General features: G+C 44.9%; 1 protein-coding gene, 4 long non-coding RNA genes and 1 pseudogene across 11 annotated transcripts; 4 read left to right on the top strand and 2 right to left on the bottom strand.

Annotated features, from left to right (window-relative positions):
* Positions 1 to 13,803: 13,803 nt before the first annotated feature.
* AZIN1 (antizyme inhibitor 1) lies at positions 13,804 to 41,112 on the top strand. Of its 5 annotated transcripts, none has more exons than XM_016147519.2 (13): positions 13,804 to 14,152; positions 17,819 to 17,956; positions 24,861 to 25,004; positions 29,669 to 29,866; positions 31,457 to 31,630; positions 31,914 to 32,086; positions 33,613 to 33,747; positions 34,936 to 35,017; positions 35,378 to 35,452; positions 36,047 to 36,209; positions 37,969 to 38,084; positions 38,417 to 38,631; positions 38,827 to 41,112. In XM_016147519.2, the coding sequence occupies exons 4-13, from the start codon at positions 29,765 to 29,767 to the stop codon at positions 38,936 to 38,938; spliced, it is 1,347 nt and encodes a 448-aa protein (XP_016003005.1). In that variant the 5' UTR covers positions 13,804 to 14,152; positions 17,819 to 17,956; positions 24,861 to 25,004; positions 29,669 to 29,764; the 3' UTR covers positions 38,939 to 41,112. The 5 variants fall into 5 exon arrangements, with proteins under 5 accessions (XP_016003005.1, XP_016003007.1, XP_016003004.1 ...); XM_016147520.2 differs by having other exon boundaries at positions 13,813 to 14,152; positions 24,861 to 25,016; XM_016147521.2 differs by lacking the exon at positions 24,861 to 25,004 and having other exon boundaries at positions 37,972 to 38,084.
* A 13,670-nt stretch (positions 41,113 to 54,782) lies between these two features.
* Positions 54,783 to 57,649, top strand: LOC118612002. The gene is made up of 2 exons (XR_004954632.1): positions 54,783 to 55,412; positions 57,354 to 57,649. It is a non-coding gene; the product is annotated as an uncharacterized LOC118612002 (long non-coding RNA).
* Positions 57,650 to 62,572: 4,923 nt separating this feature from the next.
* On the bottom strand, positions 62,573 to 65,723 carry LOC118612000. Its single transcript, XR_004954630.1, has 2 exons — positions 65,273 to 65,723; positions 62,573 to 63,559 (listed from the first exon to the last, which is right to left on the bottom strand). It is a non-coding gene; the product is annotated as an uncharacterized LOC118612000 (long non-coding RNA).
* Positions 65,724 to 65,746: 23 nt separating this feature from the next.
* On the top strand, positions 65,747 to 66,521 carry LOC118612001. The gene is made up of 2 exons (XR_004954631.1): positions 65,747 to 65,933; positions 66,246 to 66,521. It is a non-coding gene; the product is annotated as an uncharacterized LOC118612001 (long non-coding RNA).
* A 2,406-nt stretch (positions 66,522 to 68,927) lies between these two features.
* On the top strand, positions 68,928 to 69,046 carry LOC118612136 (annotated as a pseudogene).
* Positions 69,047 to 110,142: 41,096 nt separating this feature from the next.
* Positions 110,143 to 121,028, bottom strand: LOC107512216. Of its 3 annotated transcripts, none has more exons than XR_004954628.1 (3): positions 120,838 to 121,028; positions 117,486 to 117,826; positions 110,143 to 111,916 (listed from the first exon to the last, which is right to left on the bottom strand). It is a non-coding gene; the product is annotated as an uncharacterized LOC107512216 (long non-coding RNA). The 3 variants fall into 3 exon arrangements; XR_004954627.1 differs by lacking the exon at positions 120,838 to 121,028 and adding an exon at positions 118,363 to 118,676; XR_004954629.1 differs by lacking the exons at positions 110,143 to 111,916; positions 120,838 to 121,028 and adding exons at positions 114,675 to 115,765; positions 118,363 to 118,676.
* Positions 121,029 to 133,827: the final 12,799 nt, after the last annotated feature.

Here is a 133,827-nt window from a genome sequence, read left to right as displayed (position 1 = left end):
AGGGACTTGGTGAGATGGGAGGGGAAACACACAAGGTGATTTGTTCCACAACTCGCATCAGTTCTTAGAAAATAAGGCAAATGAGTTGAATGGGTTGGGGGAAGCACTAGGTGTTTGGGAAGGGTCCATAACATTGTTGGGTGCAGGAAGTGGGGGTGAGGTGAGGAGGGGGCAAAGCAAATATGAAAAATAAAAAGGGCGTTCCTGGGCACCTTCATCTGCTTTGCAGTACTGTGCACAACCAAATTGACACCTCCATTCCTTATTTCACCTTCAGAAAATCCTGTGTGGTGGGGTATTATTACCCTGTTTTCACTTGACAACGTTGAGGAGAGTGGTTAGATAACTAACTGAGGATTCAACAGCAGTTAGGAAGCAGCACTGAGCATTGGAATTCATGTAAGTCCGTCTGAGCCAGAGTATACACACAATCTCCCCAGCTTGCTACCTTCCCCACAGTGGTCCTGAGTTAGAGAAGGCAGGAAAGATCTGGGATGATATAGCCCGATTTCCATTTCTTGACCCAAGCTACAAGAGGTGGGACACCACTGGGCTCACCTCCTAGCACAGGCCTTGGCACACAGTAGGTGCCCAGCAAACATCTAATACAGCCAATGAGAACGGAGTTCCGGCAAGTTCTTGCCAGGCCATGGCAGCAGGGCAGACAAATACCCAAACTGGAAGTGTCATTTGCATCATTCCTAGATGCTCTTTGTTTTTTTCTTCCCCAAGAATCTTGAATCAGGAATGGAAAGAGAATAGAAATTATATATTTTGCTTAGGAACCATACTTTTCGTTTTATCCAATAGGAGAGATAAAATAAAACTGCTCATGAAATGCCTATAAAAATAAAGTAGACCTAAATAATATATATGTAATTTATAATTTATGCTTAATAACTTTTTTCATTCTAAGACATTTTAAAATTAGAATTTATACTTATGATATTTTAAATCTAGAAAGGATCTTGGCATTTATCTGATTAAACACCCATTTTTTTCAGATGAGAAAGTTTAGACACAATTCATACCATGTGGTTTGTCTAAGGCCAGGCTCTATCAAGCTAGTTAGAAAGATAGGGCACTCCCTCTAGACTAGAAGTTTTCAAATTGTGGCAAGTAGGCCATTTGTGGGTGGCAAGATCAATTTTATAAGTTACAACTAACTTCAATTTTCATTTTACTTTTTAAAAATATTTTTAATAAACTTCATTTTTAGAGCAGTTTTAGGTTAACACAAAAATTGTACAAAAGGTACATTTGTTACAATTGATGAACTGATACTGACACATGATTATTAACTGAGGTCCATAGTTCATGTCAGGGTTCACTCTCTATGTTTTACATTCTATGGGTTTTGACCAATGCATGTCATGTGTCCATCATTACAATATCATACAGAATCGTCTCACTGACCTACAAGTGCCCTGTGCTCCAACTAGTCAACCCTTTCCCACACCTCCTGGACCTCTGGTTCAATTATTTTATGTATAAGGTAGAATAGAATAAAAAAAGTTGTAATTCCTACCTCATAGTATGGATACTATTTCATGAAACTTTTGTTCTAGATAAATATGTAAATATATACATATTTAGATTAAAATGTAAAATATATTCCTTACTGTGGATTGGAAAAAGAAGTTTGAGAAATACTCCTTCTAACTGTCTCTTTCTTAAAATTCTAGGGAATAAGTCCAGAAAATGAATACACAGATGGAACATTTCATGTATGAAACCAAAACAAGGAAAAAACATAACCAAGAGACATTAAGAAAATAAACAAGGACACAAAAATTCTCTGAAGAGTGAGCACAAAGAGGTCAGAAAGTTTCTCCCTAAATCAGTTTTGATTTTAGTTTTCTTGGGGCTGCAAATCATTCAGATTCATTTAACATTTTCAGAGTACAAGTATGGAAAGTTTGGGGTGGAAGGAGGGTTGGGGGAGCAAGGGTTTCATCCCTGCTAATTGATTCTGTTCAGTTTCCAAAAACGTTATCTCTGGATGGTAATCAACAAAGAAAAATGTCTTTTCAGGAGAATTTTTAGAGGGTCGTTTGGCTCTACCTCTCCATTTTTATTACTTTTTTTTTTTTATCAGAAAGATGGAAGTAACAGAGATAATGTTTTATTTAACTTCATGTCAAGTCTCTGAAGATTTCTAAAGGATTCGAATTTATGCTTGAGTTAAGATTCCTATATTTTTAAAAATCTCCCTTCCATGGGTATCAATGCTTCATCTCTCCAGAAGAGATGTGGAATTTAGATACACCAGTGTGTCTCATAGAAATCCTGATTCCAAACTTTGAATCACATGGCCCATCTTGTGACCTGCTTGCTGGTAGACCAGAGTTTGAATCCCAGATTCTAGTACTGAACTCTGTGTAAGCCTGAAAAGGGATTCTCTCTTAGTATTCTTTTTCAAGTATGATATTTAAAAATTCTATATTAAATGATGCTTAGAGCTTCTCCTGTGTGAGTAACGTGCTGAGCTAAACTCTTTGAATGTATCTAATCCTATCAATAATCCTATGACAGAGAAATTACTGTACTCATCTAACAGTTGAATAACTTAAACTCAAAAAGCTTCAAGAGAATGCCCAATGTTATCCAGAAAGATAGTGGTTAGCTGGATTGGAACCCATGCCTGAAAGAGCACAGGCCTATTCTTCTTTATGTCCCCATGGCCTAACGAGGTGCTTGATACATAGTACATGCTCAGTAGAAGTTTCCTGAAGGAATGACTGATGGAAGAGCAAAGGCTTACCAAAGATACAGATAAATAAGACACTACTACTACTATATCTGTCATTTGCTGAGCATTTGCTTTGTGCTAGGCACTGTGTTAATGGTACATGTATTGTATACATAATGTACATAAAGGAATTAACAAGAGGCATGGCATAGGAAAGATGTGTTACTAACAATATTATATGTCACTATAATAGCTATCATCATCGTAGTGAAAGAGTTTAACATTATGATCACTTCCAACTCACACACCCAGCGCTTCTCTCTGAGTTGCACTGAATAGGTCAAACTGAGGAGCAGCCCTTTTAGCGGTGAACCAGCCCTAACCTGGATTCTCCTTCCATCTCTTTCCACATAGGTGCAATTACCTCAGACTGTGTTGGTTGGTCCCTAAATTACACTGAGGAGCCCCCAGTGTGCTTTTTGGTGTCAAGGAGGAAGTGGGTTGTGTTCTTGTGCTCACACTTAGTTTGCATAACGTTCTTCTCTTTCAGGCTGACTTGAGAAAGAAGCCATGTGGTTTGGTGGCAGCAGCTGGGAGGAAAGTGTGGTGACTCAGCAGCACTCTGTGTGGAACAGTGTAGGGCAGCTCTGAGGAGCAGCAAAGATCAGCCTGCCCCAGCCATGAGGATGAGGCAGTGGCGTGCTCCGAGCAGAATCAGCCCGACAGGCAGCTCTGGCTTAGAGGAAGGAGAAAGAAAGCTCCTGTGGTGGGACATGGTCAGGCTGTGTCACTGACACTGTGAAAAAGTTTTGGGAAACTGGACTGTCTGGTATTATCCTAGTACTGAAAGTTCTCTGTGACCTGAGCTAGCATATCTTAAAGGGAGGAAGTGCCAGGCATTGCCTATGGATATAGGTAAAGTCTTGAGCCCACAGTCTTGAAATTAAACTTCCGGATGACAACTGGAATCCTTCTTAAAGCACAGGGTACAGGCAGGAATACTATGCATATTTTTAGAAAGAGAACACTTTATTACAACCATACATCTCCAATCCAATGGTCCAACTATTAAACTCAGTATAAATATATTTTGAAACAGGATTTATATAAATATAATATGAAGCTTCTGTGACCTTTAATGACTTGAAAGTCTTTCACTGAAAATTCTCAGGAAAGAGATCTTAGAGTTTATTCATTCATTTGTGTATTCATGCATTTATTCAACCAATCTGTGATTTATCATCCTTTATAAAATTCACATGGGATAATGTATGGAAAATGATTGGTAAGTGGTAAAGCACCATATAAAATTATGGCATTTTACCAATTATAGAAAGTGAGACATGAAGTGAACAAAAAATTTGTCCAAAGTCATAATTAGCTAGTAATAGGAGGACCAAAGATGAGATATAATTTAAGGTGACTGAACACAGAACAGGCTGAAGCTGTTGATTCAGCAAAACAACTTCCTTTTGCAATCAGGATGCCCCTGACTGTAAGAAACATTAGTCCACTGATGGAAAAAAGGGGTATTTACTGGGAGTGTACAGAGATCTCACAGGATTCAAGAATAGAAAAAGTATCACTAGGTTTCATTTGAATTGGCTAGAGAACTGGGAGCCCTCAGGAACAGGGTGGCTCTTCTCTGTGTCTGTCTCTGCTTTTGACCCAGCTCTAGCCTTTCCTCCATTTTGCTTGCTTTCCTCTGTTCGTTCATCTTGCATGCGGCACAACATGACTGCTCATCCGGAACCTACACCCTGACCACTAAGCTCTAGCTCCCACCCTCAACTGGTAACAGACGCTGAAATTCTAAGGAGGAAGGAACTAGTCTGGCTCCTCTGAGAGTACTGGGTCACACAAGTCACTTCTGAGTAAGCGGTTGCTTCCTCCTGGGTCAGGGGTGTGCTTACCCCTAGTCCAACCAGCTATGAATGTCCCTACCCCCACCATCACCAACACCCGTCCCTAGAAGTCACATTATCTTGTGCGGTTATAGCTTCCAGAGATCTGTGGGTGGCAAGGGTGCTAAATTGTCAGGCTGGATGTTATCACATAAAGAAAGGAACTATTTATAGGGAGAGTGTACTTGGAATGAATTTATGATGTATTTCAGCTGTGAAATTTAAAACTCAAATTTCCTGGTCAAAAAAAAAATCAACTCAATTTAATAATATTGTCTTGGGCTCTAAAGATAAACACATATGTCCACAAGCCATGTCCACAAATAATTTTAATATGAGAGTCTATGAAAATTTCTTAGAAACTGTCTTACGAAATTACATGGAAATGTAAAAAAGGATTAAATCTCCTGGGGGAGTCAGAAAGGTTTCACTAAGTAACTGTAATTCGAGGTATGTCTTGAAGTATTCATTTACTTTTAATAGAGAGAGGCGGGATATCGGGAAGACACACATGAAACAGTGGGAAAAGCATGAGCAAAAAACTGAAGGATTGAAATTATGTGTATGATTGAAGAGGGCAAAACCTATAGTGTGGCTAAAGAGCGGGGTGCGGGCAGGAGTAAAAGAACCCCGGGTGAATTGACTGGTCGCAACTATATGCCAGCCATTTTCAGATCGCAGCTCATTTAATCCTTTCAACAATCCTTGAGGTGGTGTGTATTGTCCCTATTTTACCAAAGTGCACAAAAGTCCAAGCCGTTCCTTCCATGGTACCATGATGGGGATGAGGTGAAGGGTGTTAGCAGAAAGCAGATGGAGCGAGATCCACCCACCATGTAAACAGGAATTTGATTCTGAAGGCACTGTGAAATCACCAAGATTTCTGAACAAAGAAGACGGCATGATCATATCTGAATTTTAGAAAAATAGTACCGGTGGTGATAAGGGGATTGATTAAACAGAGTATTCTTTGTCTCCCTTGCATTCATTTAATTAAAAACAGATATTGAAAACCATGGACACTTGTTTCTTCATTTTTGTAGCTAATTCACCTAAATTGGGCAATTAAATAATATTGAATCCAATGAACTGGACACAAGCACAGTTGGGGTATGAAAAAAGGCAAAAAACAATTTTATCTAGAGAGAAAAGTCATAGAAATTTCAGAGAGGAAAATTATGTTTGCTTTGATTGTTAAAGAGTAAATATGAATTTATCAGGAGACAAGATGGCCAAAAGTTTATTCAATGATTATAATTTGGATTGTGGAGTTCTTATGTATTAATTTTAAAGCTGAGTGGAAATATGGTAGGCATCAAAAAATTAATATTTCATAATTTGAAAAATCTCCAGTCTTATTGAAGTGTAAAATAATGAGTGATTCATAGGATTTTATCATTTCATTTCAAATAAAGCCTTAGAAATAATTTAACACAGTCTACCAGACACTGATAGCCATGTTATTATATTAGCACTCCTCAATTTTATCTGATTTCTAAAAGTTATTTATGAGCCCACTGATCAACTAAAAACTCACATGAAATAGTACAGAATTCTTTAAGATTACAATTTAGAAAGCATCTAGAAAAAAACTTAAGGGCTATTCTCTCATTTTAAAGGTGATTATTGTAATAAAGCTAAAATTCTAGTTTTATTTTTCATTGTTAAGTTTACTAATTCTGTGAGCTTTGTAGGCCCCTATAGTTGTCCACATTCTAGTATCTTCTTGCTTTCTTCAGCCTATAGATTTGGTGGTACTCTGGATGATTCGGAGTAAAAGTATGACCGAACTTCAAATAAGCTGGTTTGATAGTTTTCCCCAAGTGGCAAAAATGACAGAACATTAAGTAGGTTTTCTAAGGGCTTCTTTCCACACGAATAGGGCCATCACTGTAGATGAGGTTGTCCCATATTCCTTTCTGCAAGCATGGATTACTCTCTGGGGCTGTCTGATCCCCCGGGTTCCCACCCAAGCTAACCAGACTCTCCCAGATCCAAGCAACCAGAGGGCAGAACAAATAGCAATGGGAAGCCCTAAGCAACGGCAGCCCATAGTATTTGGAAGAATTATTGGTTTTGATTTTCTGACCATTGTTCTCTAACAACTAAAAGGTTTAGTTCATCATTTTACTGTGGTATTGGCAACTAAATGTTGGACCCCAGTGTTTGACAGCCACGTAACTCCTGCCAGTGGGTACCACGCCCAAGAAGCAGGAGGCATGACCCAATACAGACCCTCTGCATCAAATCATCTCCCACTCAAAGGCTGCTGCAGGAAATTTGATTTAGGAGTCAATATGTTGTTAAGCACTACTGTTTTCGTATACAAAGAATAATGACTGAGACTTAAAAAAGCAATCTTCACATTATACTATTGGCGTCACTTGTTTTCTACCTTTTCGCTTTTCTTTGAATAGCAAACACTCTTTTCTCGGTAATTAGGAACACAAATAAACACAAGATATCCCAGTTTTTGTTTCACAGTTTCTTCCCACTTTCATGACTACAATTTAAAATTTATGAAAAAAATACTACTATTCATTCCTCTCAATTTTTAATTTTTTCTATTCTATTGGAGGCTATTGATTTCCCTGGGGAGGAGGAGGAATCAATAAAACGGCCAATCACAGATAAAAACATCTTAACTTTAATACGAATAAGTAAAGAATTATAAAGAAATAGGACTTATTTATATGTTAACATAGTCATCATATTAAAATTAAAATAATGCTAAATTAAATTAATTCTTGTTTTTTAAAAAAACAATATATAATGCATAGCAATTATATACTGTGGTTAAAGGAAAAAAACGTTTAGAAGGTCTCTCTGGTCCCACATCCTCCCACCGCAGAAATCCCCTCTGTATCTCTGAGCAAATCCAGTGACAAGATATCTATCTGCTCCATGGGACATCCAATGGCACTGTCAGTTACCACACTGTCTAGAGAACCCACTGGTCCTAGCTTGATTGTCTGGACTGACACTGTAGTTTCTCTTATTTACCTGTTTGACTATAAAATACTGTTTACTTGTATTGTATAGATAAAAGTTGTCCAAAGAGACCATACAGCTGATGGGTTTGAAGCTAGGTCTTAGGCATTAGACATCTTTGGATATGAATCTGGACCTTCTCTTTTCATTTGGGTGACCTTCAGCAAGTTACTTAACCTCACCGCATTTCTGTTTTCTCATTTGGAAATTGGGCATAGTAAGACCTACCTGACAACCTTTTTGGTGGACTAAATAATAATCTAAAGGGCTTTAACTTAGTGTCTGGCATTTGGTGTTAAAAAAGATGGTAGCTTTTGTTTCTACTTTAAAAAAAATTTTCCCTCCATCTTTTCCCCTAATCTATCTCAAGCACTTTTAACATTCCTAATGACATGTTGTTTCCTAGTCCTCCTCACTTTTATTGCTGTCTTCCTCCAAACTGTCTGGTTTACATTCTCCTGCACAATGTGCTACCTAGAACTTCACAACAATGAAACTTACCCCTCAAATAGAAAAGCTATATTTTGGGTCTGACCAAAATTAAACCAAACTGCTACCTCCCCTCTGATCTATACTTTATTAATGCAGCCCCGAATTATTGCATTCAAGTTTTTTTTTTTTTTTCTTTAATGCATTCCATGTCTGCCGGTTCACGGCAAGCTTGTGGCCAACTACCTTCTCTAGGTACTTATTCAGGTGGTGAAAACTCAGGCCTCTCCTGTCTTATACTTGTGCAATTGTTTTTTTGAACTAAAATGAAGATCTTTTCCTTTTTCTCTCTTGTGTAGGCCTGGATTCTTGTTTGCAAGTGACAGAAGCTAGTTGAAACTAACTTAGATAAGAAAGATGGATTTCTTTGTTGGTATAACTGAATATCAAGAAAAATGAAACAACTGGAAAGCTGACTCTTCCTCATGATGAGAGTTGGCTTCATTTCTCACAGGTTTCTTTTTGGGACCCTGGTTGCTGGCAGCTCCTGGCTCATATTGACATAACTTGAGCCATAAAAGAAATTATTTTTTTGTCTAGTTCTTCTTCCTCCAAGAAAACTGTGATCTGAATCAAATGCGTACCAATCATTATTGAGCTGCTCCTGCCCCCAGGGTAGAGTGAGAAGCTCCCAACCTTTAAACCAGTTACTATGGCCTGGGAGGCTAGGGTTTAGAAGATGACAGTTCCCAGCAGAAACCAGGGTATGGCAGGGGAGAAGTTCTTCCAAAGGAATGAAGACTACATTTTCTAATTAAATGACAAAGTTATTTCAAAATTCTCATTAAATAAAAGGTAGCCTGTTATTAAAAATCATTTAGGTGTTTATGTCACAAAACTTAGATTATGTTATTTATTAAAGAAAATAGAGCAAACCACAATTCAAACTGTACAAAATTAGATTTCAGAGCTACTATTTTCTACGTCCTTAACCAAAAAATTTAGTGTATCCACAAGCAGCTGTTTTGAGATAGAGAGATATGAACCTATCTTGCTATATATTATTACTCAATAAACAAAACACTTGTTTATCAGATAATGCCTAGCAGCAAAGTGAAAATGAAATTAATTTTCCAAGTATTTCCTAATTTCCAAGGATTGGAAGAAGATAAAAAGTTATGTATTGTGTCTGTTGATTATTCCAGTCATGTAGGTTACATTTAATTGGCAAAACTGGATTATTGCTTTGGCCTCTTATGTAGGTTTATAAAGCAGTCCTCTTAACAGTGAGTAATTTGTTATTTCTCGAAGTAATAAAAGACATCAGTGCATTGCTTATGACTTGCTTATTACATAAGCTATCCAAGTCACTTGGGAGAGGTAAAATGCTGACCTATATCTAATGACATACACAGCTACTAAAATGAAAATAGAAAAAATTATTTTCTCTTGCACATCTGTTTGAATCTGGGCTGTATCTGGGCTCTATCACCCTTTGATTGCTGGGCTATAATTCTATAGGTTAAATTAACCTGTGGACAAAGATCTGGGGGATGGACATGAGCAACTTCAAGTCTGTGCTGGGATGCAGGGCATCTGACTGGGATGCCACGTAACCCTACTGACCTGGCCCCTGAATTATGTGAGAAAAAAATTAAAGATGAGACTTTTAAAAAAGTCTCTTTCCAAATTAAGTGACTTTTCATCTGAGGTGAAAATCAACACAGGTTACAACTCTAAAGGATTTTAATGACAGCTACTCAACAAATAAAAGACAACATTTTATATCTATTCCATTCAAAGGTAAAATGGTATAATCTGAACTCTGTACTCAGCAAAATAATTTGGAAACACTTTTACCCAATTTTACTAATCCATAAAAGCTGTAGCATTAGATTCTTGATAAATGAATTAGCTTTTTATTTTTTTAATTTATTTTTTAGGCGACCTCATAGATTGCAAGGACCTTGTCAGCTTATAATCCCTTATTTTTTATTTTTTATGCCTACAGCTCCTGGTCTTCCTAGGTGGTCTTCCATCTAAGTACCAACCAGGTCCAACCCTGCTTAGCTTCCAAAATCAGATGAATTAGTTTTTTAGAAGGTTATCACTCCACAGAAAGATGTGGATAAGTGAAATGTCGTAATGTTTTACAACGTGAATGCTTTAACTATTTGAAACCTATATATTTTGGCTTTCTATATAATAAGGAGTATTCTGAAACTGTACTACAGCAATACAAATTCTTATTAACCTCTCTTTAAACATTCCCATTAAATTTGGGATTTTTTTTCTCAATTACTATTGTTCTCTACATTTGTCGCGTTTATATAAATGACTATAAAGTATTTCTATTATAGGCTAGTGATTTTAGGTTTACTTCTTGTTTTTGAGTGATTTGTCTTTATCAACAATCTAATCCACTCAATCTTTTATATCTATTGGCACAAAAGTAAGTGAGTTTGAATCAATGGACAAGGATGATCTAAGTGTGAATGGTATAATCATTTTATCTTAGGGCTCTCTATTTAATAATACTTTCTCTGGCAATACCTATGTATTTGTGTGTGAGTAACACGACTTGGCAAAAACCCCAAAACCTCAACCCCAAACACAATTAAATATGCTGTTCTCATTAGGTAGCTATCGTCTGTTAAAGTTACATACTATGTTGTCTATTTCATTGCAGCACAGTTTTCAAGGTTCTATTGTATTTATTAAAAGCTAGTATTATTCTTTAAATTTGAATACCCAAATACTAATCATGAGGGTACATAGTTTGAATAATTAAAGTTTTTTAACATTGAAAATATTTATTGTGATTTCCTCCCCCTGTGATATAAGATTGTTTATTCTTCCTAACACTCCAAACGACAGTTTCCAAACCTTTCAGCTGGTCGTACCCGTGAATCATGATAGTTCCATCCTGTCATATAATACACCTGATATGTGGCAGGTACTGAACCATGCTCATTACTGTACATTACTCTATACACCACTACAGCTGCCAGCACTGTCTTGGGGCAGTAGAGCCCTTCTTGAATAATAGAAGTTGTTGAATTGCTTCAAGGTATACATGATGTTGAATTAGGCTCTAGTATAGTTAACTTTTACTTGAAAGAAGTCAACATTTACTGACTTCTCTTCTGCTGCTCCTCATTCAAACTTCTGTGTCCTGTCTTGTCTTTCCCACTTCACTGAAATTGTTCAGTTAAAGGTCACTGTTAACTTCTTTTGAGGGCCTTCTTATCCTTCTCAGTGGTTCACTACAATAGCTTTCCAAATGTTCTCCCTGCCACATACTTACAGTCCTTTCTCTTGCCACCTCCACTTTTTCCCCTTTACTAATTCAAGTTACTCCCATAATTGAAACCTTTTCAGAATAAAATCCAAATTTATTAACATGAGATTGGATTTACCAATGATTTGCCATTTGCCAAAATCAGAATCCCATTTTCATCCTCTTTGAGGGATATGACACATTAATTACTCATTCCACCTTGAACAGCTTAACATTGTACTATTGTGACTCTCCTACTTCTCCAGATGATCCTCTTGGTCTTTTCTGCCAGCCTCCCTTCTCTCTGGCATTTCTTTTGGTCCTATGCCTATATCCCTTTTCCTGTAGATGTCAACATTTCCAACATTTCCTTAATTATTATGCCAGTCAGAGAGGTTCCCAAATTCACAGCCAAAAGGGTTCCCAATCTCCCTATTTCCAGGAGTCTTTGCACCATCTTGACATGGATTATTTCATCAAAAGTTCAAACCATGTTCAAAGCAGGTTCATCTTCTTCCCTCCAAACTGGGTCCTTCTGTTTCTACCTCTGTTAGGATTCCAGAATTCTCCCTGTTAATTAACTTAATACACTCAAATCATTTGACATCTTCTCATCTCCTTTGATATTTAAGATAATCTCATCTTTTTATGCATTTTCCTTCTCGTCTAATCTTTGTACTCTTATGTGCTACGAATCTCCTTCACTGTTTCTCTCTTCTAAACTATTTTTAATCACACCGATGAGAGTAATCTTTTAAAAAACATCTTTGAGTATATCGTGTCTGTGCTTAAATGGTTCCAGAATATAATCTAAGCTCTGATACCTTGATTTCACCCTAACCTAATTTTTCAAACTCATTTGCAACCATGCTTCTATGTTGGAGCCAGAAAGCCTACTCACAGTTCTTCAAACTGGTCCATTTCTTTGCGTTCTTTCACTTGTTTCCCTTACCTGGAATATCTACTTTCAAAATCAGTTGTTTCCATGTCTTTAACGTCTGCTCTCAAAATCTATCTCGACCTATTCCCAGCAGCCTTTCTCTCACTTAGCTGCAATAATTTCCTCCTTCTACTAGGTTCCATGCAGCATTTTATCTATTTATCTGCCAACAATTTAGTGGTTTTGTGTAGTTGTCTTATTTCCCAATAGACTGTAAGCAAGATTTCAAGCTGTGTATTCATTTCTTGCCTTCCTCCCTGTTCCAGGGGGTCTAGTAAAGTGCTGTGCTTATAAATGTACTGAATCGAAAAGAATTTTTATAATGAAAGAGAAAGCCAAGAGAGCAGAGTGATATATAGAAAAACAAAATCAGGAACAGAGTTCACAGCTCCTGATTTCTATCTAATATTTTCATCCAAGAGCCCACATTTCAGCATTGTTACCTTTCACTCAGGAAGGTTCTGTCTCTTCCTTTCCATTTGATGATTTATTAATCAACTACAGTGCTGTTCACAAAATAAAAAGACGGTAGGGAAGAACTAAAGAAAAACACTCTGGGTCTTCATCTCAAATATCTTAATTTTGGAGGGTTGTGTTAATACAGATTTCATTCGTGTTGTTGAGTGAGTTGCAAGGCGTTGTTAGCACGCGAGGACTCTCCTGGTTTCTAATCACTGGTGCGAAGACATTTTAAAAAGATGAAGATAAATTAAAAACTATATAGGTCGTCCTAGGTCTGCCAGTAAAAAAAAAAAAAAGTTTATTAAATAGTAACATTAAAATGACCGCGAAAATGAGATGTAGGGGTTTAAATAAGGTGCGCTTTAACATCAGTAATCCCCTCTCCAACACTGGTCTTTCATTAATAAGGGATGGGTTTAATTGCACCAACAGCTTTTAAAATCCCTTTAAAATAATATTCCTACTGCACCATATTGCAACGTATGAGCACTGGGGACATTTTTGAACAGTCACGAGCCTCTGCAACCACTCGAACACTGGGCCGAAAGGTCCTGGCCATTAGGAACCCTCTTCCATAATGGATCTCCGCAGCCCGCGGGGGCTTGAAGCCTCAAGCTGGGAAGGCCTAGATGAGGGAAGCTCCGGGGATGGCCCGGACAGACAACCCTACACCCCTCCAGGCAATGCACGCGTCCCGCCGCCCCTGGCCAAGAAGAACGCTTGGCATCGTGGCCGCAGGGTTGCCGGGAACAGTTTGCCAAAAGCTCGGGCCAGCCCCTAGCGCGACCTAGGCGCCCAAGGGGCGGGGTCGGAGGACAACAAGGCATTCGAGTCGAGCCACCTCGCGGATAGCCTTGCCCCAGCGCGGGGAGCTGCGGTCCGCGGAAGGGCAAGAAGCCGCCAGGCTGTCAGCACCTGTACCGCCGGGTCGCTCCGCCCCGCCCCCTTTCGCTCGCACCACGCCATCCCCCTTTCTCTTCCGCCCCCTCCCTCCTCTCCCGGCCGTAGCCTGGCTCCGCCCCGCTTGCGCGGCGGTACGGCCGACTGTGACGTCACCAGGCCCCGCCCCTTACCATAAATACTGGCGTTGCCGGCACCGCCTTTCCACACTCTGGCTCTTCCCTCGGCTGCAGTGTTTCCATTTTTTTTTGCCTTCTCTGCCTTTTCTCATCCTTTCTCGCTCTTCTGGTCTGCGGCGTGACGAGGCCGAATCCTCTTCCCACCCAGCCTTCGCCTTTCCTCTTGTACCTGCGTTGTTCTATTTCTCTTTTTCGGCCGCCGCCGCCACTGCTGCACAGCTGGTGTCGGTGCCGCGCTTTTCTCCCCACGTCGTCCTTGCAGCTTATGGCCCAGGCCGCCTTGGGTATTTCTGCTCAAGGTAACCACATCCCTCTTTAAAAATTCCGCCGAAAAAGAGAAGACGCTTTACCCGACTCTTTGGGCCGTTATCTCACGTGAGTACAGACCCGAGGGGCGCGGGCGGGGTTGGGGCGTGGGGCCGACCTCGGGGAGCGGCCGGGTGCCTCCCGTTTCGGCCCCGCCGCCCGGCCAGCGTCCCCGCAGCGCCCCGCGGCCGGCCGCCTCGAAAATGGCGGACGGCGGCGTGTGTGGCGGCTGTCTGTGCCTCGGCGGCTGGCGCCTTTCAGGGCCCTCAGGCGGCCGCCTCACGTTCGGCATGGCCAGAGCCGCCGTGGTTGGGGCGAGGGGGCGTGTGCGTTTGGGGGCGCGCGCGGGGGTCTCGCGGCCGGGGGGTCGGCGTCGCCTCCGGCGGCGTGCGGCCTCCACCCCTCTCCCGTGGTGCATTGCTGTTTCCGGGGAGGGGGCCGAGTGGCAGCCCTGAGGGGCCTTGGTCCTGCAGCTCGGGCCCTGAGAGGCGCCTCGCCTTCGCCGCCGGGAGCCAGGCGGGCAGCGCGGATTACAACGGCCGGGGCCTTAGGTTATGAATGGAGCGGGGCGGGCCAGCGCCGGCCTTCTGTGACAGCTGCCGGAGGAGGATGAGTTCTTTAGGGCGCGGGGAGTGCGGCCCCCCTCTGATGGAGGAAAGTTGACGCCACCCGGGGCCCGCCGGCGGGGAAGCCCCGGTGTCAGGTAGCGAGCGAGAGAGGCCTTGGGTCCTTTCTGGAAGCCTCGGGGCTGCTGCTCCGCCCCCTGGGGCGTTCCTGATTCGGCCAGGTCGCCTTCACTCACCCCAGTCACCTCCTGGAATCTGAGGATTAGTCACCATGGCTTCGTTTTCCCGTCCGCGCCACCATTCCTGGGCTGAGAGAGGGAGAACGGTAGGCTTTGGGTGGCTTATTAAATACTATCTTGACTGATGGTGGTGACGTGTTTTTAACCCTTACCCAACATATATCCTGAGTGTAAGTTGTAGGCTAAGCTGCTGCTTCGGAAACCTGAACTGGTCGCTGACACAGTTTACAGGCCCATGATGTTTCATCAGTATTAAATGGATTTTTTTGTGGTGTCTTGGATAAATTAAGAGGTTTTGTCCCGTCGTGTTTCCACCATTGAGCTCCCAGCTTGAGTGGGAACCTGAGGACACAATTGCTTGGTGATCAGGAAAGAATGCAGGAAAGGATGCCAATGAGCCTGGAAGAAACACGACCGATTGACGGGCAAGGCCCTAGTAATCTAATTTCTTTTACAAATGTTAGAGTGCAAATACTGATCATGAAGACAAGCCCTGAAGAATTTACATTTTGTAGGAAAGGTAGGCTCATAATGATCACAGATGATGCGCTGGGTGCAATAATCAAGTAATCAGTGCCTTCCGCCTTGCAACCCTGATTGAACATAAAATTTTTAAACGCACAGAGAAGGGAAAAGAACTGTACCCTTACCTAGAGTCAGTTAGCATTTTGCTTTATTTGTCATCTTGCTATCCATCAACCCATCTTTTTTTTTGCTCTTCACAAGAAAGACTTTTGGGTAAAATTCCCATGAGTGAAATGGTTAAATCTTAAGTGTACTATTTGATGAGTTCTGACAGAAAAACGGCTGTGTAATCTAAACCTCTGTTAAGATGTGGAACATTTGCCATCACTCCAGAAAGTTCTCTTTTGCCCCTTCAAACTCCAAATCCCACACTGTAGCAGCAACCATATTCCTGTTTTTTAAACAATAGATTAGTTTTGCATGTTCTAGAACTTCTATATAAGTGAAATTGTACTGTACTTACTATTTTGTGCAAAAGGCTTTAACTCAGCATATTTTTGAAATGAATATTTTGCCTGATTTTTAAAAAAGAACAAAAACTTAATTTTGAAATAATAGGTTTTTAGAGAAGTGGCAAACATGGTACAGGAGGTGCTGCTTCTCACCCAGCTTACCTTGTTAACTACATTACCAAGGTATATTTGTCAAAACTAAAACAGATACATTACTGTTAACCATACTCCAGACTTTTCTTTGGAATTCACCAGTGTTTAGTGTCCTTTTTCTGTTCTAGGATCCAATCCAAGATACCATGTTGCATTTACTTGTCATATCTTCCCCAGACATCTCTGATCTGTGACAGTTTTCTTAGTCTTTCCTTGCTTTTCATGTCCTTGACTGTCTAGAGAAGTATTGGCCATATATTCAGTAGATTGTGCCCCAGTTTGGGTTTATCTGATATTTTTCTCATGATTAGGCTGGGATTTGGGGAAAGAATACCTCAGAGCAGCTTTAAAAGTCATTGGTAAAGGCCATGTGAGTTGTTCAGAGAAATACTGATACTTAGGGATACTAGGTTTTGGGGTGGTTACTGTCAAAGTGATGGGAGAAGGTCCTTTATCTTACTGGCCTGCGCTGACTCAATCTCGTTCTCCTTTTGCTGTTCACCAAGATGAAAAGACAATCTCTAAACAGTTGAATGCAATGTCATATATGCTCCACGTGATTTACACACATCAATCTAAATGAGAATATCTTTCTGAAATTCCATTTCTCCACATTTTCATTTTATCTCCTTTTGGTTTACCTTAAGTGTACAAACAAACCTTTTATTTAGCTTGTACATAAAGGCCCTCTTACCCTATATACTACCTCTTTTATTATTTCTACTAAAATGTGCCTTTCAGATTTTAAAGCCTTCATTTCCTACTTGTATCTGTTAGATAAAAATGTTTTAGAGATTATGCTGAAGAACATTGTTGAATGTCTGAAGTTTTATGTTCTTAACATTTCGTATCGCTGCTCTTGGGTTACATTAAGCAGCAAAATCGCTGTGGATATATAGTAGGGAAAAGATTAAAATATCTTGCTCAGGATAATTATCCTGTTTCTCAGGATAATTGAGAATGAGCTCTGTCTCCAGCATGAGTCTTAATTTATTTTCTGATTATCTTATTGTGAGAAGATTCAATCTTCGTTTTGGAGTACATTTTTTGGAGTCTAATGTAGGGTAATAATCACTTGCATGCTGGTATGGGTTCTTGCCCCATCATCAAATTTCCCTGGTCTATTGAAAGAACATTTTACCTCCTGCAAGGGTGGCCTCCATTCTGTTTGAGATGAGAGGTAAATTTTAAATAAGCCTAGAGTAATTCTGAAATCTCTGAATCTTGCCCTTGTAATTTGTAGTTTCATCATTTTTCTGGTTTCCTTATCACCCTTTTTCTAGCAAATGCTGTCAGGTTATATTACTTTAAAGTAGCAACCAGTGAATTAAGAATCGAAGTGTAGGTATAGCGGTTTAGCTTAGAGATGGAAGTTCATCCTATCAACCCATAAATAATAATTTATAAAACTTATTTAGCATATTGTAGTTTGTCAAGAAATTTTACATTTACATGGTCCTAGGTTAGGTAGGAGGAGGAAGTAAACCTTTAGAGGTCACTTGCTTAATCTATAAGGCAGTTCTTAAAAGTTACTTCACACATATATATAATAGCTAACTCAAAATTTTTTTCTTTCTAGTATGTAGTAGGATTTTATACTTTAAGCAAAGAAGACCTTGAAATTTGAAGAGTGAAAAGTGTTCTGGGTAATTCAACTTTTAGCGAAACATTTTATTTATTAAAACTAAAACTTATTCCCACAGTTTATCTTTTAAATGTTAACCTGCTTAAAAGTACATTTTATTTATTTATTTATTTTTTTACATAGGGCATTACTATTACTTTTATTTCTTTTTTCAGGGCGAACTTTCTGACCAAGTGTACAACTATCCAGAGGGCCTAGGAGAAGTGCTGTATAGAGAACAGTTCGACTTCAACGCTGAGCCACCTTGGGAACCTAGCTGATGATAGGGGGGTTCCATCTCCTAACTTGTCCATGTAAGTATTTTCACATCTGTGCAGGGGTCTTGTAAAATTGAAGTAGAGTTCTTGTTGCTCAGTCTTTTTCAAAACTTGCAATTGTATTTACCTCTGTGACTCTTAAAGCTCTTTAAAAGTTCTAACGTAGAGGCTTTGACAGTTACAGGTGTACTGATTGAATTATAAGCTTTGCTTACCAATGGCTGGATCAATTAATCACTTAACGTTTATTTTGAATACATAACAGGTATTACTGTGTGTAAGTATATATCATAGGCTAAGTTTTAAGAAATCTTATTAGTCTAGTTTTTAATGTGTAAGTTAGAGGGAGGTTTTTAAATTTCAGATGTGGACAGTAGTTTATCACATCATTCAACCATTTATTTAACTTGATGAGTTCTAGTATTGGGGCTTAATCAGGAAAAGAAAAAAAAAATCAGACATTTTTAAGTAGAGCAAAAAATACTGCTCTTCAAGTCTACTCACTGAGGTTGTATCCCAGAGCATAGGATATGAGAGATGAGTCTTAGTTCTTTTTTTTCTAGTTTTGAGCTTCTTGCCAGACAGTGATTTCTAAAGTTTCTATTTTTCATGGAATGACTTTATATAATACTCAGCTGGTGGGGGAAAACTGATTTTTTTCAGAAGACTTACTGAGAGGTGATACATCGTCTCCCAAAGTGCCATCTTTCGAACAGCTTTTCAAGGGTAGTTTTTGACTATACTTGATTTTCTATGTGGATTTGACTTTTGCATTAAATCTTTGTGCAAAATGTAATTCCATGATAAACTCTTGAGTCTATGCTGCTAAATTTGTGTGGTTTATTTTTAAATTTTATTATTTATAGATTTCTTGCTATCGAAATTTGGGTTTTGGTGGTGAGGTTTGCATGTTTTTAGGTTGGCCAGAGACTTGGCGAAAATAACATTTGAATTTTTCAGGAAAGCTTAGGGTATCAATTTAGTATTTCTTTAGTCTGATCTTGTTAAGCAGATTGGTATGCAGGTAAGGTATGTTGGAGCAAACCTATTCGAGACATTTGATATTAACCTCAAATGACAATTTAAGACTCATATTTTTTTAGAGGCTAAAAAGGGGCGGAGGGCGTTTAATTAGGATTTCTTGAAAGTTTTACTGACTTAGAACCCTGATTCTGGAGAATTTCCCATACTGAATTTCTACTAGCTGTGTGAATATGAGCAGATTGTTGGAAAATAAAATTGAACTACAATAGTTCCTTTAATTCTAAACTGTCAAAATTATTTCTCTTTGAGACATTAACCACGAATTGTAGTCTTTGGAAGAGCATATTAGCCTCAGAATCTGCGTTTTAACCAAGTGACATGTGCATATTAAAGAGAAGCACTGTTGCCACCATCTCAGTACCAAGTCAGTTATCTATTAATTTTTGTTAATTATCTGTTCTACTTCCCAACACTTCTAATGTTTTTTCCCAAGTTGACTTGGAAACTTAAAATTTTTCATGGATGGGGTCTAGTTGCAATAGTCATGGATAGATTCTAAGATGGAAATTTAAGAAAAAGCTTCATGTTTTAAAGGAGACCATATTAAAAGATAGGCTTTCAATTCAAGTTTTTTTGCTTTAATGGAAACTTAACATTGCATTATGTTTAACATTTCTAGTGATGTTTTTCTTAGACTTGAGTAACCAATATCAATGAACTGATGGAGCCAAATCTTTACTTAGAATATTTAATAATATTGTAGAACTTGGAAAGTCAACCTCCCTTTTTGGGGAGGTTGGTTGGGCACAGATAGACTATGTTAAAGATATTATTTATTCTGCAGGTACTGGCAGTTAGAGTGATTGACTCTTACTTATTATGCCCAGGTACATAATATGTTAATGAAACTTTAGTAGTTGATGTGAAGCAACAGGTTCACAATCCCTTACTCATATATTCCGAAATCCAAAAATTAAGGAAAAAATATAACTTCCTTGATATGACCTAAGCTGATTTGGGAACAAAAACTTGACCTGAATCTGAGCTGATTTCAGGCTTTTTAAAAATCTTTATCCCATTTAGTGCTAATCTTAAATTTTGCTGCAGAAATAATGTGATTACAGGGCGATGTTGACTCATAGCCTAGAGAGTGTTACATAATATATACGAAGTATATGTAGTATACTACCGTTCTAAAATCTGAGAGATTTTGAATTCAGAAAAATACCTCACTCCAAAGATTTCTTGAGTAGAATTAGTAAAAATGGCAAGAGAAAATATTATGTTCAGAAATGTCCTTAGATATTAATAGCAGTTTGTTATACTGGACACTGAAATCCTGGGATTAATTTTCTGTGGAGCAACAATACTGTTTGGAAAACTAACAGTCATTAAAAGGACTTAACACACTGGCCTTTGTGGAAAATACTTGGCATATAGCATTGCAGAGCATATAACTGTATTTCGACCATGTAATACTCCAATGGCATTTTGGTGCAAGCGGTCTAAGCTGTAGGACTTGGTTTCCAAGTTAGGTTTTTAAGTCAGATGACCATCTGAATTTTGAGAGTTTATTTCATTAGGTATCTGGAAACTTTAGAAGTTCTTTATATATAAAATTTTTTCTTTCCAATATGTATATGATGTAATATGGGTCCACTATAAAAATATTTTGACAAATATTTTAATGCCAATAATATCTCAGATCACTAAAGGACCTCAAATTGTGGGAAAGTTTTTTTCATGCCTTTTAAAACTTTCTTAGGGTTTTATGCTGGAGTGGTTTTTTTCCATTGGGTTAGATTTTCATGTTTAGTTATATTTGATTATAATTAATAAATTAGCCTAGCGGAAAGTTTTTAAAGACTCCCAGAAAACTAAATTTGCTTCTGTTAGCAGATCTGGTGATGAAGCCAGACTGAATTAATCATTAGCATATACTTTTTAAGGTTGCGTTGTATCTAAGTATAAAAAAGGGATTCAATTAATTGGTTGTTAAAATTGCTTAAAATTTTTTACCTGGTTGTCATTACATACAGCAGTTGACTCTATATGTTCATGTAGGAACTTCATAAGAATATTAGCATTTTAAATATGTTAATATATTTACATGTCTTAACTTGCTATACCTAAATTGATATTATTTTAACTAGGGAAATAAAATGTTCTTTATCAGTTTACTGGTACTATTTTCTCGTTTTGCTGTTAACTGTCAGTAGAAAAGGCAGGGTTTTGACTCTTATGGAAGAAAGACATTTCAATTCAGTAGTACATTCATCAGTAGTTGATGTTCTTTCACCAGGAAGTTGAACAAACTATTATTGAAATGTACAGATTAGGGACTATTTTTTTAAGTGCGTGTGTCCCCTTGGCATGCATGCATAGAGTAGTATTTTGATGATGCTTCTTTGCCTTGTGTAAAAGTAGCAAAAAATGCATTCTTACAAGCACAATGAATAATAGCATGTTAATGGATAAAACAGGGTTTGGGGGGCATGGTATTCTTTCTTTGGGCAAATTTAGACTCTTCTGGGAGGGCCAAAAAGATTAGACAACAGTGTAGACCAATTTTTAAAGGGAATAAAATGGTTTTTCCATTTATTGCAAGAGACAGTTGAGCCTAGAGAATTAATAGTGACTACCAATCTGTGTGTTCATTACACTCCCTTTGCCTGGTCTTACTTCAGAGTTTTTGAGTTTGGGGTTGCCTTCCTCCCCCACCAAAAAAAAATTTTTTTGAGACACTTAATCCAACACAGAAGTCAGGTATTGTGTAAACTGTACTTTTTAAACTAAAATTTAGGTAAATGTTAGGCTGCCGTTTTAGGCTGGCTATTGTTAAGATAAGTCTAAGGGGGCTGTTGCAAGGGAAGTGCTGCTGACATCCTGGTAAGGCCTAGGAAACATTTTTGTCCTTCACCTCCATGCTGGGGTCATTGATACTCACTTAATCAAGCAACTTGTCACAAGCTTACCATGGCAAAAAGATTTGGCAATTTCTTTCTCTAATCCAGTGTTAGCCATCCTTTTCCTTAATGCAGTGAATAATGTGAAGAACATTATGGTGTGAATAGAAAATATTTGTGCAGCATACTGAATTGTAAGGATTAGGCTGACGAAGTTCACCCTGCCTCGGCCATACCCAGCCACCTGGTCTTAAATGCCTGTAACGTAACTGACTTGCAGCAGGAGCCAAGATAACAAAAACTCTTTTGGAATGAATGCTCTGCTCTGAACTTTTTTGTCTTTTCTTTATTATGTAAGCACACGTTTCAAACCTCTTTTCAAGACTTACTTGCAACATACGGAGTTTTGTTAACTTTTATTCCCTTAGTATCTGGCTTTGTAAACATGAGAATTGGTGTTGTTACCTTGAACAGTTATTTGGCGGGGCAGGGGAGGTGTAATCTGTAATGTGTGTGGACTTGATTCTTCATTTAAAATTTTCTTAGGAAAACAGCATCCTCTAGAACTACTCTGTTCAGTACAGTAGCAACTAGCCAGGTGGCTATTTAAATTTTAAAAATTAAAACAAAATTCATTTCCTCAGTTGCATGAGCCACATTTTGAGTTCTTGGGAGCTATGTGTGTGGCTAATGGCTATTGTTTTGGACAGTGAAATGAAAATTTCATTCGTCACAGAAAGTTCTGTTGGACAGCATCTCTAAGATAATTGTTATTGTGAATGTGAGTAGTATTAGCCATAATCTTAAAACATCTGTTAATAACAATCATAAGAATTACACATTTTGTTCTTTCTCCTTAAATTTAATAAAACACTTGTTCTTTAGCTACAGGGATTTTTCAATTTTATATTCTAATTGAATACCTTAGTTACCTAGCATGTTCTTTGGATGCAGCTCTTTATTATGATTCTGTGCTCATGTAGACTGAAATCAATATTAGGTTTATGTTAAATATTTGACTTTAAATTATTTTTTATCTTTTTCCTGCTTTATAGTGCAAGGATCTTCTGATGCCCAGTTTATAGGGGGCTCCTAAATAAGTATAGTATCTTTAGCTCATCTGAGTTCAGCATGATAAACATGTTATATTTGGCATGACTAAAAGTAGGATTAAATATCCTACTTTTATCCTACTGGAACACTATAACAAAACTCCCCAAATAAATAAGCATTCTTTAAAATGAGAGAGATTTGCTATCCTAAATTTGTGAAGCCCTCCTGCAGGCAAATAAGAAAAAGGAAGGAAAAAAAAGGAAAATGAGCAAAAGACTTAAAAACTATTTTTCACTAACAGTCTAGCAATTCTCAGGAATGTGGCCCTAAACTGGGGTGCCTAGACTAATGCTACTTAAACTGCCAGTCACTAGATAGACTTTTGTACCAGAATATACAGTAACACATTGTCCTTGGGTACATAAGTAATTGCAAGAAATTATATTGTAAACAATATAGCAAAAAAAAAATGGGAAGTAACTCATAGGTGTCCAGTTCTGATAGATAAAAAATGTGATATCTATACAGTAGAATACTACACAGCAGTACAGATTAATGGACTCCAGTCACATCTGTTTGCATGGATGAATTGAAACTAAAGTTGAACAGATGTCATGGTAAAAAAAAAAAATTGACTCCATTTATAGTTTTAAACCAGTAAAACCAATGTTTTAGGGACACATAATAGAATAAAACCATTAAATAACAGGAGGAGGATGATTAGAAAAATCTGAACATGCTTATTAGGGGTAGATGCAATCACTGCCACCTGAGAAAAATGTGGGAGCTTCTGAGGTATTCAGTATATTTCTTGATATTTGCTGCAGTGGTTGTATATATATTTTATGTGTAATAAAAATTAGTTTTCCTCTTGGAGAGATAACAGTGAGATCTTTTCAAAGGTAATCAAAATAGTGATTGCATTTGTTGAAAGGGTCATTCCCTGTCCTTTACCAGGAAAGCTAGAAAGCTTGACATTAACATGGTTATGTATTTTGTTATAATAGTTAACTTTAACATTATATCTTAATTACCAAAGGGATTTTTCTCCTCAAGAACCTTAGTCTTCACATCAATAGTCAGGACACATTTTTAAAGGGAGCCCGATCTTGTCAGTTCCACATGCAGAAGTATATTGCTATGAAAAGCCCATAGTTTGTTCTTTTTTTAAGATGGATTTTAGAATTTATTGTGAGGTTTTTCATTAGGCAACTTTACACAGGCATTTCAAACTTAGTCTGTTGGGCTTGTTTCCTTTAAGGTCCTTTTTCTCCTTTTATATACATCTCCTCTTCACTCTTGTTCTTATCTGTCTTTTAGCAGTCACTGTTCTCTTGGGTTTCTCAGTTTTTTTTTTTTTTTTCAACCTCATCACCTGAAAAATAAGTTTAAGGGAGTTTATTGCCATTGCTGGCTTTCCTTTTACTGTTGATTGAAGCAAACCAACCCCATCTGATTATTCTAAGTATTCAATATAGGCTGTTATTATCCATCATTTATTTCAGGTCCAGCATGGCAAAAGTTCATGAGGTCTTACGATCACACAATTTATTGGAACTTCTTACCTACCAGTTCCAGTATGTAGCTTCTTGGAACAACTTTGTTCAGTGGTTTAAATCTGCTCCAGTCCTCATATCTGTAGTGCCAAAGTCATTCTTTATTAGCCTCTTTTGCCAGTTATTTCTAAAATTATTCTATGTGGTAAGTAACATTTTTCTGTTGGAGGTAGAATGCAGAGGTAACTTTGATAGCATTGTGTCTATTTTTAAAGCAGTGAGCTAAGTGCTAAATCAGCAAATGCCAATAAAAAAACAAAATAGAAATGCCGTTAGGCTTCTTCAAAGTAATAGTGTAAATTTCCAAAAAATCTCGTGTTCTTCTTTTTAATAAGTAAAATTCTTTTGGAAACGTGGTTGATGTATTAAGGTTGGGTTTCCTGCTTAGATGTCTCTGAAACAGTACTCTCAACCTTTCAGCTCTCCCTGTTCTACTTCCAGGGAGGTCTTCACTTCAGAAATCCAAGACATATTCATCCAGCCTGGTGTCAAGTGGGCTGTTGCTGCCAGAATTATCTTGTGATTATTTGAGAGATGTATCAGTTTCTTCTGAAGTACAATCAACTGTAGAAGCCTTTGTAGCAGGTGTGTAACAAGGCAAGTGCCCAGCTGCTGCTGCCATTGCTCTTGGAGCTGTCTTCTCGATGAACATGAGGACTCAACGGCCTCATGAAAGGCTCCAGGGAGAGCAGCGTGCAGTACTTTGGAGCCTTATGTTTCTTTGGCAGCACTTCATAAAAATGTATTATCAAAATACCAATATGAAGGTGTATGTAAGGAATGTTAAACATTTTTTTCTTCCTAGCTACGATGTCCAACAGGAAATATAATAGTATTGTGATTACAGCAGTTCTATTACTGTAATATAAGCCAAGCTTTTTTTCATCATATATTAATATATTTGGTTGTGAAAATAGCTGTCAGTAGAGTACTTCTTAGTATCTTTGATAAAAATAAACTTCAGAATCATTCAAAATATATTTGCTCTTAAGTTCAAAAGCATTTTAGGGAGAATGTGAGATTTACAGAGAGTAGATTTTCTGAAATTTAATATAAATAATTCAGTGTCCAGCAGCACCAAACTATAGTATGTAGTGTAGTGGTCCATTTAATGTGTTAGAGCCAGTAAATCAGTCTCAGTTCTGACTTAAAAGCCATAAAAAGCTATGTGGTGTCTGTTGGGAATTTTATCCAGATTTGGAGCATTGGGAAGTTTAGCATCACCACCTGGGGTTGAGCCTGCACTCATAATTGAAAAGTTTCTGGAAATTCCCTGCAGTGTTTAAAATTGAGGTGGATTAACTTGGTAGATCTGGCCTATAATATAATCTCTGCTCACCCCCAACATGTGCACACTTAATTTCACTCTGACTTTTTAGAACATGTTTGTGTCACAGATTTTTGGTTTAGCATGTCACTAAATAACTTTAAATGCTTTTTGAAAACATTTTAACAAAATATTTCTTAAGTGCTTTAAGTAAGGCAGAAATGTAGAACATAAATCGTCCTTCATGTGACAGTAGAACTTTAAAGTATTTTTGCTAAGAAAGCATGTAAAAATTGCAAGCAAAGAAGGATCCTGGAGGTATGATTATGGACTATTTCTTAGGACTCCTTCAGTGAGTTTGGGGTACAATATTAGGGGTAGGAAACACTCAGTAAAGATTAGCCCACCCTTAGCCACAAAATATTGGGCTTCTAAGTGACAGTTCATTTGAACAAAAGGGATTATTGGCTCAAAATTTATTAGAAAACCTCTTTCCCGAAAGGCAGGACTTTGTGTTTTGCAGATTCTTTTCAGGAATTACTTTTTCCCTGAGTATGGCTTTTAGTGTTAGCAGTAAGTGATAGTTAAGCGTTGCATTTACATGTGGGTCACTTATGTATCAGGGTTTTGGGCTGCTTTTAAGAGTGCAAAAGATGGATTGTTTTCAACACACTGTAAGGGAGTTTATTGCTATTAACCACTATCCTTAAGAACTGTGAAGTCCTTTGTTCATCTATTTCTTAGCACCAACTCTGGGCTTGGAAGTAGGAGTATATCAAAACCTTCAAGGAGCATCTAAGTAAAAAAGATAAACTGAGACAGAGCTCACCTATCACCATTCTCCATCTGTTATGCATAGGCTTTAGTAATTGGTTTCAATCAACTTTCATTGCTGTGCTCAGTATGGGGAAATCAAATATTATGTTACCACATCTGTTTGAGGGGTTTAAGTGTGTTAGTCCCTTAATCCTTTTTGTCATGTTTCCATGAGAGTCCTTTTGTGAGTCACCTAGGAATTGGTAAACTAATATAGTTACTTCTGAATTGAGAGTTCCATTTCAATGATAATATAGTCACTCCACAAGCGAAGTCTTTCCTTTAGAGCAGGAAATGCTTGATATTTTTATTCATGTTAGTACCATTATTTGTCAACTGTTTGGTCCTCAGTGTTTAAAATTATTTCACTTCTACAAAAGCTAGATTAGACAGAAAACAGTTCCTTGAGGTAGACTACGTTGGGGATTTATCTTTATGGTGGTGGTTACACAGGTGTATGCATTTGTCAAAATAGGAAGCACATTATTATATGTAAACTGTCGATAAAGGTGGATAAAAAGAAAAAAAAGTTTCAGTTTTGAGGTTTACCTGAGATTTGGACAAAAGATACAGAAGGAACAGCACAGTTAAACTGTACAAAATAATGTCACATGAAGAAAGTTTAAAAGACTGTGAATGAGTAGGCATAATAGGATGTTTTTATATCATATTTAAATTTATTTATTAACAACTATGGGAATTTATGTCTGAAAAGTGGTTAATTGATTATGAGGATAGGATAAAGCTTTATCAAAGAAACTGATAGTACTGTTGGATTTCCAAAATAGGAATTTTTTGTTTTCTAGGGATGGGATGCTGGGGAGACAGGTTTTCTTTTTAAACATAAATTTCATCATCTCGAGCTAGCTTAGTTAGTTCTGTGCCTTAGTGTCTTTAACTATAAAGTAGGGTTATTACTTCACATCATGGTTTTAAGGGTTAAGAGAATTGATATTGTGTAGACAGTGTACTTAGAACAGTGTCTGGCACACTGCTAAAACAATGTTGACTGTTAGATTTAAACTAGTTTTAACAGGCAGAGTGGAACCTATAGATTATGTAATTTGAAATTAATTGGGGGAAAAATTCTTTTCTTTGCCCATACTATTTTAGAAAAAGCTCTGAAGAATGTGGTCATCAGCAAGTAAGACTGGATGGATAGGCCTGATGTTAGAGGAAAATTACCCTTTGTGTAAGCACTATAGCTTTAGGAAATTGAGGTTCATCTTGTCCTGATTTTAAAAGCTAGATTGCTTGAATTTAGCAGCAGTTGGTAGTCTATAATTGATAGCCTAAGATTCTCAAGTAAACTATTGCATATATAAGTAGAATATACCTAAGAATCCCATGACCTGAGACATTCATTAGGCTAAAGATCTTGATTAAAATATTTTTCACTGATAGAATAAATGAAAGCCGTTGCCAGAAAGGTTTGTAATGCAATTTAACAGGAAGTTCGTACTATATTCTTTATACACTTAAACCTTTGCATTGATCTTTTTTTTTTTTTGAATGAGTAGCCTTTATCTACTCCGTTTCTCTTAGTGCATAGTTGACTATCTCCCTAAAATTGATATTCCAGCTAGAGTTACATTGCTCATAATAAACAGGCCTAAAATGTACACTTTCTGGACACAGATTTTATACCAGTCCTAGTATAACAAACTTTAGAGAATATGCAGACTACCATTGGACTTTATAAGTATTAAGTCTCATGAGATGTGCCTAAGTTAATTCCTTTGGTAAAATACAAATTGTAATCTTTTCGTTTTTATTTCATGAAAGATTTGACAAGCTGAACTAAATGTAATTGATTTCTTGAGAATGAAGTCATTAATGTTTTAAAAGTTTTAAAACTAAGTATCTCATGAAATTTGACAAGCTTATCGATGAGTTGGTTTTGGTGGAACCAAAAAACTTGACATTTTGGGAATCATTTAAATGAAGTATACTTTTAGGATGAGGGATATCACCCACGGTGAAAACTAGCATAGACCATGGTTGGAGGAACAGAGGAAGAGTCTAAGACACAGGAAAGTCTGTGCAAGTCTTAAAATGGGTTGCCAAGAGCTAGCTGGTCTATGCCCATTCTTAATGTGGCAACAAGAAAATCAGTACCAAACAAGTAGTATCCTGTCTGAAGGACTTTTTTTGTTTATGGACTTTATGTTAAATCCTTTCCTAAAAACCTGAAGATCAGTGAATTCAGCAAAAAAAAGATAAACCTTTATATCAGTATGTGCTGCCCCAAAGGAGAATGGGCGATTTTGGGGAGGGGAAAGGGTTCTTTGATTGGAGAGGAGTTGGATTTAGTCTGGTGCCATTTCAAAAACTAGTTCTTATAAATGCTTTAGGATGTGTATATGTATAGGTAACTAACTAGCTTTTACCTGGTTTCAAATTATGATAGCATTTTTGTTTTTATGACAATTGGTAACTTAATTATTAAGGTTAATTCTGAGCCAGTACTTAAACATTAGTTTTTATTCGTTAGTTTTTGTTTTTTAACATGACCTTTTGAGAAAGAAAGTTTGGATAGTTAACTGAAGTTTTAAAGAAATTGGCCTCAGTTCGCACAGGTATTATTAAATGACATAGCCAAGACCACTGACCTAGTCCAGTTTACATTTTCAACAAATCAGTTCACCTCATTTTGCTAACCTGACCTAGGCAGCAGTCTGTAACAGAGCTAAAATTACTCTCCACCTCCACTAATTTTTATTACTTAATTTTTGTATATTCTAGAATTTTATTTAGAAGACATATATCTGCAGTTACCTGGTAGTGTGCTTTATGTGACTGGCAGTGTATTAAAGTTTAGTATTTTAATTTTTGGCTGTAGATATTTGATTTATTATTAGCTTTCTTAAAACGAGTAAAAGTTATGCATTATGGAAGAACTACAAAACAAGGTAACTCATAACAGACTGGGTCAGCAACTCTGTAAATATGGTGACCATATTGACATAATAAATTATGCACATATATGGATTATCTTACCAAGAACGGGTATAGTGAGCTTTTAAAAGTATAAAATACACATTCATGTTTGTTGGGTGATCGGACAGATTCCTCACTGAGTTAAGACTAGCATGCTTTCATTGACAACTCATATACTAAGTTTAGTGAAATAATATAGACTTTGAAATAACTTTTATTTTGACAGTTTGTTGCATATTCTAAGGACCCAGACATAAGGCTTGGTGGCCCGTCTCTTGTTTTTCCTGGTTTATGACTTTCGGCTTTGTGGAATACGGCTGAGATGAAAGGATTTATTGATGATGCAAACTACTTCATTGGCCTGTTGGATGAAGGAACAAACCTTGGAAATGTTATTGATAACTATGTTTATGAACATTCCCTGGTAAGTGTGCCATCTCACATTTCTCAAATTTCTGAATTCTAAAACACCAGTGCTTTATTTCTAAGATATTAATCTGATAAAAAGCACCTTATTCAAATGTTAACTTTTCCAGGTTATCTTTTCTAAGATATCTTACCTTGACACTCTCACCTGTACCCTTGGGGTAGCCGTGAGGTTTTCTTTCTAGCCCCCATTTAAAAAAAAAAAAAAAAAGCTTTGTATAGCCCTTTTGCTGTGTCTTAGCACTCAGCTCTTGTGAGTTCTGTTTTCTTAAAATGTTTTCAGCTACCCTCATTAGTACATGGCTTATTCTTACTCATTTTTCTCAACTGTATGCTTTAGTAGATTTATATTTCTATTCCAGATAATCTTGCTTGTGTATGTTGCTGAGAATTTGATAATTTGTATTGACTATTTACACTGTACTTCCCCAAGAGCCAGCTTTTGTAGAATCATAGATACTGCTACCTAAGGTCATTTATTTTTGTTTTTTACTTACTGGTAGAATCAATTTTGTTTATTGCTTTGCTGTTAGAATTTGTTTCTTTGTTGGAGCTGATTTTCCATGTTCTTTGAATTGTTTTCATGTTACTTGTGTACAGTAAAATGTGTCTCCAGAACATTAGAAATGATATGTCTTCTTATAAATAGGGCAATTTCAATACAATTGTCCCATATCTGCCACACATAACCTATAATTTCCACTTGTGTATATTTCCTGGTCAGTATATTTCAACGATGTACATTTTCAAATGTGTTTAAAGAGTAGGGAATAGTAATACTGTTTTCATGGCTTTTTAAACAACATTTTGATGTTATATATTCTAAATAAGATTATTTTGTCTGCCAATCAACATTGAGAATTTGTGCTGTGGCTGACATGTACAATCCTGTCTACCACTAGAGTAGTCACAACATTAAAATCATTACAGATCTCTTCCAATTTTCTAATTAAGATCAATTTTTGTGTGTTTTTGTTTGTTTTTACTTTTGAGGGAACAGTATTTTTATTCAGGTTTATCAGATATTTTGTGCACTTGTGTATTTTTAAATTTAGTTTTGTTAATTCTATACTCAACTTTGTCTCCTTAAAAATGGATGCCCAGTATAATTGTTCCCTTTGTTTTACCATCTCGTCATTAGGTGCAACTTATGATGGAGATATATAGCTTGTTTTATTTAGCATTCCTGATCCTACTCACTGTATTGGGATACCAAATGCTGAACTGCCAGAGCAAGCTTATTTTTTAAACAGTAGCAGAAAGCATGGAAGGAAATAGGTGATCTCCTTTCGCTCTACTCTCAAAACTAAAATTGAGGCAATTCTTTGATAGTCACTGTAATAGTTTTTTAAATCGAAGTACAGACTATTATATGTGCCAGGGTAGCACAGCCAAAAGTCAAGTTTAAAAAGAACAGATGCATTTAGGTTTTCCTTTGTTGTTTGCTCAACCATAGGCCTTAAATATGCTAGTGTATGTAAATGTATATGTTAGCTCATTTCTGGAGGAAAAAAGACACTCTTTACTAATTAATGGTACTCTATTTTTAATAGTTCTGATTGTTTCTCTCTTTTTTTTTCCGTAATAGACAGGGAAAAATGCATTTTTCGTGGGAGATCTTGGAAAGATTGTGAAGAAACACAGTCAGTGGCAGAATGTAGTGGCTCAGATAAAGCCATTCTACACAGTAAAGTGCAACTCCACTCCAGCTGTACTTGAGATTTTGGCAGCTCTTGGAACTGGATTTGCTTGTTCCAGTAAAGTAAGTAGTGGGTTTTTTTCATTATTTTGTCACTAAACTGTAATATTTTAAAATTCACTGATGATAAACAAAATAAACTATGAAATTTCTCTGATGGTAATTAAACCTTTTTAAAGGTTTTTAACACAGTAATATAGTAAGCATTACCAGAATATGAACTGTGTTAAATCCTAATTTAACCTCATATAATTTGAATTTAACTGAAATTAAAGGTAATAATTGAATGAAAAGTAATAGAAATTTTTGCCTTTTAGATGACACTGTTTAAAACCTGTTTTTACAGACTGAAATGGCTTTAGTGCAAGAATTGGGTGTATCTCCAGAAAACATCATTTATATAAGTCCTTGCAAACAAGTGTCTCAGATAAAGTATGCAGCAAAAGTTGGAGTGAACATCATGACATGTGATAGTGAAGTTGAATTGAAGAAAATTGCACGTAATCACCCAAATGCCAAGTAAGTGTAAAACTAAGTACCTGGGGATATTATCTTGCTTGCTTAGGGTTTGGGTTTGTTTTTAGCCTGGGAAGAGGGGAGGCACTTATGTAGAACAGTGATGTGTGTTGTAATTTATTTAAAGCCTCTATATGGAAAATACTAAGAGCATTTTATTGGCCACCTACTCCTGACCATCATGTGGAGTTGGGATGAGATAAGGGCAGTTTGGGGTGTGAATTTATAATCTTTAAATCAGAGGTGATGATGTGCTTGATGGGATAATTAGGGCCACTGCTATATTTTCATAACCACATTAATCTTGCTAGTTATTTGTCCTGTTGGTAACAGGATTTATTTTGGTCAGCTTTTTTTCCTGGTTAGCTGAGGATTTAAAATCTGCCCTTGGCCATATAGTTCTTGAAAGGTGATTGGTCCTTAGTGAATCAAGGGGTTTCCTTAAGGGCCAGAATTCTCTTTGAACAGGAAGTGTAATTTTTTTTTTAATTGTTCCTGCATGCATTCCCAAGATTTTTTTTAGTTGAAAAGTTTACTCTTTAAAAGCAGATTTTAAGACAAAATTAATGTCACGAACTGGTATATCAAGAAGACTTTAGAATTTATACATACTAAAATTCTGTTAGCTCAAAATTATTTGCTTTCTTTGAGTTATATCTGAAAAATGTATAGCATATCAACATTTTCCTTTTATGTAATTTTCTTACTGACTTTACTGGCATTCTTAGAAATTACCCTGATAGGATTGATTACCCTGAAAACCTTTGTTTGGACATAGGGCTTTTTCGGAAAATTCTAGAGAAATACTTGTCTCTATTAAAAAAAAACTTTCTCTTCTATGTCAAGCCCTGATTTAGAATTTTTACTGTGTTAAATCGTAAACTGAATGTGGTATTCTTGATAGAGTTGATTGTACCCATAGGTAGAATAATTTTGCCTTCATCACACTTGCCCCCTCTTATCATCAGTAATTCATCAGGATTTCCTTGGGAAAACCATTTTTACAAACAGCATTTTTATATTTACAGTTTTTGGTGGTTCGTAATTGAAGATTTGTTAAATGTGTGGTTAATAGGAAGAATATTCAGAATAAGTGGGTGGAAGTTTAGCTAGAACAGTTTGGGAAATTTCAAACATTTAAGGCCCTGATACTTTTTTTTGAAAGACAATGATGGCATTGCTATTCAATTTAGTCTTTCTGGGTGGATTTACATAGACTGATGGACTTCATTTGAAAGTAATGTCGTCTTTCATTACAGAGCCCTACCGACTCTTGCTGCTACAACAGAGTCATAACTTCCTGCATTTTTCCAAATTCCCATCCTTGTAAGCGTCATGCTTTAGGCCCTAATTGCTAGTTTTTTCTCTATACAGGATTGTTTTTCATTAGGTTCGCTTGATTCATCCCGTCGCTGGATTTGGGAGCTCTGGCAACATAATCAACACACTTCCTCTACAACCTTCAGGCTTCACATGTGCTGATGATGATGTAAACCAACTCTGCCCCAATCATCTTCCCCTTCTCTTAGGGTCTTGCTACATATTGCAACAGAAGATAATATTGGAGGTGAAGAGAGTAACATGAAGTTTGGCACTACCCTGAAGAACTGTAGGCATGTCTTGGAATGTGCTAAGGAACTTGATGTCCAAATTATTGGAGTTAAGTGAGTACCTATTTTAAACTTCATTTTATGATGATAATCTTTCTGATTGTTCATTTAAGACTTCATTTGTATGACCTCTAATAGTTAAACTTTCAGTTTAATTTATATATGTATATATTTTTTTCTTAGTTTAGGGAAAACTACGTTTTATCCTTCAAACTATTTTGTACTTGTATGTCCCCCTCCTCTATTAAAGAGATAAAATTTCAGTTAAGTTAGTCATTTAAGTCACCTTTTAAATCAAATGTAGGGGATTTATTAGAATTTCAATGAATACCACAGTGGCTTTCAACTTTAAGTTGTAGGTAGCATTTCATTTTTTTTCCCTATCCTTAAGACTTTTTTACCTTTTTAATCCCTCAGGGGCACTTCAGTAAATTAGTAGACTAATTTTATCCTGTTTTATCCTCTCAGTTTTACATGTGAGGAAACTGAGACCTAGAGAGAGTTAATATTTTGATTGTAGTCTCAGCTCCAGATTTTCCAAGTTGCCAGTCCATTGCTAGTCTCACTGCAGTACAAGATCTTGCTTTTTAAATTGTTCGTCAAAATGGATAAAGACTCAACACTGTTAAGTCACTACCTTAGGTGACAATATTGGCATATATTTGAGAGTTTTCATATTTCTATTCCATAAGTTCTGTTTTTTAAGTAAACATAGAGGAAATTGAGTGTATACTATGAATTTGAACAGATTCGTGTAATCACTTCCACAAACGGTACAGAATCATATTTCAATTAAAGTATTTTTTGAATCTTTATCACTTAAGTAATAATAAGTTTCGGTAATAGCCGAATTAATGTTCACTTGTATTTATTTCACAGACCCTTTTTAATATTTTGACGTAAGTCATACATTTAAATAAAAGTTTTATAATCCGGTTTTATTGGTGGTGCTCGTTAGTTTACCGTATATACATAAAAACGCTCCCCCCATCTGATACCCATGAATCGTGACTGATAACTCGTTAAAAAATTGTTTGTAAACTTACAATATTTTCTGAGCACTGCTTTTTCTAGAAAGACAGGTATTGTAACTTGGTGATTAGAGGCTTCTAATAGTTTATTTGGTAGGGTTAAGACAAATACTTAAGCGTGTCAATATGTTGACCAACAGTTGAAAGGAATTACAAGAAGGGCCTCTAAAACTTGCTGCTGCTTTAAATTTATTACTCTTCTTTCTTTCAGATTTCATATTTCAAGTGCTTGCAAAGAGTCTCAAGTATATGTACATGCTCTATCTGATGCTCGATGTGTGTTTGACATGGCTGTAAGTTTTCCTTAAATTATTTTGATATTTAAACTGGGATGTTACGTAAGACTACAATTCAGTGTTTTTCTACCTCTGAAGTATTTTCATACTTATGACACATTTTTTATAATTATAAGCAAAGTTCCATATAGTCACAATTTGTAAACGGATAAAGGGATGAAATAGTAATTTACTCGTCTGCAAGATAGTACAGACAATATCAGGAAGCTAATAATTAATCTGTTTCCGTTAGAAACCAAAAGGCTTTGTACTAAAAATCAGAACAGATATTTACCTCTCTGGGAGGGGGTTTTTGAAATGTCCCTATATCCATTACAGTTTGGAAAAGCACTGAAAAGTTTTTTTTTTCTTCTCTAGAGAGAGTTTGGCTTCACAATGAACATGTTAGACATTGGTGGAGGCTTTACAGGAACCGAATTTCAATTGGAAGAGGTAAACTTTGTTCAGTGGGTAGACATATTGGATTAATCTCTTATTCTTTGCTAGTTAACTGGTGGATGGGTAGATTAGGGTTTTTACAGTAGCAAGAACTAAAGCCTATAACATCTGTTTAAAATTGATTCTAAGGAAACAAATGAGACCTACCTTTGAAAAGTTTAATAAAATTTTTGAACCCTATAGCATAATTTTATCACAGAACGTTTCTATTCATTGTGTTGTGCATTCAGGGAGTATTTTTCATAACTTGAACAGCTTAAGCTGATTTGTCCAGATACACATCACTCTTTCCCTTCCTGCTCTTCTTCCACATTCTGTAATATCTAGAAACTGATTTGAAATTTTGCTCCACTGATGTTAGTGATAGAGACAGAAACATGCTTTAAAAAATCACCAGTAGGTAATAGCCATAAATGTTACAGTTTTCTTTTTTTAATTAATGCCATCTGATAATTACCAGATAAACTTTGATGACTCGAAAGCCTATTTAATTGCTTGCAGATATCTTAAATAGCAAAGTTCAGTGGTCTGTAGTTTGGATTATCTAATCCATTATTGAACCCATAATGTGAGATTTTAAATCCATAGGTTAATCATGTTATCAGCCCTTTGTTGGATGTCTACTTTCCTGAAGGATCTGGCATTAAGATAATTTCAGAACCTGGAAGTTATTATGTGTCTTCTGCATTTACACTTGCAGTTAATATCATTGCAAAGAAAGTTGTCAAAAATGATAAATTTTCCTCTGGAGGTAAGTTACAAAGTTTATACTTTGTTAATAGATAATTCCAATTATTTTGAAGATGAACTTAACATATACCAAAATGTAAATACACTAGAGCAGCAGTCCCCAACTTTTTTGGCACCAGGGACCAAAAGGTTGAGAATCCAATGCCTGATAATTTGAGGTGGAGCTGAGTCGGTGATGCTAGTGCTAGAGAGTGACTGCAAATACAGACAAAGTTACTATACTCACTCACCTGTTGCTCACCTGCTGTGGGGCCCTGTTCCTAACAAGCCAGAGACTGGTGCTCCTCCACGCCCAAGGGGTTGGTGACCCTTATGCTACAAGACATTTTATGGATTATGAAGCTGTACCTGGTAATTAACTAGGTATAGGTAGCTAGGGAGCTTTCAAAATGCCCTAGCCAAGGTCCTACTCCTTAAGACTTCCTGAATCCAACATTCTTGGTGCTGATGTTTAGATATGCATATTTTAGATACACTTGCCCCAGGTGATTGATTCTTGTCCCTATTAAGAACCAGTGTTTTCCTGCGATATATCTGCTGTGTTCCTTTTAGTTAGATGAGTCATGGGGAGAGTCTGCCAAATACTTTCTTACATAACAAGGGCCAACAGGGATCTTTTATCTCTAGTCAAACCAACAAAAAAGCACTAGACAGTCTACAAGAATCACTTTTTAAAAATGTAGGTAGTACTGTACTCATCTACATTAAGGAGACTTCTGTAGCTTTTTTGTTAATTGAGCATTTTTTTTTTTACTTCTGAGTTTTTTAATTTCTTAAAATCTGTATGTCAAAAACTCAATGTAACATGCCCACAGGGTACATTCTGTTTTGTCCCTTTTCATATTACAACTCCCTTTCCCAACAGTGAGAAACCTAGCTCCCATTATCACACACACAAACACTTAAGTCTAGAATACACAGTGTTTTCAGAATAGCTGTCATACCACTACAAAACAAAACAAATAATTTATAAATAATAAATAATTTTCATATATTAGAATTTTTGCTCAATTTTGTTCCCTCACCAGACACTGTTGTTTTTCCACGATAGATTAGTTTGAGCTGTCCTTGAACTTCATAAAAATGGAATCATATGGCATACATTATTTTGTTTAAAAACATCAGTATAACATCTGAACCATTTTGTTCCATGTTGCTGATGGTTCTGTATGAATATACAGTTTATCCATTTTCTTACTAATGAATATTTTCCAGTTTGGGGGTATTATGAATAAACTTAACATTCTTGGATAAAGTCTTATGGATAGACACTTTTTATTTCTTTCAGGGAAATGATTAAGAAAAGAATTTCTGGGTTATAGAGTAGACATTTTAAAGATTTCAAAATGGTGATACCATTTTAATCTCCCAGTGGCAGTATATATGTGCAGATTCTGGTTGTTCCCACCTTCTCTGGTTTTTTTTGTATTGTCAGCCTTTTATCTGTTCAGTAGGTGAGTGGTGGTGGTAGCTCACTGTAGTTTTAATTTGCATTTACTTGGTAACTGAGGAAATAGAGCACTTTTTTCATGTTTTCATTGGTTATCTTCCTTTGTGAAGTGTGTGTGTGTGTTTAAGGCTATTTTGTTTAAAGTACGTCAATATATATGTGTTTTTGTTTAAATATTTTGAGTTGTGAAAACTAAGAATCAGTCTAAATATTCGATGTATTTGATGATGTTTTTGTGTAAGAACTATATTAGACATTTTACTATAAATTCACTTTCATTTTTCCTGGTTTTTTTTTTTTTTTTCTTCAGTAGAAAAAACCGGAAGTGATGAACCAGCCTTTGTGTATTATATGAATGATGGTGTTTATGGTTCTTTTGCAAGTAAACTGTCTGAGGACTTAAATACCATTCCAGAGGTTCACAAGGCAAGTTTTATTATAAATAATACCAAAACTGCCCTTGGCAGTTTACAAACTGAGCTGTTATTTTTAAGATGCATCCCAATTTTTGGAGAAATGTTATAGGATGGAGAATATTGCCCTCTGATGAGGATTCGCATTCCTCTGGCTTTGGTCTGATCCCCTTGTTGCCATAGAAGGAGTTAAGGAGCACCACTGCCCCTGGCTGTAGACCTGCCTTCTTCATTGGGCACATTGGCTCAGAAGTAGTGAAAGATGCTCTTCTCCACCCTCAAATCCAGTACCTCAAATTCAGCATGAGTAAAACCTTAATCTTTAAAAACTTTCCTTTCTTACAGAAATACAAGGAAGATGAGCCTCTGTTTACAAGCAGCCTTTGGGGTCCATCCTGTGATGAGCTTGATCAAATTGTGGAAAACTGTCTTCTTCCTGAGCTGAATGTGGGAGATTGGCTTATCTTTGATAACATGGGAGCAGATTCTTTCCATGAACCGTCTGCTTTTAATGATTTTCAGAAGCCAGCTATTTATTACATGATGTCACTTAATGATTGGTAAGGTGATTGTTTTTATTTTAAAGCAGATTGGAAATTTGAGGTGACAGTTTTTACTAATTTTAATTTTGTGACAAATCCATAACTTGCAAGTAATAGCAAAATGTTCATCTTTCAAGTGTTATTTCATTGTCCATATTTTACATGGTGTGTGCTCTTTGCTCAAATTCAGAATTATGCATTTTTTTAATGTAGGTATGAGATGCAAGATGCTGGAATTACTTCAGACACAATGATGAAGAACTTCTTCTTTGTGCCTTCTTGCATTCAGCTGAGCCAAGAAGACGGCTTTTCCACCGAAGCTTAAACAGGCATTAATGCTTCTTTAGATCTGAAGTTGCAGGTTAAGCTTGTCTGGTCTACATTCCAGTGTGGAAAAAATTCAAACAACCTTATTCTGTTTAATTCTCTCGGAAACAAACTATTAGTCATAGCTATTTGGGACCAGACAAAAATCAGCTTTCATCTATAATTCATTGGGGAATAATTGGGAGATTTAGATATAATGTATCCAGATTTAAACACAGTTTGTCCCACCCCTTAAGCTTTTAAAATAAAATATGCAACAAAATGGATGACTTAGTGGAGATGGAAGCCCATTAATTGGGTTCCCCATTAAATCGTTTACATACAAGTACACAGTTTTTATACTAAGGATTCATGTTTAAAAGTCTTGTAAAAAGTTAATGTCTTTCACCCAGATATATCAAATGTCAGTGGAAGACCAGTGTGACTTCATTAGATACGTTTAGTGTATTTAGAATGTGTAAATTTGTGCTTTGAACTGTAGTTTAATAAATGTAAAATTGCATCATAGTATTGTATTTGACCTGATGTAACCCTTGTATGATTGCAATAAAATTTTGTGTAGATTTTACTGTTTTTTCAGGCTAAAACTTTGGGAAAGGGGCTAGCTAGCAAAGGTAGTTTTGAAATAGATGTGTATATGAACTGTTTTGAAGGTTATTTTCCTTTATAGCCCACTTAAGTTTAGTTTGGCTCAGTACATTTTTCAGTTATTTAATTAGTAATTTAAATAAGATGTTTGGTAAATCATTGTGAGGTTCAGATGCATCATGGAGAGTTGATGTGCAGTAAGCATGATGTTTAACAATTTTAACACCAAAAATGTTAATCTTGCATAAACCAATTGTAATAATAGGTGTTTCTGTATAGATAGAATGCATAGAGTAACTTAGTCTTTAAATCAAAAATCTTTCGGCTGAAATGAAAGATTCTGTTAAACACTTTGAATAAGCCTAGGGGGAGGGAAATAAAAATTGCAGAAAACTCTGTAGCTCACTAAAACTTAGAGAAGGGCTACATCTATATCCAGAAACCTGATGCCCTTTTGCACGAAATATTTAAATTCAGAATTGTGAGGGGTGGAGGTGAAGTGAAGCACACCTATTTTCAATTACAATGATTTCAAACTTTAAGGGTTTGTTATTTAGCTACTTGCTTAGTTTCTTATTATTTCCCATTTGTTCAGCTTAGTGTAACTACTATTAATTTTCATACTAAAATTTTGTGGTGATTGGGGGGAAGGGAATTAGCGTCACTAACCTGACAGTTGTTGCCAGGAATTTGCATTGTTCACTGCTAGTGTATAGTAATCCTAGAACTCAGAATCACAATAGTAATAAAATAAATTACAGGGGTCATTCTTTCCTAACTTACTCTATGTTCGATGTGGAATTTCTGTCTCCCAAGAGGAAATGTGACTTCACTTTGGTGCCAATGGACAGAAAATTCTACCTGTGCTACATAGGAGAAGTTTGGAATGCACTTAATAGCTGGTTTTTACACCTTGATTTCAAGGTGTAAAGAAATTGATCAGATCATGAATCTCTTAATAAATTCAATCTTAAACCAGTAGGTGCTTAATATTTTTTGATTTGATTAATGCCCATTTGAATTTTATGGGTTCTACTGATAAAACAAATTTAGAACCCCAATTCATTGTCATCTTATACCTTGGACTTCCCCAAGGTATGTAATACGGGGTTTTATGCAAAATTCCAAGCTACCATATAACTTTTTTTAACCGTAACAAGGAGGAATTGTTCTCAACCTTCTTTACATGTTGTGCTTTGTGGTCCAGAAATGCCAAATCTTTTTAAAGATGGTACAATTTTGAGCTTCGTGGCATGTCAATTTTGCCGTATCCATAGGGGACTGTTACGTTTAACAGCTCAGAGTTGCAAAATCCCATGTGAATGATATGGTAACTTTAAGAAATGTCTGTATTGTATTTGAAGACTGTTTGCCATAAACCTGGAGTTTGAACTTATGTATTTCAATTTGGTATGCTGAAAAAGTACTGAATTAATGTAACAATCTTTTAAATTTACAATATTGTAATCTCGGTTCAGAATTTAACTGAAAACAAAACCCAGATGATTTCTTTATAGTAAATTGAACTGTAAAGGTAACTTGTGTGTGATTCTGAATACACAGATAAAACGTTTTTATTCCTCATGTTTTATTTTGATGGCTTCTGTCATGAAAGAGTTGAAATTTTACATGTCAGCTTTGTGTACATTAGCTTACAGGCATTTCAGAATCTTGCTTTATTGCAGAGCACCAAATTGAATCTAGTAAAATGTTGGGCATTACATAGGAAACAATGATAAAGTCCAATGTATACTAAATGTGAGCACTATGGTGTTTCTAGGGCCACATTTTCTAGACATTTCACCAACCCCCTAACAATTTTAAACTTAGACTAGATATTCCAAGTAAATATACTGATACCATTCAGTACAAATGTTGGGTTGAAAAAGCCACAATTATGTATATTCTCTTTGTCCTTTGTAGGGGAATTATTTTATTTTCTCATGGTAGTTGTTAGCGACTTGACCAATGTGATGGAAAATGCTTGCTTAATTGGCTTCAAAGTATAAAATGAGAAAAATAAGTCTTCCACATTCAAGTTACAAATAAATCCAACAAATATTTTAATTCCTATCTCGTCCATCCTGAAGGCAGAATAGAAGTATGGTATTCTCAGGTGTAGGCTTTGTTAATGAAAATAAACCTGGCCTTAGGAGTAGGAAAGCCTGAAATGTAGCAGTTCCTACTCTTAAAGGTACTGTGTAGTTTTTTCATTTGCTTTTTCTATGGATTGTGGGTGCTACATCTATCTTATAGGACGTATCTTCACCCATAAAGGAGTATACATAGGGGAACACGAAGTCACTCCAAGCTAAAGGCACCTTGATTCAGTGTTACACAGTTGAATTTGGTTTAATCTATCAGAAATAAACTGGGCAAACTTTCTAATTACAGTAAATAGAAGGCTTAATCTACCTAACATGCTCATTTTGTATGTTGTCTCGAATTTTTGCTTAAAAATCAACTATTCAAATCTTGATTCTACCATACTACTACTACTGCCTGTCAACACCCTTTGCAGTTGATGGGTTGGTGAGAAGATTATGGTATTAGTAGATCAATTACGGGAAATGGGAAAGTTAAGAATCTGCAATTGGCAGATAAAGTGATTGTGCATAGCCAGGAGGAAAAAAGGGTTGCTTTAGAGTGCAAAAGATGATCTTGCAGTCAGTTAGCTGGAGCTTACTCTGACTAAATGCCCCAGTTCACAGCTTTTCCTAAACAGTGGTGCCAGACTTCACTAGTGTATGTCTGTGCCTACAACTTTGTCACTCAGTTTTTTTTAAGAAGTGCAGAGGAGGGAACACTTGGCTGAAGTTTAGGAAATTTTCTCTAGTTGATTCCTCACCCCCCCCTCCCCCTTTTTTTTTTTTTGTTTGTTTGTTTCTCAAATTGGTCTACTTTCTGAGAGTTACAGCTCCATATTACAGCTCCATATTCCAAGTATGTTAAATTTAGTTTTTAAGCTTCAAGTGCCATATCTCATTTCTGAGAATATTAACATTTCGGTCGTTATCCCACCTCACATCCCTGCCCCCAGTTCTAGGTAGTCTGTTTTCTCTGAGTTGTACTTTACTGATTTTGAGTTGGTCTGTGTCTTTCATGGGTAGAGAGATTCCTTGGGTATCTGACAACCCTGGTGTCGATGAGTTGGGGAGCTGAAAGGATAAGGCTGGGAGTTCAGTTTGTCAGCTGACACAATGTGGTCGGCCATGATGGATTGTTAACCTTCATGTCATTTTGAAGTCTGATGTTTCTCTGATGACTATCTCCTGCCAGAAGGCTGATGGGCCATCTGCCAGTATTCTAGAACCCAGATGGGGTCAGAAGGTTTTGTGTCTATATACAGTGTACATTAGGACAGCCATGCCCTCAGTAGTGCCTGGTGTCCATTCCAGAGACTCATCTCTCCTTTAGAGAAAGAATCTCCAGTCTGGCCAAATGAGAAAGGGCTTTTGGCCAGCTGTGCAGCATAGGAAAAAGGATCCTTAAACTTGCAAGCAGTCTTTGCCAGAGTTCAAGACTGGCCAATTCCTGCACCTTTTAGAATCTGATCTCTTTGTTCTCACTGCCTGCTTGGGATTCCGGTACCTCCAACTGCTAAATAATTTACTAATCTGTCCATTTTCCAGCTTCCTTTTTTTTTAATCTCCTGACCTCTCCATCATTGGGAGTTTTTGCCCTTAATAAATTTACTTTTGGCTCAGGAAGAAAAAAGAATAGACATGTTTCCAATCCACCATTGTTACCGTGCCTCAAATATGTCCCATATGAATAAACATTGGTGTCAAATTAAGAGGCCTTTTAGATTTGGGGAGGCGAAACTATTTCTATCTGCTTCATGGAACCTAATTTGGAAGGGCTTTTAAAGGTATTCTGATATCCAAAATAGAAAAGGGTAAGTATTTGCATGTGGTTACAGAAATAATACATGACAGCATTTTAACATTTGACTTGAATCCTGTGGGTTGTTGATACACCTATACCAACAATCTTTTAGCATAGTGACAGGAATAGTGTTTTAATTTCTGCATTTATCTAAAATTGTGAGTAGGATGCTTATAAGTTGTAACTTATGCAATTAATACCCTGAGTTTTCGTTACTCCAAGCTAGTCTTACTATGCTTTTCTTTTTGTATGTTTTAGTGCTCAGTAATGTCCCTCAGCATTAGCTGCTTGTAACTTAAACCTATCCTCTTTAAGATACTCTCCTTTACTGTTAAGTTCTCAGAAATAAAGGAAGCAGAGCATTTTCAGAGTTCGGTTTCCTCCTCTAATTGAACAAGAATGTAAACACAAAGAGCTTACAAGGAGAGGAAAGAGAACTTTAGTGGTTTCCAAAAGGCATTATTTTAAAATGTTTCTTTAAGAATTGGTTTAGCTAATATATCTTCATGTCCCAGTAAGAACTGGGTTTAGAGTAAACTCTAGTGGAAAGGTGGGGGAAGGGCATAAGACCATATGAGAAGTTCACACAAAGGAAAATTTTACTTCCCAATGGCATGATGCTACCGCCTTCTCCATTTTAAGTAGTCAATTTCGCTATAACTTCATCTGCTTCCCTGAAAGTTATTGCACCATGAAATTGCACGATGGGCTGATGGAAAAACGGTATTCAAAGCAAAACACTCAAAACTCAGTACATTGCAATTTGCTATAACGTCAGAACAGTATTACACGTGAAATGCATAAGTGCTAGAGTCACTGTGACACTTTATCTTGTGGAAGTGAAAGGATCGCAGCTTGTGAGTTCCGGTGAAGTGGTAAAAGGAGGGTTATCTGAAATGGAGGGAAAGTTGAAACATCAGTTGTGGGTGGGAGTGGCTCACAACTGGGTCAAGTGAGGAATGTGCATTTTGCGTACTTCTAAACAGCTCGATTCAACTGGGCGCAGCTTTCTGCTTTCACTAGTGTTTCTATAAGACAAATAGGAGCCATGAAGTTTGTTAATGTTGTTTCCTAATCAGCCAATCACCTTGGAAAAAAAGTGGTATCAAAAGGTAGAGCCGACTTACCCTTTTAGGAGTAAGGTTGAAGAGTATCAATAAAGGATTACACGTACATCAACTCCAATCTTGAATGACAACAATTTGATGGAACTAGAGCAAAGAAAAGCAAAAACATAGGTTGTAGACACTGGAACTAAAAGCCTAACCTTAAGCTCTTTAGTCAAGGGAACCAGTATTCCAGCCTCAGGACACTTATTATATGCCACAGAAATAAGGAGCTGTAAGAGTCTTAGAGATTTTCTTATCTAATTTCCTTGTTTTAGGTGAAATGGAGATCTAGATAGGTTAAAGAATGTGCCCAAATTTTACAGCTAGAACTCGTTAGAGCAGGGACCTAACACTTGGTAAACTCATGTCTCCATCTGATTGGGTTTCCTGGACATGGAGACAGCTGCACACAGAATGGCGAATGGAAGTGCTCTTGGGAGATGGGAGGCAGGAGTGGGCAGAGGAAGCAGTTGATCACAATGCAGTTCCAGTGGAGGACTTAGCTGATCCTACGTGGAGTTCTGGAGCTGGACTGGTCCTTCAGAGTTGAACCAAACTGAACAGTGGAGGCTGGGGCTTTGTATCCCGGTGTTAGCCAGTCATTGGCTATATGTCGCACCTTGTAAAGAGACTAAACCTTGGGCAAGCTGTTCCCTGTGGTCGAGGGCAATTCTCAGTGAAGAACAAAGTAGTGAGCCAATTCCCACTGAAGAAGGTAGCCATTAGTTAAATTTGTGAGTCTTCCGCAGATGATATTCGTGGTAGCTGGGAAATAGATCCATCGGCCCTGCAGAGAATCTGGGTGGAGCACCACTGTACCTAGTCATTAAAAGAAAAAAGCCGTATCATGTTTAATGTACATTTAAGAAAGAACCAGTTTCTATTAAGACACATGTATAAGTTTGCTAAAGCTGATGTACCAGTACCACAGACTGGTGGGGCTTAAACAACAGAAATTTATTTTCTCACAGTTCTGGAGGCTAGAAGTCCAAGATCAAGGTGTCGTATGGTTTAGTTCCTTCTGAGGGCTGTGAGAGAAGGACCTGTTCCATCCCCCGATCTTCCTGGCTTGTAGATGGCACCTTCATATTCACATAGTATTCTCCCTGTATATATGACTTTCTCCAAATTTCCCCCTTTTAGAAGGACGCCAGCCATATTGGATTTAGGGGCCCACCCTCATGTTAACTTTAATTACATGTGCAATGACCCTATTTCAAAATGAGGTCATATTCTGAGGTACTGCAGGTTAGGACTTTGGGGGTCCAAACGTACATGACATCATGCATATAGCCATTCAAAATGGGGCACAATCTTGACCCTTGACCCCTGGCCTGAGTGCCTGGATGGCCCCTGCTTTCCCACTGCCTCTCCCTCTCAGCAGCTTCTCCTGCCCCACCCCTGTCTTTACTTGTGTATCATATTTTCAACGTTTCCTGCTTTCTTTCATTTATCTTCCATTCCAACAAAGTCAAGGGATCTTTGTTTTTTCTTTTTATAAAATTATTTTAAATTATAAAAACTTCAATAATACAGAAAAGTGTAAAATATGTATTTAAAAAAAATCACCTGGAAGCTCTTTAGTCTTCAGTGGCACTGCCTTCTAGACACCTCTGTTTTCAGACCCACATTCCAGCCACCTTTGGCCGGCATTTTGATTCTGCCACTTCCCATCATTTTAAACATTTTTTCCCCTCAAATACTGCTTTGACTGGCCTTCAGGTATTGCAGGTGCACTGTGACTCACTCTGGAGAAGAAAATCGGGGGGCAACAATCTGAAGTCTATGTACCCCTCAGGTGAATCCTGAGGTACACCACACAGTGATCCGAGAGGCCGGGAATTCTGGTAGATTCCAATTGTACCTTCCAAAAGGATGTGGCTACTTGGCAACCCTCCAGATGGTTCTCTACCAGAGGGTGAACCCCAGCATTCAGAACTCCATGGTCAAGCCCTGAGAATAACTGAAGGCGTGAGAGCATGTCCTAGAACGAGTTTCTTCAACCTTTTTATTCTCAACATTTTAACTTCTCATAACTCAGCTCTCAGACCTACAGCTCAAAAGGCCGCCACTCATTTCCTTGTACTTCGCTCACCTCTCCCAGCCTCAGCCTGCCAACCACCCACACAGCCTTGACCCAGAGTACATGCAACACCAAACCTACCCGAACACCCTGGGGTGGAGGGCAAGAGACCGGCTAGAAGCTATGCCTGGTTCTAGAGCCTTGCCACTTGACCCCCTCCCTCATCTCTTGCCTGGATAATTTCAAAGGTTTCTAACTGGTCTCTCTGCCACCTGGATTCCCCCTCGGGACACTTAGAGCTGCAGAGTGAGCTCCTGAAACCAGTCTGAGTAAACCACCAATCGTCTGCTGTAAAATCTCCCTTCACAGTCCTGTCTGATATCAGGGCTTCTAGGTCCTTATCATCCTTCAAACAGAAAGCACTATCTTGCTTCTCATCCCATTAGATGTCTCAGCATCTCTCAGTGTGACTCCTTCACAGCAAATCCTGAGGGAGAGTTCAGTTTTGTCATCATTCATTTGATTATTCCCTTATTCTCCAATGAGGTTTTTTTATTTGTTTGTTTGTTTGTTTTGGCGGGGTTTGTTGTTGGTTTTTGATGTTTAGAGGCAAGGCACTATTCTAGCACTGGGACAGCAGCAAACAGCGTAGCCCCAATACCTTGCCCACGTGGCACCTCCATTCCAGGGGAGCAACTAGAAACTTTCAACATTCTTGAATTCTAGATTCTGTTTGTGAGACAGGCCAGCTCCACTTGATCTTTAAAGCTGGCATAGTAAGTGGTCTGTTCCTTCAGGTCCCCATCTCTCTCGTCCAGGATGCTGGGCTGGGCAGGAGCTAACAGCTGGGTAATTAATACCCACACAACATCGATCCCACACCAAGCACCACAGGCGGTTCTGTGCCACACACAGCCCCGCAGCTTGCTCTGCTGGCGAGCTCCTCTCCCAGCCTGTGACCCTGAAACAGAGCCCCTCTTTTTCCCACTCTGGTTTTGACTGATGCCTGACTCAGTTCAGGAAGCAACAGTAGAGGCTACGGTCAAGACATGGACTCAGCCATCCTAACTCCATTTCCACCACTTACTAGCTCAGTGACCTTGGACAAGTTACTAACCTCTCTGAGCCTCAGTTACCTCATCCATAAAAGGTGCATATTGTCTACTGCTGCGTAACAAATTACCCTAAAACTCCGAGCTTCATTTCCTTACCTATAAAAACAAGATTGTAAGAATTCAATGAGTTTTTGCACTTAAAGTGCTTAGAAAAGTGCCCAGCATTCTATGTCCTGGGTTCCTACTCACTGAATCTTAGCTGGATGCATCCTGGGGCTCTGAACCTCTTGCTCCTGATAATTACTGAATAAGATGTTTTGGAAAGTAATGGAGGTTGTATGGAATTACTGAGGACTCAACCTTCTTCCAGGAATTCTTTGAAATATTTTTCACATAAGATAAAAACTAGATAAGAAAAACGTTAGTAGAGTAAAGCTTTAAAAATTAAATAAAATGGAGGAAGTAAGATTAGTACAATAGCAATCATCATAAGGTCCTGCTAAAGGTTGACTTTATTTGGCTCTGAGGTTCCTAGTAACCAGGGTTAAAATGAAATACATTTAATTCAAATGTTTAAAAAATGTTCCCCAAATTCAAAGCATTCATAGGATATGAATGAAGCTTTCTTCCTACAATGGAGAGCACAGTGTCATGGGCAATTAAGCTCAAAATTAAGGGCAATTAAGCTCTTTCTCTGACAAAGGCCCATTGCTGGCTGGCCTCCCCTGTTGGTGTGAATAGCTTAGACTTGCAGGCAGTAGGGCTATAGTTCAAAAAGTTTAGGGACTGGGCGGCAGTGCCAGATTTTCCCACTAGATGGCACTCTTGGATTACCTTTGTTCATAGTGCCTCTGAAGTTGCAGCGATTGTTCTTCAGTGTACCTAGCTGATTTTGCGTAGTATTAAATTCGTATATTCTATCATGTTACTTGTATATTCTATCATTCTATCAATGTCACAAGTGCACCTGCCTCACTGTCCTTCACATTGATGCAGTAGGTTTGAGGTGGAGAGGAGAGAGAACACATTACCCTAGAGGCAAGAAAACAGGGTAGAGTATTCATCATTTGCTTATTCACACATTCATCAAACACATATGTATGAAGCACCAACTTCGTGCCAGGCGCTAGGCCAGATGCTGGACACACCATGACGTGCAAACCAGACACAACAGTGTCTTGAGGAAGACAGGCATGGATGGAATTGACAAATACTCAAGACTGTGAAGGCATTGCAACTGTGAAGAAGCAGCGTGCGGTGCTGAAGAGGATGGGGTGGGGCGTTTGGCTTGATCGAGAAGATTTCCTGCTGAAACGATAGTTGCACCGAGACATGAACGAAGAGCAGGAGTTAATTAGCTAGGCGAGGAGCTAGGAGGAGAGTGTTCCATGTAAGGGGTACGCCATGGGCAAAGGCCATGAGATGGAAATTCAAGGGCCTGAGGAAGAAGTCACGAAGAATTGGAGGGCCGTTTCAGAGGAAAATTGACAAGACTTGAGATGAGTTGGTTAAGGCTGGAGGAGAAGGAGGTGGAAGATGCCTCTGAGTTTCTAGCTCGTGTAACTGGTTGGATGATGGGCTCAATCATTCATTCGATATGGGTCACAATAGAAGAGGACCAGGTTTGAGGGGGAAGCTTGTGAGTGTGGCCTTGGACATGTTGAACTTGTGATGAATTTGGGATGGGAATCAAGTGGGGACATCGATAGGAAGCTGGATCTTCAGTCTGGAGCCTTGGAGAAGATATGGTTCTGTGTATATGGTAACAGTGCCACTAATGACTGCTGGTTGAATGAATGTCTTGGTTCCCATACCCTTCTTGAGAAGTGACTGTAGTGACCTGTGGGTCACAGTAGTACTCTGGGTAGGTTGGTGTTTGGGGGGGAGTTTGGCCACTCTCTTTCAAAATCCTCAGGTGGGGTCCGCGAGGACGAGCATATCCTTGGAAGTGAATCCAGGAAGAGAAAGGTGCAACCACAAAAGTGCTGAAGTCTATTGGTTTGAAGGTGGCAGCCGGGAGTAGGGAAGGAGGCGACCACATCCGCAAGTCCAACCCAACCAAATCCTACCCCTTAAGACCCCTTGCCCCACATTCATTCGCATAGAATCAGCCAGCACCTCAGTTACCTGGAATCACTGTGCACCTGAAGTGTGTAAGAGACCGAGAAATGGGAAAGCGTGACTCTCAGCGGAGGCTCGCTCACGCCGGCAGACCGTCGGGTGTGCCAGTCTCTCTGAATTCAAAATTCAAAATGTTCTGGAAACTCAAAGTTTTTGTTTAGTTTGGCGAAACTCATTTAGCTTCAAAACCTGACTGAACTGACATGACGTTGTTTATGGTGTTTATTTATCCTAGTGCGACTAATTATACAGTTTGTAGCAGGAATGTGGTGTGTGTGATTACAGACCCCCAATCCAGGGGATTACACTGAATAATTCAGAATTCCGAACACATCTGGCCTTCGGATTCTAGCTGAGAGGGCTAGTGGTCCATTTTACTGTCAACCACTTACATATGCGTAAGGGGATCATAAAAGAAAACTTTAGCGTGATAAAAATGGTCCCGGCGGTATATAAGGCATGACCCTTTATTGGCAGAAACAACAAATGTTTTTGAGCACCTGGAGTACTGCCAGCATTCTAGACACTGAGTGAGGATGGAGCAATAATAAATAAATAAATAAATAAAGCTTCTGCGTTTACATAGATGATAATATTGTACTTTTTATTCTATAAAGAATGCATACACAGATTTGCAGATACGAAGCACTGAAAGGGCAAACAAAAATTCAGAGAGTTTCTTTATACAGGCACTGTTTTTTTTCTTCTCCACATTTCCGAATTTTCCTGCAATGCTCAGGGCTCATTTTTGAATTTTTATTTATTTATTTATTTTGAGAGAGAGAAGAGAAGAGAAGAGAGAAGGGAAGGGAAGGGAAGAGAAAAGAGAAGAAGGTGATGATCTTCGTTCAATTAACTAGTAATTTCAGCGGACCAGACCTGAGCTGCTCTTGGCCTGCGAAGCCGGGTCGTAGCTCTAGGTGCGGGTGGGGTCTCTGTGCAGAGCTGAGTCTACACCAGCAGAGAGCGCTGCGCCCGCGAGGTGGGGCGGAGCCGAGGCCCCGGCAGCGCTTTTCTTCCCAGCAACACCGGCCTGCGCGGCGCCCGGGAGGCGCGGCCTCGCGGCTTTCCCCACAGGGCCGCCCCTGCCGCCCCGCGCTGGCGGACCGCGCGGTAGGGGCGGTGGCTGCGCCGCTGCCGCCTCGCCCGCGCCCCGCCCCGCCCTGCCCCGCCCCGCCCCGCGAGCCCCGCTGACCCGAGCGCGGCGGGCGGGGCCCGGCCCCGCGCAGACCCACCCTGGCCCCGCGGGAGGGAGGAGGGGCCGTCTCCCTCCCCGGCCCCTTCGCTCCCGCCCCGGCGCCGCCCTTCCCCTGCCCCCGCCCTCTGCGGGGTTGGCGGGGCCGCGGCTGACTCGTACTTTGGAGCCGGATGGAGAGACTTGACCGCAGAGACGCTGGCTGCGCCGGGAACAGGCGCGGCGGGGGGAGGTCGCGTTTCTGGGCACCTGGCAGCCGCGGTGGATGAGGGGCGGCAGGGGCCGCCTCCTCCCCCGGCTCCGGGTTCCCAGAGACGAGGGGGAGGGAAATGCGCTCTTCCCCGGCGCTCGGCCCCAACCCTGGGCCTCCACGTGTGCGCGCTCCGACACCGCGCCTCCTGCATCTCTGCCTCGTCGCGCCCGCGCCGCGGTGCAGCGGGAGAACCTGGCCCAGGAGGACGGCCACGTTCCCAGCCCTGTCCACAGTAGGTGGTCTGGCCTCCCCCGGGACGGGGGTAGGAACCTATGGAGTCCCACCCAGCCACAGTCGAATGTGGCGCCTCTGCCTAGCTTGTTTCCTCATTTGTAAAATGTTTAAATGGCCCTCCTCGTAGGTCTGCTGGAAGCTTGTGACGCTACTAGGAGAGGTGCTGGGGGGGCGGGGGGGGGTGGGAGCGGACACATCCCAAGGGAAAGCGGAATCCGTAAGTCCAAACAAGTGCCGTCTCATGGCGTCTCGTTCGCATTTCCCAAGACCTTGGACAGTCTCTTGCTTGCCTTCATTTTGGCCAGGAAAGACCTTCTAATGAACACTGGTTACCCTTCAGAGTTTCCTCTTTCGCACTGGGGATTCGAAGGGAAAAGAATGCACAAACATTTCAGTGACACACTTTCCCTTTGAGTTTGATGCCCAAACTCGGATTAAGTGTGGCTTTTTTCTAGGGCTCTGATCTCAAAGTTTGAAATGAAAACCTCACAATCCCAGGGTCTTAGAGTCAAACTGAACTGATGCTTTTTCAGATTCCAATCCCAGCTCAGCCACCGGCTGCTTTACCAGGTTATTGAATGTCTCTCGACCCATTTTCTCAGCAGTCAAATGGGAACAGCCATGCTTGACGTGGTGACAGGGTTAGGTGCTAAGGATGAATAATAGCCAACCTTCACAGACTCACGAGTGCTTTAGGCTACAGTGTCATTTGTCAGGAAATTCTTCTAAGATCCTTCCCCAGGCTCAATGCCATCTTGGGAGAGGACATCTGGTCACCCCCATGTTAATTGCTGTCATTCCCCTTGCAGCAGGGTGGCCACTGCCAAGTTCCTCAGTCTGACTTTCCTTATAGGTGGCCTCAGATAGGGCTTTAGGACCCTTCTCGAAGCCTGTAGATTGGACAAATGTTGTGAGGGCCAGACTTGGAGCTTTGAAAGGCGTTACTAGCAAGACAGGAGGAAGAGAATGCTTAGTGAAAACTATCCCCATGTTGATATGATTTATCTCAAGACACAAGAACCTTTGGGGCAGGACTCATCACCTCCATTTTGCCAGTAAGAAAGCAGAGGACCTGTTGCCCAGGTCGCCAATCTGTCTTCCTCAGTGCCAGTGCTGCAGACGGCCCCACCTTCACCGAGGTCCCCTTTCAGGTGTGCAAAGTGGATGGGATATGGCTGCAGTTCCTAGTGATGCCTGGTTCCCCTGCAGTGAGGTTCATGGTGGTTACCACTGGCTTGAAAGGCCAGTTGGCTCTTGGGAAACAAACAGAAGCCTCACCCGCCCTTCCTGTTGGAAACTTTGGCCTCAGCTGCAGAGTGAATGCCTGGGAAACACATTTCAAGTCCAGCTTCAGGGAGGCCAACTGCTCCTGGACATTTGCCAAGGCTGCTCTCAGGGAAGTTTGAAGGCCAGGAGGCCCTGCTCTGGGTGTGGGCCTGATCCGACACTCTCAATGGTAACTGTCTGTATCAAGGGTTCTCATCCCTGGGTGCCCATGAAAGAATGCTGATGGCTGGGCTCCACCTGAGGCCAAAGAAACCGGTTTTCCAGGAGGGGGCCCATGCATCGAAATTTTTGTTTTCTAAAGCACCTCCAGATAATTCCAATGTGCCGCAGGGGTTGAGAAACATTGAGGGAGATCAATACAGTGACCAAAGGACAGAATAGGAAAGTATTTGAAATCTGAACAAGAGGATTTGCATTAGACACCAACATAAGCCATGCAAGGCAGGGAGGCTCCCCCGGCTGTGATGGAGCAGGACTATGGAATTCTTGGAAGGACTCCTCTGTCTGGAAACTGGCATGGCCCAGTGCCTGGGGCACAGGGCCGAACCCCATGGCTCCAGGTCCTTCTGGGCCACTGTGCCTGCTTCTGAGATCCACATCTGCTCCTGGGCCAGGCCGCTGACACTCCTGTGAGCCTCAGTTCCAGTCCAGCTGGATTGTTTGCTATTCCCAGAACTGACCCTGTTCTTTCCCGCCTCTAGGTTTTGGTTACAGGCATTTGTTTCTGCCTAAGAAGTCCTTTTCCATCTGTTCAAATCTTTGGTCCTCAAGGTCCCTGCCCTAATGCCAGATCCACCCAGAAGCCTCCACCAGCGCTGTGTGCACCTGCACCCCCTCCCCCCTCCCATTTTATCACTAAGGTGTGCCCATGGGTTGTCTCCCTGGCCAGGCCACAGATGCATGGAGTGAGGACACATCAAACACCTCTATGCCTCTTCCTCCCTGACCTGTCACTCGGGGTGGGGGGCACTTGGCAATGAGGAGCCTTGCACATTTCTTGAATGCCGTAGAATTTGTCCCTGTCCCAGGACAGGGTGGACAGTCACACGGAGAAAACCTTTCTGCTCATGCGCAGTCCTGATAGTTCTCTGGCCCCTTTGCTCCATTTCCTGAGTGCCATGGGACCTTGTGGTTAGCCAGCAGTGACAGGAAAGAGCTGGGGCCTGGCCTTGACTCAGCACCTGGTGGCTACGCCACCAGTGCAGCTTCCTCTGGAGAGAGGCAGGGTAGAGTGAGGCCGGGAATGAAAGCGTTGAGGCCCTGGATACTGGAGCAGCCTCTTCCCATAGGCAGACCCAAAGTCTCAAAGGGAGGGGGAAACCCTTGGGCGCCACTAGGGCCAGTGCTGGTGCCTGGGCACAGCCTTCTTGCCTTCTCCCCTTCTCCCGAGAGCCGGGCGTGTGTCACACGCTGGAAAGGGTAGCCACCCACCTCCCTTACCCCACGCTGGGGCCACGCGGCACTGCAAGATTGCGGAAGGGGAGTAAGGCCCCTGATGCGGCTCGCTGGTGACTTGTTCCCTCCTTTTGTCGCCCGCCCGCGCTGCAGGTGACCCCGGGAGCCGCCAGCCGTCCCCGCCTCCACCCTAGCTTTGTCGGCCCCAGCGCCCCCGCAGCGCCCCAGCCGCAGCCGCCTTCTTGGGGTTTTCCAGCTCTGCGCACCTCAAACGACCTGCGCCGCCGCCTGCCGGGCCTCTCCCCGCACTCCTCCCCCACTCCGCCCGGGGCTGCACAGCAGGGCTTTCTGATGAGTCAGCGGGAGCCGGGAGCCCCCAGCTGCCCCGGGCATCTGCACCGGTGACGCAGCGTGACTCACGGGCGCCCGGGCAGCTGCACACCGGGAGCGCGCAGCGCAGCACCCCGTCGCGGCCTGGCGCCCCCGGGGCCCTGCTCGGCGCCCGGCACCCAGCACCCGGCTCCTCCCGCGAGCCCAGCGCCTTCGGCACCCTCCTCCTCCTGGGCCCGACTCCAAGCTGACATCAGACGCTGGCCGCCTGGCCACCCTCTGAGTCAACAGTTTCCGAAGCGGAGCCCGGTGCCAGGGGCGGGAGAAAGCGCGGCCTCCGGGGGAGGCGCTGGGAGGGGGTGGGGGTCTGGCTCCGGTCTGGCAGCCGCGGGAGGGCGGAGGTGGGTGGGGACTAGCGGAGCTTTTACGAGAAGTCACGGTGGGGGGTGAGGGGGGAAGAGGGTGAAAACCACCCTGCGGAGCTGTCGGGCAGGGAGGAAACCCGCCGCCCCAGAGCCACGTGCCGAAGCCGGCAGAGAGTGGGTGGCAGTCACTGGACCGCCCCTGAGTGGCTCGGGAGGGTTGGGGAGTACGCCCTTGCTGGGAAAGGCCCCTGGCTAAGGGAGAAAAAGAACGGCTGGTAGACACCATCGGCCCCAGGGCACCAGGGAACATTTATGTCTGGATAATTTGGCCCAGTTCCCTTTGATGGAAGAAGCTCCGGCCAAGCCTGGGGGCGAGCCCTGCCTACTCAGGGTTCAACCTGGAGAAACGCACTGGCTTAACTCTGGAGGCTCCCCACCCCTCCACCTCGCACCCTTCAAAGAGGATGTATGTTCTAGGGTTAAGGAGTTTGAGAGCCTCAGTAAACCGAGGGAGGGGAGGTGGTGGTCCGGTGAAGTGAGCATGGCTGTAGGAAGAAGGAAGGAAGCATAAAAAGAGGGGAAAAGAATTTTAAGAACATGCAAAGGACGTAACTGGAGTCCTTGGAAAGGTGAGTTTCCTACTTTCTGAGAATTTAGGTGAAAGCTTCCTGAGGGGAAAAAAACACATGCATTAGCTGTAAAAGGAGTGAGAGGTGTTGTGAAGATGTCTGGGCGCCTTCCTCTGGGTGACAAGGCTGGAGCATCTGGGAGCTATGGGCCGCCCCTGAGTCTGTTCGGTAACCCTCCAGGGAGGCTGCATCCTGTGGTTCTAGGGTGCTCAAGGAGGATGAAAGACCCTTTAAAAAGCATGTGCCCGAAGTGGCCTGAGTGGAGCCTGGAAGCTCCTTGTACCCTGACAGGTTTCCCTGCCCATGTCAGACAGGAAGGAAGGGGGAGAGGAGACAGGAGGACAGAACAGCAGACCTCCACAGGCGATGGGTCTCCTCCCTTCCCACCATCCCATCTCATCCACCATCCCGTGACCCTCAGGATGAGCAAGACACCACTGTTATTGGTGGGCTTCCAGCTGGAATTCATTCTCAGTGTCTTTCCGGGATTCGTCTTGCTGTTCTTTCCAAAGCCACAGTTCAACAAGTGATGCCAGCCGGGGAGGGGGTGTCCGTGTCTCATCTTGCAGGCAGAAGCAGCACAACAGCTGGGTGAACAAAACTCGTCCGGATCTGTCCAGAGCTGCTTGTCAGCACAGCCCCCACAAGGACGATGTGAGCTACTTTTTGCCCCATATGACCCTTATTCAAACTCATGCAGAGCAAGAGCTCTTGGCCCCTGTCTCCTTGGGCAGCCTTTTCCCAAGTATGCGGGTGGGCGGCTCATTTCTGCCAATCTAATCCAGCTCACAATAGCATTGAACCAGACATCTGAGAAGCCCTGGGTTCCAGTGAAAACTGACAGCTGTTGGGAAGTAAAAGGGTCTAAGTTGCTGAGATGGGGCAAGATGCAGAGCCCTGTGACATCGGAGGGCAGAAATAGTGGCCAGGGACTGGTATGGAAAGTGTTAGTAGTGGCAGGTCAGTGGCCCTACGTGGTCACCCTTCAGGGAAGTTGGTGGGCAGGACCAGTGGGGATTATCCTGGGAGCCAGGTGCAGGAGGGGGCTGTGGCCGGATACTTAAGCCACAAACACCGCAACCCCCAACTTCCACATTTGTTTTTCAGACTGAGAACTCAGTGGGGGTGGCCTCCTCCACAGTTTCAAGTTCTGATTTCTCATATTTCTGGCTTGGGCCCAGATCAGTTGCCATCCTCTCTGTGAGGCAGCTTCTTCCCATCCCATGGGTCTGAGAGCACGAGGGCCCTCGGCACCTCCATATAACCCTTATCACGCTTTGCTTGGCCTAAGAGGTTTTGCTGTATTCAACTTCCCTCTCTGTCCAGAGGCCCACTGGGAGGCCCCGGTTTTGTAGCTCCCTCTCAGTGGAACTCCTGGGGAAGTGCATCAGCTGTCAGCTCTGCCCTCTTCTGCCCCATGTGTGGCCTGAGCAGGCTTCCTTTGTGTCTGTTGGGGCTTCCTGTTTGCTATGTCTGCTTCCATGAGAGCCTCATCTTGGGTTTCAACCCAGCCTGCTTTTTGCCTGACAGTTCAGGCCAGCCTTTGGGACTCTGAGTGATTCCAGCAGCCATTCAGCAGGAAGAGCCTTCACTCCCTCCCTTAGTAATTGGAACTAGGGCAGAGGGTCAGTGGAATATAAGTGTACCTCACTACAGCTGGCCTGTGGGGCGTAAACCCACACAGGAGACAGGTGGATTTTGCTAAAGCTAACGTGTCAGGTGTAAATGTACATTCATATAACAAACAAATTAGGGGCTTTTAGAACTTTTTTCAAAGAATACCATTGAATATGAGGTTCTCTTCTTAGTTTTGAGGGCTCACTTTTCTTCCAACTTTTTTGGAACAGATGTATTCAAAGTGAGATATGAGATTAGGAGATGAATTAGCAGGAGTCAGACTGTTTTTCAGGGGTCATGTAACAAAATGCTGTATTATTGCAGGTGCTGAAAAAATTGGAGATGAAAGTGAGCTGGACGAAGAACATTTATTTGTCTCAAATGGGTTGGCATAATTCCCCAAAACATCTGGCATCTTTCTGTAGCGTTTATCACTCTAGGGGGAAGCTAACCTCCTCTAGCCATCCTTGACCACATAATGGAGCAGAGAGTGGAGGACTCTGTCAGGGAGTTTCAGGTCCACCTCTGACTCTGCCGTGTCTGAGTTCTACTACCTTGGGCCCCCTGCTTCGCTGTCTGTGCCTTGGTTTCTTTACCTATAAAGCAGAGAATTGTTGTGAGAACCAGAGGAAGTGACGCCTGGTGGGCATTCGGTAGAGGGTAGCTTAACATGTTTTAAACTTTCAACTATGGGGGTGACACCTTCCTACACTTATATAATCTTTAGTTTCAGGTTCTGTCCAGAGTCAAGAAGATCAACCCAAAAGAGCAAGTCATTCTTTCAGAAGGCACTGAAGGAAAGACCAGCATTTCTAGAAGTAAGGAATTTAATAGCAGCACAATCTCCCAACCAATCGTGGCTTTAGGGCCTGAGAGAAACCTGATAATGAATCAGTCTGAGGCCTAATCAGTGACAAAGATGACCTTTGTCCAGATACTAGGCATGTTTGAGCCCCTGAATGAGGCTTTAATCTAAGAGGCATTGAAATCAGAGCCTAATAAATACTTATTTCATTGAGTCAAATCTAAGAGTTTGAAGAAAAACACAAAGTTTATGTTCCATTTGTCCTCTACCATATGAGTTGTGATCCTGAAGGAAGACACTAAACCAGACTCTGCTGTAATGGATAATGGGCCCAGAGCCCCACGCTGGGCCCTGGACTCTTGCTCCAGGAGCAGGAAGTGTTACCAGGAAGGACAGATCAACCAGCTGCACTGGACACTCTTCTGAGAGGGAGCAAGAACTGTCCTTTGCACCTCAGCTCTTTCTGGCCCAGCGGACACCAATTCAGGGAACATCTGGTATGTTAGTTTCCTAGGACTGCATAACCTCACACCATAAACTGGGTATCTTAACGCACAAGAAATTTATTTTCTCAGAGTTCTGGAGGCTACAGGTCTGAAATCAAGGTGTCGGCAGGGCCATGCTCCCTCTGAGACCAGGTAGAATCTTTCCTTGCCTTTTCCCAGTTTCCTGGCCTCAAGTAGCTGGCAATTCTGGGTGTTCCTTGACTTATAACTACATCACTCAGATCTCTGCCTCTGTTGGCACACGGCATTCTCCGTGTGTGCCTGTGTCTTTGCATGGCATCCTCTTTACAAGGACATCAGTCATAGTGAACAAGGGCCCACTCTAGGTACCTCTTCTTGATCACAGCTACAAAGACCTTGTTTCCAATAAGGTCATATTCACAGGTACTAGGGGTTAGGACTTCACAATATCTCTTTTAGGAAAAACCCCCCATAACATGTGGTAAGAGTGATGCCTTTGATAAACAGGCTGTGGCACAGGCTGCAGGGGTAGCCGACCCAGGGCATTCCGCTGTATGCCGGCAAGGGGGCAGATGGAGGCAGCAAGTGTGCAGTCTGTCTGTCAAGAGCCTCAAAAACATTCATATCCCTTAATCCAGTGATCCACTCCTAGGAAGTCATCAGAAATGTTGATCACGCTATGTACAGAGATAGTCATCTCAATATTGTTTATAATAATTCTTGAGAACAACTCCAATGACCAACTGTTAAAGATGGTTACTAAAATAAGGCCCATCCACATGAGGGGGATATTATGTAGCCTTTAAAAATGATATTTCCAGAAAAAAAATAGTAAAGAGGAAAGATGAAATAAAATGATATATTCAGAATGTTGTCAACTTTATAAAAAGTATATAAGGAAACAAAACCAACATAATATTAATCTCTCCCTCTTCTTTTATGGAGTGGTTATGAGTAATTTTGTTATTTTCTTTTAATTATGGCATTATATAAGTTTTCTGCATTAGCTCTATAGCCAAGGAGAAAACGCACTAATGATGTTTTAAAAACAGACATTGTTTCCTGGAGTATACATTCTAGGAAAATTCTGGCTGGGAGGAGAGCGGCAGCTGCTGGGTGTCCCGCTGATTTCTGTGCTTCTAAGCCACAGCCATAACCGCTTCAGGGGGGTCTCAGCACGTGGTTAGGTGGCTACTTGCATAAGAATTACCCATGATGCTTATTTAAAAATGCAGAATTCTAGGCCCCACCCCAGACCTACTAAGTCAGGATCTCTGGGCACAGGGCCCAGGAATTTGCGTTCTCACAGGCTCTGCACATTTTAGACAGAATTCCCCTGCCTTAGAAGCCACGGACAACCCACTCATTGGTAATCCTGTGTGGTTGGTCACACCAGTCATCTATGCCCTCTCAACCTACACTGTGCTTTGAAGAATAAAATCAAATAAACGGAGAAGTTATTCTTTTTATAAAGTCCATTCTTGGTTGTACTACCCAAGACAGAAAGCTGCAAAACACAATATTCAAAAGAACAGAAAATTCATAATTATTTTGGCATCCAGTGGCAGCAGATTACATTTCTTCATTTATGCTAGGCTAATAATTAAAATGAGTTAACATTCCCAGATTCTGTCCTTGTTTGGAATTGAGAAAGTTACAGGCGGACATTATCCCACAATGAAAGATTTGCCCATTAATGGGAATATTCCGTGGGTAGGTAGTTGAGAATCGTAACTATAGTTGTGATTTCTTTAAACTCACAGCCGTGAGGTGTCCTTTATTGCCTGACTTAAGGGAGCAGTATCGGACAGAGGGCGGTGGAACGTTCTCCACTCTAAGGTGTGTCCAGCTGGGGGCAGGGGTTGGCAGAGAAGGCCCTTCCAATGCTGCGGTGCCCTGACTTGTCAGGACCGAGGGGAGTCATGGCATGCTCGGAGAGGGCCCAACAGCTGTGCAATTAGCCAGCTCATCAGTGGGTGAAATTCAACACTGCAAAGAGGCAATAATTCACGGTATTAGTCCACACTTGTTTCTTCCGGAGTTGGTCATAGGTTCCTAGGTTAGCCATCCTAAGAATGAAATACCTGTCTGTGTGTGGGAGCAACGAGAAAAAAGAAGCAAGAAGAACGGCAGCTGTGAAGTTGTGCATCTCACCTTCTGGAAAGGGTCATGTTCCCTTTCTACGCCTTCATATGGATGGCTTCAGGGTGCCCTCCACCTGACCCCCGCTCTGGGGGAAGGAGGGCAAAAGGAGGTAGGCTCCACAGGGGCAAAGTACTGGGCACCTAAATGACACCTTCCAATTGTGCTTTGTCATCGTCCCCAGCATTCTGGCAGGAGCTGGATCTCTCCTCAGTGGGGAGGATGGACAGGGCCAGTCTCCCGCTCAGCACCCCAGGGAGGACTTGCGTGATCAGCGACCGAGAGGCCGGCTCTGAGGAGCACGGCCAGAGGTCAGGCCGGCTGCTCCTCCCAGATGCCCCTCTCTCCTGACATGCAGTAGGGAAGCAGAGGAAGGCAGCCGAAAGGGTTAGGACCCATGAAGGAGACAAAAATGTAAAAGGAAGCCCTGTATCTCTCACACAACATGTAATTAGCTCTCAGCAGAAAATGCTGTGGATTCATAATGGGAGCCGACAGCGGGGGAGGAAGGCTCTGACAAGCATGAGATTTTTCGTGGGCTTTTTTTTTTTTTTTTAATTTAATTTTTAAAGGAACACGAACATTCGCAATTATAATTGTGGACGTTCAGTGAAGGTGTCTCCCCAGCAACAAGCCAGATCACTCTGTGTCTTGCCCCCACCCAGGGTGGCCTCAGAGCTCTCCCCTGGCCCCAGGGTGCCAGCCAGCCCCAGAACCCTCTCCTCTCCATGGCAGCAGTCCTTGGAGTCACCTCGGTCTTCAGCCAGGGGCTCCCAGGGTCACACTTCTGGCAAAGCCCAGGCCTTCTCCTGAACGCCCTGCCCTTGTGATTTTTGAATACTGGGTTTTCCGCCCTCCTGTGAGGAAGGGAGGTGCAGCTGGACAGGAAAGGTGAGGAGCCCCGGGGCGGTTAGCTACAGGTGGGCAGTGCCTGGTTGTCTGCCAAGACAGCTGGGGCCAACCCTCTCCCAGGCACAAAGGGCTCTCTGTGAGGCACATGCCCAGCCCCGCGTGCAATCTGGGAGGCTCCTGTTTCTTAACACAAAGGAGGCCATTCCCAGACTGGCCTAGGTGTGGCCTGTAGGCTGAGCCCTGCTGGGTAGGGCCCTGTGGACTCCTGGTGACCCATCTGGATGACTCCAGTTCTCATTATAATCTGGTCTGGACTTGAAGATGGAGAGAGGCCTGGGCAGGCAGCTTAGCTTCACAGGACATGGGCAGATACCCCTTCTTCCTTTGGGAAAGAGACTTCCTAGGTCTGCCACACTTTATCTATCTATCTATCTATCTATCTATCTATCTATCTATCTATCTATCATCTGTCTATCATCTATCTATCATCTATCATCTATCATCTATCATCTATCATCTATCATCTCTATAGCTTTCTCACATACATACACTCACATGCACACACACATTAAAAGTCCAAATGAGAGAAGACTCTCAATCCAACCATACTTAGATAAGTCGACTATGCTTTGCGGACCCTTTCCCCCAGCCCCAAGCCGCTGCCACAGAGAAATTAGACTAGGCCCCAAAGAAATCAGGCTAGAAAGTATGTAACAAGAACCACCATACTGACCTCATGCATAATTATCATTTTCTACAGAACTCAGTCTCTCCCTGCATTAAGTGCCTCCTCAGTATAACCCTGCTATGCTGGAGGTGGGAGGGGGAGGGGGGAAGAAAAAAAGAAAGAAAGAAACCTTTGCGTAGGCAAAATAGCACAGAAGATACACTGAAAGATCCACACTGTTGTGTCTTTCAGCTGAGCCTGAAGTTCATGGGGGGGGGGGGGTGCGTGGAAAGGGGTGGGTTGAGGAGACGCTTAAACCCTCAGTGAGCTTTGTGTTTTAAAATGAAAGAGTTGGAGTAGAATTTCTAAGGTCTCTTCAGCAATCAATATTCGGTTCAGGCCTGAAAGCCACAAGGCCACATGGCCGCCAACCAGAACCTGCTGCCCACAGAGCTCCTGAGGCCCTGTTGCATCAGGTGGGCTCTGAAGGTGTCTGCAGAGGGAGCGGCAGGCACATTCCTTATCTGACCACCCCTGAGGTCAAGGGTAATAGGTAAGAAGAGTGGCATCTGTCCTGTATGCCCTGTGCTGTGAACTATGAAAAAAACACTCATTTATTGGACATTTATTTCTTGGGCACCGTCTATGTGTCAATAAATAGACAAAATTCCCTGCTTTTAGAAGCTTACATTTGACACAAAAGCATAGGAGCTTCCCCTCTATAGTCATTTCCAAGGGCTGTGGGAACAAAGTACCACAAATTGGGTGGCTTAAACAACAGAAATGTATTTTTCTCACAGTTCTGGAAACTAGAAATCTGAGGTCTTGGCAGGGCTGGTTCCTTTGGGGGCTGAGGGAGAATCTTTCATGCCTCTCTCCTGGCGTCTGCTGGTTTGCTGGCAATCTTTGGCTTTCCTTGGCTTGTAGAAGCATCACCCCGATCTCTGCTTCCACCTTCACGTGGTGTTCTCCTTGTGTGTCTGTCTAAATTTCCCCTTTTTATAAGGATACAAGTCATATTATATCAGACCCAACCCTAGGGACCTCATTAACTTGTTTATCTCTGAAAAGACTCCATCTCCAAAAAAAGGTCACATTGTGAGGTACTGGGGTTAAGATTCCAACATATTTTTTAAATTTGTTTATTTTTTTGGGGGGGGGGGACACACAATTCAGTCTATAATACCTTCTGCAGAAAAGTGTAGGAAAGTATGGTGAGGTGTCTAAAGTCTTCTGCTTCCTCAAGGTCTTCCGTAAATGCATCTGATTGGTGGAGCCTGGGTCATGTGCCTATTCCCCACTGCCACCGAGGCTGGGAAATCGAGTTTCTGGCTTCTATCTTTGGAAAGCATGGATCTCTAATGTGGGATTTTCCCCAAACACAGGATGAGCACATTCAAAGAGTTTATGCAAAGGTGGCCACAGAGCACAACGGGAATCTATTATGCAGGTCCTTTCAGGTTTTCTTCAAGAGGACTCAGGAGCAGGGAATGATGACCACAGCTCTCATTTCTTACATGTCCCCTTTAGTGCCTAGTATTGTGTGCTGCCCATTGTAGGGACTGAATGTCGATGACCACAGAGAATACTGGCAAACCTAGAAAATAGCCAAGAAGTTACATTTAGTAAGCATTTACGACGTGCCAGGCATTTTTCTGAACTCTTACATACATTGCCTCGTTCCGTCCTCATGACAGACAGCTTTATGAGATAGAGATGATTATTAGCCCCCTTTCACAGATGGGAAAACTGAGGCCCTGAGGGGTTAGGTAACTTGACATAGTAGGTGGGAGAGCCAGGATTTGAATGCAGCAATTTCAGTCTGAGACGAGCTTAACCACTATACTTCCTAATAGATGAAAGAAGGTGATGAAAGATGGAAGGAAGAAAAGCTCCCCAGCCAGCGCTCAGGGAAGGTAGGTGAGTGCCATGAAGCCATCGCCCTGCTGTCAACCTGGGAGCTCAGGGGAACTACTCCAGGGTGGCATGTGCATAATCTCATACTCCCTGAGCCAGGGTGGGTGTGATGCTGGCGTGAGGCACTCTGACAAAGTCCTTGGGAACCCTGAGAAGGAGGCGTGGGAAGAGGCAGAGGGGAGGAGGGAGGAGAGAACCTGCAGCTGCAGCTGCGGGACCAGCCCAGGAGGCCCTGCCTGGCGTGGCCGAGGAGAGCCTACGTCAGAGGACTGGTTTCTGAGCTTCCGGACTCAGCTGGGCTGGGCAGAGGCTGGTTTTTCTGAGAAGGCAGGGAGGGCCCCAAGCTGGTCCCTTGCCAAGGTTCTGCCTGGAGAAGGCCAGGATGTCCTGAGGGTTCTTCCACAGTGACCTGAAGGCCAGGATGTCCTGAGGGTTCTTCCACAGTGACCCTCAGAGGGTCCAGACAGACCATCCAAGCTAAGGTTCATTTGTAATGTGGCTCAGGTACCCACCACATACCCAGATGCAGAGACCAAGACCTCTGTGCCTGCCCGGGGGTGGGGGTGGGTGCGGAGTAGCCCTGGCCACTCCCTACTCCTGTAACCTTGGGCGTTGGAACATTGGTATTTCTATTACACTAGAGGGGAAAAGGTGGGAAAAGGAGCAGAAGGAGACAAAAATAGAAAGGACACATTCCCACAGCTCCAAGTTTTCCCTGTGTCCCTTGCCAGGAGGACTGGGCCTCATGCCTCCCACACTCCAAGTGCAGAGCACAGTTTCAGAGTATGCCTACACCAGGGGTGTTTGTCATTCACCAGTGAGCCCCTCTCTCCAGAAAGCTGGGACCTGCCCAGCAGCTTTCTTTCCAAAGGGCAGCAGGGTGCAAGGTAGCTGGGCTTTTCCTAAAGAGAGCAGAAGAAAAAGGTAAAAGAGTCTTTTCCTTCAACAGCATTGATGATAATGTGAGAATTGAGTGGTTAATTATACACTAGCAGGGAATTTCCAATACATACATCGGTGACAAAAATAAGAAAGAAAAGTGAAGGAAAAGAAATATCCACTAGAAGTTTTTATTATAATAGCTAGGTGACTATGAAATATATAGTTTTAAAAAGTTCAGTTCAATAAATGTTTGCAAGCATCAGTAATGTTCCAGAGTTTTAAAACCAGATTAATATTTGCAACGACATGAAAAACACTAATGCCTTGCTTGTGCCCTAATATCTGAGTGTTTCCCCACAGATAAGAAGTAGAGACATTCTTAGAATTTAAAGAATGAGGTGGGGCCAGGGTTGCCAGATAAAATGCAAAATGGCATGTTAAATTTGAATCCTAGAAAAAGGACGAATATTTTATTAGTATAAATTTGTTCCAAATATTGCATGGGACATACCTATCCTGGAAAGTTATTTGTTGTTCATCTGAAATTCAGATTTACCCGGCTATCATGTATTTGCTCAGTCTGGCAGCCTCGGGCGGCCTCGTATCCCCGCCAGGAGGGGAAGGCGGAGTAGAGAATTCTGGGAAAGAAGCCGGCGGGCCCATGGCGAACGACAGGACTCCAGACAGGCCAGCCTCGGGCTTCAGGGCTGCCGTGGTGGGGCCCTGGGAAAAGGCTCCCGGCCTCCTCTGGGAGCTCCGCCTCCTCGGAGGGAATGGGCGGAGCCCGGCAGCTGCAGAAGGAAGCCTTGAAAACAACGTGAAAACATTTCAGGTTTCTCCACGCCCTTGCCAGCACAAGAGAAGCCAGGCTCAGGGCGGCAACGTCCACGAGCGCACTGCATGCTGGCCCGTCTCCCATGGGCTCGAGGGGTCACCCTGACCGAAGGGGTATAGTAACGCTTCGCCAGGCCTCAGCCCATCCTGTAAACTCCCCAGCCTGCGCTGGCCTCCCCATCAGGCCTGGCTGTGTCAGCCCTGCCTCACACTGAATTCCCCCACATTCTCCGGGGCTGAGGTCATTGAATATCTCCGGGGGCCTTTCCTGCAAGGCTGATGTGCCAATCCAGGGGCATTAGCTGGCGACCGTTTGCCTGCCACCTGGGAAGAGGAAGGTAGGCACCTGCTCTGCGGGAGCCCTGGGGAGATCACTGGAGGCAAGTGGAGCTTGCCGGCCTGAGGGCTGCTGGCAGCTGCACACCCAGGTCCCTGAAGGCCCCCTGCTGCGCTGGCTCTGATGGGGGCCTCCCTTTCCAGAGCCTTCCTCACAGGGCTTCCTGGGAGCTGTTCTTGTGTCTTTTTCCAGTGAACAAAAAAGGGAGGAGGGGAGTTTCAACACGAATGTTGGACCAGAGCTCGCACTGGAGGGCTGAGAGAGAAATAAAGGAAAGCCTATGAGCAAAGCATCTCTTTGATAATTTTGCCAGGTGCTTTTAGTCCCATTTTAACAGAAGATGAAACGGAGGCCCAGAGAGGTTATGGAGCTGTCCTCAGGTCACACAGTAAGTAGTGAAGTCAGAAATCCCACCCAGACCATTCTGACTCTAAAACCTGGGTATCTTCTAGTCGTCTTTGCTGCCCAGGAGGACATATCTTGCTCAGGAGGACATATCTACTGTCAACTCTGTTATTCTACTATAATAGAAGAACAGAGGTTATTCTGTCAGGTTCCTGCCTCCCCCGCTACCTCCAAGACTTGGCTTATGGCTATGAAATTTCCACTAGAAAATAATTCTGAAAGGAAACAGCTGTACTTCTCTGTGTCCATGCCAAGAACTCATCTCCTGGGCTTCCAGCCCTCCTCCCACAGAGCCGAGCGAGCACTGTGGGGCCAGGCTGCAGTGGTCTCAGCTCATCTCATTTGGTAATTACAGACTGAAAACCAACCTCATAAACTTGGCCTGCGTGGTTGATTAAGTTTGGTAAAGCTGTGGGATAGAGGCCCCCATGATGTCACCTCCCCACATCCCAAGGGATACTGGGTGTTGTCCCTGCCCCCTTAGCCCTTAGATCTCTCACACAGAGGGGGTCAAGCCTTCCTCATCTTCCTCTTTTGGCCTTGGGTATTTCTCTTGTTCTCTGACCCTCCAGCCACCTGGGTCACTGTTCCTCCTTCTTAGCACCTCGGAGCAGTAAGGTGACAAACTTTCAGTTGAGTGTGGTGGAGAGAGATCCCGGGGTGGGATTAGGAAAGGCTTGGGGAGGGAGAGCTGGGCGGGAAGGAGGAGCACTCCCTTTCAGCTGACTGCAAACTTCACTCGTGTATCCCTGTCTCTGCTCATGCATGTGTGTGGGCTGGACGGGGAAGCACAGAGCGAGGCGGAGGCTGGATGCAGGATTCCACACAGCCTGGCTCTTTGCTCAAAGCCTGTTCAGAGAGGCACAGCCCCTCAACCAAAAGCTGTTAAAAAGGAATTTCAAGCTCTACCTGCACCTCCTGTACTGAGGAAGGACTCCAGCATTTCTCAGAAGCGCCTTTCTTTTGTCACACTTTGCAGCTCCTCCAAGTCTCCAGAAACATCCAGCCAACATAATGTCCTCTGGTTGCAGCGCAGATTTCAGAGCCACTCTGCTTGGTTCAAATCCCGGCTCCGAAATAATCAGACTTGGGCACATTACTTAATCCCTCTCTGCCTCAGATCCCTTCCCTCTGGCGTGGGGATAAGAGCATCTACTACCTAGAGTTGTTGTGAGGATTTTAATGTTAAGTCATAAGAAAGTTAAAACAGCACCTGGCACATGGTAGGAACTATGTAAGTGTTAGCAGCTATCATTATTATTACTATTATGATTACTGCCTCTCCCCTTCCCTTTCCTCTCACGTCTCCAGCCCAGTCTTTTTCATGTACTGTCCATCCAAAGCCTTGGCAGGCTGGCTCAGCAGAAACATGCTTAGAGGGTGGTGTGCATGGGTGGGAAGGCTTCAGACTAATGGATCTGTGCCTGAGGTTTGAGAAGGTGTGGGGGCCCCCTACAGATGCTTCTCAGATGGGAGGGAGCAAGCTGGCCTCCGCTGTACTGGAATGAAAGACCGCCTGCTAGTGAGAGCTTCCGCTTTAGGTGTAGACAGTTCCATTGAGAGGAAAACCAGTCGGGCAAGGGACCACTGAATGTGTCAAGGTGGAGGCTGCAATCTGGAAACTCATACAACAGGACTCTCGTGGGTTGACTACTGGCTCCGCATGTCCATGTCCCAGCCTCTCAAACTGTGACTGTGACCTTATTTTGGAAAAGGGTCTTTGCAAATGTAATTAAGAATCCCTACATGAGATTATTCTGGATTATCCAGGTATGTCTTAAATCAATGACAAGTGTCCTTAAAAGAGCAGCAGATGAGAATGCACAGATACAGAGGAGGGAGGGTCATGTGAAGTCAGAAGCAGAGCTGGGAGTTATGCAGCTGAAACCCGAAGAAAGCCTGGAGCCACCAGAAGCTGGACGAGGCATGGAAGGGAGGCTCGGGAGCGAGTGCGGTCCCGCGGACACCTCGACTTTGGGTTTCTGGCTCCCATAACTGCGAGTGAATACATTTCTGTTGTTTTAAGCCACACAGTCTATGGTCATGTGATGCAGCTGGTCCAAATGCATGCCCTCTTCCCCGCAGAAAGGCAAAGATAAGAGGTCTGACGTGCGGCAGACAGAGAGAAGTCACCCTCGAGGGCTCTGTGGAGGACTCTCATCAGGGCTGCTGCACGTGATGGTGCAGCTTGCACACTGCTCAACAGTGGGGTGCCATGGACAGCATGGTTGCGGATGTGAATATTTATTGCTGTTTCTTCCTGCAGGGGTCGGTAAGGTGTCTTGAAGGGGTACCTTTTCCTAAAATGCACAAAACATCTCTTTGGCCTTGTTACATTTGGGTGAGATACATCTAAATTGTGTCATTCAATAGAACTTTCTGCAAGGAAATGTTATATCTACACCATCCAATACAGTAGCCACAAGTCACACATGGCTTTTAAGCATTTAGAATGTGGCTTGTGCAACTGACTAGCTGAATTTTAAAATTTACCTAATTTTAGGATGTGGTTCTTTAGTGTACCGGTTAGCATGTCTGCTTTACATGCAGAAGGTTCTGGGTTCATGTCCCAGTGGAGCCACAGTCTGTGGTCTATGGCCATGCCACCCTGAACAAGCCCAATCCTGTCTGTTCTTGGAAGCTAAGCAGGGTCTGGCCTGGTTAGTACTTGGATGGGAGACCACCTAGGAAGACCAGGTGCTGCAGGCATAAATACTAATAAAAAAAAAATTAAAATTTACTTAATTTTAATTAATGTAAGTTTAAAGAGGCACAAATGACTAGCGGTTACCATATTGGACACATAGCTCTAGGACAAGAAAATGGAAGCTCAGGACTGCTTGATACAAAATGTAGTGACCAGAAGCACGGCAACTATTCATCTGACATTGTTCAGAGAACCCCTGTGACTGCACCTCTTATTGAGTGATGGGAAGGGGTCGCACGTGAACCAAGGTGGTGGTATGCAGCGAGGCGCGTCGGAGGGTGTGGGAAATGCCCCCCGGGACTGAGCAAGGTCCACCTACAGCAGGAGGAAGAGAGGATGGCCCAAGCAGGTCAGAGATCGCTCTCCAATTTGCTGGGTTCCTCCTCTTCGTCACCCTTCATGAAGCTGTCAGTCGTGAAGTTAGCTTAGTTTGTTAGCACCTATTTATGTTTTCATCTCTCAATTTGAAATAATGAATATTTACATGGAGATGACCAGAGATGGGCAGGGGGGCCAGTCCAGGGGCTCTTGGCCTTGGGGTTACTCTCTCCTTGAGAGGGGACTTTTTTGGAACAGGTCTGTTTAAGCTCCCAGTTAACTCTGCTACAGGAAGGTGGGAGCCTTCCCTTTCTCTGCTGCCCCACAATGCCCGAGTATAGCTGCACATGTTTTAACTGCCAGAGGGCAAGACATTTACTCATTGTGGCTTCATCCCTTGAAGAGACCCGAAGACTTCTCTGAGGTGGGAATTGAGGTCTACAATGTCATTTGGTGATTGTCACACTCTCCCATGCCATTGACAAGCAATGAGGGTGGATTTACCGGAGACTGTCAGGGGTAAGTCCTAGCCAGGCAGTGAAAGGCCTGGCTACTTGGGTCCCATTAACCTCATCTGAGAGCTTGTTAGAAAGGCAGACTCTGACCTGCCCACACCTGCGGAATCAAGACTCCGTTGCAACCAAATCTCCAGATGAATTCAGTGCATAGCAAAGCTTCTGGAGCTAGAACTGAGCTGGAACAAGGCTCATTACCTAACATTGATTTAAGGGACTTGTCTTGACTTAGTTAACAGAACTGAACCGACTTTGCTGTTTCAGAATTTTGTTGGCTTCGCCTCCCTGGAGAAACTTCCAATAAAACATAAATCTGTCGAAATGGTTTTTAAACACAATTATCCCCACAGAATCCCCTTCTGATGCGGGCCAAATGTGTTCCACGTTCCGGCTTTTGGGTGAGTGACGCTTTGGGAGTCGGGTGGGATCGGGAACCTCCTTTCGGGGCCTGCTTTGAAGCCTGGCTCTGCTTCTGTGCCCACTTTTCCTGCCCCACCTGAAAGGACGTGCCCTACGCATTGGAGAACAGCTGTAGTGTCTCCGCCCTCACCCAGTGGCTTCCCCACACCAAAGCCTGGTAGGGAGGTGGTCCCACTCAGGATTTTCTGAAGGCATCCAGCAGCCCATGCCGGATATCAAAAAAGCAGAGGAGCCAACTCTCAAAGGGCTTAAAGAGACAGCATCACACAATTACAAAGTGTTATTAGCAAGTCCACAACATCATACAGCAACAGATGCAGCTGTTTAAAACGATAATTTTCTTAAGAGATTATTAATTGAACAAATAGTAAAGTATAAAGTAGAATTTTAGTGTCTTCTTTTTTTAAAAAAAAAATATATATATATGCATAGAAAAAGCAATGTCTGGATAGATCTGTTCCAAAATCTATGTTGTCAATGCTCTTTAGCCATAGGGAACGCGTGTGTAGTTGGATTTCTCTGCTCGTTGCAGTGAGGGAGAGTGCCCGGCATGGGCGAAGCGGGGTGTCTCAATCGTAGAATGCTGGAAGGTGCTCCTGTCAGGTCTGGCCTCGTGGCTGGCACTTTTGGGGATGGTTCAAGCAAACAGGGCTTTGCTCTGGTTCGGATGCTGCCAGCGAGCAGGGGCAAATTTTTGTTTGGATAATTCTTAATAATCCTTAATAATTCCTACCAAGGTGAATGGAAGAAGGCTATAATTGGTAAAAATACAAACAAAAACAATGGCCAGCCATTAGCCAGGATAGCAGGATGTTTGGTTATTTTTGTGACGTGGACAATGCTCTTGTTTCTGTCTCATTCAGCGACAATTACGGGACGGTTTTGTTTTTGTTTTGATCTTCACAGTCCCAGTGCCCTTGGACGATGTTGGTGTCCTGAGGAACGGATTATGCTCAACAGCAAAAAACGAAGGCCCAGCTCTGAGTGCCGGGCCATCTTTTGGCTGTCAGAAGCTGCATTGCTCTTGCTCAATGGATTTGGGGGGGGGGGGGGCTCCTCTGGGTGTTGGGATAAAGGGTTATTTTCACTTTCTCCATATTCTGGAAAAAAATTTTTTTTCAATAATCACATATTACATTGATCTTTAAAAAAATACCTATTTCCTTTCTGGGAAAAAAATCACCCATAGAAACAAATGCTAACCTGGATAAACCGTATGCCAGTGTGTTCTGTGCGAGGGGCAGACAGCCCAGCACTCGCAGTTCCCCGGGAACAGGAGCCACAAACAGCGGCCCCGCTCTACGTCTTGCATAGCAGCTCCACTCAAACGTTCTCCCAGGTCTGCGGCCATGCCAGCCCGAACGTGCCCAGTCTCCCATCTCGTCTGATCTCAAAAGCTAAGCAGGGTCGGGCCCGAATAGTACTTGAATGGGAGACCACCTAAAAGACCAGGTGCTATGGGCCTTAAAAAAATAAATTCTTCCAGGAGGCAGGCTGGGTGTGCCCATGTTGGAGTTTAGATAAGATGGAAATAGGTGTTGCTCATGACCTCACTCCAGGGCCCAGGTGGTAAGGAATATGGCTGGTTTATCAGCACTGGGCAGAGGCCACCTGGCACCTTTGTGGGGCTTCTTGGTGGGGCTCTTAGGTAAGAAGTGGTGGCATGGCCTGGAGTCGAGGTCCCCAACCCCTGGGCCGTGGACCAGTACCAGTCCCTGGTCTATTAGGAGCCAGGCCACACAGCAGGAGGTGAGCAGCAGGCAAGAGAATGAAGCTTCATCTGTGTTTGCAGCCGCTCCCTAGCGCTAGCATCACCGCCTCAGCTCCACCTCAGGCATTAGATTCTCATAGAAGCTCCGGTCCCTGGTGCCAAGAAGGTTGGGGACAGCTGATGTAAGGCATCTAGCACATATAACCACTAAGATTCAGTTTCTCCGTCTGAAAAAATGATGATATTACTTCCCTGGTTGAGTGGTTTTGAGGATTAAATCCGACAGGGTTGTAAAGATTAAGTGAAATAATCCAAGTAAAGCACTTAGCATGCAACCTGGCCCATAGTAAGTGCTCCCTACACGTTAGCTTTTGTTGTTTTGGCCCATAATCTCTACTAAATTTGATAGTTTATTACAGGTATGAAAACTATGATACAGCTTTACATTAGTTATATTTTATGTCGATTATGGTTCTTAATAACTAAAAATGTTTACTGAAAGTAATCTAGGCAGAAGACCTTACTTAATTAGATTCTTTAGGGGTAAGAAGCAGAAGCATAGCTTATTAATTTGTTCCTTGTTATTTCCCGTTGGGGAGATTACCCACGGCTCCTTCCTCACATGCAACGTGTAAGCGAGCATTTGGGGGCTGCTGGGGCGAATGGAATGATTCCCTTTGATCATTATTCCCGTAAAGACAAACCTCAGATTTATGTTGTCCTCCATGTCACTCTCTTTGCCGGAACCTGCTCACTCCCGTATGCCTTGCCTCTAGAGAGCTGACAGGAGACACAGCGGGGAAGGACCCTGTCTGGAGTTCTTGAACTGCAGGAACCTGTAAACATGGCGTCGGAACACTAACCTAACAGAGCAGCCTGGTCATCAGGTGAACCTGGGTCGCGGCGCCTTCAGAATAAACAGCTAGAGAGGCCAGGGGGTTTCAAATCCTGAGGGAGAACCCTGTGGATTTTCAGAGCTAGCACCCCAAACTGCTAGTTTTAACTTCAGTTGTGATAATTAAGCAAGAGACTGACAAACATATTGCTTAACAGCCATGTGGCAGCCCCTAGCCTGTTCATAGGCCACATCTGCCTTCTCCTAGAACTTCACATCTCCATTTGGGCCATCTCCCGGGGAAGGGCTTCCATCCAGAGAAAGTTCACGAGGAGGCTACAGGCATCAGGACTTGCAATTGAGCTGCCCACTAGGGTAAACGCCACTGGGCTGGGCATCCAAGCACGTGGGGCTGTGCAGAGCCAGAGCAGGCTGGGGAGGGGGCATGCTCTGCCGGCAGGGCCCCTCTCCACCCCGCCCCTGGCACAGGGAAGTATATACTCTGGATGGCTGCGTGCCATCCAGAAACTGGGACCAGGACGCGGGCCCTGCAGCCAGCACAAACGGGGAACGTGATCCTGCCTGCCCAGCCCTCCACCACCGTGTGGGAAGCTGCCTTCCTCACAGCTCCGGTTTGGTGGTTCTCAAACTTCAGTGGGCACCAGATGCCGGCTCGCGGGAAGTGGGGTGGGTGTCAGAGAGGAGGCTTGTTAAGGAGGCAGGTTCCCAGATCTGCGCCTACGAGAGATTCTGACCACGAGAGACCTGCATCTGAGAGAAACCCAGGTCAAAATGACAACCCAGTGGACAGTTCACCAAAACTGGCCCTCAGGCAATGTTTCAGAAATGTCTGTGCTCTCGTGTAAAATTTGGAAGATGTCACATAAAAATCATATTTCCATCCAGAGTGCAGCCAGGCCTGGGTCTCCTTTACTACTTGGCAATAAGAAACCGGTGCTAAACAGCATCTGCCCATTGAGGTGGCGATAGCGCCCCCACACCCCCGAGTTCACCGCAGCACCCCCGCAGTGCACACACAGATGCATGTATGTGCACGCGGCCCTCTGCCTCTCCTCTGGTCGTGCCCATAAGCTTCTGCGTTTACAGCCTCCGCTCCGCCCGGCCTGGGTGAGCAGGGTCGAAGAGGCCCGAAGAGCTCTCTTTTCCTTCTTCCCCAACTGCAACCGAGTGGCACTGACGTCCCTACTAGCTGGTGCCGCTAAGTCCCCTAGGTAAGTCCCCTAACTCCGTTCTCCTGTGTCACCCCCCACTGGTACAGAATTTCCACAAAAGCAGAGCTTTCATCTGTTTTGTTCCCAGTGCCTAGTGTGGTGACTGACACACAGTAGGGAGTCAAAAATATGTGTTGAATGAATCAAAATCACAATGAGATACCACTTCACACACATTGGGATGGCCATTAAAAAAAAAGTGTCATCGAAGAGGCGGAGAAGCTGGAATCCTCATACATTGCTGCTGGAATGTAAAATGGTACAGCCACTGTGGAAAACTGTCTGGCAGTTCATCAAAAAGTTAAACATAGAGTTACCATAGGACCCCGCCATGCTACTCCTAGGTATATCCAAGAAAAATGAATACAGAGGTCCAAACAAAAAGTTGTGTGTGAATGTTCATTTACAGTAACTAAAAGGTGGAAACAATCCAAATTTTTATCAACTAATGCGTGGATAAACAAAATGTGATTTACCCATACAGCGGAATATTATTCAGTCATAAAAAGGCATGGAGTACCAATACATGCTATAATGTGAGCATTATAAACTAAAGAAGCCAGACACAAAAGGCCACACGTTGTATGATTCCATTTATATAAAATATTAAGAACAGGGAAACCCACAGAGTTAGAAAGTCAGTCGACGGTTTCCAGGGGCTGGGAGGACAGGATAGTGAAGGGTGACTGCTTGACGGGTGGGAGGTTTCCTGTGCGAGTGATGAAAATGTTCTAGACAGTGATGGGTAGACAGCATTGGGAATATAGGAAATGCCACTGAATTGTACACTTTAAGATGGTTATGATGGTAAATTTTATGTGTGTTTTATCATGATAAAAAAATATTGAACGAGTGAATGAATCAGCCACTACCATGGTGTTACTGTGCAGCCTAAGACACCATGGTTCTGGGCCCTGAAGAGGCAGGTGACTACGACTTGGCCTGAGCCTCCTGGAATATCCAGGCCAGAGGGGAGCGAGGAGACAGATGATTTCAATGCGGAGGGACTGCAAGTGGCCCAGGGGAAGAACGGGCTTCCAGGACGGTAAGCAGCTTGTGTGGACGCTGTGGAGAGGTAGGGCAGTGCGGGACAGCTTGGCGGTTTGAAAAACTGCAGATAGTTTGAGTGAGAGAAAGGGCTGCCTGCAGTGGTCAGGCCAGATTACAAAAATGCTCACAAGCCATGCACAGGAGCTCAAAAGCCTCTCTCAGGCAGTAGGGAGTCGCCGAGGAATTTGAGAGAGGGAAGGGGGGCATGTTATGTGATCGGATTTGCCATCTTCGTATCCACTGAACCTATAAATGTTCCATGAGGCCCCAAAAGTAGCAGCAATGTGACCGCCCTTCACACCCCTCTGGCCATGTTTCTTCTTCACCCCCATTCACAGATAAAGGGCTTATAGGCCAGGTACCCCAAAACAGATCCTGAGTTGAGATTTGCATGCAAGGTGCCTTACTGGGGAGAACACTGGGACAACACCTGTGGGGGAGCAAAGGAAACAGGATTGGGAGAGGAAAGAAACTTTCCTCTCCCCATAAGGTTCTTTTAACCTAACAATTAAATCTGCATGAGGGAGATTAACAAGAGAAAACAACCAAATTGGATTACATGGGAACCCCACATCCATGAGAGCTTCAGGGACAGAAAGGGAAAATGAGGTATATATGACATTCTGAGCTAAGGATGAGGTAAGGTGCCTTGTGGCTTCAGAGGGGAGGAAGGTCATCTCAGGACAATAAAAAGCAGATGTTCAGTAATTAGTGGTTTGCCCTTTCCTGTAGATAGGTCAAAAAAAGTTATTTCCAGTGATAACGTTTTATGGGCAAGTCCCCTAATTTAAATTCTATAAGGGAAAGGAAAAAGTTTCTTGTGAACCTGTAGGGTTTTAATTGCCTTCGGTTCAAAATAATTCATATGTCAAAGTGGCATATTTTGGGGAGGCTTGCACTGAACCCCTGCAGGGTCAGAGCAGAGATAGAACTGGGATGATTTGCAAGAGATACCTCAGTTGATCCCACTAGGAGCTCTGAAGCTGGGATGTTCTAAGACAGTGGCCAACCTTTTTGGCACCAGGGACCGGTGCTCCTATGAGAATCCAATGCCTGGTGATCTGAGGTGGAGCTGAGGCGGTGATGCTAGTGCTGGGGAGCGGCTGCAAACACAGATGAAGCTTTGCTCATTGACCGCTACTCACCTACTACTGTGTGGCCTGGTTCCTAAGAGGCCACGAACCAGGACTGGTCTGTAGCGCGGGGGTTGAGGACCCCTGCCTTACATGGTTCATGTCATGTAATCCTTAGGCCAATCCTGTCACGTTCCCATCCTAACAGCCTTACATGAAGGTATTAATTTTTTACGGATGAGGAAACTGAAGTGTGGGGGCGTTATATATGCCCATGGTCACATAACTATGGGATAGAGAAGATGGGATATGGATGGAGGGAGATAAAGCTCAAAACACACCCCTTCATCTCTAAGTTATATTAGGCACAGAAACACAGTGTAGACAGAGACATATGCAAGTATGTTCACTGTATCAGTGTTTGTAAAGGGAAAAAGGCTGGAAACCACCTAAATGTCCGTCAATAGGAGGAAGCTCACGCCAATTAGGGTATGCACACTCTAGATGGCCCAGGCAGATATTATGAAGAGTGAGGTAGACCTCATATGTGCTAGTGTGGAATGATATAACTGATATGTCAAGTGAAAAAGGTTAGGTACTAAATAATATGCAGACCACTATGCATATTATTCTATATAGGGATGAGGTCACCCCCTGAGACAGCCAGGGAGGGAGATGGGGAAATTACCTGGCCTCACTCTCCTCCCTCCCTGTAGAGTGGCCAAGAGGGAGCACTGACCCAGTAGGCCAATCAGAGCTCTCTTCTGGAAGCTTCCAAGTTGGGAGCACAGAGAGAGGGCAATTCATTACTCTGCGGGTGCTGAATGAAGCTCTGGAGAGGCCAGAAGCCAGGCTCCCTTTCTGTGTGCAGGAAATCAGGCTGCCGAAGATGAGAATCAGTCCAGCCTAAAGGGAGAGGAGTGGGAAGGGGAGTGGGAAGGTACCCTCATTCCTGTCACCTGTCTTCAAGCCCTACCTGCATCCTACTTCCGTGTGACCAAGGGGGCACAAACTAGCACGGACTCCTTACCTGTTTGATCTCAAGAGACAGGAAAGTGTAAGAGTTACGAGGAACCACATCACTGAGTTTTAACCCTGGTTTGCTAAGCTGTGTGACCTTGGGTAGGTACTTGGTGGCTTCATGTATAAAATAATTCCTTTCTCGCAGAATTGATGAGAAGACTAGGAAATTAAGGTATAGAGGGTTCACAAAGGGCCTGATGCACAGTGACTGCTGTACTAGGCCACATCTCATTACTTTCACATGAGTTGGATTTTCTGTCACTTCAGCTGGAAGGGTATTAATCCAGACTGACCTTCCCCGCTTGCCTCTGGGTTACCATGTTCCCAAGCACCCATATGTCCCAGGAGCAGGAAATCGCCAAGCCACGTGGTTGTGTCAGGAAACGTCAGTCGAAGGTTCCCCTAGGCCCTGCTGGTGGCTGACCGCCTTCGCTGAGCCGTCCTGTTCACATGTGCAAAGGACTGAGTCCACATGGCTTCGCTCCCTGACCTTTGGCCTGCTCAGGCTGTTTACAGACTTTTCCCCTCGGATCCGGAAACCAGATCCCTTCCTTCCTGGGAGCTGCCTGGGCTGCAGCCTGGCCATGCCTGGGTCTGTGTGTCTGTAGGGAACCAGATGTGAACCTGGCCTATGGAGGAATGAGCAGAAAATACAATCTCAGGATGTTTGTTTCGGTTTCCTTCTAACTCAGCTCATCCTGTTACTTGGCCTCTATTAAATAGTTGTGCTCACCAACATCTAGGTAACTGAATTAGAGGAACAAGGGGACTTCTGGGAAGTGAAATAATGAAAGGAAATTCAATTCACTGGGGATTTGCTGGGACCCTATTCTGTGCACATCATCCTATGGGAGACGCTGGAATGGATGGTGGCCCTATGAAGGCCGTGGCTAATCAACAACTCCTCATAGGAGGCCCTCCTGCTCCTGCCCCCACCTCTGCTGCCACCTCTGACTTCCTGGAGGGGTCAGGGCTATTCTGCTGGGCATGGGGCATGCTGGGAGGCAAGGCTGGGGAGCAAGCAAAAATGAGGGGCAAATGCCAAGGCCGAAGTCGTGATTCTGGGAGAAGGCTGGGCAACTGCACTCGAATCCAACCTGTGGCCTGGGAGCTCTATGCCAGGGCAGGTGTAGATCTGATTTGAAAGAGCAGAACAGGGTCTGTGCTTCCAACATGTGGTGTAGAGATGGTGTAGGAGTCAACTGGCTAAGCTAGGAGCCAGCCTGGGAGAGTGGGAGCCCAGGGGACCCCAGCAGAAGAGGCTGTCCCGGCAGCCTGGCCTCTCACCGAAATATCCTGGAACACCTAGACTAGGAGAGACTCATGATGGTCTAGGGACAGTAACCCTTAGGACTATATATAGGGTCAATCTTTCCAAACCTCACTGACCAGTGGGGAGAGAGGGACTCATATTCTGCTTGGCTGTTTCAGGGATGCTCAGGGAAGGACAGGGCAATCTATAGAGACCTGAGCACACTTGTGGGCTACTGGGCTGAGCAGAGGCTGGGGCAGGGTTTGGCATTTGCTTAGCAGATGCCCAAATTTGGTTCATAACCAAAAAGAAGGGTGCAGAATTTTTTATTTCTCAAGAAGTCTGAGAAGAGTGAAGGCCATTTCTCTTCTCTTGTCTTCAGTGAAATATTGGGTTTGGGTTAGATCATCCTGAAGGTCCTTTTCATCTTCATTCATTCATGCATCAGGAATCATGATGATTCAATCGTCATTCATTCATTCACTCACCCGATGTCTCTTAAGCTTCTATGTGCAAAGCATGTGCTAGGCATAAAACTGCCATTCGTACAGCTTTACAGACACCATGGATTATCCCATTTAACTCTCAGTTCAGTTCTGTAAGGTGGAGTCACAATTCTGCTATGACAATCTATGCTTGTATGCGATCATTTTTTCAAAAAGAGGCTTCCTGTGTGCCCGCTATGAGCCAGGCATGGCTCTAGGTGCTGGAACATGAGTGAGTCACTGCTCCTGTGGTCCTTACTTGCTTGGGAGAGATGCAGTTAGCAGGGGACAAGAACAGAAGCGAGATCATTTCGATCGGTGTTAGTGCTCTGGAGAAAGTAACAGGGGAGGTGCCGGGGGTGGGGGGTAGCGGCTGATGACAGCCATATCTCCTGTACCTCTGCCGTCTTCCTGGATGAGTAAGAAGGAAGCTAGAACACCCGGGCCTCTGCTAAAGTGGAACTTTCAGGCTAGTCAAAGTGTGAACTGGGCCAGGAGATGCGAGAACCTACTTGTACTTCTCCGCCAAGGTGGTGACAGGTTATTATTTATGATAATAAATTCCTAAAGCATGAAGCACTTGGCTGGTTCTGGAGGCTGGCAGGTGTCACAAGGGCTTGGACTACAAAAAGCATGCATTGTGGGTCAGTTTGGGGTCATAACCCCTTCTGAATACATTTGAGTAACTTTTAAAAAGAATATCTGTTTTGTATTTTAAAAGCAAGAAAAACAATACGGGATCGAAAAGAGGAATAATGGTATAAATTGCATAGTACTTCTCCCCCGGCCCCTGGCCCCAGACCTGCCTGCCCAGGCCACCACCCTGTCTAGATTCAGGTAAACTCAAGGGGTCTGCGTGACTCCCATGCTGGTCCATGGTCTTCTTATACACCTGCATATGAACTGATACTTCTCAAATTTTACAGCCCTTAACCTTCCCCTTCTGACAAAAAAAAAATATGCCAGATACCTAGAAAGAAGACACAGAGGAGAATCCCAGAGGCCTTTGTGAGGCTCTTACAGAGAAGAATAGAAGTAGGTCCTATCTAAATGGGGGCAGAACCTGGCATGGCAGAGAGCGTGGTTTTGGAGTCAGCAGTCTGGCGCACAAATCCCGGCTCTGCCTCTTTCTAGCTGAATGATGTGGGTAAGTCAAGAAACCTCCCCAAGCCCAGGCTCTCCCGTTGTAACTAGGGAGAGTCATTACTCCACTGAGGCATTGTGAGGATTACATGAGCTAATGCAGGTGGGCACTTGGCCCCATACTTGGCGCATAGTTAAGTGGCAAAAATGGCTGCTGTAATTATCATGGAGTGGGTTCCAGGCATGCTTGAGTCCACATTTACATGCAAAAGTGCTCAGGTGAAAGGGCATTCTCATTAGGGCATGGAAGTCACAGAAAGTCACCTTCACCCTGTGTGTGTCTGTGTGTTGGGAGTGGAAGTCGAAGGTTAATTCTACTGTTTTTGCTTTGTTGGTCTCAGGTTCTACTCCTAGTCATGCCGCCCAGCACTGTCTGATTTTGAGCATGTCATTTAGCATCTCTGGGCCTCAGTTTCCTCATCTATTAGATGACGGAGCTGGTCTTGATCATCTTCAGATGCTTCTTGCCCTCACATGCCAGGATTCTTTTGTCAGGGGAGTAAGCTAGGTACGCGTCCTCATGGCTCTGGCCTACACCGACAGAAATCGAGCTGGAAGGAGCCTCGGGCTGCCTCTGCCCACTGGCCTGAGGCATGATGGGCTCTGACTACCTTCTCAACATCCTCCTTCCTCCCACATTTTCTGTATCTCTTTCTCTTCCCTGATTGAGTTCCTAGGGACAGGTGTGCATTCCCTGGGCCCTTGCTTAAATGGGGGTAGGGTTCTGAGAGCCCCAGCAAGGCCAGGCTCCGAAGGAAGTTGAGTCAGGGGGTAAGAATCAGCCAGACGCAGACTCCGATGAACAGAAACAAACATGCCCAGCTGGCACCCGTCATGGGGTGGATGGAACAAAAAGCTTCTGTGGCAAATCACTGACTGTACCTGTCACCCTGGAGCTGGGCTCTAGGCTGCAGTTGTCAATAACAGGGAAGGTTGCTATGAAAATAAACCCTCTGCAGCTGGCAGCTGTGTGACGCTGGCCCAGCTGTGCTCACAGGCCACCTGCAGACCTGAGTTCTTGCTTGACAGAGTCTGCCTTCAGCAAGGCAGTGAGGAGGAAACTTCCTGGCAGGCACAGAAAAGCTTCGTAATGCTTCCAGGAAAAGGAGCACGGTGGGGAGCTACCTGTTTCAGTGGCATGACAGGAAACCGCGTTTGGAAGAGCCGTGTTGTGACTTCTGCAGTATGAAGTTCACTAGGGGATGTGGGGAAATGCTCTGTAGAGAGCAATGAACTTCATTGTTCTTCCATAATTTCCACGTACAAACGAGAGTTCAGAAAGCAAGGCAACACTTCAATGGTGTGTCCTATGTGCTGTGGTCATTCTGTGTATGTGCTTTGTTTCCTCAGGTAGATGGGAAGCCGCAGAGGGCAGGAAGCAGAAGTGATCCCTCTTGGTAGAAACCGCCGCCAATGGCTGCAGCCCACTTCACAGTCTTAGGGCCTCCCGTAAAGGATGGCACGTTTGCCGTTAGGGACAGTAAGGAGGGGGAGAGGCTGGCCGTGTGGAAGGCTGAGCTTCTCCAGAGGAAAGGAAGCAGGTGCCTCCTGTCTGCGCTTCTGCCCCCCACAGTCTCCCCCAGTGACCCCCCACAATGCCAGCGAGACCACCTCGGCCTACTCTTCAACCCTTGAGAAAGACACAATGAAGCTGTGCCTGCTTGGTCCTCTTGCTACAGGCTTTCTGCTTCTTCTCTCTGGAAATCTGAGGGACCCCCGTGTGAGAGATCCAAAGCTCATCTGGATGTCTTCAGAGCTTTCGTTTAGTTCCTGCTGTTTGGGGGCTGTGTCTCTGTCAGTTTTCTTCTGGGAAAACAAGGCCCTCCTGGAAAGGCCTTTCAAAACTGGACCTGCTGAGCCAAGGGCAGGGGTACTCTCGAGAGATTGCCTACTTGGCCCCTCTGGGACCGCTCCCCTTCTCTCCTCAAAGCTGAGGAGCCCACTGGGTCCCATTGCCATGCGCAGGAAGGAGTTAGGGAAGGGGTTAGGGCTTCACAAAATGACCTCTGCCTCCTTCCAACCGTGCGATGGACTCATGTGTTAGCAGGGCCTTTCCTACCTTTTCTGGGGGTAGGATCTCTCCATAGCATGTGGCAGTCCGAATAATAGTCCCTCAAACATGGTGATTTCCAGCTTTCTGGAGCCTGGGACTATGTAAACTTACATGGTCAAAAAGACTTTGGAGATGCTACTTAGTCAAGGATCTTTTGAGAGGAAGCTTTTCCTGGATGATCTGTTGGGCTCAATGTAATCACTAAGGTTATTATAAGAGGGAGACATGAGGTCAGAGTGGAGAGAAGATGCGACACTCCTGGATGGAAGACCAGGCCATGAGCCAAGGAGTTCCACCAGAAGCTGGAAAAGGCGAGGAAACAGAGTCTCCCCTAGAGCCTCCAGGAGGAATGCAGCTGTGTTGATTTTAGACTTCTGACCTCCAGAACTGTAAAAGAGTAAATTTATGTTGTTTAATGACACTCATTCTGTGGTAAGTTGTTACAGCAGCAACTGGAAACAAATACAAACATGAAGGAATGCCATGGCTCCTCCTGCGATTATTTTTTAGCATCTATGATGATTAAAAAGCCACCTCAAATTCAGTATTGCACTTACAGTTTGTTGACGGCACAGCAGCTGCAAACATTCGAGGAGCAATACCATTCATACCCAGCTCATACCAGGTGATAGATCCATTCGCTCATTCACTCATTATTTGTTTAAATGTGACCTTTGCCTCAGGCTGTCTGGGTATAAACCTCGGCTCTATCGTGTGAGGCTGTGTAACCTTGGGCACTTTCTCTGTGCCTCAGTGTCATCACCTGTAAGTGGGAATAATGATAATACCTACCTTATATTATTGTGAGGATTAAATGAAAGTCTTTGGGAAAATGCTTGGCACACTCTAAGTGCTATAAAAGTGGGTATTATTATTTTTATTAAAACATAAGCTAGTTGTGAGAGACCTACTATTTGTCTTTTCGGTTGATAATGTATAAATAATTTTTAGTCCTGCTTTACTTAACTTTTATTTTTTAATATGTCCCAAGAACGCCTAGACTTGCAGAGAAGGAAGTACAAATAAATGCTCCCTTCAAATCAGTGCAAACATGTTGATTCTTTTCTAATGGGTTCTCAGCCTGATCGTGAACCCCAGCTCCTTAGACATTCATTGTTACCATCACCCAGACTGGGAAGACAAACCCTACTTCAAGTCCAACTTTAACTTTTCTTATTAGGACCTTCCAACCAGGACAAGGGCTCCAAAGCACTGGGTAGCCGAAACAATAGGTACTTGCACAACAGCCATTTACCCCTCCTTTGTTCGGGTATGAGGCAGCAGTATGCCCAGCTGTGGGGGGCGAGTCGTGGCTGGGTTAAGCCTGATGTGATAATCCATTACCTTTGCCAATTGGCTGGAGTTTGTGACCAGTTCTAGCCAATAAGATGTTAGTAAAAGTCTGATGGTGGATTTCTGGGAAAGTTTTTCTTTCCTGATAAAGAGAAAATGTTTAGTTATGGTTCAGTCAGGAAGACAGCAGGAGGGCGTTTAACACAGGTTCTCCGGTGTCTACACAACCGCTAAAAGGGCTGGAGGAACCTAAGTGAAGGCAAACCAGCCCAGTTTTCAGGTCGGCTGCCAGCTTTCAGAGAGTCGGGAAGCCACAAGAACTGCAGGCCACAGCAGGCGAATTTTAGGCAAATCCCTAAAGATCACTGTAAAATCTTACATTTGCTCTTCTCTTCCTCCTTCCAAGTCTTGCACAGGTATCTCTCATTGGTGCACTCTAACCCAGATCCCTGCTAGCAAGGGATTCTGGGATCTGTAGTTCTCGGGCTCTTGGTCTCCGTGGTGAAGGGGATGGATGCATGGACAGTGAGGAATGGTGCAAAAAAAGAACCTTTCTGTTGTTACTTTTATACCTTTTTCTTCTTAAATGAGGGTGAGAACCTGAAACTGATATGGCCAATCATGTGACTATAAAGTAAAGCATTTATTCACTCGCTCACTCATTTGTTCAACAGACACATATAGAAGATCATCCTAGACAGAAGTTCTAGCCTTTGACTCTCACTGGCTTGTGACCGGCTACACTGCGGCACTAATAAGGACAACGGCAGCAGCAATTGGAATTTTTTGAGCACTTAAAATTTTTTTTTGTTGAAAATCATGCTAAGTAATTTACATGCATCACTTATTTCATCCTCATCCATATCATGTGATTATATACTCCACATTCCACTCTCGGAGCCTAAAACGTACTCTGTATTCATTACGTTGCAGGCACTGTTCTGAACTCTACACCTTTTAACTCATTTCATTCTTCCAACAATCCTGGAGGTAGGTCCTATTATCACCACCCTCTTCATGTGATTGAGGAAAGGAAGGCACACAGAAGTTAAGCTACTTGCCCGAGGCGACCTTCTAGCAAGTGGTGGAGCTGAGATTTGAATCCAGGCAGAATCTGTGAATTTAATCACTATTCTGTGCTAGAAGCTAATGACAGTGTCTGCCTTTTTGGACGGGGGCCACTGTGGGCCAAGTTATATTGGAGATTTATTTTTACTGCATATCCCTTTATATTGTTTGACTTTTTCATATGTTTTTCTAAAGATAAATGAAGACCTTTCCAAGCAATGGATAATCTAATTGGTAAATTCCTATTTATCCTTCAAAACCCAGCTCCTTTGGGAGTCTTTCTTGATCTTTCTCCCAGACCTTTGTTCTCTTCATCTCTGTGTCTATACCTAGAACATGATATATACTTGGTTCCCAGGAAATCTCTGCAAAATGAATATCCCCTAAAAGCCACCTCCATACCTCCCAGCTTCCGGTCTCACCTAAGATTCTTCCTAGAATGCCACCTTCTCAGCGTTCTTCCTTTGCTCAAAAAACCTTCACGGATACCTGTTTCCTATCCTATCTCCCCTGAGGTCTGATTTTGGCCTGAGTGTCCAGGTTGTCCTCAGGCTGGCCTTGACCTACCTCACTAATCTTGTTCAAATCTCACCCACGCACTGAGACTCAGCCTTCAGGAGGCTACACAGGATGACTCCAAGCCTATGAACTATCTCCTCCGCTCCTTTCCCTGGGGTTTGTGCCACCACGATTCAGCATCGGTCTGTCTGGGATGGCCTGTTGCCAGACCTGTCCCAGGAGAGAGCAGGCAACATGGCGGCTAGCTCTCTTTTCTCTCCTGTCCCCCTTCTCATCGGGACAGCATAATAAACTTCACCATCCTCCAGGAGTGCGACAAGAAAAGCATTACAATAAAGGTTGGCAATCACAGGCGTTCCCACTGCTTACGGATTGTCATTGGTGGGTCACCTTATGGGTTTCCTTACTTCCTCTAAAAGTCCTTTTCTCCCCATGGCTAAGAATAAAGTGTAACTGCTTAACATATATATGAGGCTTATCTCAAACAGGTCCTCATCTCTCCAGCCACTCCTTATCATGTAAGCTACATTCCAGTCACGCTGGACTAAATTCTCCCAAACTGTCAAGTGCTTTCTTACCTCCATTCTTTGCTCAAGCTGCTCTCTCTCCTGGAATGCCTCTCTGCTTCTATGAAGTTTCCGAAGTCTTTCCAGTGCCTTTGTACATGAATACGTGTCTATGACTTGCAAGTATTTACCTGTGTATTCACTTATGGGAGCAAATAAATATAGAATAAGTATGTTGACATTGTATTCCAGCTATCTTTGTAATTGTCCCCTTGCTTTATTTTGAGTTCCCCGAAGGCAGGGACTGTACATTAGATAGAACCCTAAGTCTAGACAATCACAAGGGATAAGAATGTAATTCAAACTCCCTTAGAGACCTACAGGAGGAGGATTTTTACATGAAGGGCCGAGTACCATGGTTGGCACAAACTGGGTCTGGTGCCAGCCCAGGACTGATCTACTGGGACAGGATGACAGAGTGGCTTTCATGGGAGCCATAGAGATGTGGGTGGGGGCATGATGGGGTAAGGAAAGTTCTCAGAAGGGAAGGAGGGGTGTGGGGTGTGGCTTCCAGGCAGATGAGAGGATAGACGTCCTCTAACCTTACACTCGGGGCACTGGGCTCCAACCAGGTGTCTCCTCCCTCCCGGAGTCTCATCCATGACTCACTCCAACTCTTGTTATTCAGCTTCCCTAATTTCCAGCCTTCCCTCTCCTCTCCTCACCTGCACAGGGTATCTGTAATTTTGCCTGCCCAGAGTCCCTTGCTGCTCCACCTGGTTCCAGTGAAAGGTCCCCTCTTCTTTTCCTTTGAGGAATTAGACTCTTCCACCTGAGCTGCCAATCACAGGCACAGGCCCCAGGGGTAGGCCCAGGGCCCAAGCAGTTCTCTCCCTGAGAACTGGAGTCCGGGAGACATACATAGATGGCCACCCTCTAGAGACTTCCAAGCTCCCACTCCGCTCCCCAGAGCTACCTGTTTTACCCTTCCTGAGAGCAGTCATTCCTTTTATTCGTGAGCTTTCCTCAGGAGACAGTTCTAGATAACCCCAACCAGATGCAACTACTTTCTGCCTTGTGGCATTTTGTTCAGATCTTTTTTAGTATTTAGCATTTCTTTTAAATATTTGCATATAGCTCTATGCCAACTCTTCTCAATTCATTCAACCTTTATTCACCATAATTCACACACTGATTATATGTGTCCAATAAATTCCTCTGTTTGCTCATTAGAATTGTATTTTGTAGCTTGGAACCAAAAAACAACCTTGAGCTGATAAATCGCCCCGTGCCCCACAAAGCTAGCAAGAGGTCTGTCACTGCCATGCACCCACCCTCTCCCCTCTGGCTGTGATCATCATTGCTCAGTGCAAAACTGGATCACTCAGAGGCCAGACTTGAGCTGTGCTACTCACCAAGTCCCTGCATGTTTGCCTTGCCTCTCAACTCCACTGTGAGCAGTGTGGAGTGCCTGCACCATAATGTTTGCTCACTGGGATTATTCCTGCCCAGAAGCCTTCACCGACTTCCCATTGGCTGTCAAGGTCCAAACCCCCAGCTGGCCAGCAGAGACCATCCTTGGCTATGTTAGTTTCCTGGGGCTGCCACAACCAAACTGGGTGGCTTTAAACAATAGAAGTTCATTCTCTTGTGAGAAAAGAGGCTGGAGGCTAGGAATCTGAGATCAAAGTGTGGGCAGGGTTGTTTCCTTCTGGGGGCTGAGGGGGAGGAGTCTGTTCCATCTTTCGCTCCTTGCTTCTGGGTGGTTTGCTGCCAATCTGGGCTACCCTGGTTTATAGACACGTCATCCCTATCTCTGACTTTATTTTCACACGGTGTTCTCTTTGTGTGTAGATTTGTCTCTTTCCAAATTTCCCCTTTTTTTAAGGACACCAATCATATTGGATTAGAGCCCACCCTAATGACTTCATCTTAACTTGATCACCTGCAAAGACCTTGTTTCCAAACCAGGTTGTGTTCACAGGTGCTGGCAGTTCGGACTGGCACATCTTTTGGGGAGACACGATTCGGCCCATAACACCAGCATGTTCCACCTACCCTCTTCTCCCGCAGCGCTCTAGCACACTGCTGTGTTCCCTCTAACCCACGGCTCTGAGCACACTCTGTACTTGGGCCCCTAGGCCTTTGCTTGACTGTTCTCACAGCTGACTCCCTCCCTCCCTATGCTCGGTGCTGAAACCCAGCCAGGCCCATGGTAAAGACCAAATGCCACCTCCTCTTCCCTCAGAAAAGCTTCCCTGATTCCATACCCAGATATGACCACTTCCTGCTTCCAAATCCTTTGGATTTTTTTTTGTTCAGATCCGTCTTCTAATATTTGCCATAGTCTGTCCAGTGTATTGTTCTTTGTCTATTTATCTTCATTCATTTATTCAGTGTTTATTCAATTTTAACCGACATTTATCGAGTACATTTCCAGCCACTCCGCTAGCCCCTGGAAATCCAAAGATCAGACGGAAGGCTGACCCTGCAGAAGTGCTAGTCATGAATTGCTCGAGTCCATAAATTAACTGTATCTTGGAGCAGTGAGCCTTTCACTTCCTGGGTGACGCTAGAGGCTGCTCGTTAATGACGGGGGGATGGAGTCAGACAGCTCTGGTTTTGAGCCCAGCCCTGCCACTTGCAGTTACCTGTGACTAACTGCGCCAGCTTCAGTTACCTCATCTTTAAAATGGGGCTCTAATAGCACCAGCCTCGTAGGGCTGCTCTTAACATTCAGGGAGTGATAGATATAAAATGTTTAGCACGGTGCCTGGTCCCTACTGGGTCCTCAATAAACATGAATTATTCATGATGCAAAGTCTGAGTGTTGGTGCCTTTGGAGGTAGTGTGGATGGAAAAAAGAATTCTATGGAAAGTAACCTCACAGGGTGATCTGATCACAAATTCCTAACTGGGCAGGTCATGGGAGATAGTCATGCTCCAGGCCTGTAACTTCTTCAGTGAAAGGTTTTAAGCCAGCTCTGTCCATTGTTCTTGTGCATCTAGGTTAACACACCTTTGAACTTGCAGAAATAATACCCCTAGAAGGGGGTATTAACCCTCGAGGGAGCACAGACTCTTGTTAACTATCCTGTAATTCCATCCCCACCTTGCTCCCCCCTTGCCTCCATATAATAACCTTCCTTATGTTTCCTCCTTAATTTCAAATGCATAAAAGATGCTGCAAAACTGTTATTCTTGGGAGCATTTGAGATCTTGCTCTTCAGCATATATGTCATCAATTTGGCTCAAATAAGCTCTATGAAAATTCTCTCAAGGTTTGGACATTTTTCACATTGACAATAGAGAGCCTGGTCTCCCCTGATGCACAAGTGAGTCTCTCGATGCATACCCTCTACCTGAGCAAGCAAGCTCTAATCCCTCAATCAAGTTTATTAAAACACATTCAAGGGTCAGATCCAACTCCCTCTAGGGCCATACTCACTCTTAAAGTGGGAAAATAAGCCAGTCAAAAAAGTCTTCACCAAGCTTAGGCCAGAGAGATGCAGAGCACGGGCAGCGTCCCAGGGCCATAGGAGGCCCCAGAGCCCTCCTGGAGTGGGCGAGGCTTTGCCTGGGCAGCTGGGTCTCCTGGCGTGTAGACCCTCCTCCTGCCTTCCTGTCCCTGTTTCTGCCCTCATGGGACCCAAGCAGCTCAACTAGGATTGGGAAGCCACATTCAGAGCCAGTCGTGCCACTGGATCCTCTTCTAGATGTCAGACTGCAGTTCTGGCTGGGTGAGCTGAGGACACGTGGGGTCCTGCAGGTCTAGGGGCAGCCTCTGACATCCTGGGAATCTGTTTCCAACTCTGCTCTCTGTACTTTTCCTATTTCTATGACCTCTTAATAATTTTATTCGACCAAGAGAGGTGAGTCAAAACTCCCTGAGGACCTGTGGCAAGCAGCAGTTATCCTCTGAGTCATGTGCTGCCTAACACCTGGCCCACCCAGAGGTCTCGCCCAGCAGAGCTCAAGCCAGCGTCCAACCACACCCCTTTCGACAGGACACACTCACCTTGTCAAGGTCATAGGACATGCCAGAGGGTGAGTGCACATTCTCTGCTAGGCAGGAAGGCTCTGAGATCACAGCACTAGGGCCCTGCCCTTGGTGGCCCCACTCCAATTGCCTGAAAGGGTTGCTTCAAACTAAGAGACAGGTCTCCAAATCAATCCTGGGTTCAAAAAAGTTTTTTTTCCCACTACAACATGAATGTACCAGATATTGTTTCCTGATTTTTTATTTAGCAGGCCACGTGACACTTTCGTACAACATAATAATAATCATAATCTCTAACACTTTCGTCAGCACTTACAGGACAGCATTTTTCTAAGTGCTCTTCGCCATCGAAGGCGAGCTCTTTCCCAGAGCATGCTCGGCTGAGTGGCCTGCTTTCTCGGGCTGTAGCTTGTTCAAACCTCAATTCAGGAATGAGATAAACAAACAAACAAAAACACTGGTCTTAGAGATAGAAACTCTGGCTTCTATTCTCCCCTGGGCCAATTAATTAGCTCTGTGACCTTAGACACATCACTTAGCTTCTCCGAGATTTAGGTCCTTCCACTGTAATGTGGACTTAATGATCATTTCCGTCAGGTTCACCTTGTGGTGTAGGGATGCAGACCACATGGGATAGTGTGTGGGAGAAGCCCTGTAGATGCTAAGAGCTGCACAAAGTAGCAGCTTTGTTGTTAAGAGTGCGAAGTCTCCACGGCCTTCCTGGTTAAGGAGGGGACTGTGCCTTTCAGGGAAAGGACGGGTGAAGAGTGGGGGCGAGCCGGGGGGAGGGCAAGGAAGCCAGGGCGATAGCCTTCTCCAGCAGAACCCAGGGCGATCCCAGTCAGCATTCATGCCAGACACATGGGCTTTTGCATGTTGGACTGGGAAAGCTGGAGTTTTGATGTGAGGTCTGAATTCCCCTTAGTAGTGATAACTCGAGTGGTGACAACTACGAGTCTCTTCATCTTGCAGAAACTCTTTGAGCCTCAGCTATTTTATCTACAAAATGGGGCTAATCATGCTCCCCTTCCAGGTTTGTTGTGGAAGTCAAAATAAATGATAGAAGTAGAGAGCCTGCACATAGTAGGTGCTCAGTTATCATAGGACAGGAAGCCAGTGCTGGGCGACCGAGGCGTAAGCAAAGCCCAGCGAGCTTCCTTCAGACTCTCACTTCACCGACGCTGCGTCTTCTTTTTTCTTTCTCTTGCCCCTTTCCCCTCCTCTAGATTCCCTCTTCCCTTCCTTTTAACTGGGTGAGAAATGACCTCCATTCTGCTAACACTCGTATTCTACAACTGTCAAATCTTTATTGAAAAGCCATTATGTCCCTGCTTTCAATTTTAAAAGCATGTCACCAGGATTTATTTCCCTCAACTAAGCACGTGCGGGCGTGCGTGTGAGTGTGTGTGTGCCCGCGTGTGTGCGCACGTTCTGGGGGTCCCTCCTCTCCCGGTGCTGCTGCCTGATGAGTCATCTTTCCTGAGGGCTGCACAGCTTCTGGGCAGGCCGAGGTGGAGACTCCTCTGGCCCTCTTGGCTGCTGGGCCCCCTGTGGATAGTGACAGCCTCAGAAGGGAGGATAGAGGGACTGGCCAGTGAGACGTCCAGAGGATTCAGAGCTCTGACACAGCTCGCCGTTTCCTCCCTAGGCCACTGCCTCTCTGCTTCTGGAGCGAGGCAATCACACGGGCCTGGGCCTGGCTCCCATCTCAGGCCCACCAGCTAATTTTTCTGGATGACAACAGAGCCTGTCCTTGGGGCTAAAGGCTGGGGCCCACTTCCCAGTGACTCTGTGTGGAGTATAGACTGCAACTTGGGGTGCTTCAAGTGGGCCTCACACTACATCTCTCCCACAGCCACTGTCCTTTTCTCAGCTCTGACTCTGACTTTGCTCTGGCCTCACTGATACTACTCATACTCTGCATGCCGATGTAAAGGCCTGCATGCTCGGTATCTTCCATACCTGGCTCTATATGCCCTGCCCGAAGCTTCTCGGTGGCTTTGGCTCAGTAGCATTTTGCTTCCTCACTTTCGTGCCCACTGTAATTACTGATCACCCACATGATTTTCTGCTTAGCCTAGGTCTTCCCCACATAGGCATCAAGCTTCAGGATGGCAGGCACTAGTTGGCTCGCTCACCGCTGTACCTCTAGCGCCCGGCTCAGAGCTTGGCAAACCGTCGTGCTCAGTAGCTTGCTGCTGAATGAGCGAGCCGAGTGGCTGAGGCTCTGCATCTCAACTCTAGTCTGCTGTGGCTCTTCTGCTTTCACAGCCACCCTGGTTCCAATTGCTTTCGATTTTACTCCTCACCAGAGAGAAGGCAGAACTTGGGAAAAGCTCGGGGAATGGGTAAGTGGCCATCCCTCCCTGTCTCAAAGGGCTGTTGTGAGGATTAAATGTGGTCATATCTGGCATAGTATTACTTAAAGGACATCCGAGATTGTATTCGTTTGTTATTTCTGCACGGCTCTCATAACAGCCTTATTCACTGTGAGAATAGTCTTCTAAGCCTTCCTCAGGTATGAAGAAAGGATGCAGAATCCAGGTGGAATCGGAGACCCATAAGGGTCTGTTGCCAGTGCTCATTTCACTACTAGGATCCAGGCTAGGCTACTGTGACAGAACCACCTCCAGATACAGCAGCTCTGCCAAAATCGTTTATTTGCCTGCAGGTCAATGATCCAGAGATTTTAGGAAGACGCTACTATTCTCCTTACACAGATTCCATCTCTGACTCCACAGTTGTTTTAGGTCTTGTGATGTACCAGCTGATGGTAAAAGAGAGACAGGGGAACACTTACCCAATCAAAAAAACAGAAATTACTTCTGCCTATAGCCCATTGTATGAAACTCGGTCACCTGACCACCTAGCAGCATGGGAGGCTGGGGAATGTAGTCTTTAGCTGGGTGACGATGTTCTCACCTAAAACGCTTTAATTATGGAAGAAAGAAAAAAATGGATATTGGAGAACGACTCGCAGACTCTGCCACTGCTAGGTTATAAAATATGTGTCCGCAGCAGCTGCTTATGACGCCTCCCCAGGGAGGGGTGATGTTGACCGCTCCTGGCCTCACACACGACGGTCTGTTTCCACCACTGAACCAGTCAACACGCCTATTCCATGCTCCACTGAAACCCAGAATTGCAAAAGGGGGAAGTCGAAAAGTCGGTTTTAAAATATTAATCACTTAAACAAGAGCGGATCGTGGGAAAGTCCATAACCGCTTGCAGGAGCCCCTTAGACTGGTGCCTCTCAGGCGCGGTCCGTGGGTTCAGACTGACCTGGGCAGTGTGGCCAGCTAGCACGTGAGAACAGGGCGGGACTGAAAGTGAGCCTTTAAAAACGTTTGCAGCTACATGACAGAATAATTTCATATTGGCCGAATGTAATAGTAACATATTAGAGCTTGTATTTTGTGTATCTTTTTAAGTTAAGATTTTCCAGTAATTCATTTCTATTGTATTTCACACAAGTACGACAGATAAGAAAAAAACCTAAGCTGTTCCTTCTTCACAGTGTGAGAAGCACTGGTCTAGGCCCCAGAAACTGTTAAACTTTCACTTGTTGTTTCATTTAGCCTGGAGAGAGGTATTACTAACCCCATTTTGTAGATGAGACTCTGAGCTTAGTGACTAGTCCCACAGCTAGAGGTCAAAGAGCTGGTTTGTGTGGTTCTGTGGGTGGAAGGCTGGGAGTCCCCACCGAGCTCTTGATGACTGAGGGACTTGTGTTAAGGCTCCTTGGGACCCAGCCTGCCCATGTGGTGCAGGCTTTCTGTGGTGCACCCCGAAGACACAGAGGCCACGCTAGGCACCGTTCCTGTGAAATGGTTATCATCAAAGGCTGCTCGTCAAGCCCTGTGGGGCACCTTAGAGAACAGGATTCCTGTTAGAAACAGGACAGGCCTGCAGCCGAAGGCAGTGCTGGCAGGAGCCTGCCAGTCGGTCCAGGAAACAGGACACAGAACCACGGCTCCCTCCCCCCACCTCTGGCCTTGGCTTCTCGAACAGAGGGAAGCACAGTTCAAGACCACCGCAGGGTGAACGAGAAGCAGGTGCAGTGCCTACCTGCCGTTTTGCTGCTCGGTGGCCGCTGCTCTTTTTCTGGCAGCAGCAGAATTTTGCTTTGGGGGATCCCTCCCTGCCTGCCCCCTCCCTGTGTTTGATTTACCAGCTGCACGATTTGTTCAGAGAGGAGCAGATGACCCAGTCTGTGTGAAGGAGACACAGTGAGGGTGGAGCTGAGGCTTCATTTAGACCTAGGAGGGTGTGAGGCTGGAGCCGGCGTGGCCAGCTGGGGACCCAGAAGAGGAGCCGTTTGAGAACAGAAGGAACCCAGAGGAGGGAAAAGAGACACTGGGCCTCGGTGATGTCATCTGAGGCCCTAGATCCAGGGTGAGATGAAGTGAGTAAAAGAGTAAAATGAGATGTGGCCAATCTCTTTTTTGCGCTTAACTCAATGGGACCGGGTTTTCTGTCATTTACAACCCGAAGCCTTCAGACTGTATGTACCAGTCCCCCACGTGTCCTTTGTCTCATTCCTTGCCTGCAAGGCTGTTCATCAAGCCTGACAAGGGAAGGGGCATGCAGTCAGTTGATAGGCTGGTTGGATTTGGAAACCTGAGTCCTCACCCCCTCCTCACCTCCAGGATTCCTCCAACACATTCCAGAAAGCTTTAGTGCTGGAGGCTTGGCTTGACCATTCATCTGTAGAAGGAGCCCCATCCACCCCACGCACAGCCCTTAGAAAACAGGTTCACAGCTGCCCCATCTAATCCTCACCACACGCCCAAGAAAGCGGGTGTAACCTCTGTACTACAGATGGGGAAACTGAGGCCAAGGGAATCCCAGACCTTGGCCCGAGCTCACGAGGCAGAACTCCTTGTCCAGGGTTCCTCCTACCACGCCCTTCCGGTGTGTGTCTCTGTGAGGTGCCAGCAGCCCACGCTAAGCGTGGATTCCTCTTATTTCCCAACTCACCTCTCACACAAGCCAATCTCAGTGAGGCGCTGCCTGTGAAACCCTTCCAGTGGTTCCGTGGCCCTCGGGATAAAGCCCCAGCCTCTCTGTCCCTGCTCCACGGAACCACTGTTAATCTCCCACCTGAGCTGCAGGTGGGCATGTCATTCCTTCCACCTGCTCTTTCTCTTGTGCCTCCCAACCTGAACGCTCTGTCTCCACCTACGAGCTCCCTCCAGTGCCTTTCTCAGATGGCCTCCTGAACTCCAGGCTCTTGTGTATAACTGCCCTATGGATCGTCTCCACTGGGAAGTCCCAGAGGCACCTTAAACCCAACTTCTAAAGGGGACCATCATTTCTCTTCCACTCAGACTGTTCTCCCAAACCCCAAGAATAACTCCACCATCCACCAACCCAGTAGTCCACAGCAGAAACCTGGGAGTCATCATCTCTCCTCTCATTTCCTTCCTCCCACATCTTCTCAAGCACCCAGACTCACCTACAGTTCCTAGTCTCTACCCTTCTTGCCATTACCTCGATTCCAGCCACCACCATCTGGCACCCTGCAGCGGCCTCCTAACTGACTCTCTTTCTGGGTTCCAGGCTTGTCCTCCCCATCCATTCTTCACACTGCAGCAGACGGTGGCTCTAAAATGGTGATTTGATCAAGTTTCTTCCCCTGTAAAACCCTTCAGGGGCTCCCCGCTGACCTGGCTCCTGCTCGCCTCCCTGCCTTCATCTCTGAGCGGCCTGCTTACTGAGTTCCCTGTAGGTCCTTAAGGTGATGCCCGTCACCCTCTAACAACCTTCTTGCTTTGTTCTGGCTTTCGTCCCACGGCTCCTCTCATGTTTGCCTGGCTGAGTTCTAGGACTTGGCTCGGATGCCACCTCCTTCGGAAAGCTCTCCTGGAGCACCCAGGGGCGGCAGGTCCCCTCCATGCACTCCTGTGGGAAGCACATGGTTGGCTATTTCCTTCTCTGCTTCTTAGTGTACACAAGCTCCATAAGGTCTGAGACTGGGTTATTCACTGGTGTGTTTGCAGCTTCTAGCTCAGGGTCTAACCCAGAAAAGCTGCGCTCCACACATGCGTTGTTGAATGAAGGAATGATTGGACAACCTGATTCCGCGGTTCCCAAACTCTGCAGCCACCTGAGGGTGCTGTGGACTGAGAAAGCTTGGGGTCCTCTGCCCTATTGCCTTCACCATTCTGCCTCCCAGACCCAGGCTGTCTCACCTTGGGACTGGATTGTGCCACGGTGGCAGCAGGACCCCGCTTAGGAGTGTCCTTGGTCAGGGAGGGCTGGGGCAGCCTCAGCCAGCAGTGGTGGACAGTCGACAGCAGGGATCTGTGGCTCATGGGAGGTCAGCAGGCCTAGGGCAGCCCTGGGAGGACTGTGGAGAGGGCAATGAGGGCAGGGGAGAAAGGCCAGCTCCCTGGGGCCCACAGAGCAGGTGCTTCGCTCCTCAATCACTAGTGCAGGGCAGAGCCTCGGGTGCAAGGAAGAAGTCCCAGGGAGTGGGCGCAGGCCAGAGTAGACCCCTCTGTGCTCTTCGTCCTGGAACCGGATGTGGCCCTGAGCCTGGCTGGCACCTCGGTTGCGGGGACCCTAGGTCTGCACAGTGGGGAGCCGGGCAGCCCCTCCCGGTGGGTCGGCGTGCCTGCCTTCCCCTGAGCCTGCCTCCACTTTGCAGGACTTGTGACTGCCGACCACACCCTGACTTTCTTCACTCTAATTAGGGTGACCATGTGGTGGACACTGTGTGCCAAGCCCTCCCAGTGTCCCTTCGTAGCACAGAGTCCGTATGATCTCAGTCATGGAGCCAACATCGAGGCTGCCGGGACTCTGGTCATCCGTCCTTCACGGGCGAAGGAACTCGGTCTCCAGGGCTACACATCTGACCGCGCCGGGCTTGACCGACACTATGGCCCAGGGCTGCTTCTCCAGCTCCACCCATCCCCAGAAATCAGGGCCTCTTGCAAAATCTGGGGCCATCTTGTTCCCTGCCTCAGGCTCTTGGAACTCCACAGGCCACCCTCTGTGGCTTTTTGCCAGGACGGAGATCCTCTCCAGCCTGTCCTGTGCCCAGACTGGGATGAACAGACTGGCCAGCCCTGCTCGAAGCCTGGGCTGTGGCTATCATATGTCTCTACCACTCCAGTACACAGAGCCATTTTCCTGGAGATTCCAGCCTTGCCTTTTTCTGTCAAGACCACTCAGAGCAGCAGGAATCTCTAAAGTGAGAGCCGAATCTCCTTTTTCCCAGAAAAGGAGATACCTCACGCTTAGCTCCAGTCCTTGTTATTAAGAGGAGGTCTGGACATTTATTAGTTCACTGGCTGTGTGACCTTGGCAGTCGACTCAACCTCTCTGAGCCTTGGTTTGCATAGTTGTGAAGTAAAGATAGTAAATCTAACTTAGGGGGGCTGTTGCAAGGGTTAAAAGAGGCCACGTGTAGAAAGCACCAGATTGTCCTGGCAGTTAGTAGGTGCTCAATCAACGGCAGCGCTCATCACTGTGGCCGTGGACTTTGTTCCCTCTGCCTCCCTCACGAGACTCTTGTCCTCCTGGCCCAGGCATCAGCTCTCTCCTTGGCATCTCTCTCCTTTCCCTTTTTAAGGGCATTTCTGCTGCTCCCAGCTGCACAGTCAACTCCAGTTCAGACCCTCTCGGAGTCCTGAGATCCTGCCAGCAGTCAGGGCCCGGCCAACCCAACCCTCTGCTGACATTCCTGACAGCTGTAGTCAAGGGTCTGCCTGAAGTCGGTCCGGGTGTGTCGGTGCCTGAGAGGGAGGGGACGACGGGAGCAGAGCGGCAGCTGTTCTGTTGACGGCAGTCACGACGGGGGTGAGGCCAGGGCACAGCCTGTCCAGGCCAAGAACAGGAAACAGGTGGACTTCGCTGAGGTCCAGATGGGGGTGGGACGAGAGGAGGCCCATGTCTGGGCATCGGGAGGCGCAGGGTGGAATGAGAAGGTCTCACTTCTGCGTTCCCAGGCTGGGGAGCCCAGAGGCCCTCAGCCGGGTTTCGGGTTGCCTTGGGACAAGGCAGTCAACTGACTCATGCAATCGAAAATTGTTTAGTCACTGTCCGCCTCTCTGTCAGGGTGCAGGATAAGTTGCTATAACAAAAAGACCCAAAAGGCGGCAGAGTAAATGAAACAGGACCTCAATTCTCTCTTCCATCACAGTCTGACAGGGCGGCTCTGCCTTGTGTGGTTATTCGTGAATGTGGTTTTCTTCCATCTTGTGCTCTACTACCCCCGAAGACAGATGTTCTAAACCTGGGGTGTTCTAAACGCCCTAGATGTTTTAAACAGGGCTGGCCAGAAGTCAGGGGCTCTCTGAATCTACAAGGAAAACAATTACATCTTGGTTTCCACCAAGGTCTATCTGAAAATCAGCATTTCCTTCCAGTACAAAAACAGGCTACAAACACGAGTACTGGGCGTACCTGTGACTTCATCCCCAATAGGAATCACAGATATTTTCATATCACATTTCGTTGTTGCAGATACTGTGAAATACCATTTATTCTCATTACCATTACTTTGAGAGCAGTGTAGTTGTTAGAGCCATTGCTAGATTGTTCCTTGATGCATTAATAAGTATATATGTACTATTAGATCATAGTTTTTAAATATTTTTATAATATTTCAATATAGTTGTTTCCCTTTGTAATCTTGTGATTTTCTTCCATGAATTTAAGGATGTTATTTTGAGAAAAGTTCATAAGCTTCTCCAACTAGCCTCGGGTCCCAAACCAACGCAAGCCCGTTCCTCCGGTGATTCCCTCACTCTTCTCCTGCACCGTCAATTCGCCCTCTGCGTTGAGTCCTTGCCCTCGACCTGTAAGTGTGTCCGTATTTCCCCACTGTCCGAAGCCTTCTCCTGACCCTGCCTCCCTCACCAGCTTTTGTCCTTTTCTTTGTCCCCTTCATAGCAAAGCCCCCCAGGAGAGTGGTCTGCACTTACTGACCGCAGCACCTCTCCTCGTCTTTTCTCTTAGACCCATTCCGCTCAGCCCACCAGTGGCCACTCCTCCCATCTGCGTGAGCCATCAGCAGCATTGGACCAGACGTCCACTCCCTGGAAAGCCCACCTGTCTTGGCTTCCAGGACACCTGCTCTCCTGGTTTCCCCCTGACCTCACTGGTCGCTCCTTCTTAGTTTCATCTCTTTGACCTAAGCAGTGGCAAGTCTCAGAGGTCAGACCTCGGCCCACTTCTCCATGTCAGACCTTGGCCCATTTCTCTTGGTGATCTCGTTCAGTCTCGTGGTCTTAAATACCAACCGTATATGACGACTCCCAATTTTATTTCTCCAACCTCAACGTCGCCCCCAATTCCAGTCTCATGTACCCAATTGTTCACCTGACTTTAAGAAACATCTCAAGTTTAACGTGTCCAAACCACAGGTCTTAATCCTATCCCCAAAAGCTTCTCCTCCCCTGGGCATTCCCGTCTTCTAGCTACTTAGGCCGGAGACCTTGGAGTCAGCCTCGCTCCATCCTCTCCCTCACATCCTGCTCCCCACCATCTCTGTCTTCAAAATCACTCGGAAATGGGCCACTTCCCACCCCTTCACAGCCACCAACCTCATCTGTGTTGTAACCATCTTCCACCTGGATTCTCGAAATAGTCTCTGGTCTCTCTGATTCCAGCCTTGCCTTCTACAGTTTATCCTCAGCTTGGAAAATAGAGGCATACTTCTGAAATAAAAGTCAGATCAGGTCACTCTGCTCACTGCCGTCCTATGGCTCAGCTCCCCACCTCCCCCTGGGTGAAGTCTAAGTCCCCCACGATGGCCCACATCTGGCCCCTGTTGCTTCGCTGACCCTGCTCTCCTGCTATTCTTCACTCGCTTCCCATAGGCCTTCCTGCTGCTCCTCTCACTCTTCGGGGCTTTGCACTGGAAGCCCCGTCCCCGGATGGCCACATGGTTCATTCTCTTACCTTCTTCAAGGCTTTCTCGAATGTCACTTTCTCCGTGAGGCCCTCCCACACAACCCACTTCCCCCAGCAGACCTGATCTCCTTTCCTGCTTTATTTTTCTCCACAGTCTTTATCACCATCTGTTAGGCTATGATATTATTATTTATTTCGTTATGGTCTATTTCCCCTCAATAGTATGCAGGGTTCTTAGGGGCAGGGATATTTGTCAATTTTGTTCACTTTTGGTTCCTAGAGTTGGAAGGGTAACTAACTAATAAACTGTTGTTAAATATATGAATTGACCAGCCTCTTCTACAGCCCCATTTAAGGCCTATAGGAAGGTTTGTTTCTTTGCTTCCTTCTGCTCCCTAGAAACTTTCCCCAAAACATTAAACTAGGTCTGGGAACCCATGAGTAGGAGCATGAAACAGATTAGTTGGTGGAGACCAAAGGCACAAAACGGAGAAGGTGGAGTGTGTACATTTAGTCAACGAGCATTTATTGAGTGGCAAAGATGAATGAGCTCTGTCTCTGAGCTTGAGAAAAGCTGGCATTACAGTGGGGATAGATGGGTAATCAGTGCTTACAGTGCCAAGCTTTCACAGGGCAAGCCCTGAATCCGAGGGGCGAGCCTGATGACAGTCTCTACCAGTCAGGGACAGCAGGGGATGCTTTGGATAGGATAGTAAGAGCTACCATTTGTTAAGTAGTTGTGACGTGCTGCTGTGGCATTGTAAGAAATCAGTTTGGTCATTGTCCCAGGTTCTTGGCACAGAACATCTAAAACCCTTATGAGTGACAGGGATGACAGAAGTATCTTTTGTTATAATATTTGGTCTTTGATCTCAATTCCTGACAAAGAATTCCTAAAACCCTTGTAGTTTCCTGAGTGATGGGGGTGATAGGAGTGTCTTACACAGAGCTCCTAAATCCTTCGGTATTTCCTGGGTTATAGGAGTGTCCTTTATTCGAATGAGGTGACTCTTGATGGGCTCCTGGATGGGGGCTGGTCACCAGAAAGAACAAGCATGACCGAGAGCTTGGAAACTTTCGGCCCCATCCTTCATCCTCTGGAGATGGGAGAGGGGCTGGAGATTGAATTGATAATCATTCATGCGTACGTGATGAAGCCTCTGTAAAAATTCCTAAAGTACGGGGTTTGGGGAGCTTCTGGGTTGGTGCTCATGCGGAGGTGCTGGGAGTGTGGTGGACCCTGAGATGGCATGGAAGTGCTGTGCCCCTTCTTCCATTCTTTTATTATGTAATAAGCTGGTAAATATAATTATGTGTTTTCTCGAGTTCTGAGAGCCATTTTAGCAAATTATCAAACTTGAGGAGAGGATTGTGGGAGACCCCAGCTTATCGGCAGTTGTTCAGAAGTTCAAGTGACACCTGGGTCTTGCGACTGGCATCTGAAGTGGGGGGCAGTCTTGTGGGACCGAGGCCTCAGGCTGTGGGGTCTGTGCTAACACCAGGCAGTTTAGCGTCAGAAGACAATTATAGGACACCCAGTCGATGTCCGGACGGTTGGAGAATTGCTGACGGTTGGAAAACTGTCCAGACAGTTGAAAAACATCTCTACACATTTGATGTCAGTATTCTTGTGTGTAGAAGAAATGTAATTTTTTCCTTTTGGCCACTCTAAATGCTTTCCCTGTATTGATTTACTAATTTTAACAGTAAACCATGAGGCAGACAGATACTCAGAGGTACAGAGAGACCTAAGTATCTGCTCACGTTCTCACAGCTGCACAAGGGCACAGCTGTCCTTGAACCCAGCAGTCTGGCTTCAGAGCATGGGCCCTCTGTCTCCCTGCTGCATCTGCCTCCCCTGTGTGACTCTTGAAGTTTTGTTTGCCACCAACGGCTCCTGGTTTTCCTCTGTGCCCCCAGCATGGATTGTCCCCATGCGGCCTTCATTTCCCCAGGACTTTCATTCATTCTCATCTGCCTCCTTTGGGAGGTTGGGGCTCCCCGAACCCTGCCCCGGGCAGCTTACATGCCCCGTGGCTGACTGCATGGAAAGAGGCAGACGTTGCCACCACCCCCAGCTGGCAGCGCCTGCCACAGCCCAGCTCACAGAGGGCGGGGGCGAGGCAATTACCCGGAAAAGGCAGGCGAAACTCCCACGGAACCACAGGGCTTTTTTTTTTTTTTTTTTTTTTTTTAGACTCTGATGTGACAGTGTGGTGGCAGGAATCTTATCCAGTCTCATTTCCCAGCTCCCATAACAACCCAGTCCCTGAGAACCTGCCACTGAGAGCTCAGAACATCAGTTTGCGCCATGTGAAAATGAGAGCGAAACCCCTGGGAGTCAGACCTAACACGGCGTGTGAACACGAAAGCAGCCAGCGTCCCCCAGCCCTTCCCTCTTCCATCTGCAAGACGCCCAGATTTCAGAGCTGCCGGGAAAAAAACCGCGGTAACCGCGCAGCCCCTGCTCCCTTCCAAAGTGGTCGTCGTTTGAAAAAGTCAAAGCACTTAACAATATTGTCCATTATGCTGCATTTGGGGACAAACATGGCTTCCCTCGTTTCTTACACCTTAACCCCACAGGGATGCAGCTGACTGGAAGAGAGAACAAAAAGAAACTAGATAGAAATAACCAGAATTCCTTGCATGTAGACGGCATCCTGCGACTTAGAGCGTGCCATTAACCCTTTATGCATTTTGTAGATGAGACCCCGTGGGGGTGAGAGAGAGTCGTGACTTCTCATGGTCACCGGGCTGGTACATGGCAGAGTGAAGACTTGAAACTGATAAGCGATGCATGTGGAGACAGAGCCCTGACCCCGTGACCCCCAAGACAGGGGCACAGCAGAACCCCGGAGGTGGCATAGTAGACAATTGCTAGGTTTAATGTGGCAATTTACTGCGGATTGGGGTTGCTGCATGTTTAGACTCTAGCCATGGGTTATGTTTGGTCCAAGACTATGGGCCTGGAGGGTGGTGTCCAAACCCCACATCGGGCAGGGATCCAAACTCCGCCGTCTCCAGGGGGCAGCTGCCTGGCAGTCATATATATTTGGCCTTAAAGTATCCTTTAAAATGTGAATCTTTTGCTAACATTTAAATATCAGGAGAATCCACATAAGAATTGGTATTTCTGGTATCTCTTAAAAATGTGAAGATCGGGCATGACTAGGCTCGCCGTCCCAGGGCCCGAGCCGTGTTGCTCCCCCCTCCACCCCCCAAAGGTGTGTGTGCTCTCCGCGATGCCACCCGGTCCACGCCATTCCCGACTGCTCACCTCCGCGATGCCACCAGCCTGGCCCCTATAGGCACTGGGGATTTTGGCTCTTGCTACAGAACAAAATCTCTTAACATTTTTAAGGTCGTGAATAGAATTCAGAGGATCTAGGAACTTGGATGAGTAAAAATTAGATATTTCCACTAACCTCTACCATTTTCTTCTATTGTAAGTGTAGGCAGTGACCACACTAGTAATGGAATCTGTGACTTTGTCACCAGAAGACAGCACGGACATTTCCTATCACTTGGGAGTTTGACATGTATCTCCAAATGTCGTTTGTGCTCGTCACTACTCTAAAGTCATGGTCTATTGCTAGATCTTGTTCTTTAATGCATTTGATAATGAAGCACATATCTTGTGATTTTAAAAGTTTGGTTTTACAAATATACCTTGGTAAATATTTTTCAATATAATTGGTTTCATTGTTAGCTCACGTATTTCAGTTTACGTATTTATTCTGAGAAAAGGCCCATGGGCTTCGCCAGCCTTCCAAAGGTGCCCAAAGCACACAATTAGACTCATATCTTCAAAAGACAGTTGTCAGATCCCATGGGGTGTGGAAGGTAGTTCTAGAACTTTCTGGAAAAGTGGGGCAGGAGAGGCACTGCCCTGCCCCACCTAGTCCCACCCGAGGGCTTCACACTGGCCCCAGGGCATGGGGCCCGCTGAGGCCTGCTGGAGCCCTGTGGACACTTGTCCTCTGGGCAGGAGGCTGGGCTGGTTCTGTATCCGGTGGCCTGAGGCCCAGCTCTCCAGGTGGTACTTAAAGAGAAAGCTGAGCACCCAGGCCCTCGCCCAGATGCCCAATGGGAGCCACCGACTGCTCTGTGGTGCGGGTCGCGTCTCCCACCTTTCACTGACTGAGCCGCACGGGTGCTGACTCATCCTCGGACTCTCCCTGTCCAGCCAGGCTCATGCCTGCGACACACCCTCCTTGTTGCAACACAGCTTCCTCCCAGGCTCTTCCCAGGGGCCTGCAAACCTGGGCTCGGCTCCCATGTCCCCCCTGTTTCTGCTGCCTGTCCCTGCCGCCCCACCCCTCTTAGCAACCACCCTTCTCCCTCCCTGCCAGGAAGGAAATGCGTGGTCTCCTCCAGTTTCCTCATAAATCCTGGAAGCGCCCACTCAGCCTCCACTTCATCCTCCAGTTCCTACGCAGTTTGCTAAAATCGCCCTGCTGAAGGTCAGCAGAGCCGGCCCTGCCAGGATAGGCGGCGCTGGGCCTCTCACTCCCACTCCCGCAGCAGCTCCAGAATGCGCCCGCAGCCGCCTCTCCCCCGGTGGACGCGGGGCTCCCTTGGTTTCCATGACGCTGCACTTTCCCACGTCTCCGAGTTTCTGACAGCTTGTTTCCTAGCTGGCATGGCCTCCTCCTGGCTTCTCCCCGTGGGCGTGCCTTTGGCTCTCTCCTCCTCTGGTGTGCGCCTGATGCTCCCTTGGAGGGCTCATCTGCCTGGGGCCTTGCACCACCTCCTACCACTGCTGCCTCCCCAGCCTCTGACCACCCATTGTCCCTAGTCCCACATGGCCAGGGGTTACAGAAACTCCTGGCCCCACCCCCAACCCACCCCATGAACTGTGTCCTAAATCACAGGATATCAGACTCGTGGGCCCCAGAGGAGATGTTCAAGCATAGGCTGGCCAGCGAACCACTCACCTGGTGGGATGTCGCTCTGGAGACTTAAACCTGACCCCACAACTGCATCACTGCAGGCCTGTGAGAGGCAATCTAGTGTACAGCTACGGGTGTCAGACTGTGTAAACACACTGCTCAAGTTCAAATCCTGCCTCTGCGACTTGCAGCTGTGACCAAAGGCAAGTTTATTTATTTGTTTATCCATCTATTTAACAAAAATTGATTAAGCCTCTACTGTGTGCCAGACTCTGCTGAAAATCTAAATGGAAAAACAAAGTGGCTCCCCTCACTCTTGAAGTTTAGTTAGAGTCATAGTATTAATCAGCTGCTATCCAAACGAATGCTAAATTGTGACTGTGACAAGCAATGAGAGGAAGAGGCACCAGATGCTGTGAGACCCCAATCACCACACGGTCTTATCAGGGAGGTCAGGCTTCCTCCAGAACATGACCTTTAAGCTCAGATCTGAAGGATGAGTGTGGGGTTACAGGTGTGACAGGCTGAACAATGGCCCGCAAAGACATCCGCATCCTGATCCCCAGAATCGATGAATGCTACCTTTCATAGCAAAAAAAGATGTCATTCAGTAAAGAATCTTGAAATGGGAGATATCCTGGATTATCTGGGTGTGCACGGTGTGATCACAGGGGTCCTTATGAGAAGGGGGCAGGAGGATCAGAGTCAGAGATGTGACAATGGAAGCAGAGAGCAGAGTGATAACATTGCTAGAAAGAGGCCATGTGCCAGAGAAGCCTCTAGCAGCCGGAAAAGGCAAGGAAGTGGATTCTCCCCCCCTGAAGGTACACAGCCTTGCTGACTCATTTTGGAATGCAGACCCCCAGAAGTATAAGAGAATGAACTTATTTTGCTTTAAGCCACTAAATTTGTGGTAATTTGTTATAGCAGCCATAAACGAGCTGACACACCATGAGAAGAATGGAAAAGTTGTGCTAAGGCCAGGATGGGACATGGGTACCTGTGATCTAAAGAGAGGTGTGGCAGGAATGTACGTGTGTATGTCTGGGTGTGGGTGGGGGTGGGGAGCAGTGGGGCTGGACAGCCGGGCAAAGGCCAGGCCACGGTCAAGAAGAAGCTGTTTCAAGCAGCCGTTGATTGACAGACTGACTGAGTGATTGATTAATGTTATTAACCCCTCTAAGCCTCCAGATTCCTCACTGGTAAAATGATGACTTCATAGGGTTGTTGAGAAAACTAAATGAGATAGCGTACGTAATGAGCGTAGTAAATTCTCATTTATGTCAAATCCTATTATGATCCTGTGGTTTTCTGGAGAGCCCTGGGAATTCTGTGAGGCTTTCCTAGGGCTGTTGAGGAGGGGGAGGGGAAGGGCGACCAAGAGGTCACGGTTCTGCCCTCAATCAACTGAGCTTGTATTTGTTTGCACATTGGATTTGGCTTGAGGTCATGTTTGAATGAAAGTTTCCTCAGATAAAACATAGTTTGCGCACCACTGCTCCAGCCTGCCTCTGCTTCTGCTGGTAAGGAAACCCTGGCCTGGAAGGGCCACCACGACTCACACTGCATCAGAGCCAGCCGGAGAACCCAGTTCTCCAGCCACTAATGCCTGCCACGAATGCGGTCCGGTGGTCTGCGCCTTGGGGTCAGATAGGGGGCTTCGTAACATGGAGTTCGTTTCCCTTCACAGCACTTCCTGTGATCTGTGTTATATGTTTACTCGACTCTTTCTCTGTTTTATGTCAGTCTTCTTCACAGGCCGCCAAGGTCCACGGGGGCAGGAATCTGGTGCGTTGTTAACCGCAGTATCTCCAGGGCCCGACACTGTGTCTGGCACATGATAATAACAGGAAACACGTGGAAAACGCTTGCTCTGTCCCGGGCTCGCTGCCACGTCCTCTGCACACATTTACATATTTAATCCTCGTTAATGGCTTCTCATCACTAATACGCCTGGGTGAGCTTCTTAGTCTCTTTGAACCACGGTGTCCTTGTCTGCAAAGTGGGGAACAGCGACACGGGCGGTGGAGATGGCGAGGACGAAGCGATGCCGCCCGACTCGGTCCGGCCGCAGCAGGCTCTCAGGAAAGGGCGGCCGTTATGACAGCCTCGCTGCGTTCCGTGCCAGATTACTCTGGTTCCAGCAGCCCAGTCTTGACAGGGTCGCTGCTGCAATCTCGTCCCCTGGGCCGCAATGGATTCCTTCCCTCATTAGCCAAGGCACTTCCTGTGAAGTTTCTCCTACTCATTCCTCGTCCTCTTTTCCCCGGGGCCCAGACCAGCTCATCCACCTTTCCGGGCTCCAGCCCCCCGCATTCCGTCCACACTGCAGGCAGCAGCTTTCTCCTGCACTTCATCTCCACTGCCTCCTTCCCTCCCAGAGCCCCGACAACGCCCTACAGCCTATGTCATCCAGTGTGACCCTGCTGGGATCCTGAGGACCAGAGTAAATCCACACCCTGTCCAATCACGAACACCCCTAGCAGGAGCCTCTACCCGTGTCCTGGCCCCACCTGCCAGCCTTTGCTCAGCCCTCCTGGGTACCCTCCAGTACCCAGCGAGCCTCCATGGCTACAGGTCCCGCACGGTCTATGTGTGCCTGTCTTTCACACATCTAATGTAATTGCAGTGTATGTGTGAAAACCCTGAAAACAATGACTGGCTCCTGTTATTTTTTGCTCTTACGTAATTCTGGAATCTGTCTCTGTCACTATACCCACTGCCGCCGCCCTAAGTTGAGGCCACCCGAGTCTCTCACCGGATGATCACAAAATGTCAGTCTGTCTCCTGGGCCTTGTTCCCTCCCATTGGGTGTCGGGGTGCTCTTCGAAAGCTCAGATGAGTGCTGCATTCCCTTTCTAGAACTCCACTCCTATGGGCGCTCTTATGACGAGTTCCCACTACCTAATTGGATCCAGACACTCTGAATTGACTTGTAGTGGCTTGAAATGTTCATCCTTCTGCCCAAGACTCTCCATTCCCTCTCCTTTTCACCCTTCTTCTATCTGCTGGCTAATTCTTGCTCATACTCAGATCTCAACTGAGGTGCATCTCCCTGGAAAGGGCTCTCTGGCTCCCTGTAGTCCTGGCCCAGTGACCTCCAGTGAGCTATAGCACCCCATACATTCCTGCTTTATTGTGGGGGATGCAACAGGGCACACTGCCTGTCTGTTACACCTTCCCTTGCCTGTCAACTCTTTGAGGGCAGGGCCCCTGTCTCCACCACCCAGGATCCAAACGCCATGCCTGGCACATACTAGGTGCTCAATAAAAAGCTGTTCAATTGATCTGAACTACTCCAGCAGCTCTGTAAGGCTACCCCATCTCTCTGCCTCTCCAAATCACACCCACTCTACCTGATAACAAAAACAAAGGCTGACATTTGTTGAGTGCTTATTACATACCTGGCACTATAGTAAGCACCCTCCATGTATTGACTTTGTTTATTCATCAACAACCTCATGATGAAGGAGCTATTTTATAGAAGTCAAGTCCTACAGAGGTGAAATACGGCTAGACAGGGGTAGAGCTGCATTGAAACTCAGCTAGTTGACTTCCTTCTCAACCCCAAAATGATACTGTCCTCCATGCCCACTTATTTCCCTTCTCCACGAAGCCCTCTCCATCCTCTGACCCACAGGGTCTCTGTCTTCCCAGATCCTTCTGGTCACTTCATCTATACCTGTAGCTCCCTAATTGCACGCTACCCTGAACTGCTTTGTAGTACAGAGGTATTTGAAGAGTTCAACTCTCTAACTAGTGATAAACTCCCTGAGGGCAAGAACTATGACCTCTGGTTTTCTAGGAGCCCCTAGGTTACCCAACACTGTGCCAGACCCAGGGTTGGCACCCAGTTAATATCCCCTCATTCACCAATAAAACAAAGGCCATGTCCCCAGGCTCCTGTCCATCTGAGGAGGTGGCTTGGGTGTTCTGAGCTCTCTTCTGTTATAATGACTCCATATCGATAATGAAGGGAAGTGTCAGAGCTCAAGGGGATTGATGGAGAAACCTGGGTGTTTCCAGACACTGGAAATCACGGGGACCCCAGGGAGCGCCAAGACTCATCGAGGCCAAATTTGTGAGCAGTATCTCCAACTTCACTATTTCTTTTCAGGGAGTCTCATTTATTACTACAACATGTTCCTGGAAACCACGTCACAAATCAGATTATCAAAAAGGAGATTGTATTTTGTCAGCAAAAACGTCGTGGCCTAAGCACTTACTATATGTAGGCAGTGAGCTAGGTGGTGGGGAGTAAAGTTAAATACGGTGTGATTCTGTTCTCAAGGGTCCTACTATCTTGCTAGAGTCGTGGAGCAACTCATTGCAGTAAAGGTACCCGAGTTTGCATGTTCTGGTTCCCATCTGGTTCTGCGAGCTCTCCCCAAGTGTTTCTAGGCGTTTCCCATGGGTGCCCCACGTGGGCTCATGCTCAAGTCCCGGCATTGCTGCTAACACGTGGTTTCCGCGATTGTTCTCCTCCCTGCTCGGATTCCATGCACCCTGTGCTACACCTCTGCTGGGCGCCTGCGGCTGATGATGGCGCAGGTCCCAGACCTGAGCTGACATCACCGGGCTCCCCTCCCTCTTGTCAGTGTCACGCCCTGCCAGGGAGTCCGAGCTGTCCGAGCTGCGCTGTCTGACATCTTACAGAGCTGTTAGCCAAACAGCCCTGCAGTGCCTGACGCGGCTGCCTAGGATCTCCTCCGGCCCCGTGTGCACACACGGACACACTTATTCATGCACACAGACTCACACACACACACACGACTCACACCTGAGTCCGTGGGTTACAAGCTCAGAAGCTGAGCCAGGTTGTATTCAGATGCATCCCCGCTTCCAATAACTGAGGCTCTCCCACTGGGGCAAAGGCATGTGCTTGACCTTCTCTCCCCAAGGGCTGAACTCTCACCCAGAAGGTTCCAAGCTCCTCCTGTAGCATCAGCTCTGGGGCAGGCTGCCCCACCTCTCCCTACACAAGCCAAGACATGTCTCAGTTGTGCCCCAAACACAGCTTTCTAGTCCCACCTGTTCTGACATACATATGCACTACTTATTTATGCTCAGATTTAGCAAAAAGACAAGAGAGAAATACACCACGAGGTTTTGATTCTGGGAGAGTTTAGATTCTTCTTTTGTAATTTGTTACCTTTTCCAAAATTTAAAAAAAAAAAAAAAAGCATGTATCACTTTTACAATACCCCCAATAAAAGCTTTTAGATGTAGTAGATGTTGAAGGGTGCGATTTAGGTGTCTGTTTGCTGATGATATTGATGCTGTCTTTTTTACTGAAAACCATTTTAAATATCCAGAAGAGCTGACCCAGCATCCTCTCCATCCTCCACGTCTGTGTATTGAAAGTCACAAGACAGGGATGAGCTCAGGGTTAACACAGGCTCCAGGAAGGCTGCCACAGGCTCTGAACACAGCCCTCCCCATCCTTCCCTCCCCACAGCTGTAACTGTAACTGACAGCCATCAGAGCTCAGAACCCATGTTGCTGGGTGGCTCTCTTCATCTGGGACAGTGGCAAGAAAGAGATGGGTGGGAACTGAGGTGCATGAGCTCACCAACCCTCATCTGTATTCAAGTACATATAGGATGGGAAAGACCTTTGCTATGAGCTACTCCAATCTCTAAGAGTCACCACAGTGACATGAGAAAGGGCAGACTCCGTGTCTGGAATTACTACGAGATGGTTGAATTGCATGTCATTGTCTCAACTGTGCGAGGTAAGTAATATCATCCCCATTTTACAAACGAGAAAGCAGAATCAGTGAGCATAAGAAACTTACCAGGGTGTTAGTTTGCTAGGGCCGCCGTCACAGAGTGCCACAAACTGGGTGCCGAAACAGTAGTTTATTGCCTCACAGTTCTGGAGGCTCGAAGTCCTAAATCAAGGTGTCAGGGGCTATGAGGGAGAGTCTGTTCCATCCATGCCTCTCTCGTAGCTTCTGGTGTTTGCCAACAATCTTTGGAATTACTTGGCTTGTAGATACCTCACCCCAACCTCTCCCTTTATCATCACATGGCATTCTAATTGTGCGTCTGTGTCCAGATTTCCCCTTTTATAAGGATACCAGTGATATTGGATTAGGGCCCACTCTAATGACCTCATTTTAACTTGGTCACCTCTATAAAATCTTATTTCCAAATAAGGCCACATTCTGAGGTACCGGTGTTAGGACTTCAGCGTATTTCTCGGTTGCACTCTTTGGGACTATAACAGTTCAGTCCATAACACGAAGATCTTACATCTGGTAAACGGAGACTATATTCAAAACTTGGAAAATTTGACACCAGCTCTTAACCAAAACCCTATTTTGCCTCTTATCGGCCTCTTCCTGGTCCCCGGCTCTCTCCTGTAGGACATGCCTACGAAGTGGAGACCAGCGACTATAGAGGACGTAACCCACCTGCCATTTCTGAAGATTCTCTAAGTATAGTCAGCCCTTTGTTCAACCAACCACAGAACGAAAACCGCAATTGCCGTAGAACCTTTGAAGGTGTAGAACTTTTGGATGAGGGCCAAATAAGGAGTTTGAGCGTCTGCAGATTTTGGTATCCATGGCGGTGCTGGAATCAATCCCCTGAGGATACTGAGAGACCACACTATATATATTTTCTGAGCTTCCCCCTGGAGAGACACACTAGTGGCGCAAGTCCCTCTGCCATGCTGACACTGATGGCCGTTTGCTCTCCTAAAGGAATGCTCCATGTCCTCTGACCACTTTTGCAGGAACCATAAGCTCCTACGCCAGCGCACAGCAGACCCAAACAACCTTTCCCCTGGAGGAGAGAAAGGGCACCGCTGTCTTCGTGCCGATGAGCGTGAGACACCTCATTTCCTGCAGTTGACAGTGGCATCCTACACTTGTCATTCTGTGTGCGAGTGGGGAAGCCTGCAGACGCCACGGAGACACGGGAGGAGGTGCAGGGGGAAGGAAGGTAGGCAAAGCGCTCAACAGTCCATCACAAACTGAGTACCTGCGCCTCCATGCTTTTTTTTTTTTTTTTCATTTATGAAACACTGTTCGTCAGCTGTAAGTTAGTTGGCCTTTGTCTTGGTTCTCTCGCCAGGACATGGTCCACTCTGAACAGGAGTGTGTCAAAGGGATTCGGTTCATCCTTTCTTGGGGTCTCGATGACACCACACCGTGGGTGAGGCCATGGCTGAAAAAAGCCGACCTACCGAGGGTCTTGTGGTAGCACGGCGTGTCCAGACCGCTTTCAAAACGGACCTGCTGCCCAGCTGTGGCGATTGTGTCAACTGCAGAGAACACTTCACCCACCCCAGGTCAGGCCTCCTCCAGGGACTCTAGAGGTCAGGTGTCAAGGCCCTGAGTTTCAGCGTAATGCGGGTCAGTTCTACAGGGCTTTTTTTAGCTCCAGAATTCCGGTGAGGTCAGCCGAAGTTGTCTTTGGGTTTAAATCACAGCTGGACTTTCACAGTCCCCTCCAGCCTCCCTTCTTCCTCAGACGTTGTCTACAGAGTGCTGTCTCATACACCTCCCGCACTCTAAACTCCATCGTCTCAGAGTCGCTTCTCAGGAACCCACCTGGGACTGGCGTCTGCATCTGCGTCTGCGGAGACTCAAGTCAACATGTGGTCCTGAAACTGAGAAAAGAAGTTGCTGAGAAGCCACGCGTTCCTTCGGTCTGGGGGATGGGCCCCTAATTCCCCCAGGCCTGGCCAGGATGTTCGGAGGCCTGCCCAGACTCCCTTCTGTTTGGCACCATCTGAATTTGCTGACCAATGTCCTTCTCCCTCCTGTCCATGAAGATTTATTGAGAATCTACTGTGTGCCAAGTACTGTTCTAGACGCTAGAACTACAGCGGTGAAAAAATTCAGAAAAATCCTTATGCTTATGAAGCTTACATTCCAGAGGGGGGGACAGACAATTACCTGATAAATCAGTAAGATGATATCACTTAGTGATGACACTTTGGGGAGGAAGAAAGCGGGGAGCAAGAAGCTTTGGGAAGAGGATGGAGGCGATAAAGTGAGCGGGGGAAAACGGACTGAAAAGTTGGTATTTGAGCAAAACCTGCAAAGGTAAGGGGCTGAGCCATGAAGCTAGTTGGAGAACAGCCTTTCAGAGAGGAGGAGCAGCAAGTGCAAAAGCCCTGAGGCAGGAGCTTGCAGCGTGTGTCCAACAACAGCGAGGAGGCCGCGGGACCTGGAGCGGAGCAGAGAGCAGTAAGAAGGAAAATCAGAGATCACGGAGGGTGGGGGGCTACAGGGTCGCAGGTGTGAACAGCCTCTGAGGCCACTCTAAGGACTCTGGCTTTGAGTCTCAGTGAGGCGGGAGCCACCAGAGGGCTCTGAGCAGAGGAGAGACATGGTCAGAGGGAATATTTTAAAGGATTGCTCCAGCTGCTGAAAGCCGGCGACCACTTAGATTGTTTCAGTGAATCCAGGTGGGAGATGGTGGTGGCTCAGGGAGGGGCTACGGCAGAAGAGGTCGGATTCTGGAGATATTTGGAAGGTAGGGCTCATGGGAGAGCCAGCTGGTTGGTTGGCAGGATCATGAACGTGGGTGCAGCCAGCAGCATTTCTCAATGCCACGAACACCATGGCTTTGGATCCAGACATGCCTGGGTCCAGACCCCGACTCATCCGTACTAGCTGCCCATCTTGAGTAGTTTACATCAACTCTCCTAGTCTCTGTTTCTTCATCTATAAACTGGAGATAACAATCCTTATGTCATGGGATTATTGTGAAGATTAAATGAGATAATGTAGAAGAAGGACCGACACAGGGTAATTGTGAGTCCACAGAGCGGAGCCCTGTGGAGTGGGGTAGGGCAGAATCTGAGGGCGGGAGAGTCTTGGGCAAAGCTGGGGGCAGCCAAGACAATCCGAGAGCACTGGGGTGTGGAGAAAACAAGGACCCTGGGCACACGCTTGCCTTCCCAAACCAGGCTGGGATAGGATGGCCTTAGAGAAAAGATGGCCAGAGGGAATTCCTTGGATGAAGGTGGAGCCATGGAAAATGGGAACACCCTCAAATTCTGGAGAGGATGAGGTCATCCCAGCTGAAGCCAATCAAAGCTCTCCCTTGGGCAGGCAAAAAGGGTTTTATGAGGCCAAATATTCAGAGACATCTAGCAGCTGCCAAGAAGGGAAGCCAGGCTAGCCAGGCCCCAGGCCAGGAGCCCGGGGGCCCCACCCTGGCTGGAAAAAGAGACTGGGGGCCAGTGGGGGGCAGCTCGGAGCTGAAAGAGGGGGGCTGTCTGATGGTCTGGTGGTGATGGGGCATGCTCTGGAAAAACCGGTTAGGTCCTGCTCAGAGGCAGCCAGCGGAGCTCCCTGCACCAGGGCTCTGTGCCTGCTTTTCTCCCCTAAGAAAGACAAAAAGCAGGATTAGCATTCCTTCCATCAGAGATGGTCTGCTGATTTATACATATGTTTTTCTCCCAATAAACCAGAAGTTTAAACTGAGGTTTTTGCACTTCCCTCTTAATTAGAGCCTTGGCAATGGGCACATGTGAGTTCAAACCCCGGAGCTGCCATTGACCTAGGCAGTATGCTTGACCTGAGTCTTGTAAAATGGGGGTCACAGTAAAGCGCAGGTGTCCGCTCCCCTCCCCCACCCCCGGGTGCCGGGAGAATGAAAGGAGACACAATGAAATCGAAGGTGCATGCGCAGGCCTCTCCTGCGTCATGAGAGTCACGGCGGCCAGAGGGGAGAGCTGGGGCCTGGAATCTCGCGGAGCAGACCGTATCCTCAGGGAAGAGCAGACCGTATCCTCAGGGACGCTGGAGCCGCAGCCCCGGTCCCTGGTGGAGATGTGGTCCTAATTCAGTGACTCCTGGTTCGGAACCCCTCCCTCACCTTCTGTTCCCACTTCTCCGAGGCCCTATAGAAATGGCACAGAGCACTTAGGAGAGGAGGCATCACTTCCCAGTCTCCTTTGGGGGCAGAAATCATCCGAATCCAGGGTGGTGCGGAGGCACCGACCACTGACGTCAGCCGGGAGCTGTGGCGGGCTGGGAGCTTTTCTGGTAACCTCTCCCTCCACGCGTCCTCCGGGAAGGACACGGCCAGGAGTCAGGCCCCGGGCCAAGTGGCGCAGCTGCTCTGTGCCTGCCTGGCCTGGGGAGGTTTCCGGTTTGCCCACCCAGGCAGTCACAGTCCTGGAGCTGTGGGGGCAGGGGTGACTGGCTGGCCATTCCCTTCAGGGTCACACCTTCTCCAAGAAGCCAGACCAGTCCGCCCAACTGCAGATTCCTTGAGCCTCCTTCTGTGGGCAGGAATGGAAAAGGGAGTACCTCTCCTCCCCTTCCCATCGTCCCCTCCTGACCCTTGCCCTGACTTCCCACCCCTCGCCCCACCCCCACCTCCATCCTCCACGACATTCCAGTCACACCACAAGCTTTGAAAAGCTTTAGTTTATGGGTATGAAAACAGACACAAGCAACTTGCCCAAGGTCACACATGTAGTCTGCGGTGGCAGCCAAGCCTTGTAACTTTAAAGCTGAGCTCTTTGTCACCCTGGTACAGTTCTCGCCCGTCATTCATTCCTCTAGCTCTGCCAGGGATGAGAGGCCTATGGCCGAGCATGCTAGGGAAGTACTCCCTGTTCACCTCCACTGCTTGGAGAGCCTCAAAGCATGTTGGCAAATTAAAGGCTCTGAAAAATCCTGCAGCGAGTAAATTTGTCTGTCTCTTACCCAATGTTTCCCAAACTTATTTGCACTTAGGATCCCCATTCTTTTTTTTTTTTTTTTTTTAAATGGGACACTGTTACTGGCCCAAAGATCATGCCAAACAAGATAATGTTACCTGTGTTGTTCAGACAGTGTCTGGCACATGTCAAGAGTTCAATAAATACTAATTGGATAAAACTAACAGTTTCCCCCATTTTGAGTCATCCTAGCCCATTTTCCAATATTTCTTTCTCTGAAGAATACCTCGGCCATGGAGGATACCCCAGACCCACTTCCGGCGTCACCCCTGGGTGGTCTTCTTCGCTGTGCTAGTTACATGGGAAGAAAATTCGATTCAGGCAGCTCCTGAGGCCCCTGCTAGTCCAGCCCCGAGGTCTCTCATCTAAGGATGAAGGGAAAGTTCTGAGATAGTTCTGTTCAGTTTTGGCCACAGGAAGACGAGCGTGGCAGAGGCTGTGGAAACCTCCCCACCCCTGGCTCTCTTCCAGCCCTCTAAGCCCTCGATGTAGGACAGTGCAGACCATGAAGCATCCCTCCGCCCCTGCCAGCTCTCACGTCTTAGCTTCACCTTCCTCAGACCCTCTCCATCACCCCCTCACGCCTTCGCTCTGCTTTTATACACCCGCCTATCAGCTCTTACGTCCTACCCTCCCAGACCTACCGCGAACGCCATGCCGGGTCGGAATCAGAGGTCCCTCACTCACTCACATGAAGTGAACACACAGCAGAGCCAGGCCCCGATGCCAGCCAGTCAGGTGTAAGTGCTATAGAATAGCACTTACGGCCTCTGCCTGCAAATGCAGCCGGGGCTGGGAATCACAGACCCTCACCCACACCCATCGCCCTTTCTCCCATCTTTCGGCGGCACCCCCTTGGCGAGCCTCCCACCCGGTGCGGAGACCAGTGTGCCTCCTCCTCCCCTCTCCCGGAGCAGTGCTGGAGGAATGCTGCCACCCAGGCCTGCTGTCACTACAAACTCGGACTCTCGACTCGGCTCCATGTTGTCCTCTTGGGCCATCATCACCTGCCCCGTGTTCCCCTCTGATCCCAGGCCTTATGCTTTAGGTCCTTGTCTCTTACTACGGGGGGGGGGGGGGGTGGGGGTGAGGGGAGGGAATGTTGAGACCACTGAGACCAAATGGGCTCCATCAAATTCTTTCTCCCTAGTGATTCCCCTACTACCATACCTACCGCTTTCCTGTTATTTAAAATCAGGCCAAAATCCAGGTCAAATCCCTCAGCCTGAGAAGTCAGGTGTCAGGGTTCAAATCCCATTTATATCATTTCCAGTGTGATCTTGGGCAGATTTGTCAATTTCTTCATAAGCAAAATGGGATAATATTTGCCTTTATCTCATAGAGTTGACAGAAGGATTAAATGAGATAAGCCACACAGAGAGCTTGGCACGGGCCTGGCAGGTAGCAAAGCTAACAGACTAGTTTGCCTTCTCCAAACCCTGTTTCGTATTATGAACCTCTCCCTGCTTCTAACCTATTCCTCTCATGCTATAAAGATACACAAGTCCTTCCTGTCCTAAAATATTTCTTCTTGATTCATATGTTCCCAAATTTCTCCTGTCCTTTCTCATCCAAACCCCTCAGAAGCATTCTTTATCAGCTTTGTCCTTCCTTATTTTCTTTCATTCCTCAATCCACTGTGATGTGGCTTCTGGCCCTACCAGAGTTCTGACATTCGTCAGGGTCACCGAGGACCCGGCCAAGACCAGCTGGCACTTGACTGGTCCTTGACTTCTGCCTGCTGCACTTGACTCTGGTGATCGTTTCTTCCTTTGTGAAACCAAGGATGGCTTGGCTTTCTGCCTCCTTATCACTCACTTGAGTCTCCTTGTACTCCCCTCCCCCACTTTCCTCCTCTGTCTCCACACAGAGTCCTCACCCTCTGCTGGCCCAAAAGGCTAGTGTTTCTCTGAGTTTGTCCTTAGCTTCTGGGTCTCCTCTGCCCTCACACTCCTTCCAAGGGACCTTAGCAGCAATCATGGCTTGCACTTCTACTTGATTAATGCCTGATATTAACTGAAATGTGTGCCCGCCCCCCTGCCAAATTCGTATGTTGAGGCACTAACCCCCAATGTGACTGTATTTGGAGATAAGGCCTTTAGGAGGTAATTAAGGTTAAATGAGTTCATAAGGGCAGGGCCCTAATCTGATAGGACTAATGTCCTTGTAAGAAGAATAGACAACAGAAACCTCTCTCTCTTTCTGGGCTCATACAAAGAAAGGGTTATGTAAATATACAGCAAGAAGGTGACATCTGTGAGCCAGGAAGAGAGATATTACTGGAAATCAACTCTGCCAACACCTTGATCTTGGACTTTAGACTCTACAACTGTAAGAAAATAACTTTCTGTCATTTAAGTCACAGAGTCTGTGGCATCTTGTTATGGCAGACTGAGCTGACTAATACAATATACGAGTATCAGTTAGTGTTTTCTGCATAACAAACCATTCCTAAACTTAGTGGCTGAAAATAACAACCGTTTATTTAGCTTACCTTTCCACAAGTCGGCATTGTGGTCCAGGCTGAGCTAGGTGGTTCATTGGTCTTGGCCAGATTCACTCATGTGTCTGTGGTCAGCTGCTGGTTTGGCTGGTCACTGATTGGTCACGGTGGCCTCAGCTGAGATCGCTCGTCTCTGCTCCATGTAGTCTCCCAACCTCCCGCAGGCGGGCCCAGGCTTGTTTTCATGGCAATGTAGCAAGATTTAGAGAAAGCAAGCAGAGTGGTAGTTGGGAAGAAAAAGCCTCAAATTAGAGGCAGAGATCTGGTTTTTCTAGTCACATCTGGAATCTTGGTAGCTGACTTCTCGATATCAGGACACCTTGGGCAGTGAACTAGGAATATAGAAAAATAGCTAAGTAGGTTAACTCTGGACAAGTGCTTAATATTTTAAGGTATAGTTGGCAGGATTCAATAGCTGTAGAGTGAGGAAGGATGAGAAAAAGAGGCCTCCTGCTGGGTAGATAGTTTGGTCGACTAGGTGGGGGTGGAGATAATTTGCTGAGCACTTATTACATGCTGCATACTGTTCTAAGCTCTTTGCACACACAGACACTGAGGTGCTTGAGAAAATGTGTCCGGAGCCAGACTTGCTGAATTTGAATCCTACTTTTGCCACTGACCCAGAGAAAGTTACTTAATCTTTCTGCGAACTTCCTCATCTGTTAAAGAGGCACAACAATGGCACTCACCTCAGCAAAGATTAAATGACATAATACACGTGAGCTACATGGAAGTGGCTCATATGGTTCTTGAGAAATATCTGCCATTTTCATTATTGTCTCATCTAATCTTCGAAACCAACTCATGAGGTAGGTTATTTCTACTTTACAGATGAGGACACTGAGGCTGGGAGAGGTTACATAATTACCCTAACGTGCCCGGCTTTGGACCCGGGCGGGCGTAACTCCAGCACCTGTGCTCTTCACGGGCACTTCCTGCGCACTCCCCCGTTCGCCTCTCGCCGACAGGAAGAGAACATGCTTGGGGTTAAGACCTGAGTTTGGTTTCAGATGTAGATGTGCAGTTGCCTCTAGGACGTCCAGGTAGAGACCTGCGGTTGGCAGTTGGGTTTGTACATGAAGCATAGAAATTGAGGCATTGCAGACAAGTGGGGACTGAGTCTTGGGTGGATAAGAACACACGGGGAGATGGTGTCGCATGACAGCAGAGGGGGCCTGTGAAGTGTCCAAGGAGAAGATGGAGGGAGAAGACTCCATGGAGGAGTCTGCGGATGAGCAGCCGAGAAGGGAGAGGGAGGTTTGCGGGGAGGGAGGGAGGGTGGGAGGGAGACCATACATCTCCTGGGGGAGTCTTGGTTTGTGACAGCCTGGCATAATGATTAATTAGAGCCTCGGTTCGCTTTAAACCGTGGCCCAGTTTAAAAGATAAATTGTCTGCTCACCCTCCTTAGAGGGTCAAGGAGGAGAAAGTATCGAGGAGAAGTGTGAAAGGCCACGGAAAGGACAGGGTGTAACGTTGGAAGGTGGTCCACTGGAACTGGGTGTGGCAAACCAATGACTTTGGAGAGAGGTGTCTGAGGGAAAGGGTAGAAAACAGCCACGCTGAAATCTGAGTAAGAGATAAGTAGGGATAACAGATGTGCCCGTCTTTCCAGAAGCCTAGCTGAGAAGGGAAGAAAGAGACAGAGGGGCAGCCACAGGGAGCAGGAGAGAAGGACGCCCCCTCCCAGTGCCCCGCAATATGGAAGGAGCAAGTGCAGACCCTACAGGGAGGAAGCCACTGGAAAGGAAATTGCTAGGCAATCCAAGAGGAAACAGGAAAATACATGGAGAGAAAAAATAACCTGGAGAAGAGTCGGTGGAGAAAAGGGGGAATAGTAAATGGAGTGAAATAGGTAGGACAACCACAGACAGAGGCCGGGGGTGGGGGGATGGGATTTTGAATGACTGAGGACAACCAAAATGGCCCTGATAAGAGAGATTCCCAGATCTCTTCATTCCCAGGGCACGGGCGACGTGGCCCAGAGGCAGACCGAGTTGCTTGCACAAGGGGCAGCCACGTGTGACCCCGCCACAATTCCATCCCGACTCCCTTCTGCTGCCGGTCCCGCCACGGCAGCTCGCGTCTCCGCCCGCGCTTTCCCCCGGCAGCGCGGCCCGCTCTCTGCCCCGCCGTCCCAGCTGCGTAGCGGGTCCCTCCACCGACGGCCCCACGGCGCCTCAGCGACCGCGTTCTGTTCATTTATTCAAAAATGGTCTTGCAGCCCCTGTTGTGTGCCAGGAATGCTGTACCCGGCTCAGAGGAGATAGATGGATAATCGACAGCAAGCAGACATGGCCTTGCCCTTGTTGGAAAGAGAGGTAAGTCGTATAAGCAACAACTTGGTCACAATAACATGTGAGGACACCACACTGCTGGCATCCCACCTTCAACACTCAGAGTAACGTCGTCATCAGCCGGCAGGCAGAGCCAGCCAGGATCCTGGGTCCTCCTCACCCCTCCTTCTCGCTCATGCCTGCACGTCCATTGACTCTCTGTGCTAATTTGTCACTTTCTTTCCTTTCTCTGCAACCTTTGCCTGGGTTCCTAGTCTGCTACCTCCAGGCTCTACTTCCAAACCCTTCCCCATGTTGCTGCCTGCATTTTCTTTTCTAAATTACAGATATAATCATGGTATTCTCAAAATTAAGAATTTCACTAGAAAGAGCTACAGGAGCTGCAAAGAGAAATAGTCAGAAATTCATTGGAGGTAGAATTTAATTCGAGACTTGCTCCATGAAAGAATAAATAGATGTGAACACACATACAGGATGTAAAAGAACCAAATAACAAATAGCAAGATTGAACTAAGTTATATATATTTTCTCTGTTTTATATGTATATATATTGATAATACAAGTGCTTGTGGAAAATTCACCAAAATTGACCATAATTTAGGTCACAAAGAAAAACTTCATAGATTCCAAAAGCAGACAGAATATAGGCAATCTTCTGATTGCAATACAATAAAATTAGAGTTTAATAACCACCAGAAGATAAGTCACTATCACCTGGAAATATTTTTTTAAATTATATCTAAACAACTTGAATTAAAGAGGAAACCCAAAATGGAAGACTGCCTAGAAAATTATAACAACCTCTTTTGAAACATCGAAAATGAATAAATAAAACCTTTATCAGGGCTCTCTTTTCCTTATCACGGGTTGGAAACAGCCCCTATAGTTTGTACCCCATGACTCTTTGTCCACAATTTCTCCTGCTCCCATATTATTTTGTCTCCGGCCACTGACTTTCTCAACAGTTCTAGAAGCTGCAGCTTTTTTACCCCTCCACATCTGTGCACCTTGACTCCCTTTGCCCGAAATGTCTTTTCCCTTCTTACCTGCCTAGGAAACTCTCGTTTATCCTTTAGGACTCGACCCTACTCTCCCCTCCTTGGTGACGCCACACACAGGATTGTCCATCCCTTCCCCGTATCCCCAGAGGCCTTGGCACCGTCTTCTGGAGAAGACAGTGAGTGAGGGAAAAGACAGCCTCCTCAGAAGGCCTCAGCCACTGCTCGGGCCAGCAATGTCAACACCATGTCACTAACACCCAACGCCCGTGTCTCTTTCACTTTCCCCTCTCTTGGCAGCTGGCTGCATTTCTATGAACTCTTTTGCTCTAGGTCAGTTAATATTGCTGAATAAAACAAAACAAAAAACAAAATTATATTAATTCTGCACACTAACAGATTTGTCTGTCCTTAGGTGACCCTCTGCCCTTTAGGCTGGCTAGTGAATATTCTCTTGTTGAGTGCCTCACACAGCAGGTCCCAGAATGAGTCCCAAAGATTACTGGTGTCCTTTGAGATGTAAATGGATTTTTATTTACTTATTTTTGAACTTTTGTTTTGCTTTTGAAGAAGGTAAGGGGTTTAGAAGGGGTTCCCAAATAAATTTGGGAAATGCTAGGTTGGAAAAAAAAGTTAAACTGGTCTCATGTTGAACAGCTTATCAGAACTTTTAATTCACTGATGAACATTATGAAGCACCGAATAACATGTAAATTTCTCCCAAGTATTTGAACAGGGAACGCCTTTGTCGACCATGCCCTTCCACATCTTGAAGAATGGTAACTTTTCTTGGAACGGTGGGAAGTGCTACACTTCTTTTCCTCCCCTTAGGCAGGTGACCTGATGGCCTCTTTTGCGGGGGAAGCTGAGATCACGAAGCAGAGACCAGGAGAGCCTGCTCCCTGACCCAGCTTCCTCCCCCAAACTCCCTGCTCCTTCTCAGTTTCTCTTCTTTTAAGTAGAACTCGGAAACTCATTCTTCCCTTGTATTCTTGATGCTGTATATTTCCTTGCTCCATTCATCTTATTTATCTCTTCCTCTTTCCCAGTACCTCTCCCTTTTTTCAGTCACACTTGTTTTAGGGTGGACCCCCCCATAAGAGACCTTGAGAAGCGAGGGACACAGGTAGGTGAAGGGGGTGGGGTGGAAGGGAGTAGCACAGGGAAGAGAAAGTCGCCAAGCACAGCAGTAAGTCAGGTACTGCAGTCAGCACTGGAGCTGAATCCTGCAGAGCAAACTGGAAAACATTGCAAAACACATTCCAGCAAAGGGATGAGGGAGCTGGGATGCTCACATCCCACACCTGCAGAGGATGGGGGTTGTTAATTCCCAGGCCTTCATGTGCTCCCCAAAGTGGGTCCTCACACCCTTAAGCCAATCGTTCTCAACTCGAGGTGATTTTGCCCCTCATGGGACACTTGGCAATGTCTGGAGACATTTTTGGTTGTCACGGCTGGGTGGGTGGAGGATGCTCCTAGCATCTAATGAGTAGAAGCCAGAGATGCTGCTGAAGCTCCTACAACACACAGATAGCCACCCTTTCCCCTTCCCCGACCTCAAGCCCAACACAACTCTCTGTCCCAAAATGTCAATGGGGCAGAGGTTGAGAAACCCTCACCTTTAATAAGAACACAGGTACTGGCCATGACAAACAGTACGGGGAGCCATGAGAATATGGGCAGCTCTGCTGCGGTGCTCAAGGTGGTACCGTCTAACGTTAACAAACCTGCCACTCCGTCTATATTGACTGAATGTTTGTGTCCCCCGAATTCATATGCTGAAACACATGTGTATTAGGAGATGCGTCTTTGGAAGATGACTGGGGTTAAATGAGGGCATGAGGGAGGAGCCCTTCTGAATGGGATTAGTGCCCTTGTAAGAGTCACAAGAGTGCTTGCTTCCTCTGTTCTCTGCCATGTGAGGATACAAGGAGAAGTCAGGAGTTTGCATCCCCCAAGAGTTCTGGCCCCTATGGTCAGAACTCAACCATGCTGGCACCCTGATCTTGGACTAGCCTCCATAAGTGTGAGAAATAAATATCTGTTGTTTATATGGTACTCTGTTTATATAGCAGCCCACGTGGATTAAGACACCATCCTTCTCTCTCTGCTCTCACATGCCTGAAGTGCACCCACCCCTCTACCTCTGTTTTCAGTACCCAACCTCCTGCTTGCTTCTTATGATCTGGCCTCACTCATCACACCTCTGAAAACCTCTCCCAAGAGACCATTAACGAAGTCATGATTGCCACCTTGACACTTCTTGGAACTTATTTTGCTTCACTTCCCTGCAGTCTTTGAAATTTACCTCCTTGGCTCTGGGAAACCCCACGGCTCTGATTCGGCACCTACCTCTTGGGCTAAATTAAGACTAGTTCCTGGCAGCAAGTCAAAAGATGCCAGCAAATACCTGGAAACTGTGGAACTTAAGCTCATATAAATGCAGGGGATTAAGGTAACTTCAGTGAGTCAGAAGTCAGACAAGTAATCCTAGGAAACCAGATGCCCAGAGGGCAAAGCCGGGAGGTAGGTGTTCCAGAGGCAAACAGCAAGCCAGCGAAGCTCCCAGGAGATGGCTCTGTACAGCGAGGGTCTGGGACCAGGCCAGCGGGAGAATCGCGGAGACCGAGGAAGTAGAAACGAGGCTGGTTCCAGAGTGCTCATGATGTGCTAGACTCTGACCACACGGAGGTTATCCTCCAGGAGGCAAGCCGAACAGAGACAGCAGTGAAGAAAGCAAGGAATACAGTTGTACAACAATGAAAGCTTGTGGTGCCAGGGTGGCAGAGAGGCGGAGTCGGCAACGCAGGAACTCGGCTTTGAACGGAGAACCAGAGTCAGAGTCCAAGATGCAAGGAGAGAAAGACACCAGAAGCAGGGATATTGGGCGCAAAGGCAGAGCCGGAGCCGTGAAACAATCCTTAGGTGTGAGCAGAGGAGAAGTTTGAGGAAGCATTTGGAGTAAGCCGGGCAGGGAGCACGGTGCGGGCAGCTCGCCGCAGGCCTTGAATGCCAAGCCAAGGATCCAGCACGATCCTGTGGGAACTGGCAAATGATTATTAAGCCCAAGAGAAAAATGATAAGATTCGACCTGAGACACTTAAAGGCCTTGCAGTCGTCTGAACAAAGGAAATAAAGGCAAGCGCTAAGGCATCAATCATTTATTTAGTAGATTTTTAAGAAACACTTACTCTGTGTTAGTCACTGTTCTCCAGAATGGAGATACAGAGATGAACAAATAGACAAGATTCTCTGACCTCATGAAGCTGCCGTGTGGGGCAGGGAGGCAGGAAGACAGGCAATAACATACCTATAAATAAATAAATAAGAAAATACCAGAAGGTTTGAAAAAGTTCAGGATGAATAAAGCGGAGTGATGTGATGGAGACCCTGTGAGCCTATGTGAGGCAGGTGGGGGAGGGGAAGCCCTCAGAAGTGATGATGCTTGAACTGAGAACTCTGAAAAGAGTGAGCCTGCCTGTGAATCTTGAGGGACAGGGCCTTCCAGAGAGAGGCGAGAGTTAATACCTAGGCCCTGAGGTGGGAGTTTGGAAAACAAAAAGGCCAGTGAAGGGGGCAGAGGAAACCAAAGGGGAGAGGATAGATGTCCCCGGCTCCTAGGAGTGAGGCGACAGCCCTGGGTGACCGACTGGACACGAGGGGGAACAGAGGGGATTGGTCCAGGATGAATTCTCATGTTCACTCGAGGAACATGGGCACCCCTACCCAGACAGAGACGTCACAAAGAATTGGTTTCGATGGAACACAATGGGTTATGCAGGGAGTTGAACAGTGAGTGGTTAGTCCGCTTGGACAAATGGCATGTCCAAGTCCTAACCCCCCAGACCTTTGAATATGATCTAATTTGCAAGTATGATTAAGTTAAGGATCTTGAGATCACACTGGATTTAGTGTGGGCCCTAAATCTAATGACAGGTATTCTTATGAGAGAAAGGGAGAGGGAGATCGGAGACACAGACACTCAGGGGAGGGGCAGGCCATGTGAAGGTGGAGGCAGGGATTGGAATGCCTGGGGCTACCAGAGCCTGGAAGTCGAAAGCAAGGATTCTCCCCTGGAGCCTTCCAGGGGAGTGTGACCTTGAATTTAGACTTCTGGCCTCCACAGCTGTGAGAGACTAAATTTCTGTTTTGTTTTGTTTTTTTTTTTTTAAGCCACCAATCTGTGATAATTTGTTATGGAAGCCACAGGAAACTAATACAGACTCTCCATGTTGAGTGCAGAAGCTAGCTGGGGGTGTTGACTAGGCAGGTGGATGCATGCAGCACCCCTCAAGAGAGAGGCCAGGTCTGGAGATAAAGCTTTGAAAGCCAGCTCAGCTTACAGATGGCAATTTAAACCAGTGTCATTTTCGAGGGGCAATATGGCCAGCCAGAACACTGCTCCGGTTCTTTCTCAGAAGCACAAAACAAAAAGCTGCCCAGATTCTTTAAAAAACCAAAAAACAAAAAACAGATTTCACTCACTTATATAACCAACTCCACTAAATATATATCAATGAAATGTTATACTCATATCAAAGAATATGTTCGTATGTATTTTAATATCTTCCAATAAATTAAAGAATATTTTGTCAGATTATTTCCTTAAGTCAGGAATGCTTGTGCGTCCTTGCACTTCCTCCAGGGCTGATGTGAAGCCAGCCCTTTTACATCTGACACTACTTAGAACAAAGAGGGAGAAAGGCTGGAGTGGAGGAAGTGCCAGAAACCGTGTTTATTTGTTCTGGTACCGCATAGCATAAATTCCTCCCGATGCCTCTGAATGGGCTGAGGAAGTGTTTCTGCTGCACAACTCATATTTGTACCTTCTCTTTATCACGTCTCTCAAAATGTGTCCACTCACAGATATTGCAAAATGACATTTCTCTTAGCATTTGGCCTCTGGAAACTATAGGGCCTGGGGCAAGAGTACAAATGAAGGTGATATTCTGCATGTCTAAGTATTTTCAAATTACTAAACCCACGAAATGTTAAATAGGATGTATTTTGTCTACCTACCTTGACAAATAACTTCCCAATACCGTAAAAGGCCAAGATCGAGTTCAGAACTCTCAGGCTCCTTGGAGTTCTGCCCGGAATGCGGTGTGTGGGCAAGGCCCCCCCCAGGTCCGTTTCTTCCTACTACCTGCTCAGCACACCCAGAGGGGCCTCTCGGGCTGCAGGCCCACACTAGTGGACAGGGCCAAGCTCCAGCGGCCCCCCACAGAAACAGTGCCACTCTGCCACGCTCAGGCCTGAGCTCGGCAGTGTCCCTTGAGAGGACTGCCCCAGAAAGAGGCCCTGCACAGGCCCCAGGGCCATTGGGGTGGGGAATTCTGAGATCTAGGGGGCAGGCAGGAACTGTGAGTGGGTTTGACACCTTGGCCTTGCAGACCCCTTTATCAGTGAGAGGGGGCACGAGACCCAGGGGGCACAAGACCCAGGGCAGGAGCTCTGTGGTCGGAGTAGATCTAAGGGGGAGGAGGGTGCTGACGTTGACCCTGACAAGAGAGTCAAAGAAGTGGACGGAGACACGGCCATGCCCAATGAGTGGACTTTCTGGCACGCTTTTCAGTTTCAAAAAAAAAATACATTTTTAAGTAATGAAATACTATAGATAGTTCGAGCCCTGATTAATAAACATTATTATAATGCCAATATTTCATTGAGTTTTAGAAGTCAGAGGTCAAGTCCCTAAAAAGTTTGAATATGGTAAAATGAGACTAATGTTAATGGAACAGTATTTGGGGGGCAATGCTTTCCAGAATCTCTTTCCCCATTCCTTTCTTTCTTCCTGCCTCCCTTCCTTCCTCCCTCCCTCCTTTTCACTCACGCTCTTCCTTCCCAAAGCAGGAAGAGCTTAGAGGAAAACCATAGGTTTGGATGGAGTCACCTTGGGGAAACGTAGCTACAGTGCAAAACAAGAAGGCCAGGCAGAATTCAGGAAACATCGATATCTGATAGTCAAGCCAAAGGAGAGTTTCCACCAAGGAGATTTCCAGAGTGGGATAAGAGAAAGAGAAGAGACTGGGGTTCCATACATGGGAGGAGACTGTGAGAGGACAGACAAGGGAAGGGGCAGGCCAGCAGATCCGATGCCCCAGAGGAGCCGCCATCTTCCTGAGGCCGACCGAGGCAACAACCATGGCCTCCGCCCCTCCCCGCCCAGCCCCTCGGCCCCTCTCAGGAGCACCAGCTCTTCCTCATAGTCTGTGTGGACCTGCTCTAGTCCTACCCTTCCTTTCCTCACCCTGCATTTCCCCACCTTTATCAGGGCTCTCTCCAGTGCATTTACTCCACACCACTGGCTTCCCGGTCTCCATCTCCAGCCCCGTTCTCTTCCCTGAAATCCGACAGGATAACATGCCCCAAGCATGTGCTTTGCTCAGGAGAGATGCTCTCCTGACGATGATCTAATGAAGTTGCCCAAGATGGAAATGGGTCATCAGAATCCCTGATTCCCAAAGCAAGGACTAGCTATTTCATCCCTGGAGAGAGAAGTGCACAAGGGCCCTTTACCCTCTCGCTCTCTCTGTCCCCTCAACACTGGAACCCCCTGTCCTCCTCCCTGCTCCCCAGAATGCTCTTTCCTTGGCCTGGAACATTCTTCCCCTATCCTCCTCTCTCGGATCACATGTCTCCTTTTGGTAACTCCTCAGGTAGGAAGCCTTCTCCCCAACTGTTTTCACGTGCGTATGCACTTCTTACAATATTTTTCATTTTATGTATTCAGCGTCTCCTCTCCCCCACCTAAATTGTGAACGGTAGGGGAAGTTTAATTTACCCAGTGCTATGAAGAAAATTTAAGGGTCCCAAATTTACAGAATATGGTAACACTTTCTTGTAAAAGTTTATTTGAAAGTTCAACTTTAATGAAGCAATCGGGGAAGATTTTGTTCAAGAATTCTCCAATCCTGGTTAATCACTACCACGCCACCCCCCTCCTCACCCCGCCCAAGGTCCCCAGCCCTTTAGAGGTCAGCCTTCTGGTTGCATCCAGGTTTTAGAAGGACAACTCACTACTTCTACTCTGGATGAAATGTGAGCTTACGTTTCTGTATTACATATTTCTACTTTGTTATAGCTCTTAAATGTCTTGCAAGAATCCGGAATTTAAAATTTTAAAAATTGAACACCTTCCCCAGTGGTGGGCTAGCTTCCTCATCTCTAAATTTTGTTCAAATATTACCATCTCAGGGAGCCCTTTCTTAGTCACTCTATTGAAATTTACACCCCCATTCAATATATAAACCTCTTTCCTGCTGTATTTTTCTTCATAGCATGTATCACTGTCTGATCTACTACATATTTTATTCACGTTCTCTTAATTATCTACCTCCTGTCAAGAAAGTAAGTTTCCTGAGGGTGGGCTTTATCTGTTGCTGCATCTCAGTGCAGAGCAGTGCCTAGAGCAGTCCTTACTAGTTGTTTGTTGAATGAACGAATGACTGGATTATTGGATATCCACACTTGGGGCCCACCTCAGACTAACTGTGTCAAGAAATAAAATCTGACACTTTTTACACCAATACCTAGACTCAAAAAATTGACATGATTTTTCTTTCCCATTTCTTCAGTCTCGGCTACCAAGTGCCCAAGTGTTGGGCAGTTTTCGTGTTATGTCCCTCGCGGATGCTCTGCCCTTAATGGATGCTTAATAAAACACTATTGCGAGATTACTTCTGGCAGTTGTGATGGAGGGAAGAGAGGAAGATTTATTTTTCTTCTTTGCCCTCTGAGTTCCATTCTTTGCCCTTTCATATTTTAAAAATCAATAAAGTTGCAGTGGGCAGCGTTGGTTTCCTATCTATCACCCGTGCTCCACCCCCCACTTCCTTACTTTAGCTGTCCATCAGCCTCCACGTAGCTCACGAAGTGTTCAGGAGAAGCTGACTCTAACTCTTCGAGGTGGCTGTCAGAGAAAGGGTGGATCCTGATTGGTTTAATCCATTCTCTGCCTGTATATCATCATCCCTGACTGGGTACATGAGACCCAAGCTGACTCAATCAAGTGCTTTCTCTTTCTTCATAGATGTGGATAATGCCAACTGTCTCTGGTAGCCATCTTGTGACCACAAAGGTAACCAGCCAGGGACAAAGCTCTCACTGAGGGCAGCAGGGCCAAGAGATAAAAAGAGTGTGAGTCTTTGACACTGTGTCTGTGCTGCTGGTCAGAAGGGTCATTCAGAAACCCATCCTATGTCTGTAGTGCCAGTTCATTCATTTTTCATTCAACAAATATTGATCGAGTGCCTGCTATCTGCCAGGTACTGTTTTATGTGCTGGGGATATAGCTGTAAATATTAAAAAAAAAAACAAAAAAAAACACAACTCCCCACCTCGTGGAGCTTATATTCCTCAGTGGGGGAGAGAGAAGTGACAGAACATAAAGATAACTATAATAAACAAGTAAATAATATGTTAGAAAGTTATAAACTCTATGAAAAAAAAGTAGTCATTTGCTGGAATGGATTCTCAAACACTGAATTCCTATGTGGATGGCATGTTCTTTTCAGTGATAAATCAAATAATCTCTTTTGGAAGTTGACAACATTTAGTTTGAAATGTACATAGAACACTATATAAAAGCTATCAAAATAATTTAATGTAAGTGTTAGAACATAGTGTTTCAGGAATAAAAGTGTAAAATATGTGAAAGCCAAATACATATGATTATATTTAATTGCAAAGCCTGGAACTGCTAAGTTTATTGACAAATTGTCAGTCCTGACATCAAAAAAATATGGCGAATAATGACCACCACGAAGTAAGCATAATGATTAAAGAGATACCTCTATCCAGCAACATAAATTACAGAAATAGCAGCCAGTATGAGGCAGCCATTTTTATCAGCAGTACAACGTGAAATGAGTCACTGCAAACTGGCAAACCCAGCGATAGTCTGAATTCAGGTGTTCTTTTAGGGTTGTCAGTATGTGAGCAGAGTAAAGAAGTCCATGAAGATATTTTATGTGCCAACCTTGGACAACTTGTACAGACAACTCACAGATCCTTCATGATATAGACTGAAAGCAAGGATTTGGGATGGACATGGATGGGCTCAAGCTCTCGCTGATAACATAAGACCAGCCTCCATATCCAAGCTGTTGCACCAAAGCTATATATCTCCTTTGTGCCCTTATATACACAAGAAAACTGTCACCCTCCAGAATATGTATGAAGATTTAAGACTAGTACTTAATGAAGCTGATATTATCATCAGTCATGTCATCAGCAAGCAACCAAATACCTGACTTTTTTCTTGGCTGTGTGACAAGATGGTCAATAGCTACCAAGAACTACGGTTTCAAAACCAAGCTCATTTTCTTTTGATTAGGAAAGTGAATAAGTTTGATTAACTTATTCACTTAAGTTATAAGAGGAACTTAATTTTTTTCACAGAAAACTTCTCTATTATGAAATATTATGACTGGGTGGTTCTGGCTTTACAAATTATTCTATGTGCTCAATTAAAGACCTGTATATACTGTTATGAGGCAAGTGTGTGAGGTCCACAGTCAAGATTAAGGAGTTGCGGAGGGGGCAAGTCTGGCAGCATGGGGCAGAGACTTGGATTCCGGGAGCTGAGATTTTTTCCATTGTCTGAAAGACTTGGTTATTAATTCATTTGCAAATAGGTTAGGAAGAGACCCTGGACAGCCTTCATCATGAATATTTCCCCCTAATTGGCAGTGTCTTAGCAGACAAGGAAAATTTTATTCTATGACTTTAAGACAACACCAAATAACTTTAGACCTTCTTAAGAAGAACAGATTCTGGAGATACCTTCAGATGGTTTCTTAAAATGTATCTTTTTGGTTTGTTTGGTTTTTGAATATAATTATTTACATAATTTTAAGTAGGAATTATTTCTTAGCAAACAACAAAAAATATATATTTTTATATTTGTTGATATATCCCCAGTTAGAGAGGGTAGTTAATCATAGTAGTAGCCAACATTTACTAGCACTGTTGAAAGTGCATGTATTAACTCACTTAATACTCTCAACAACCTTGTGACGTAGGGATTACCCTGTAAATAAGTAAATGTTATTATCTCAATTTTGTAGATGATGAAACTTAGTCACAAAAGGTCAAGCAACTTGCCCAAGGTTGCACAGCTGGAAAAGCCAGAATAAAAGCCAGGGCAATTCAGGCATCAAAGACCCAACTTCTAACCATTATTCTATATATTTAAAATAAGCAATACCTTATTGTTGTTGCAACCAGTTACCACAAACCTGGTGGCTTAACAGAATAAAACTTCCTTCATCTCATAGTTTTGGATGTCGGAAGTCTGAATGGACCTCACTGCACTGAAACTGAGGTGCAGTCAGGGCTGTGTTCCTTCTGGAGGGGCTGAGGACATCTCTTTCCTTGCTTTTCCCATCTTCTAGAGGGTACCCGCATTTCTTGGCTCTCAACCTCTTTCCGCTACCTTCAAACCAGACACATCATCAGTTCTCTTTCTGACACTGATTCTCTAGTCTCCCTCTTCTGTTTTAAGGACCCTTGTGCTTACATCTGGCCCACTCAGATAGCCCAGAATCTCTTTATTTTAAGGTCTGCTAACTAGCAACCCTAATTCCATCTGCAGTCTTAATTCTCCCTCGCCATAACATAGTCACAGGTTCCAAGGTTATTATTTCGCCTACCACACCTTACCACGTTCAAAATAAAAAAAAGAAATCACATAACTAAAAGGTATACAGTGAAAAATCTCCCCTCTACATCTGACACCCAGTCACGCAAAGTCACCTGCCCAGAAGCAATTGATGTTATTAGCATCGTTCTTCCAGATTTATTTTATGCATATAAGAGCAAATGTACATATTTTTTATCTTCATTATACACATCATTCTACATCTTGTTTTTTTTCATTAAAAAAAAATACGTCCTGGAGATGATTCAGGTTGGTACATAAAGAGCCGCGTCATTGTGCTGCCCAGCGTTGCGTTACGTGGGTTGATATCATATCGTAATCAACCTCACTTGTCCCACAGGACATTCAGGGGTCTCTAATCTTTGAGCTGTTTTGCAATGCAGACAATACTGTAATAAACAGCGTTGCACCCTCACGATTTGTCATGGAGAGTGCATCTGTTAGATCGAGCCCTAGAAGGAGAATGGGCGGGTCGAGGGGCCGTGTATTTGCCATTTTGATAGCTAGTGTCAACTTTCCCTCTTCTGCTCTTTCCAACCAGGAATTTTTTTTAAATATAAAACTTATATTACTCTAACACATTTAATAAATATCTCTTGATTTCTTGGTATGCAGTCGACAAAATTTATTAGACGTTATTTGCTTGTCATTGCTCTTTCAATCCTTTCAATGTTTTAAATTTAACAAGCTATTTTATTTTTATTGTGTAATTTATAAATTTTCTTCTTTATCACCATAAAAATATATTTAAATGGAAATTTATAAAGTACTATAAATTTCCATTTAAATATATTTTTTATGTTAAAAAGATGAAGTGATTTAAAGAAAAAATATATAAATAATAATACAGATGCTACGCCAATATGGCAAAAAATTAGGAAGAAGTTATCTTAATGGCTGCTCCCTCACTTCAAATCATTATCACGTGTTTAGCTTTTGTTAATATTTTTTTCCATAACAGAATCATTATCAACAAGGTCCTTGACAGAGAGAAGGGAAAAAAGTAGCAAAACATTAATTCTGCAGAAGCTGCTTTCCTTAGGAGCAGATCTCAGTCTTCCCTTTGTGCTATTCTTGAATGTTTTTAGCTCCCATCTCATGGATGGAAGCCAGAAACTTGGGCACCCAAGAGAGAAAAAGTCAATTCCAAAGAAATAAATTGAAATAATTAAAACCAGACAGTCTTAGAACATTAGGCTTCCTGCCACTAGGAAGGCAGGTGACAGCTTTTAGGAAGGCCTAGCCTTGATCCCTGTGCTAGGAACACTCTCATCTTTCTTCAGCCTTTGTTATAAACATGCGGCCTGACTCTCTTATCTACTCTGTAGACTGAGGGTGGAAACCTTAATCAGGGCTCTCTATCTCCTAGGGCCTACCCTGCTTGTGACTGGGCATATTACAATCCTTAGTGGAGAAATGAAGGGATATCAACTATCTTTAATATTTGCCAGCATTCCCCAGGGGTAGTCTACAGAAAATAATTTTATAGGACTTCATTAAGTATTACTTGAAAAAGGGGTCCATGATTAAATGTTTGGAGTACTTTGAGTTAAATAGCTTTCTTTACTGCAAGCTTTCTTTTTATATATAAAAAAGGAAATAAAAATTAAACCTGACTCCAATCAAGTCTCTAGAGTTGATTTTATAGGAAACACAGGGGAAACAGAACACGCTAAATGATACCATAAAGCCAACCCAGAGTAAGGGAAACTCTATAGGACAAATGACTCAGTTTTTAACAAATAAATGGAGTGGAAAAGGGGGCGGGATGGAGGGGGCAATTGTTGGAGATTTAACAGAATTTAAGAAATGCAATGTGTGGAGCTTGTTTGAATTCTGTTCAAACGAACCAACTACACAAAGGAATTTTGTAAAGATAATTGGGGAAAATTGAACGAATTGGGCAAATAACCGCATCCAAATACATTATATTTTAACGGCAGGGTATTAGATGGTGTTAAGGCGTTCTCAGTCATGTTAGCCTGTGATAACGGTATCATGTTATGTTGTTATAAGAGTTCTTATTGGTTTGAGATAAATCCTGAAGTATTTACAGATGAAACAATACCTTGTCTGGAATTCGATTTAAAGCGCTCTGGCAAAAATGAGCAAACAACAAAATGGAGTCGCTGGGCAGGGGGCCTGGATGAAGCAGCAGTCTGGCGATCAGGCGACGCCGACAACGGCTGAGGCTGAGTGTGGAGCACACGCGGCTTCGCTGCGCTCCTCTCCGCGTTTGCGTATGTGTTTAAAATCCCCAAAGAATGTTAAATGAAGAAAATCAATTTTTAAAATCTTGAGAGCTGAACTGAAGAGTTTTCTGAGTTCAGACAATAGGGAAAACCTGGTGCGATTCTGGGAGGTTTTCTGATGGT

This window comes from Rousettus aegyptiacus, unplaced genomic scaffold (genome assembly GCF_014176215.1).
Source record: "Rousettus aegyptiacus isolate mRouAeg1 unplaced genomic scaffold, mRouAeg1.p scaffold_m13_p_15, whole genome shotgun sequence".
NCBI lineage: Eukaryota > Metazoa > Chordata > Mammalia > Chiroptera > Pteropodidae > Rousettus > Rousettus aegyptiacus.
Note: the sequence above shows the minus strand (reverse complement) of the source record. Positions and strands in the feature narration are given on the sequence as shown.

Bases quoted from the DNA above. Each gene is read 5' to 3' on its own strand.
- AZIN1 (XM_016147518.2), top strand. From the start codon at position 29,765: ATGAAAGGATTTATTGATGATGCAAACTACTTCATTGGCCTGTTGGAT. The intron at 29,867-31,456 runs GTAAGTGTGCCA...TTTCCGTAATAG, and splicing joins ATGTTTATGAACATTCCCTG to ACAGGGAAAAATGCATTTTT. The intron at 36,210-37,968 runs GTAAGTTACAAA...TTTTTTCTTCAG, and splicing joins TGATAAATTTTCCTCTGGAG to TAGAAAAAACCGGAAGTGAT.